This window comes from Xenopus tropicalis, chromosome 6 (assembly GCF_000004195.4).
Source record: "Xenopus tropicalis strain Nigerian chromosome 6, UCB_Xtro_10.0, whole genome shotgun sequence".
Taxonomy (NCBI): domain Eukaryota; kingdom Metazoa; phylum Chordata; class Amphibia; order Anura; family Pipidae; genus Xenopus; species Xenopus tropicalis.
This window is the reverse complement of record NC_030682.2, coordinates 59354115-59498293: the sequence shown is the minus strand read 5'-3', so window position 1 is coordinate 59498293 and position 144179 is coordinate 59354115. Positions and strand designations below refer to the sequence as shown.

General features: G+C 38.2%; 3 protein-coding genes and 1 long non-coding RNA gene across 6 annotated transcripts in view; 2 read left to right on the top strand and 2 right to left on the bottom strand.

Moving 5' to 3' along the window:
* The window catches only part of LOC101731772, a 7725-nt gene extending 2315 nt beyond the window's left edge, over positions 1 to 5410 (top strand). The window contains exons 2-3 of one of the 2 annotated variants that reach the window (XR_001924770.2): positions 1845 to 2092; positions 4064 to 5410. This is a non-coding gene — a long non-coding RNA (uncharacterized LOC101731772). Of the gene's footprint in view, positions 1 to 1844; positions 2113 to 4063 lie in introns of both variants that reach the window. The other variant, XR_208714.4, reaches the window with a different exon arrangement.
* Positions 5411 to 44266: 38856 nt separating this feature from the next.
* upp1 (uridine phosphorylase 1) lies at positions 44267 to 63628 on the bottom strand. 2 transcript variants are annotated; one of them, NM_001011119.1, is given in 9 exon segments: positions 45089 to 45219; positions 45247 to 45560; positions 46831 to 46977; positions 48918 to 49127; positions 51268 to 51382; positions 52822 to 52980; positions 53880 to 53991; positions 57382 to 57443; positions 63146 to 63301. In NM_001011119.1, coding segments are annotated over 7 exon segments (936 nt in total). In that variant the 5' UTR covers positions 57435 to 57443; positions 63146 to 63301; the 3' UTR covers positions 45089 to 45219; positions 45247 to 45420.
* A 5424-nt stretch (positions 63629 to 69052) lies between these two features.
* Positions 69053 to 85152, bottom strand: c7orf57 (chromosome 7 open reading frame 57; the record flags this gene model as incomplete). The annotated part of the gene is given in 8 exon segments (NM_001130201.1): positions 69053 to 69287; positions 71869 to 71996; positions 72978 to 73102; positions 75094 to 75259; positions 77777 to 77882; positions 79964 to 80158; positions 81525 to 81590; positions 85071 to 85152. Coding segments are annotated over 6 exon segments (774 nt in total). The 3' UTR covers positions 69053 to 69287; position 71869.
* A 323-nt stretch (positions 85153 to 85475) lies between these two features.
* Positions 85476 to 103571, top strand: hus1 (HUS1 checkpoint clamp component). Its single transcript, NM_001006826.1, is given in 8 exon segments — positions 85476 to 85633; positions 92236 to 92363; positions 93033 to 93209; positions 96727 to 96834; positions 97727 to 97801; positions 100291 to 100390; positions 100999 to 101124; positions 103381 to 103571. Coding segments are annotated over 8 exon segments (849 nt in total). The 5' UTR covers positions 85476 to 85581; the 3' UTR covers positions 103464 to 103571.
* Positions 103572 to 144179: the final 40608 nt, after the last annotated feature.

Sequence of the window (144179 nt, the reverse complement as noted above, 5' to 3'; positions counted from 1 at the left end):
GATTTTATAATTTGTGCACAGAGTAAAAGGCACAATTTTCCTTGTGAGTCAGTTTAAAGTGCATTATTTTTATAATAATTATAATTATCAAAGAAAGAACACTTACAAGAAAGAATTATGGCAAGTATTTTCCCTGCAAGGAGCCAATCATAGGTTTCTATGAACAAAAATCATATATATTCAATCATTTTTAGATATAACAATGTGAAAAATATAGGCATTACTTTTTTCCATTTTCTGGTGGGAAAATTGCAGTATAATCATCAACCATGTCCTATACTTCTGGGAGTGAAATATAAAAAAAAAGTGAGTACCAAAAAGGATATTAGGGTAGAAAGAATAGCGGTAAATGTGTGAAAAGAAAAAAATGTCTTGATTGAGTTTCATGAAGAGAAAGTTTTAATGAAAAGGTATCTAAGTCTTCCATACTTGTACCCCCTAGTTCCTTAGTAGATGACCAAATGTACACATTAAAGCAACACTTAACACTGTTGTGGCATGAAGAGGTATTTATATCAACGGCTTGTTTAAGCTACAGAAGTGAGACCAGCGTCAGAATTATTTTTTTAAGGTTCAGCGGTTTTTATTTGTATAAATAAACACAGAAAGATGACAGTAGCTGCTATTCCACTTATAATATCCTCAATAAGGAAAGTCAGCTTGATAGGAAGGAAAAAAAGGGAAAGAAGGAAAGGGGCAAAAAGGAATAGAAAAAAATGTGCAGGTATAAAGGATATATAAAGCTAGAGTGTAAGTGAAATCATTATAATTGGAGAGCACTGTCACTCTAATACTCTAATGGGTGTCCAGGGGTGTGCATGATCAAAATCATAAATGTAAAGAAAAAGTGATAAAAAAATGCACCTTTGCACAACCCTCTGGTATACTAATTCTTAGACCTCATGACAGGAATGTTAAAACTTAACCTTTAATAAGTACAGATTAAAAAGAATGTCAAGTGAGCTAAAATAAAGGGCACAGCTAAGTTGCACCTTGAGTGCTTGCAGAAATGCACTATGCCTTAGGAGTAGGGGTTAACTGGAGAAAGAGTCATTCTAGAGTCACAGTCTAAGGGTACAGGCCTGCACAACCGGCTCTCCAGCCCACCATGAGTGGCCCACACCCATCAACACCCCTTCCGTTCTCCCTCCCCAGGCAAACAACACCCTTGGTGCGCCTCTTTTAGTACCCTTAGAATGCAGCTCTAGAATGACTCTTTCCCCAGTTAACCCCTACCCCTAAGGCACAGTGCCTTTCTATGAGCAATCAGGGTGCAACTTAGCTGTGCCCTTTATTTTAGCTTACTTGACATTGATTTGACTTTTTAATCAGTACTTATTAAAGATTAAGTTTTAACATTCCTGTCATGAGGTCTAAGAATTAGTATACCACAGGGTGGTGCAAAGGTGCATTTTTTTTATCACTTTTTCTTTTTCTTTACATTAGAGTATAAGTGGATCATTGTTGCCATTCATGTTTCGGACCAATCCTAAAAGTACCAATCCTTATGAAACCTGAGGAATTCTGCATTATATTGATTGAACATCTATTCGTACAAAGCTTGGATGTTAATTTGGTTGATTAGAATATTAGTTGTTAGGGCATTAGTAAATTTTCATCTGGAGGCTAAGGAGCCGATTCACTGAAGGCCGAAAAAATTAGTGTTATTTTTAGCATGCAATAAAAATATTATTACTTCTTATATTTTGAGAATTAATGATCGATTCACAAAAAAGACACTTGTCTGATTTAGGAAGCAATTTTATTGTCGTTAATTATCTTGCGATTACAAATTTTTAAGCAATATTTTAAAGCACGAAAAATATTTATGTGTTATTTCGTAGCACGCAATATTAGCGCACAGTATTGCGCACGTAAACGTTACGTGTCACATACCACATGACTTCCACCATTTTCCCCATTGCCACTGTGAGTCGCAAGATGGAGGATGCCGATAGTACAGCTGCACAAACACCATCTGAACCGCTTAAAAGGAACCCTTTGGCAAGGCAAACAATGGAAAGGAGGGGCAACAACGATATTGAAGACAGCAGTGGCAGTAATAAATAGCTGAAAAAAAAGGAGGACCAAGGTATGCTGGGCATGATAGAGGTGAGAGTCAGAGATTTAGCCCAAACCAAGTTAGTGCAAGTGTTAGTAAATGTGAACAGAAAATTGAAATACCTATTCACCTTAATGACAGCAGTGAGAGTTCAGGTGTTAGTAAATATGACAGAACAGAAACTAAACACAAAAAAAACCAAACATGTGCAACTTCACATTTGTCCATCACTGACAATGAGGAAGAGAGGCCTGGCTACATTAGCAGCCCAGAATATATATATTGAAGTTACAGACAGAGATTATCATCCAGAGGAAGCAAGTGAAATAGAAAGTGAGGAACTTGACACACCCTACTCACCAAAGCAAGAAACAATTGCATGAGAGCAGACTGAGAAATCTGAAATTTACCGAATTTGAAAATGAAGCTCTTATTGAGATATTAGTTCCATTGTTTGACAGAATAATTGCCAAATATTCTGCTAAAACTGCTACTGCCATCAAAACTAAATACTGGAAGGACATAGCTGACCATGTCAACAGTGTTGGTGTCAGTCCAAGAAGCATGCAGCATTGCAAGGAAAGATACCAAGACATAAAAAGGGTCCTCAAGAAAAAACTTTCTGATGAATCCAAATATAGGTACACATCATACAGGGATATTTCTATTTAACACTTGCTCATCTGCTTTTCTCATCAATCTGCTTTTACTTTTTGATTACTTCTTTTCCTTCTTTATCTGCGCTACTTATGTACCCAAGGCTGTTGAGTACAACAACAAATTAATACAGTAAATAGGGATGTCATTACCATAACATAATATTCCCAAAAATTGTTAATGCCCTGTACTCTCCTTTATGAAGGAGGATCATTCTGGAAGCACTGTTTAATACAGAATATAAGGGATAGCAATGGGAGTTAGCAAGGCCAGTTAGTAGAAAGTTGAAGTAGTTTAGTAGGGTTAGTGTCACAGCATGCCTTAGTATTGTACTTGCTACACTTGAAAGAAAGGGTATCTAGTAGAATTAAGTCTAAAACAACTGGACTTTTCTGAGTTTTTCTTGAAAACGTTTCATCATTGGGCTGAAACTGTGGCATCCACTGCAGAGGCCAAGGAGAAGGAATATAAACATCTAAAAGGAGCTCTGAAAACTTGTGGGTACCCAGACTGGGCCTTTATTAAAACCTAATCAAAGACCAGCAGAAAGACCAGACCAACAAACAGAAGGGAGAAACACAGCAGGCAAAGCAACATAGTCATCCCATATGTTGCTTGAACATCAGAATACCTTAGGAGAATTTTCAACAAACATTGCATTCCTGTGTTCTTCAAACCCAGCAACACTCTGAGACAAAAGCTGGTACACCCTAAAAACCCTACACCCGAGCACATGAAAAATAATGTGGTCTATGTCGTCCAGTGTAGTGAACAGTGCTCTGCATTGGGGAGACATAATAACCTCTCTGTAAGAGAATGGCCCAACATAGGCGGGCGAACTCCTCAGGACAAGACTCAGCAGTCTATCTACACCTCAAAGAAAAAGGTCACTCTTTTGAGGACAGTAACGTGCATATTTTGGACCGAGAGGACAGATGGTTTGAAAGAGGTGTGAAAGATGCCATTTATGCCAGCCTGGAAAAACCATCCCTGAACAGAGGAGGGGGCCTGCGACACCGCTTGTCATCAACAATGCCGCTTTGACATCCTTACCCCGGCGGTTTCACAACAGTTCACACTTCCAGTCATGTACTTTGAAGGATTAACACCGTCATCAATGAGAATCATGGTACCATTGTGATTGGATCATACCTTCTTACACCTGTCAGTTTCAGCTAACACCTAACTGAACTGAAGAAGCCACTCGGATGAGTGGTGAAACGTTTTCAAGAAAAACTCAGAAAAGTCCAGTTGTTTTAAACTTAATTCTACTAGATACTGTATATGTATATATACCTGGATGAATGAGAATCTTCATAGACAAAAAAATATATTTTTTTTTAGATGAACGTCCAAGAGGTCACTGGGTTGGAAAGTCAGCAAGTCAACTCCGCAGAAAACCACACCAATCTCCTGAAATGGAAAAGAGAAGGTTTATTGTTGATGATAATGCAAGATAGTGTCCTGAAAATTTTAGTGATTATGCTGTATTTTCTTATGATGCCAATGATTCTGGTAATGATAATAATTATAACCCCTCAGAATGCCCACAACAAGCACTTGTTAAATGTAAGGTCAAATCCACAAATACTACTGTTACCCCAAAAATACTTGAACCAGAAAAAAAATTGTTTCCATAACTCTCTTATCAATTATCAAAAATCTCTCATGAAAAAAATGCATGTTGTTCATCTTGATCTGTGTATCACCACAACATGTTACAACAACAGTCAGGGACGACTAGCCTCACACGAGGCAGCTATGTTAAAGATGCATGAGCAACACTTAAAGGTCAAGGAACAACATATTTCTTTGCTGGAAAAACAAAATGCCATTTTAGATAACATGAGTAATTGTCAACAAGTTGCTAAGTGTTATAGATTGCAGTCGTATAGTGCCAACACGCTGTAGTAGGATAGATAGTGCAGATAGTTCAGCAAGCTCTCCAACTTCACAACAAAAAAAAAATAATTTGTCATGTTTTGTTGATATGCTGAGGGGCAGATTTGTTTAAAGTGTTTAATTAGAGTTCCTCACTGTAAATATGCAAGAAAAGAGTTATTTTAATGTTAGCAAACATTACTCCTGTGTGATCATAGTGGTATGTAAATAAACATTTCTCTTTTAAATATTTGTGGGGGGGACTCACCCGCTCCAAGGGACAATGAGCCTTAGTGGAGAAAATCCAGTTATGTTTTCATATACAACTATTTTCAAGTTAGCTGTTGCAGCTTAATTACTTCATTATTAGCACCAATAAGGAGTTAGTGAATAATAGTTACTGTGAATGCAGAAATATTGCATATTGCCACTCACTACTGCTGTGCTCAATAAAATAAATGAGCATTTTTTTTTTTAAAGCAACTATTTTCACTGGAAATAAGGAGTATTGTTTCAGATGTTGTTTTGTGTTTCTTTTTTATTTATTAAAGACTGTAGGTACTTACACGCAAAGTAATAGTTTACGATTTCTCCCCGTACTCAATTGCCTCTGTCATCTGCACTTTGTACACAATGTATGATTCTCTTCTTCACAATCCAACAAAAATCCGACTGCAAACTCTATGTTGTTATCACAAACGCTTATGAACCGCAATGTTTTTGGAGTAACGCCCACTCCTACTAGGGGTTAATATTAGCACAAATTATTGTGATATTTTATGCTTTTAACGCTTCAAATATATCTGTGAATTATGCGTTAGTATTATTTCTATTAGATAATTCTCGCAATGCGATGGACATAACGCCTTGCGATAACTGAGATTTTTGCGCATGTGATATGAGTAGTAACGCATGCAAAATTATAGGTTCTAAGGCTTGAACTGGACGGTGCTGTATATTGAGTTTAAATTTATTAGCTAGAACAATATCATCTCTCCATACTCTTAAAGGAGAATGCAAGTCAAAATTTATAAAGCATACTGCCCAATAGTCCTCCTATTGTTTAGTAAAAACGCCACACTTTTGGCTCACCTAATCAAATATTTACTCAGTCACACTTACTTCACATTTTCTAGAACAGGCAGCCATCTCTAAAAAAGTATTCTCCCTTCCTTTCCCTCCTTGCTTCATACTGCACATGTGTTTCATTCCCTCCCCCCCCCCCCGGCAGATCCGCTTCTGATTGGCTGGTGGGCATGTGTAGCTCAGAACAGGAGACAGGATCAAGTTACACACATGCTCAGAGAATAGGAAGGCTGCTGCTGGCACCTACAGGAAGGGGAGAGAGATTTCAGTGATGTCACTGTAGTCTTCACACTGCTGTAGGCTGCCAGCACCATATCTCACAGAAGCAAGCAGGGATCTGGGAATTTAGATATGCAGTAAGTACTTAAAAAGAATGCCTTTAGACTTACTTTTAATTTATATTAACCTTTCATTGTCCTTTAAGGTATAAGGTATCTGGGGAATGGCCATCCAACTTAGGGTTAAGAGCCAGTTTGTTTTAATATTATTTTATTCCTCAAACTAAATCAGATAACTAGCAACAAACATAGACTGTGTCTACTATTTGTTTGGCAACTAGATGATTAAATAGCTAAAAGAAGGAAGAGCATTCCGCCCACTCTGCAAGAGATTGAAAATGGTGGATAATTGAAATGGAAAAGTTCACTGCTTTGCTGTGCAATAGGATAAAGCCCTATGGAATCTATGATTATTCAGACATTTTTGTAACCTTGTCCAGATTAAAATTTCATCCCATTATATTTATTGATATAGTATTGTAGAATGTCATTCACTTGCTCACAGATGTAATACCAATTTACTGATCTGTGACTATGCTTGCAACAGTTGTACCCATGACCTTTCCCTTTCCCCTCCACCCTCCCTCTCTGTTATTCACTTATTTGATTAATACAATGTCTGAATATGAAGACACCTTTTGGTTAAAGAAATTGAGACAACATTCTATGCTTATAAATGTACAGGTAATTTCACAGTATATGGTTTTACATTTAGTAATGAACAACATTGTTGCCATATACAGATTTGCAGCAAAAGTCTGCAATTCACCACAGGCAAATAATTCATCACTTAATTTCACCACAAGAATTTTCTCACCAGAAAACGTAATTGCAAAAAATGGCTATAGACTCCTATGTAGTTTGTGTAGAAAAAGTCACTACAAAAGAATTGCAGCAATTAAACGCCCATTGACTCCAATGCAGTTTGAGAATTTTTGCCTGTGGCTTTGCAAAATTTTCGCTGAGACAGGACAGTTTCGCTATGAAGCTCTGAAAAGTAAGCATGGGCGTTGGCATTGGAAAAGAGGCCAAGGCACCAAATCACCCCTGGTTGCAGACACCCTCGACCCTCTTCAGTTGCAAGTGAAGCAAACATGGGGGTGAGGGGGGTCGGCACAAGTGCTAATGCCACAGGTGGCAGCAGCCACAGAAAGGACACTGTTTGGAAACTTCCTTTACTGAAATCAAATATGTTTCTTGGGAACTCCCTGAAAATCTGCCCTTACACTTCAAATAGATGTAATAATGCATAGCAGGTTCCTGCTTGAAATTTACATAAAAAAGGTTTTTCTGCTATAAGTGACTTTTCATTGACACGTTAGGGATCCTTAGTACCTTTTCCTTATATACAGCACTGCAAGTGTTACTGGTGCAAATGGTTAAAAAAACACTGCATTGTAGGTAAGAAACATCACTAATTGTGACAAGACAATTCATACACTTCGTAATTTGCTCACAAACATCACCTAATTTTTAAAGTTACTGTCAATTCAAACCAACTTATTTCAAAAGTGTTCTTTTTGCAGCATAATACTTTAACCCTACCCACACCACTTCTGGCTCTTTGGACAGTGTACACTCCACATGTGGCGCTTACCTGATGGCACAGGACAAACCTGAATCACTCCATAGTAGTATTGGGAGAGACTGGATACCTGGCACCTACAGGTGGCCCACTAGGAACAATAATAATGTATGCACATGCATGATAAACGAATAAACTTTTATCTGAAATAAAAGGGAAACTAATACAGATAACACTCCTAACAAAGTGGCAATAAGGGCCTTACTAACTAACTCACTAACTGTGTAAAGTCCTTTAGCTCAGTCCAAAGGAAACAGTCTATATACTGTAAATCTTCGAGCGCTCCTTTATTACTGTCACTTTAATTATACTCACTCCAGAAATCTCTTTGGATGCTTTACACAGAACCTTCAGGCGAGTCCAGCACATGCAGACCTGTAGTGCGACTACTAGCCCCTTTAGATACTCAGATGGGATCCCCCTGCAGGTGTTTGTTCATCCAGTCAGGACTCCTCACAGGATCTTTGTCTCTCCAGGTACAGGACCTGCCTTCCCTGTACCAGCCTGTTCCAAAGGACAGCTTCTTCTTGTGCTGCTCAGCTCTCTGAGCCCACATGCAGTTTCCTAAACTCTGGAGCTTTCTTTCTCCTGAGTCTTAGTGCCTGCTCCCCTTTAGGGAACAGCTGCAGGAGGGGGGTAAGTACAGGGACCCAGCACTACCTCCCTACAATACAAAAACTGTTTCAGTCTTCTTAGTCTAGACATGGGTTTTTCAAAGCTCCTATTTTAGCCAGGATATGAATCTGTTTTTCAAATGTACTATATACCATCTTAAGTATAAGTATTGGCATATTCTTTTTTTAAATAAAAAAAAACTGGTGAATGGTAGGCAAAGTTCATAACACAATGCTAAGGGTGTCTATTAGAAATAAGTAGGGCCGTGTCCTCCATTTTCAAAAATCGATTTGATTTGAAGTAGGGGAATGAATCATCCATTTCATCTTTCCCTAATGGTTCTGGCTCTCTGTGCTTTTAGATGGAGGCAGATAAAATGAATTAATGGTTCCTACTATTAGCTAGCTACATAGAAATGGAAACATTGTTGTTATCAGATGCTTTTAAAGTACACGCAAGATTCAGCTTAATATTTTCCAACTGAAAACGCAATAGTTTTGAATCATAAAGGTTCATGGATAGTAACCAAAAGCACAGCGCTTATTTAATAAGAAACAGTATATGTTTGGTATAGGTATATAGTAGCTATAGTATAAATTGAGCAGTAGATTAGAGTGATATTATAATACAAGCAACAAATTAAATGCGTTTGTAATCCTTTCTTGGCACACTCTTGTAGAAGTGAATTACACTCACTCTTTTCTGGGCTGTTACCTGTAGTTTGGAATCCAAAAGCCTGGACCCCTGGTACTGGAAACTGGGAATTACAGAGTAGTGCCTCTACCTAGTGGACACTGAGGAGCACACCTAAGGGGATTCCACTAGGAAATAAATCACACGCTTTTGCAGCAAAGGTTAACTTTATGTAAAAATAGAAAAATGCAACGGGCATCTAATACAGAACAATCTGCTGGTCTAATCATTAGCACAACCTGCCGGGCTTGTAATGGGTATATCACTGTGGTTGAACATGCAGGGATGATGATGAATTGTTGTTGACATGTTGGTTCAAGGGCAGGTCTAATTGTATTATTAGCATTGGGAAAGTTTTTTTTTCCATAGATGTGACAAAGTAAAAATAACCTTTTTTTACTGGGCTCTGGCTGAGCTAGAAGTATGGTAGGCATTATTTGAGCCTCTGATTGAACTCGTAGGCTTAAATAATGCCTATTATGCTTCTAGTTCATTTTGAGAACAACCTTCTACTACAGCATATCAATTTAGTATCTATGGACTAAAGGGAGATAAATGATTATTATATTTACAGGGGTTTATCAGTTGTCAGCACTTTAAACCTTTGTAAATTCAGTATGCATTTGGACTAATATTACTAGAATATATAGTTAGCACTTCTAGCCAGCCTTTACCTGGCTTTCCATGAATCATATCCCTACTGCAGGAACTAAGGGGAATTGCTTAGAGGGAAACACCTGACAGTACTACTAGTACTGCTGCTTTCCATTGCAAAGATGCTCTTGCGAGTCTTTCTTTGGCTGAAAGCGCTATTTACTAGCATGGAGAAATTTACCCATTAGCACACAGTAACCCTTGCCATGTAGTCCATTACTTTGAAAACCACTGTCAAGGAGACAAATGAAATAGAAACCATTGCTAAGGAATTGCTGTTGTAACATGGAGACTATTACAACAGAGACTCTTGCAAATAAACTGTTGCCATGAAATTGACCATAAGACTTTAACCATGGCAACAGCTTCCATGAAAATTGTTGCCATTGTAATATTTCTTACTGGATTCATTGCCACAGTGCCTCTTGCCATGAGCTCTGTTCCTACTGACACCATAACAACAGGCACATATGCAGCAAAAGCTGATTCCAAGGTGGCAGAATTCTAGGAGTCTGGTAACCTAGAGAAATTTGCCACAATACCCTGTTATCATGTTGAAAATTCCCACATTCATTGTTACTAAGACCATTAATTGCCACCGTTAATGGTAACTGTTAAATGAACTGGACTTTACAGAGATTACTTTTAACTACTGATTGAATTTACTTCAGTGTTTTCATTTTGCTTAAACCTCATTTTGAAATATTCCATCTATTACTTCAAATCTTTAGGGGGGTATTTATTAACTAACTAACTAGCACTAAAAGTCATGGGGAAAAAAAGTTGTGACCTTTTTTGAGATTTACTATACGTCCACATGGCTAAAAATCCAAACAATGTCAATTGTCAATGAGATGCTGGTTTTTGTGTAACAATTCAAAAAATTTGAGTAGTCAGGGCAACAATTCTTTGTTGGGACTTTTTCATGCATGGACTTTTAGTAAATCTGCCCCTTAGCGTCTCTTTTAAGTTTGGTATACACTGGTGGATTGCCATGAAAATGGTAGACATGAAAACTGTAGTTGTAATAAGATTTGTCATGGAATCACATTCCATAAAATATGTTGCCATTGAGTTATTATCATGAAGTGAGTTGCCACTAAAACTGCACAGGTATTGGTAGCAGTACCATGATACCATGCCAAATAAAGAGTTTCTATAGAGACTATTGCTATGGAACCTTTTGCCATGGAGAGATTGCTGGCAAGAAGACAGTAGAGGAAACAGAAATGGAATGGCACATTAAACTATCCACAGGCTCCACAGAGACTTTAAATATAAATATAAATGGGGTTATGTAATAAAAGGCACTAAGTTTGGCCAGGTGCAGAAAACCAGAGCAACCAAGCAGCAGGCAGCATTTACTGGTCAATCACTTAAAAGCAACATTTTGGTTACTGTACCTGGGCAAACTTAGTGGGAGTCATTTATAGAGTTTGCGCATCACATATTTTTTTCGCTAATGGTTGATTGCGCATGTTTTCCCCCTATTGCATAAATTTTGCCTTGCTGTGCCCATCTTTCTTTCCTTTTTTTGCGAATCGCATTAAAATCTGAATTACGCACAAAAACTCACAAATTAAATTGCAGTTTGCATGAGCATGCTCTTTGTGAGCATCTATTACGGATGAATGTAGTGCCAATTTTCTCTTTGCGAATTTAAATTCGCAATTTGCAAATATTTTCCACTAAAGTTGTGGCATAACACAAAGGGGCAGATTTATTAAAATGTGAGTTTAGAGCTCAGTACATAAAAACTCACCCACGTTCTATTTATTCCTATGGGATTTTTAGAAGTGTATTTATCTGTGGGTGAAAGTTAGAACTCATTATTTGATAAATACACTTCTAAAAATCCCATAGGAATGAATAGAACGTGGGTGAGTTTTTATGTACTGAGCTCTAAACTCACATTTTGATAAATCTGCCCCAAAGTGTGTGCATAAATATTCACAATTTGTGAATATGCCATATATTCACAAAAAAACTTTGCAATCATGTTTGCACATTAAATGCACCAGTCTTGTCCAGCTTTATAAATATAAACATGGGCATGGCAAATATGTTTACTGTTTGAATAAATTTGCACTGCATGAATTTTATAAATCACTCCCAGTGCCTTATACTACTTATGGGGGAAAGACTATTGCCACAGCAGATGATGACAATTTTGCTCTGTAACATGGAGACAAAAAACAGAGAAACTATTGACTTGCTAACAGTTGTTGTGGAACATTTTATAACGGGAGGAAAACATAGAGAAAACTGCTACTTTCCATTTAAACAATTGCCATGAACACTGCTGTCATGGTGAAAGCTACCTTAGATTTGTATTCCATGGTCACCCTGGCTGTGTTATCTTGGTTTGCAAAGAATCTGATGAAATGAAAAGAACTGCTATTAAAAATATAATACTTTTTATTAACTTATTTATAAAAAGACATCATATTTTACATCACTGTACAGCAGTGGCAGGTGAATAATCAAATATATAGAATGCAAGCTGCAATTTATGAATTTATTCGCACAACATGTTTGAAGTAAAAGCAGTGTTACAAACCACAGTGGCCACAAACCCTTGAAACACAATGTCATCCCCCCCCCCCCCCACACACACACACACCACCATTCAGTGATTGGATAATGCAAGTGCTAAAGGGAAGCTTGATAACCTATATATATATATATATATATATATATATATATAAAACATGTCCTTGGTTAATTGATAGAAGTCCATAAAATATATATCAACTTGACTGCAGAACTGCCAGCAGGCCAGCCATGAGCATTCAACAGTCAATGTAACAATGTAATAATTAAACAGCTGCATAATTGTATCATTAACAGTAATCTACCATATGGCAAATTTATTTACTGCAATATTCATAATCCTTTAAGAAGTCTGCCATGCTTGTCTACTGTGGTTTTCATAACCCTAGATGTGTTTCAGCTATCCCTACAGTTCTGTTTATAAGGGCACGGAGGATTGGCACTAATGAATAGTAATGGGGAGCAGGTTCCCTGATAAAGAGAATTAAGGTTATGGGATTTAATAAAGCAGTAATGTAATCTATAAAGGCTGGATTCAAAGGTTTTCTAATGTAATATAATAGCCAGAACTAGTGATGAGTGAATCTGTCCCATGGAAAATTTGTGAAACATTGAAAATTTGTTTAAAGTAGAAGGAAAGGCTAATAAAGATTTAATCTCAAGTTGCAGGCATACCTTCAGTTGTCTCAATAGTGCCCTTAAGTCTCCCCATATTTCACCTGTTCAGATGATCAGAAGCCAAACAGGAAGAAAAAATGCTGAGCTCTGTAAAGAAAGTTCCCATAATGCCTCACTCCTGCACAGACACCCAGACCAAGTGAACATGCTCAGTTAGTTAGACTATGGGGCACATTTACTAATCCACGAATGTCCGAAAAGCTTCCGAATGCGTTTTTTTCGTAATGATCGGTATTTTGCGATTTTTTTCATAAATTGTCGCGACTTTTTCATAGCCATTACGATTTGCTCGTAAATTTTCGCGACTTTTTCATAGCCATTACTACTTGCTCGTAAATTGTAGCGACTTTTTCGTAGCCGCCGTGCCAAGTACGAAAGTTTCGGATTCATTCAAGCTTCAGTATCGTGACTTTCCTTGGGCCAGGTTGGAGCTGCAGAGTGCCATTGAGTCCTATGGGAGGCTTCCAAAATCATGCAAAGTCGCAAAGGTTTGCCCGCCGTTTACGAGCGCTCAATATGAAAAAGTCGCGACAATATACGAGCAAGTCGTAATGGCTATGAAAAAGTCGTGACATTTTACGAGCAAGTCGTAATGGCTACGAAAAAGTCGCGACAATTTACGAGCAAATCGTAATGGCTGCGAAAAAGTCGTGATAATTTATGAAAAATCGCAAAATGTTCGTTTCCAATCCGATTTTTTCCAATTCGGGATTCGGATTCATGGATTAGTAAATCAGCCCCTATGAGTCAGCTTCCTGCTGATTGGCTCAGATCCACATTCCTAAGGGGGGGGAGTAAGTTCTTAGCATTCTTGAGGGGGGGGCAGGAGAGAGGTGACAGCAGAGAGCTGCGTGTCTCTGGCACATGAATTACAGACACAAGAAATCTTTTCACAGAGAAGTCAGTGCAGCGTTTCTGTGAGTGCTTATGGCTGTATTTACATAGACCTTTCTGATAAAGCTTACTTCGTTTTTACCTTTCTTTCTCCTTTAATGCATGAAAGTCAATCAGCATCTTCTGGTGACTTTTTTAATGCAAAATACATTGAGGTCTATGGGTGTTTTTTCACTGCAACTTTTTTAGCTTTTTCCACAGTAACTTTTGTGCAGAATACATTGGAGTCTATGGATTTTTTCCCCAGTTTTACAAAAATATTCTCTGACAGTGAAATGTAGAATTCCACTATGAATCCATACCTGGCAAAAAATGTTGCTCACTATGACATCACTTCCTCCTTTGTATATCTCTAACTTGTTGGTGACTATAAGAAGGGGCCACATGGGACATAACTGTTAAGTTAGTTTTCTGAGCATACAGTTCAGAATCAAAAGCAAACTAACTGTACATTCATGTTGCATGTGGCCCCCTCTTCTAGTCACCAACTAACAGGTTAGGGAGCTGTAAAGGAGGAAGTAGTGGTCTGGCTATAATGTTAGACATCCCTTCAATCCATTGTTGAATCCACCACCTAACCACCAAACAGAAAAATATTTTTTTAATTTAAAATTAAATGTCTGAATTGCAAGTTGCAAATGTTCAAAAATATAGCAGATTACACCCAGTTGTTGCACTTTATTAATGAACCATGATGTATATTAACATATTAGTGTGAAAAGATGATAAAGCAAATAAGCCAGTAAGATGCTTATTGTCACAAATGGTTCTAGAGTCCAGGCTATAAGCAATACTTATTTGGGGCCAATGGGTTTAAGATAAGCCCACACACATAGTTATATGCAAAAAAAAACTCTTAGGGAGTTATATAAAAAAAAGGAACTAAATTTGCCTAGGTGCATTAACCCTTAGCAACCAAACAGCAGGTAGCATTTACTGGCCACCTGTAAAAGCAAACATCTTGTTGGTTGCTATAGTTCAAACTTAGTGCCTTTTATTACATAGGGGATAAGAATATAATGAATTTTGACTTAGGAAAGCTTAAAATAGTTCAAAGTGATTTTCACATATGGAACCAATCACAATTATTTAACTAAAGCACTACTACAGTATTTTACCCAAGCTAATGAGACTTCAACATGTAATACTTGCCCTTTTAACAATGTGCACATACATAGCCACACCCTATCCTTGCTGAACAAAATCATGTGCCATGTGCACAGTGCACCACATTTGTTAAGTCTATGCTGTCTCTAAATGTTTCTCTAGAAATAGTATTTTGTTATGGTTAGAACCAACTCTCTGGGCACAAAAGAACAGTTTTGTTTATATAAATGTGCCGGTTATGTCATTTCCTGTGTGCTATATAATAGTTTTGTAATATATTTAACAGGTACAATTAATTGGTTATTAATGATAATCATTAGCTCAGACATTTTATGTTGATCACCAAGTTAAACAAGTAGACTTTCTAACCTATTGTGCTTTTTTACCTTTAGTTTCTTTGCTCTAATATAAAAACAAATAGTTATGAACAAGAACACTTTCATTAATGTGTGATAGAAAATTGCTGTTTTTGCTAAATTCAAATAACACATCTATATAAGAAGCAATATACAGTACACATTCAGCATTGAAAATCTAATTTAAACAGTTATGGCCTTATGGTTTTCCTTACAGCATCACGTAAAAAAACAAAATACAGGTAGATGCAGCACTTATATTAAACAGGGTTACTGGGCTCGTGTGCAGACAACATATCATGAAGATGTTTCTGTGTATACATCATGCACACCCATTTGACAAATGATGGAATAAATTTTGTCACAGATGATATCAAACATCAGTTCAGGTTATATACCATATGTATCTGTTATTTACATAAACAGTGTGCTTAGAGAAGCTGCATCACATGTAAATATTAGGGCCCTTTAAAAATAGAAAACTACAAATAATGTATGAGTTACTGGGACCAATTACAACTACAAGTACAGTAAGCAAAGTGCAATATTGAGGCAATAGCCATGTTTTTTCTCCGCAATGCAGTGTTTTTTGCAAAATTCCAATGTTTTTTGGTCACGGAAAGGGGCGGAGTTGCATTTGGTGCAGTTGTGGGATGTGGCCAATGGGTTAAGAAACTTTTCTAACTCTGGTTCGCATAATATGGCATTCTGCATGCAAGTTATATATGCTCCTTAATATTTCAGCACAATTGCGCTGCAGTGATTAATGTTGTTTCATGTCAAACCAAAAAAAAAAAAAAAAACTAAGAACCTAAGGGATACAGACAGGCTGTAAAGTAGTTTGTTGGACAGTTTGCTTATTTATCACTATGTTTCACAGTTTACACAAGGACTATGCAATGCTGTGAAATAGAAGGTTCTGGCACACAACATAGCCACACAACAGTCAAAGGGAAGCCCAGCAAATCTGTCTCTTGGGCTGTTCATAAAATGCTGGAATACAGTATAAGCTGTACATTAATATCGATGTTAAAGGTCTAGTGCATTTGTTTGCCTTTCTCTAGACCCAGCATGCAGAGGATTGTGCAAAGGTTGAACTTGATGAATGTACGTCTCCTTTCAGTCTTTATATTTTAATTAACCTGCAAAATGAGCTTGCACCATTTCTCTCATCTGTTAATAAAGAAAACTCACCTAAGTAAATAAAGGCATTTCTAGCACAAGAACCCTTAGAAATAGAATTTGGCTGGGTTATCGTTCCTTTATAAGAATGAAAGAAGGTCAAGAAAATTGTGACTTCCACAAAACGTTTTGATATTGCTGCTACATGCCAAGATAGAGATGATACTAGATAAGACCACATTGATCAAAATTCATAGCTATAACTGTATTATTATATTTTAAAATGTCTATACTATATATAACAATACATGACAGAACTGGAAATATTGTTCCGCTTTAAAAAAACAAAATATACCAGTTTTTTAACCAATGTCATTTTTAAAAATATATACCTCCTAATACACTGAACCTGATATCATTAGAATTTGTTTTGATGAAGCTGGAAGGGATTGAATGGTTTTGCTTGACAAGAGATAATTTAATAGATATATTTGACAGTCTAAATTAGGTTATTGACACTTTTCAAATCAATCTTTCTTAACAAGGAGCCCGATTGCTTTGAAAAATTATTCTTCTGACATCGTCTCAGAAAGTAAAGCACCATGAAGATTGAAAATAAATACCCAGTGAGGTAACCTGGAATACTGGAACTTAATTAAATTTTGACCTTTTCCAGAAATGAAGGATTCAAAGCCATTGTTTCTTACTTTCCTCAATTAAATTAGGTCTCAAGAGAGAAAGGATAAAGATGCATGAAAAAACATTGTTGGTAGCTCTGCTTTGATTTGAATTCAGTTTTGAAAATGTTACTTTATGATCTATGCTGTTTTGATTAAAAGCATTAATCGAATAGCAATTCATTCAATTAAATGTAATCGAGCATAGTTAAAATGTGTTTTTTTTAGAGTTATAAAGGCAAAAGATGATCAGTTTGGCTATCAGTAGCAATTGATCAGCAGCTCTATCTTTTAAGCTACTATAATGAGGGGCAGATATATGAAGGCTTGAGTGTCTGTATTGCAAATGAGGTCCTGATGGATTCAAAATCGGTTTCTGCAATTGTTTGCCCAAACCCAGTTAGGGTTGCCACCCAGCCAGAATTTTACCAACCTAGCTGGAAAAATAGCAGCCACGGCCAGGGCCAAATTTGTAATATCCTGTTGATCAAGCCCTAATCCACACAAATGCCTGGTCAAATCTTACCTTTAGCATTCCATTCTCTCTGAATCCTCCTGAAGACAGCCCCATAACTTCATTACCCCACTGACTAAATGCCAAATCTAAGCTGACATTCATTGTTTTACAAATTGTGGACAATTTTGGAATTCAGGGTCACAAAAACATCAACTGAGACTTGGTCATGATTATGTTACATTTGCCATTAAAAAAATGTGCTGTTGCAACTAATAATAAACATGAATCATCCACTATGTCACATAACCATAAAAAATTAAGTTTTTTCAATAAACATGTATGCTTTAATATCTTACTAAAACCTCATTTAACAGACACATTTTACTTTTAAGTCAGCTATTTGCCCCTCTAATTTAATTTTTAAGTTAAAAAAAGATTAGATCAAGATTAGACATTTTCTATTACAGTATAAAGCAAAAAAAAAGAAAAAGAAAATGTGTCCTCTAAAAAAACATGGATTAGAAGGTTTATGACTAAAATATTAAAAAGTACATTCCATTGCCTTAATACAAGCAGCTTATGACTACAAAATCATCCATCTCAGGCTGCTGGATACAAGGTTGCTAAAAGGCAAAAAGAACAAAGATATTTTGTGTTGATGATTGTCTGTGCGGATAAAAGATTGTACTACTTTTATTTCACAATAAGAATCCCTGTAGGCTCAGACTGGATACTACTCTCTAACATTGTCCATTGAAGACATTGTCAAATTACTGCAGTTTCATGGAGGTTTTTTAACATGAATCGATAAAGACATAATAAGAAAACTATATATATATATGTCAATATAGGAATTTAGCATTCATTGAGAGTAGAGTTAACAAAATGTATCCGTAATGAATGCTTTTAAATATTAGTAATGGATAAACACTATAGATTTAAAGGACTAATGCTTTTGGTTGTAAAATTGGATCAAATGTGCCCAATAGTAAATGTAATTAAGAGGGGAATATGCCACTTTCATAATAGTCAGTCTTATAAAATAAAGTCTAATAGGTTACATACATTAGACATTTAAATTGTGTGTGTTACTGGAACTGCAGATATAAGGTATGTGAGCAGAAAGTGTGGGCTTGGGCTTAATATGCTAAAGGAACTGGATGACTAACTTTGCCTTTGCAATTAAAGAGACCCAGACTCATTAAATCCTACCATATGTCCTCCTCTTTTCAATTTATCTTGATTCGAAAAAATGGCCTTACCAGTGGCTTTTCTTTTATTTACAAAAATTGTAAATTTAATTTGATTTTGTGAAAAAAAAATGCGGACGGGAAAAAAATAACCCGGACAAAACGTGTGCGACTTTTCTTCTAGAATGCTAGCTTATTTAAGAAAAAAACACGAAAGAATATTCCAGCATGCATTTTAGCGCAAAAAAATGTTCGCATGGGTAGTCTTAGAAAAAAAGTCACACACTGGCAAGAATCCAATTGTTCCATTCATTTTCAATGAGGCTAAACAACTCAAATGTTTTAATAACTGTGGAAATAAATAAATAAAGCTGATAGAGACAATTCTCATTGACTATTAATTCTCGCCAAATTTTAGTTGCCAAGTATTTCTGGTGACTTTTTTCTTTAATAAATAGAGTGAGAGTGATAAGTGGGTGAATGAGCAGTGCGAGCAAAATGCAGAAAAATATGTGAATGAAAGAAGAGAAATGTATGATTGTGGGATAGGAGTGAAGAAGAATAGAATGAGAAAGAAGAGGGGAGCAGAAGGGAGTGTGGGGCTATAAATGGGGTGAGTTCCCTGCCTGCATGTTATATAGCATGTGTGTAACTCCTTTAATATGTTGTGTCTCAGAATTGTATGAAGGTGCACTGATTGTTCTGCCCACATATTGGATCTGTACAGCGCCAGATTTGTCACCAGAACGCCCCGAGGCTGCCCCCATTTGGCCCCCTCACATGCGTGCATGCACATTCACATGTTCATTTAAACTTACATATGGAGCAGTGGGGAGAGATTCCCATTGCTCAGAATGTGAGCAAAATTACAGTGCGGCTTGGGCGGCATGCCACCCCTAAATTTGTGCCGCCCTAGGCCTGGGCCTTTGTGGCCTCTCCACAAATCCAGGCCTGGATCTGTACAAACAACCCAGCACTTTCTGTTGCATCCTGTTAAGGATCCAGTAGCAACCCAATTTTCATTGTGTCCTGAAGTAAATGAGTGCCATAAGCACTCACAGAAATGCTGCACTGACTTCTGTGAAAATATTTCTTGTGTCTGTAATTCATGTGCCAGAGACACGCAGCTCTCTGCTGTCTCCTCTCTCCTGCTCCCCCCCCCTCAAGAACTCACCCCCCCTTAGCAATGTGGATCTGAGCCAATCAGCATGATCACGTGGTCTGGGTGTCTGTGCAGGAGTGAGGCATTATGGGAACTTTCTTTACAGAGCTCAGTGTTTTTTCTTCCTGTTTGCCTTCTGATCATCTGAACAGGTGAAATATTGGGAGGCTTAAGGGCACTATTGAGACAACTGAAAGTATGCCTGCAGCTTGAGATTAACTCTTTATTACCCTTTCCTTCTCCTTTAACTACAGTATATTAGTATCTGCGAAATCGCTGAAAGGATCTGATACAAGTTGGAAAGCAGGAAAGCATCATCAGCCATTAGTACAGACCAAGGGAGTAGTGGCAAAAAGGACTATCAAATCTGTCAAAAGGACTATGTCATAAACTGGGAGGATTCAGCTTGCCGTTTGCTTCAAAGAGTTCCCCTTCCCTCACTCGCTCCTCGCATTGCATTGTGATCTAGATAGCAGGAAGGCTTGACCTTTCCATTGCCTGCCTGCTTCAAAGGGCTGTGCCCCCTCTCTGCTCTTCCCACGCAGAATTAAATAGCAGGCCAGTTTAAGTTCTCCAGTGCCTGCTTCTAAGGGCTCTCCCTCCCCCCTCACCATTACACATAGACAACGGAGCTGAGCTTGTCACACACCAGCTGAAAGCAGAAGGGGCGTTGCAGGTTTGTGATTGGGCATATTTATTCACGTGGGAGGCATTTAAATTAAAACCCGGAAGAGGGGAACAAACATGGCTGCTCCATGGGTCTGTAATTCGTTCTACCATAATTATGTAGTGAAAAAACTTAGTTTTAGTTTAGAAGGAATTTAAAGCTGATACAAATTAAAACACAACAGCAGATGTAAAAAAAATAATAATTGGCTGTCAGTATCACTTTAAAAAAATAAATATATAGATATATATACTAGGCCCCCTCCCCTTGCCCCACTGGCTGAAGGCAGAAGAAATAGTATAGAGAACATGTTCTATTTAGACAAGTACCCACATATTCATGGACAACCCAAACCTAGAAGTAACTGACGAAAAAGGCAATAGGGCTCATTTGTTTGTGGCAGATGCATTAATGGGTACAAATCTTTTATTCCAATATTTTAAACTGCAGTAGAACTCAGGGTTTCCTAGAGGGCAGTGTGAAATCAGCATAAATTCCAGGAACATGTCAAATCCGGTGCAAAAACATACAGCTTGCCTGCATGGGACTGCATCAGTTCTGGAAAAGTGTAAAATCCGGGTAAGTAAAATCAAATCAAGGTTTCTCTTTCTCTGAACAATGCAGAAATTCTGGCATACTAGGAGTAAGCACTTTGCATAGGCATTATAATTTTCACAAGATTTGTACACTGGGCAAAAAATTAAATTACGAATGAAGCAGTAAAATTAAATGGTTAAAAATGTTGCACATATAGACCCCCCACTCTGATTTAATAATACACTCTCTCTCAAATTCATACTCCATAACCGGCCACCAAAGGAATCATTCTCTGTAAAGCAACATTTGTATTGGTTGTCCTTATATTGAGGGTCTCTCCTATTGATCTTCTGTACTGACTTCCAAATCTTGTTGTTGGTAACGAAGACCAACTGCAAACTGTCTACCATCTGTGTGCTACTTAGAGTTAAGCAATTATAAATGAAACAGAAAATGGGACAAAACTTTGGCCCCCATATTATAAGTTACACAAGTTGGCCACCAATAGAGATGTATAAATTGACTCAGGGTTTGTTTCTATTAAAGCTTTACAGAAACAAAGAACATGCCAGGAGAAACAAACATTAAACAAAGTATGGAACCTGTTTTTTGTTTTTTACAATTAAACCTTTGACAATTGAGCAAGATTTTCTCCTTGCCTTCATCCCTTGCTCCCACCCTTACTTTGTCCCCTGTGTCTTGTTCCCATAAACCATTTTGCCTAGGCAGCCCTGTGTCCTGACACTCACTTGTGCAAACATGTCTATATTGGCACACAAGGGTATTGTAAACTAAGGGGCACATTTACAAAAGCGCGAACGCTCCGAGCATATTTTCGCCGATTTTTTCGGGCATCCGCACGACTTTTTCGTACGGCGCACGACTTTTTCGAACGTTTGCACGAAAAAATCGGAAAGGTTTTACCGCTGTTTACAATTGTTCGGTACGAAAATTTCGTGACTTTTGGATCGCCAATACGATATTATCGTGACTAATACGATTTTTTCGTAAGCATTTTCGTGATATTTGCGATCTTACGAAATTTTCGTTTCCAATACGATTTTTTCCCATTCGTGATTTGGATTCGTGGATTAGTAAATGTGCCCCTAAAAGTATGCAATAAATCTGTGTGAAATCATATGTTTCTGAAGAAGATGTAAGAAGTTAGCCATCCATACTGTGATGGTGTACCTATGCCCTGGGAGAAAGGTGGCTTCACATAGGCCCAGTGATAGTTATTATGATTGATTTCTATTTTAAAGAGGAAGCGCATGGTTCCTTTTGGGCTCCACTCCAGGAGGGGGTGGATGATGCTGCAGAGCTGGAGGTAGCAGGCATCAGTACAAATAATTGTCCTAAGATAACTCAAAACAGGGATAAGGGAACCTGTGAATGAGGTAAAGACAGTGACCACTTGTAGAACACTCTAGGGCCCATCTGAGTTTATTCACAATGTAATGGTGCTCTACTTTCAAAAGCAGCTAAAGAAGAGCATATCTGCCAAAAGAAAAAGCATTGCATTATTAAACTTTTAATGGTCCACTTAGTTTGGCATCTTTGTACTGCAGCTACTGAACTACCCACTCTTATTCAGCCCATCTACTGTTGAATCCTATCTATTCAACCTTCCATTAGTTTGTCTGTGCAGTCCTTTTGTGTAGTGTCTTAAATAGATAAAGACTCAATCAGTGAACTCCTCATTCAGAACAAACAATAGGGAAAAAACTGATATTCACAGGAAAATATCAGTACATTTAGTCCTCTAAATAACAAGTCGCACAATCAGCAGTTGTCATTTCTTATCTATTTCTCATCTCAAGAACTTATACAACCAATTGTGTACCACTGTATTCTGCTAATTTAATCCATCAGCCCTAATTAAGGGGTATTTCGACCTTTATTTTAAATTGTTTGCTAAGTACTCACCATGTCACAAGAGCATATTAAGTAATGAAACATCTCTCTCACAAGCAAACTAGGCCAGTAAGTTGTGTAACATTGCCATCTAGAGGCCAGTTAGCAGAATTTCCTATTATGAAGCACGCACAAGCATGAGTTATTTTATGTTTAAAGTTAATTACACTGTTGTATTCAGGCCTGGATATGTGGCGAGGCCACAAAGGCCCAAGCCTAGGGCGGCCGCAAATTTTGGAAATGTTGCTTCCATATGGAGCAATGGGGACCTCTCCCCACTGCTCTGTATGGGAGTTTAAATGTCTGTGCATGCGCCCTGGCGATGGTGGGGGGGGGGGGGATGGTGTTGGCTCGCACATGTTTTTTGAAAATTTTGTGCTCTCTCACTTTAGGGGCATTTCCTGGGGGAGGTTTTTAATTTACCTAGGAAAAATATGTGTATTTCCCCTTTTGGAACAAGATTTAGAGCTCTATAAAAAAAAACTGATATAGGGATTTATACCATTGATTCGGAAAGCCTTATGTCTCTTGAATGTGCCAATACCAGATATTTATAACTTTATGGAGACTTCTAAATTCCATAGATCAAAAACTCCCAGCAGTGAATTACTACATTTTCAAAGCACTACAGCAGTATACAGCATATGAAAGCCAAGGATCCACTGAACAGTTTGATGCCCATTGTACATAGAATTAACAAAGTATTTGGCATATAGACACCCCAAAAGGAAGTTTGTGCATACAAATTGCCCCGGAGATCACTTCAGCTAAAAGTAATTTTTATGTAATTTCTGAAAATTTTCTCAAAGCTTGCAATTTACCTTATTATTTTTCCCCACATTTCTTAACATTCCAGTGTAAAACATCCTAACTATGAATGCCAAGTAGTTATGAGCAAATTTTTTGGTCAGGCATGGATTTGCAGCAAATTTCCGCATTTTGGAATTGGCAAATTGTTTTGCAAAACTTCAGCGAAAATTAGACGCAATCATTTTTTATAGGCACAGTCACATTAAAATGGGTGCAGTTGTGACAAATGGCGTGGTCGCATCAAATTCGCGCAGTCAAGTCAAAATTGGCACGCCCGTGTCAAAAAAAAGTTTCCCCCATTTCCCAAATACAGTTTTGCAAATTTTACGGCGAAGCAAAACAGGACAGATTCACTAATGCCACAGGCATACTGAACAGTTTGATGTCCTATATGCATAGGTTTAGCAAACTATGTGGTGTACAGAGGCACCCAAATGAAAATAGTGCATATGAATTTTCACAACTGACACTCTAGCTGGTGTAATATAAGCACCTGGTATGTGTATTATGTTCCATAAGACCCCCTAACAGTATGAAGACCCTAGAAAACCAAATATTCTGATAAATCCAATATGCAGGGCTGCACCTAGGGGTAGGCAGAAGAGGCACCTGCCTAGGGAGCAATATGGCTAACTACATCTTTATACTGCAAACTACCAAACAGCAAAGCTATGCTAAACACAGTGGTTTTATTCAATTTCTAAAAAATTGTCAGAAAGCTTGCAGAAAGATTGCATTTTACACATATTGTACACATTCTGATGAAACTAAAATGGGCACCTTTCTACTATAAACTACTAAACTAGAAAGCTATGCTAAATGTAAAATCTTTATGAAATTCCTGTAAATCGTCACAAAACTTGCATTTTACCCCATTACATACCTCCCAAGTGTCCTGCATTGTTCGGGAATTTAAGCTGGCTGCCTGCAGTCCCAGATGACCTATTAAACGCCCCATATAATAATAATCAGCAAGTCTATAACAGGCTGATAATTCACATTCACAGACCTCAGACCTGTGGCAAACGCGAGGCTGTACATAAATGCCTGCAAACACAACGTAAAAAAGGGGTGTGTTTTTGAGTACAGACATGTAAACTAAGGGGGCATGGCTACAAAGTGGGCATGGTTTTCCGTGCAGAACAGCTGTCCCGCTTTTCAGTTCTAAAATGTTGGAAGGTATACCATTATATACCCCACATTGTAACATACCAACATCAAACACTCTAAATATGAACGCCAGGGGTCTGCTGAACAGTTTGATGCCCAATATGTAAGATCCTGTGAGCCTAACAGGGGTGGAGAACTGGTCTATATAGTTATATTTTTAAAGGTTTTATTTTATGTAATTTTCCACATACTGTATGAACTATAAGGAATACAGAAAAGATGATTAGTACACTGAACAATAATTGTGAAAGCATTTTTCAGACCCAGTATGGTGTTAGTTTTGCCATTGTGCATTGGTAACGACAGTATAAGCCTCAAATTTACTTGGCACAAGTCAGTAGCAGCTATTTATATAAGCCACTTGACTAGTGTAACTCGGGAGTGCTGCCAGGTCCATACTGCCATTAATTACAGGATTTGCTTACTTAAATGTATGCACTGCTGTGTAATTTATGACAGCAAGCAGCACTGGAACATTGACACTGGCTGCAGGTTTCTAAAAGAATTTATCAGCACACATGCTTTTCTAAATGATGTCAATGCACATTTTGCATCCATTTTAGCAGTTTTGCACTTAGTTTTTTGCTTACAGTGGTATATGTAGCTCGCAGGCTATTTGCTATGGCTTTCACTGAGCAAAAAGTAGTGGATGATCAGTAGTCATGATCAGTTGCTTACATAGACATGATATGTTTCCATGTCTTCTTCCTTAGTCTGCCTGTCCTGCTTAGCTCTGCCTGTGTGTGCCATACTCTACATGCCCTACCCTACCAGTGTGGGCCAGACTCAGTCTACCTGTGTGTGCCATACCCTGGCCTGCCCTACCCTACCTGTGTGTGCCGTACCAAGTGTACTACCAGTGTGTGCCATACTCTGCCTGCCCTAAGCCCCCGTGTGTGCCATGCTCTGCTGCCCTATGCTGCCTGTGTGTGCCATACTCTGCTGCCCTATGCTGCATGTGTGTGCCATACTCTGCTGCCCTATGCTGCCTGTGTGTGCCATACTCTGCTGCCCTATGCTGCCTGTGTGTGCCATACTCTGCTGCCCTATGCTGCCTTTGTGTGCCATACTCTGCTGCCCTATGCTGCCTGTGTGTGCCATACTTTGCTGCCCTATGCTGCCTGTGTGTGCCATACTCTGCTGCCCTATGCTGCCTGTGTGTGCCATACTCTGCTGCTCTATGCTGCCTGTGTGTGCCACACTCTGCTGCCCTATGATGCCTGTGTGTGTCATACTCTGCTGCCCTATGCTGCCTGTGTGTGCCATACTCTGCTGCTCTATGCTGCCTGTGTGTGCCATACTCTGCTGCTCTATGCTGCTTGTGTCTGCCATACTCTGCTGCCCTATGCTGCCTGTGTGTGTGCCATACTCTGCTGCTCTATGCTGCCTGTGTGTGCCATACTCTGCTGCCCTATGCTGCCTGTGTGTGCCATACTCTGCTGCCCTATGCTGCCTGTGTGTGCCATACTCTGCTGCTCTATGCTGCCTGTATCTGCCATACTCTGCTGCCCTATGCTGCTTGTGTCTGCCATACTCTGCTGCCCTATGCTGCCTTTGTGTGCCTGTTCTGGGAAGTAAACCTGGCAGGGGATTGTTCTGAGAATTTGGTAGTATTTGGAAATAGCTGTTAGGGGTTCTCTAAGGTGTTTAATTATGTGATGGGTGTTGCTGTGCTAATCCCAGTGGAGGAGGAGTCATGTGGAATTAAGGGTATGTCTGAATATAGCATAATAATCTTCATTCATATGAGTAACGGGTGAAATCCTTGTAGTGAGCACCAATTATTTGGGTTCTTTGGTGTTCTATCACCTTTAATGTGTATGGTATTAAAAGCTCTCGTGATAACATGGGTTGGTTTGAAGTGAGCATGTTTTAAAAAGGGATTGGTCAAAACTGGCTTCTATAATCGGCCCTCCACCATGTAGGCCAGAAAAATTTTGGCCCTCAGTACCACAGAAGTTGGACAGCACTAATATAGCATATGGATCCATGTTATTGTTTTCTATACTGAATTTAATAGTTCTGTAGAATAGAATCTATGCTGAATAGATGCAATAAATATTTTTCCAAGCCAAGTGCCAGGAGAGCATGTGACTACACACTGCTATGTGTAATGTATACACTTATAATGTATGACTTTTTGACTAAAGCTGGATAGATCTGATTCCATGGGGTACTCCCCACATTTGTATATGGGGTGTCCTCAGTCATCATCAAGGTAGCACTAACCCCAACCTCCCAAGCCACACAATCCAGTACACTGAAGACACCCCATGTAATGGGGATGTTTTTGTTTCCTGTCAACATCTGAAAATTGCTACTGGCTACTGCAATCTGTGATATCCCCAAATAAAAGGGATGTAATGGTCATAATCTGTGTCCTGGACACCAAGAATTGGAGATCCCTGGTTAGTTATTACATTTCTATTACGAAATCATGAGTGGCAAGAACCAAATCTGTTCTACATATTGTCATATCTGTGTTATATAGTGTCATACCCACTGAGAGATAAAGCTATTGTCATTTGTCCCTGCTGGCAATTTGACTAACTGATCATTCATAAAACTATAAAATATCTCCTAGGAGGCAAAATTGGCCTATAGATAAGTTCACCAATTTTCCCATTATGAGTTACACCCTGTGTGAAGGAGGAGAATGTAGACTTCACACAGACAGACATTAACATTGAGTTTACTGGGTTTACAATCAAGGATTACAAATCTGCCATGACGCTTGATTCCCTACATCTAACAGTGAGAAGGGATATATTTTCTAGATCAATACTGAGATAGTCCTGTAGTAAATTGAATAAGGGCCTTGATAAGCATTAGACAACTAAAATTGGGACAAAAGCTTGACCAAGTATGTCCTGGCAGAGAAGTACTGCAGGGAATAACTTTTTGAGGAAATAAAAAAAAGTGCTGCACTTTGATATTTACGGTTTAACCCTTTTACATTCCAGCACAAAATATTGTTCTTAATCTAAGGCAAAAACAACTTTTTGTATTATTAGAATGCCACCACATTTACATTGGTTTCATGCACAGTATGGTATATATGGTATAAATAATTAAGAACCATGACTCAATTAGTTGTAGCCAGGGTTTAGGGAGGCTTGAATTCGAGGATTCCAGAATAAATACTTAGCTAACAGATAGTAACAGATAGTTTATATCGTATTAAGTGGCCTATTAAAGAATCTCACCAAACTGGAATATATTGATAGATAGATAGATAGATAGATAGATAGATAGATAGATAGATAGATAGATCAGTTAACATTGACCTTTTACATCTTTTCCCTTAAACCTTCATTTTGTGAAGGTCTGTGTGCTCCCTCAGAGATCACCTGACAGAAAATAATGCAGTTCTGACTGTAACAGGAATAAATGTGAGACTAAAAGACAGACTTTGTCCATTTATTGGCTGATAGGTGTACACTGTGAATCGTATGATCCCAGGGATGGCCTTTAGTACGGTGCTTAAAATGTCAGTCTTCTATTTAGTATTACCCACTGGCACATAATACTAAAAAAGTAACTTTTTATGAAAATGTTCCTTTTTAGATAAATCAAGGTTTTAAATTTAAGCTGCTTTATGTGGTACATTCGGGGGGGGGGTCTAACATTTGGACCCCCCACCCCGGGTATTGCACCTTTACTTCTTTCAAGATTTATCCAACATACGGCTATCTGGATATATGTCCAGACATATGTCCAGACTAGCATGAGACAGTACTTGCTCACCCTACATCACTGACATTGACCCTCCTGCACACAAAAATGATACAGTAAGTGACTCTTATTTACACAATGGGGGGAATTCACAAAAGTGGAGATAGCCCTTTTTTGGAGTAAAAGTGGTGGAAAAACTGGTAGAAAACACTTTCTCCAGATTCACAAACAGAAATCCACCTAAATTCCAACTCAACCACCACTTTTCCATTTTAGGTGAAATAAAGGCAGTTTACAGACACTTTTGTGAATTTGTTGTTTAAACTGCAATTATACAACGTTTTAACGATGAATAAAACGTTGTATAATTGCCGTTTAAACAACACCTTCCCCCGACATTTTCAAAATAGGGTAAAGCTCAGTGTAACTCTGTCAGACCAATTCTAAGCTTTTCTGTTTTGTTTTGTTTTACCCAGTCTCCATTTCACACCTCTTGTAGAGTTCCCATTAGGGAATCATTAACATATTAATGGGGATTAGCAGACTATGTTAAGGGGACAAGTCTCTGTCTAATCGTAGAATAAAACGTGCAAAAAGCCTCATTAGCATTTTATATACAAGTAAAACAAGCAAAAAGCTTAATTTATATCTTATATATAAAACATTTTTACCTCACATTTGCATGATTATGTTAGTTTTAGCTTAATGAATGAGGCAATAATAACATTTTGAGTGAATATATTGTATACATTTTTATTTAAAGGAAAAGTAAAGCCTCCAAGGCTTAGCATGTCCAGAACTACAAAGCTGCTTGATAGCATTAGCCCCCCTCCTTTAGCTGTGTCCCTTCTGTTCCCAGCAGCCATCTTGGTGATCAGCAAACAGCACATGTACACTGGCACCCAAACTGGGATATTGGGGTACAAGGTTGGACTGGCCCAACGGGGCACTGCCAGACTAATTTAGATGCCTTTTATGAGGAGGTGAGCAGGAACCTCGATGCTGGAATTGCAATTGATGTCATCTACTTGGACTTTGCAAAAGCGTTTGATACAGTACCTCACAGAAGGTTAATGATCAAATTGGCCTAGAACATAATATTTGTAATTGGATAGTGAAGTGGCTGAAGGATAGATTACCAAGAGTTTTGATAAATGGAACATTTTCTAATTGGACAAGTGTTGTTAGTGGAGTATCACAAGGGTCAGTCCCTGGTCCTTTGCTTTTTAACTTGTTTATTAATGACTTGGAGGTGGGCATAGATCAGGGGTGGGCAAACTACGGCCCGCGGGCCACGTCCAGCCCCTTGGCCTTTTTAATCCGGCCCGCCGACGACGCCAAGTCTCATCACGCGAGACTTGGTGTCATCGGCTTAAACAGACTAAGGGGGCGTAACGCTGGCCTGGCCCTGCCCGCCCTGGCCCGGTCTGGCCCGGGGGTAAGTAAATGTGGCCCGTGAGCCAAAAAGTTTGCCCACCCCTGGCATAGATAGTACTGTTTCTATTGTTACTGACGACACAAAATTGTGCAAAACTATAAGTTCCATGCAGGATGCTGCCGCTTTACAGAGCGATTTGACAAAACTGGAAAACTGGGTTGCAAACTGGAAAATGAGGTTCAATGTTGACAAGTGCAAAGTTATGTATTTTGGTAGAAATAATATAAACGCAAGCTATCTACTAAATTATAGTTTGTTGGGGGTATCCTTAATGGAGAAGGATCAGGGGTTTTTTGTAGATAACAAGTTGTCTAATTCCTGCCAATGTAATTCGGTGGCTACTAAAGCAAATGAAGTGCTGTCTTGTATAAAAAAAGGGCATTGACTCAAGAATTTTGCCTCTTTATAGGTCCCTGGTAAGGCCTCACCTTAAGTATACAGTGCAGTTTTGGGCTCCAGTCCTTAAGAAGGATATTAATGAACTGGAGAGAGTGCAGAGACTAAACTAAACTGCAACTAAACTGGTAAAGGGGATGGAAGATTTAAGCTATGAGGTTAGACTGTCGAGGTTGGGGTTGTTTTCTCTGGAAAAGAGGCACTTGAGAGCATGGGCGTCCACAGAAGGGGGCAAGAGGGGGCACTTGCCCCCCCCTGGAAAAGTAGCAAAAAAAACAAAAACCTTACTCCGTTTCTGCACTTTCCCCTCAAGCCCGTTTTTGCTGTGCTCCGATTGGATCTTTCTTCTTGTGGATTCACCAATCAGAGCACAGCTTCCTTGACAGACAGTAAAATTGACCAATCAGAGCACAGATGCACACAGGGATCGGGAGATTTTGCAAACTGGAAACAGAAATAAAGACTGAAAAGAAGAATCTGCAGCTGTAACTTTACCTGAGAACCAACTCTCAACTTTTGCTGCAGTTTTCATCCCACAGGTACTATACAGTTCTAAAGAATCACTAGCTGACATTAAATTGTTTAATTTATAATCTATCCCCTACCCTAACACATGGAGGGTAAGTTAACTCTTTCCCTCTGAAAAAGCTCATTGTGTGTTTATATATGTGTTGTTGTTTTTTGCACTTACTATTTTTTTTTTTTTTTTGTCATTGTTTTGTTCATTTATAGTAAGTTACAGTGGGGCCAATGTTGTGTATCAGTGCCAGTGTTATAGTGCCAGGGCCTGAATATCTGCCATCTGTACCCACTGCTTCTCATGGCATATAATGTGCTGGGTTTGTAAATACGGACTGCGTCTCACTGTATATAATGGGGAGTCAGTACCCACTGCCTTTCTTGCTATAAAACTAACATAAACACATCTAAAGGGGTGGTTCACTTTTAAGTTAACCTTTAGTATGTTATAAAATGGCCTATTCCTAGCAACTTTGCAATTGGTCTTCCTAATTAATTTTTTTGAATAATTTGCCTTTCTCTTCTGCCTCTATACAGATTTCAAATGGGGGCCAAAAAATATTGCTCTGCGAGGCTACAATTTTATTATTATTATAATTTTGTATTACTTATTTTTCCAAGTAGGCCCCTTAACTATTCATATTCCCATCTCTTGTTTAAATCACTACCTGGTTGCTAGGGTAAATAAGACCCTAGCAACCAGATAGCTGCTGAAATACCAAATGGAGAGCTGCTGAACAAAAAGCTAAATAACTGAAAAACCATTAAAAATAAAAGTGAATTCGAATGCGAACTACCCCTTTAAGCTAACTGATCCCAAACACAAATGTTTGCAGATCCCCTAACAGAAGTGCGCGTATGAATACTTTTACTACTAATACTAAACATTTTAGGGTAAAAAAAAAAAGCACCCCCACCCGCACTTTTGTACAGTATCCCTGGGAGTCAGTGGGAACGGCAAGAGGTAGTTGGGAGGTTAACTTTTTACGTCAGCAGTGAATCCACTAAGTGTCACATTAGCTGTAGGTCAGTCTGTGTATGGGCCATATTTAGCCTCCCCTAGTATCATCCTGCAAAAAAAAAAAAATATATATATATATTTATCTGTTGCAGGATGATGCTAGCTTACTTGCCCCCCCTTGGAAAATTTTCTGCGGACGCCCATGCTTGAGAGGGGACATGATTACTCTGTACAAGTACCTTAGAGGGGATTATAGGCAGATGGGGGATGTTCTTTATTCCCATAAAAACAATAAAAAAAAACGCACCAGAGGTCACCCCTTTAGATTAGAGGAACAGAGCTTCCATTTGAAGCAGCGTAGGTGGTTTTTCACGGTGAGGGCAGTGAGGTTGGGGAATGCCCTTCCTAGAGATGTGGTAATGGCAGACTGTTAATGCCTTTAAGAGGGGCCTGGATGAGTTCCTGAACAAGCAGAATATCCAAGGCTATTGTGATACTAATATCTACAGTTAGTATTACTGGTTGTATATATAGTTTATGTATGTGTTGGTATAGATTGGTAAGTATAGGTTGTGTGTGCTGGGTTTACTTGGAAGAGTTGAACTTGATGGTCTTTTTCAACCCTATGTAACTAAATATTTGTTTCACTTTAAAAAAAACAACACAATGTGTTTTGTTATATAAGATGAAATAATGAATGCAAGGCAAGCTGTTTTTAAACACATTCATATTAGCATTAATTTATAAGGCATATATTTAAGATAAGCTAAGACAGAAGTTTTAATGTTAATGAGTTGCTATGGGGAAAACCAAGTCTCTGACGATTTTAGCTGTTACCAGCTGACCACAAAAAAATAGCGCCTCAGTGAGGAATAATCAATATAAAAATACACAAGACAGATAAACTAAACAGCATGGGGGGAAAAATGATTCCAATGTGCCTTATTAGAAAATAAACCTTTTGCTGTCTTCAAATACATTTCTGCTCTCAACCTACTGTTATAAGTGCAAAATGTCCTTTTGATTTCCCTAATGAGCACATAACAAGCACGGAATAGAAGAAATCATGCGCCTAGCAGCAGGTGTGAGCAAACCTTAAAGATTTCTGCGTGCTAAGAACAAGCTATAATTCCTGAGCAGAATTTACAATCACATAACCAGAAAGGCTGCCAAGATTCTCAGAAAGTAAGACCTGTTAGTTGGAAGGCAGATATTACACAGATACCATTGTTTATTGGAACTACTGAAAAGAAACACAGACAGTTATAAAAACCTTTTTTTATGCATGCAAACAATCTGTTAATAGTGATGAGCGAATCTTTGAAAATTTACAAAACGATGAAGCATTTTTTTTTGTCGCCCATGTCTTTTTTTACGTGACTGCGCCCAATTTTGATGCAACCGCACCCATTTTTTACGGGACCGCGCACAATTTTATGCATGCAACAAATTTTTTTTTACGTGCAACATTTCCACTATTATCGGTGAAGCGAAACAGGACAGATTCACTCATCACTACTTGCATGTATTTTATGAATTTATTTGCATACTTTTATATTTTATGAATTTATTTGTAAACTTTGTAATTATTTTTCTTTTGGTCACAGTCACATGAACTTTGCTCTCTTTATATTCTTATGAGAACCAAAATTTTAAAAGAAAGTATGAATTAATACCATTTTTATGTGCTGAACTCCAGCTGCAAACTGTTCTCTTTCTGCATCATTTGAAATCCTAGCAGGGGAGAAGGGACTAAAACATTGATGTTACAAATGGTAACAACTTCTCCACAGCTTACAGACAGCATGCAGGAACTACATAACCTACAACACATTGCACTGTGATGTTCCTTTCTTTATTGACATTTTACAGGGTACAAATAGTGGCATTTGGAGGATGCAGGGTTTTTAAAGTAGTTAGCCAGATCAGCAGGTGCACAGGGGGCTAGGCTTAGGTAGAGTAACTGTTCCAAACCATATTATTACATTAAAAATCATGAAAAGACTGCATGTCTTGTAAATTACAAAATGCTCTTTTCAAAAAGCTTAAGTTGTGTTTGGGTGGTGTTCCCCTTTAACTGTTCTAATGCTTTTTTCACATAATTTGGTCGAAAGCATTGTATTTTCGGAGAACAGCAGCTGAAATGACAAGCAGGTTTCTGGAATAGATTAAGTAGCCACATTGCTGCATACTCTTATATGAAATAATTAGCAATGGTATGACTTCTGGTACTCCATTGTGACTTGGATATTTTCAAAATGGAATAGCCCTGAAAATATAGCACTATGGACAAAACTAAGGGGACTGGTAGAAATACATTGCAAACTTTCAGAGCTCTAAGGCCGCTTCACCAGGCAAAATTAAAGGTATTTTTCCTGATGAAGTGGCCTTAGATCTCTGAAAGCTTGCAATGTATTTCTTTTGTTACCCAGTATACAGTGAGGAACATAAGTATTTGAACACCCTGCGATTTTGTAAGTTCTCCCACTTAGAAATCATGGAGGGGTCTGAAATTCACATTGTAGGTGCATTCCCACTGTGAGAGACAGCATTAAAAAAAAAAATCAGGAAATCACATTGTATGATTTTTAAAGAATGTATTTGTATTGCACTGCTGCACATAAGTATTTGAACACCTGACAATCAGCAAGAATTCTGGCTCTCAAAGACCCTTTCACTCTGCCTTTAAATAGTCCCCCTCTACTCCACTCATTAATCTAAATTAGTAGCACCTGTCTGAGCTCTTTAAAGACACCTGTCCACAGTAAGTCGGACTCCAACTACTACCATGGGCAAGACCAAAGAGCTGTCAAAAGACACCAGAGACAAAATTGTGGACCTCCAAAAGGCTGGAAAGGGCTACGGGGCAATTGCCAAGCAGCTTGGTGAAAATAGATCAACTGTTGGAGCAATTGTTAGAAAATGGAAGAGGCTAAAGACGACGTCAGTCTCCCTAGGACTGGGGCTCCATGCAAGATCTCATCTCGTGGGGTATCACTGATGATAAGAAAGGTGAGGAATCAGCCCAGAACTACAAGGGAGGAGCTGGTCAATGACATGAAGAGAACTGGGACCACAGTTTCAAAGGTCACTGTTTCAAAGGTCACTGAATATGCTGTCATGGTTTCAAATCATTCATTGCACGGAAAATTCCCCTGCTCAAGTCATCACATGTCCTGGCCCATCTGAAGTTTGCCAATGACCATCTGGATGATCCAGAGGAGGCATGGGAAAAAGTCATGTGGTGAGATGAGACCAAAGTAGAACTTTTTGGTCTAAACTTCACTTGCCATGTTTGGAGGAAAAATAAGGATGAGTTGCATCCAAAAAACACCATCCCTACTGTGAAGCATGGGGGTGGAAATATCATGCTTTGGGGGTGCTTTTCTGCGAAGGGGACAGGACATGTATTGTGAGATTTTGAGCAACAACCTCCTTCCCTGAGCATTGAAGATGGGTCGTGGCTGGGTCTTCCAACATGACAATGACCCGAAGCACACAGCCAGGATAACCAAGGAGTGGCTCCGTAAGAGGCATATCAAGGTTCTGGAGTGGCCTAGCCAGTCTCCAGAACTAAATCCAATAGAAAATCTTTAGAGGGAGCTGAAACTCTGTGTTGCTCAGCGACAGCCCCGAAACCTGACAGATCTAGAGGAGATCTATGTGGAGGAGTGGGCCAAAATCCATGTTGCAGTGTGTGCAAACCTGGTCAAGAACTACAGGAAACGTTTGACCTCTGTAATTGCAAACAAAGGCTTCTGTACCAAATATTAACACTGATTTTCTCAGGGGTTCAAATACTTATGTGCAGCAGTGCAATACAAATACATTCTTTAAAAATCATACAATGTGATTTCCTGAATTTTTTTCAAATGCTGTCTCTCACAGTGGGAATGCACCTACAATGTGAATTTCAAACCCCTCCACGATTTCTAAGTGTTAGAACTTGCAAAATCACGGGATGTTCAAATACTTATGTTCCTCACTGTAGGTATCATTGCTACAGTACTTTTGTATTTCTGTTTTAATTTATTATTTTTGCCACTGGCTAACACAGTACTACAGTTTTTGTTTGTTATTCCCTTTCCTTGGAGTTCCTTATTTTGTCTCAAAAGAGTTTTTCATATTTTTGATGCTTTGACGCTTAGTCACAGTTTTCATGAGACTTTAGTAAATGTAAGACATTTTGTGGAAATGAGTTTATTAAAATTTTTAAAAACTTAAAAAAATTAGACATGTTAGAGTTTTAGTATATGTGCCCCTGAATGTGGTCCCCTAGATATTGGGTCCATGGATCATTTCTGCTTTATATGAGAATTCAAAATGTGGGTGTCAGTGACATTTTAAGCTTGCCTTGAAAGATGCTTTGCTATTTCTTGAAAAATGAGCAAAATGTGTTTCTTTCACAAAACACCAAACCAGATGCTATGTACCACTTCGTTATTTTATACATTATCAGCTCCACCAAGTGGATAAATGTTTTTTTTCTCCCTCTTATTGCTCAGCTGCAATTTTCACTAGCGTTACAACATATACAACATAACCATGGATTTAGCTATATTTTTCTGAAGTGAAAACATTTTTGAATAAATACAGATTTAAACAGATATTTTCATTTGTTATTTCCTCCTTTATACCAGCTTACAAATGACTTTCACTACAGTACTTAAGAATGTTTTTAACCAGAATAACAGTTAGGATTAAAGGTGTTTACTGTCATAAGTCATTACAGTGCATTACAGAAGGCAATTAGGTTTTGGGAAGAAGTACTGAAAGGTAAGAGACTACTTGTGCCTTGTCAAAGATGGAAGTGATCATTCCAAGGACCAAAATTATAAGCAAGTATCACAAATAATGCTGGGCACAAAGTTTAAAATAGCAATTATTTTGAGATCTGTTCAGGATGCACATGCGCATGGGTCTGGGGGCATTGTGACTGCCATGCATACCCAGAAGGTTGGGCAGTGTAGTTAAAAGCATGCATAGTCAGCTTTAGCCAAGGTGCTCCATTAGATCACCTGCCTTCCAAGCTGCCAGATGCCCAGCCACCTGCTGAGTGCCAGCACAAGAATGCTGCCTGTGACCTTCAGAGAAAGTCACTACTGGGAGAACATTGTTAGAGTCTTAGTGGGATAGGTCTAATGAATAGGGGTCTAATGAATGATCCTGCTATGTGAATGCAGATGCTTTGGCCCAGGGAAGGTGGTGCTACTGTATTTACACAAATGTTAATAATTAGAAGCTCTTTGGGAAGGGTTTTTTCTGGTAAAGTCAGGACTTTGCCTTTATTTCAGTCATTTGGAAGTGAGTAAGCCTTTGCTATAGTGGTTAGCCCTGTGTGTCACTATTTGGCAGTTGTCACAATAGGCTAACATTACTTTTGTTTTCTTTTATGAATGTCTACATAATACTTGTATAATAGTAATTGCATTCCTGAGTGGTATAATCCCTTCCAATTCCACTTTACTCCCAATACCACTTAGGGGTCAAAGGTTGCTGGAAAGCACCCTGTGCAATCCTGAATTTGCAGACAGGCAGCAAATGGTTACAATTCCAAATGTAGTTTAAAAGAAAACGATATTTTAACTTCAAGAAGATTAATTGGTTCAAAAGCACAGAAAATGGTATAATTTGAACCAATTGTAGATAAAGAGAGTGGCAGGTACAGTATATTTCATCCATTTACAAAAATGCAAGAAGAGAAATCAATGTGACTGAATAAGAAGTTATTACATACAGAAAGAAATAAAAGAGTCAAAAAAAAATCAATAATATTTATCAGGATAGCTAAGCTTACAAATGGAAAAGCCTACTAAGGGCTTTTCATAAAAAAAGAGCATAACTGTCTCAGTGCAGTACTACATAGTAACCAATGAGCAATTAGCTTTGATTGGTCTATAGCAAGTAGAATAATGATAGCAAATATCTAAGCAATTCTGTCCAATGTTGCTGAAACCTATCCTGCCACAACCAACCTATCCTGCAGAAACAGTAAGAAGGCACAGGGAATGAACCTCAATGAGGATTTTGGTAATGTAAATTTATGTTCCAGATATTGTGGCTGCAGAAAGACAAATTGGGGAACCCTTTTAATGCTGTCAATTATTGAAGCCATATGCTATTTTACTTGACAAGGGGACTCCTCAATTTCCCTTCGCCTTCAGCCATCCCTCTGAACCCCATTGTTACATACATTAATAAAACACCAGGAGACGGAAATGGGTAAAAAGAGGCCACAGCATTTATTTACATTTTATCAAATAAATAGGACCTTGCCAGCCTCACCCCAAGGCAATATTCAAAGCCAGAATTCCATAAGAGATCGCTACTATGCTCTGCTGTTCCTTACTGAAGACTTGAGATCAGCACTATGTCATTATATCCACCACTGAGTATTAGGCTGCCTCTACCTACAGAGAGGATGGCCCCAAACTCTGCTACCAGCAGGAGCTGCATCTCCCACCATGAGAGAAGTTCAGCAGCCCTGCTGCCGGTCCTGAATCTGCAGTGCCTCGATGATAGGAAATCCAAGCAGGCTGTCACCTAGCACAAGCAGTAGTAGCGTCTGTATCAATCAACCCACCGTGCAGTCAAAGGAGAGAAGCTCCTTTCTCCCTCTTCTAAAATTTCCTGTGCAGTACTCTGGCAAGGTCCTACCGCCACAACGAGCCCAACTGAAAACCTTCAGTTGGGTTCGTCCCCACCATAAATTTTTAACTATGTTATAAAACATTTCTTTTTGTATCACACATACTGTACCACAGGATAGAATAAAATTGGCCATTAGCTCTATGGTATAAATACAAATCATTTTTTTTTTTTTTTTTAAATATCATATGTATGCAAAACATAAATAAATACTTTCCTTTATTGAAATACCTTTAAATCCATGACCATGTGCAATTACCAATATGGCCAGTTATGGATGTATATTTTTTGGACACGTTACAGCAAGGCAAAACTTCCCACTAGGATGCCTGGCATATCAGCCCAAATAGTTCTCAACTAGAGGATTTGATGAGCACAAAAACCAAAAACCACTGGAGCATTCTATTGGCCAAGAGACTAAAAATTTGTAGCATTATTTTGCTGCAAATTACCATGTATTCTGCCCATGTGGTAGACTAGGATGCAAACACGGCTTTTCAAAGGCAATCTGATTCCATCCTGGATACCAAACTTGCACTTCTGTTAATAACAATGGAGCACAAGTCAACCAACCACTTACCATGCCCTCCAGCTGTACACGCCTAGCTCAGAGGGTAAGATCAACCAACCACTTACCAAGCTGCTCCATAGCTGCCTGTCCTCTCTGTGGAGACCTCCCTCCGGCTGTACTTGCCTCGCTCAGAGGGTAAGGTCATCCAACCACTTTGCCATACTGGTCCGGTAGCTGCCCATCCATACTGTGAAAACCCAGCTCAGAGACCCCAGCTCTGAGGGTAAGGCCAACCACCACTCCACCATGCTGCTTCCATAGCAGCCCTTCCACACATGTGGAGACCCAGGTCAGAGACCCCAGCTCTGAGGTTAAGGCCAACCACCACTCCACCATGCTGCTTCCATAGCAGCCCTTCCACACATGTGGAGACCCAGGTCAGAGACCCCAGCTCTGAGGTTAAGGCCAACCACCACTCCACCATGCTGCTTCCATAGCAGCCCTTCCACACATGTGGAGACCCAGCTCAGAGACCCCAGCTCTGAGGGTAAGGCCAACCAACCACTCCACCATGCTGCTTCCGTAGCAGCCCTTCCACGTTGTGGATGCCCAGCTTCGAGGAAAAGGTCAAACTGCTCCTGTTGCTGCTCCCGTACACTTGCTGTTCCTGTACACACTACCGCAGCTCTGAGGGTAAGGCCAACCAACCACTCCACCATGCTGCTTCCGTAGCAGCCCTTCCACGTTGTGAATACCCAGCTTTGAGGGTAAGGCCAAACTGCTCCTGTCGCTGCTCCCGTACAGACTACTGTGCTTTTTTGCCACAGCCCATCCCTTTGTGCAGAGACCTCCATCCAACCTTGCAAGCCTAGCTCATAAGGGCCCCAGCTCAGGGAAAAAGGCCAACCAACCACTTTTTCTTAGGCTTTGATATTATAGTCACTGTAGTGACAACTAGCCATAGAAAGAAAGAAATAATAACCTTGTCGAGAATGGGGGCTATTAGTTTCTTGCCTGCTTGTATGCCCTCCCCCCCAGGTGATCAAATCATATACTGACAGTGGGGAACTGCTTTCTGCCCAGAAAATTTAAAAATAAGTTCTATGAATTAAAGGCTAGCATTGTGCCAGGGAGCTATGTGATCAGTTTAAATATACATATATATACATACATATATATATATATATACACATATAATCTACAGTAAGCAGGCCTCTATCATATAATCTTGGGGTTGCTAATTCTATATAATTGCACAGATATGGTGAAATTGTATCTACCCCCCAATTGCAAGCTGAGTGCCCTGAAACTGCAAGCGACATTGTGCTAAGCGTATGGTATTTTCACAGGCGCTGTGGCTTTCTTATACAAACCTTTTTTCAGAGGGAATGCTTGCCAGTAATAAACCACCATCCGCCTTCATGGACTACCTGGCATGCCAGCCACCCAACCGTTAGGGGTTGGGTGGGCAAGTGTAACCAGGCAGCCAATTGTCAACACTCCTGTGGGACCCAAGCCCATCAAGCACCTGCCTCGCTAACAGTCGGCTGCATCCCAGCTAAGCTACAATAGGCAGACTCTGTTTTTTATACTTACCCATCAGTATCTGGACTCCTACTAGTTGTACTAATAGAGGATTATACTATATTTAGGTTCTGTCTGCAGTAGCAGCGGATTGTCCTCTGAGCATGACCTGAAATCTGTGACTCAATAAATTAGAGGTAAGGATCCTACTAAAGGCTGCTAAATCGAGAACTATATCTATAGAAATACCATGCAATGTACAGACTTCTTAAACCAAAGCCTGGGAAAGTTACTATATTCAGGCTTTGCCCTATTCCTGACTAAGCTCCTCTCTGTAAACTCAAACTACTGCTCTCTGTGTACTTTGATGAGTTGCAGTAGCAGCAGCTCAGTGTCACAGCCTGGATTTCTATATTTAATAGAGAGGATGCCTTTTAGGACTAAGGCTGACTCCCCTGCTGCCCAAGTGACTACAGTGCAATTAACTGCTGTAGCAACAACAAGGAAACGACTATTGAGCAGCCTGCCCAAATAGTTCTACCCCCAATGCTAGTAGTATAATGAGGAGTAAATTTGTATATACTTCAACTAATAACATTATGTAAAAGAGAGAGGTCTGTACATGGTCCATGATACACTCACAGGGGCAATTGTACTGTAATCCCCTCCTCCCTCACTCTCTCTCTCTATATATATATATATGTGTGTGCCGAAACACAGTAGAACTACTTCTGCCCTAGGTACACAGCCTGAGTGTAGCCTCTACAGGAATGTTGTCCAAATAACTAGATGGCTATCTGGCAGGTTCTGCATGGGTTAATAATATATAGATAGATGACATCCGCAACTGGATAAGGCCCAGTAAATTTAGAGGTAAAACTCTGACAGCAGGCTGCTGAATCAAATGATTATATCTATAGAACTACTGTATAATACGTAGTGTTAGTAAAACAAAGCCCAGGAAAGTTACTGAATTCAGGCTTTGCCTTATTACCAACTGAGCCCCACCTCCAACTACAGCTCTCTCTGTATACTCCAACTGTAGCTCTCTGTATACTCCAACTACAGCTCTGTATACTCCAACTACAGCTCTCTGTATACTCCAACTATAGCTCTCTGTATACTCCAACTACAGCTCTCTGTATACTCCAACTATAGCTCTCTGTATACTCCGACTATAGCTCTCTGTATACTCCAACTACAGCTCTCTGTATACTCCAGCTATAGCTCTCTGTATACTCCAACTACAGCTCTCTGTATACTCCAACTACAGCTCTCTGTATACTCCAACTATAGCTCTCTCTGTATACTCCAACTATAGCTCTCTCTGTATAATCCAACTACAGCTCTCTGTATACTCCAACTATAGCTCTCTCTGTATACTCCAACTACAGCTCTCTGTATACTCCAACTATAGCTCTCTGTATACTGTAATGAGTTGCAGTAGCTGCAGCTCAATGTCACAGCCTGTATTCCTATTTAATAGAGAGGGTACATTTTTGGGCCCAGGCTGACTTCCATGCTGCCTGAGTGGCTACAGTGAGATTAACTGCTGTAAAGCTGCAAACAAACAGCAAGAGCCTAACAAACAGTCTGCCCAAATAGTCCTACCCCCAAAGCCAGCAGTGTAGTGAGGAGTTAGTGTGTATATACTGCAGCTAATAACATTATATTACAGAGAGAGCTCTGCCTCATGTTTCTACCTGTTCAGAAGATAGGAAGTGAACTCCTTCTTTTGTGACATCATATCCCTATCCTTCTCCACCCCCAGCCCAGCTTTTTCCCTCCTTAACATACTGCTTCTCACCCAATCACAGCTGCATCTGATTTTTCAATCTTTAAACATAAACCAGTGTAATCTGGCTGCTGGTCATTCGGATCCCTTGTCATGCAGCCCCTGCGTTTATAGCTTCAGGGCTTCCTTTATTTTACTTATTTCCAGAATTGTGACAGAACATTGCTTGTACAGGTCAGGCTGAACCAATAACTTTATGAAAAGCACTTTTGCAGTTCCTTCTCACGTGCCTCTGTTTCACAACTAAGCTTAGTCTGTTAACTATACATTCCACAATCTTATGCTTAAAAATGACAAACTTTTCATCAGACTTAAAACATACCACACTTCACAGGTCTTAGCATCAAAACTGTTTTTACTGAAAGTACTCTGTTTTGATGACCAACATCTGAGGTACCAAGGCCCAGAATTTTTCTGGCCTATATGGTAGAGGGAGGATAATAGAAGCCAGTTTTGACCACTCCCCTTTTTAAAACCACACCCACTTTAAACCACACCCATGTTATCACAAGAACTTTTAAGACCATACCCACACTAATGGTGGTAGCGCAGCAAAAACCCAAATGGTTGGTGCTCACTGTAGGGATCTCACCCTTCATTCATTTGTGAAAAAATTACATTATGTCATATTAAGACACACCCTTATATGCCTCCTCTTACTCTGTGATAGCACAGCAAACCCCAGCATATAATTACACACCTTACGGACCATATAATGACTATTTCCAAATGCTAACAAACTCCCAGAACAAACCCCTGCCAGGTTCACCTCCCACAGGGAGCATAGGGTAGGCAAAGTACAGCTAACACAGGCTGCATAGGCCAGGCAGAGTATGGCACACACAGGCAGCATAGGGCAGGCAGAGTATGGCACACACAGGCAGCATAGGGCAGGCAAAGTATGGCACACACAGGCAGCATAAGGCAGGCAAAGTATGACACACACAGGCAGCATAGGGCAGGCAGAGTATGGCACACACAGGCAGCATAGGACAGGCAGAGTATGACACACACAGGCACCATAGGGCAGGCAAAGTATGGCACACACAGGCAGCATAGGGCAGGCAGAGTATGTCACACACAGGCAGCATAGGGCAGGCAGAATATGAAACACACAGGCAGCATAGGGCAGGCAGAGTATGTCACACACAGGCAGCATAGGGCAGGCAGAAGTATGATGCATACAGGCAGCATAGTGCAGGAAGAGTATAGCACACATATGCAGCCTAGGGCAGGCAGAATATGAAACACACAGGCGGCATAGGCACACATAGGGGCACATTTACTAATTTACATTTACTAATCCATGAACGTCCGAAAAGCGTCCGAATGTGTTTTTTCTGTAATGATCTGTATTTTTGCGATTTTTCGTCGCCGTTGCAACTTTTTCGTCGCCGTCACGACTTTTTCGCGAATTGTTGCAAACTTTTCGTCGCCGTCGTGAAAAAATCGTACTGTCGCGCCGAGTACAAAACTTTTGGATTCATTCAAGCTTCAGTATCGTGACTTTCCTTGGGCCAGGTTGGAGCTGCAGAGTGCCATTGAGTCCTATGGTAGGCTTCCAAAATCATGCAAAGTCGGAAAGGTTTGCCCGCCGTTTACGAGCACTCAATACGAAAAAGTTGCGACAATTCACGAAAAAGTCGTACCGGTGACGAAAAAGTCGCGACAATGCGCGAAAAAGTCATACCGGCGAAGAAAAAGTCTCGACAATTCCGAAAAAGTCACAAAATGTTCGTTTCCAATCCGTTTTTTTCCCATTCGGGATTCGGATTCGTGGATTTGTAAATGTGCCCCTAAGAATGCCGATTCAGGGACCTCTTTTGACTGGAGAGAATACTGATATTGTAAATTTCAATTTATTTATCTTTGGATTTGCATCCTAAAAATTCGCACAGGTGTTCTTAACAATTTTTGATCTTTTTAAGCAATATAATAGTGATATACCACACAAATCTGGTATATTGTACTCAGTGAATACAATAAACATTAAATTAATGTAACACACACGTCTTTATTGTTATATTTGATAATATATATATAATATAAATTATGCAACACAATGTGTTTGTGTATTTTTGGCAACATTAAGAAAAATATTTATTCCCCACGTTTTTGGTATTTGCAGTCTCACATCCTGTTTTTTAAATATGTCCTGAGTAAGGTAAGTGTAGAAAACATACATTGCAAAATCCCCCACACATACTATATACAGTCACTCCCCTTACATGTACTCACAGATTCTTACCTAACTAAATAGTGTAATGAGTAATTAACCTGTTCTCTCTGTTCAAACTTCAAATCAGCACCACTCAAAAATTAAATAACAATTTAGAACTTTTATAAAAAATTAAAACAAAATATTTTTTAAAAATAACAAAAAAATATCACTCTAAAGAATAAATCAAAATGTATTTTAACTCCGGCCCATTTAGTTTATACTATCAACCCCTACGCAGGTTTGTCAAAGTTCAAACAAATGCCCTGGTGCCACATTCTCATTAGTGAAAAAAAAAAAACATAGAATAGAATTATTTTCAAAACTTTTTTGGTGTGGTAAAAGTGGGGAAGCATTAAACTGAGCCACTTTTTTTTTTTTTTACTTTTTGTGAAATGTTTTTTTAAAAGTAAAAAAATACTGACCTAGAGGAAAACTCTAAAGTCTACATAAAACAAATATGAAATTTGATAAGTATGCCACTAAAATGTTATTGTAGTTTAACAAAATATGTGCCTCACTTGTAATTGTAAAAACTTCAGAATGCTCACATTAATGACATAGAGTACATGTGTATTGGTCTTTTAAAACAAAAAAGTAAGGCAAAAATATTATTTTAATTTAAATGTATGTTATATTATATACATATTTTTACCATTTTGCCCCCAGCTAAGCTGGCTGCTATGTAAATTGCATATTGATAGGTACACAGGTTAATAAAGAAAGCAGAAACGTAAAATTTACGGTAATCTGCAGGTGCTTGATTTCAGGTGCTGTAGGTTTTACAGTCTTTAGCAGGGGGACCTATAAATTATATAAGATATCAATTCCTAAAATTTAAACAGACAGGACTTTCACAGAGCAGAATGAACAATAACACAAATTTACTAGTCTGCAAGTAACACAGAACTTTTGATCTTCATTCCAGGTTCAAGCTTTGTTCAGATGTTTCTTGATGAAAAAACCAACAAGTTTTTGAGGCCTTTGTTGATAATCCACAAGCACTTCATGTGAGCTACTGATCTGGTCGCCTTCCAGACGGTTCAAAAGTGTAACACATACTACGGCAGCTATATAAAAAAAAAACACAATATTAGAAGTTTATTTCCTAAATAATGACCATTGTTGCTAACACAGCACAGTTTGGGGCAAACAATGCTTATTTAATGTATAAATTATATATATAAAAAGTGCAGTACCACAAATTTTAGCCATGGTTCACAGCGGTATAACCTTCTACTATAACAGCTTTTATGAGGTTATCTTTATTTTAAAGTTTAGGCACAATCTTCCCCACTGACCCTAAACCTGCTTTGAAAAACCCAAACAGGCTCAGTTGTGGTCGTGCCAATTCCTCCGCAGCCAGTTGCACATAAACTCCATTAATTAAAGGAGAAGGAAAGGTAAAAACTAAGTAAACTTAATCAGAAAGGTCTATGTAAATACAGCCATAAGCATTCGCAGAAACACAGGATTTAAAAAGAAACACAGAATTACTGGTCTCTTTGTTTTCCTGTGCTAGAGACACACAGCTCTCTTCTCTCTCCCCTCTCCAGCTTCCCCCTCCCTCAAGAATGCTAAGAATTTCCTCCCCCCCATAGGAATGCGTGATCTGAGCCAATCAGCAGGAAGCTTCCTCATAGTCTTACAAACTGAGCATGTACACTGGTCTTGGTGCAGGAGTGTAGCATTATGGGAAATTTCTTTACAGAGCTCAGCGTTTTTTTTTCCTATGAGGCTTCTGATCATCTGAAGGTGAAAAATATGGGGAGACTTAAGGGCACTATTGAGAGAACTGAAGTTATGCCTGCAGCTTGAGATTAACTCTTTATTAGCCTTTCCTCTCTTTTAAAGGAACTTGCTTTAAAATGAGCTTCTTGCTCTTCTGTATCGTTATGCTTGGTGTTGCTCAGCCCTTCCTGCCTCCCATTTAAAATCGAGTGTAGTTGCACCTATTGACGCAGAGCAACACTGGAGCTACCGCCACCTCCGGACTAGGAGGTGCTTTTTAGGGTGCAAGCGTCACTGGCACACCGAACACTTAAACTGCATAAATCAGACTTCAGCACAATGTAATTTTGATATATTGGCTGCAATTGCATCAGGCCCAATTCACCTTGACACCACAATGATACCGACATTTTGAGAAAAAATCTGCATTATGGGAAAAAATATGGTGATTGTGTTCGAAATTGCTATTTTCAAAGTAAAATCATATGCAGGGCTCCAAACAACAACTTCTCCTTCTTGGGGGTGCTACAAGTTGTATTATTCTACTTGAAGCACTGATATGAATTAGCAGTAAAAAGAAATATAGATCCATAGCACCTGTACACCAACCTTTCAGTCCACTTATATTGCACATCGCTGCAAACACAGAAGACTCCATTTCAATATTTCTTACTCCTGCATCATATGCTGCTTTCAAGTACTGCATTTTTTCTTCCTCGGTATATGAACAAAATGCTCCATCAAGGCGAGCTTGACCTGTATTAAGAAAGGAATGGAATAGATGAGGCTTATATTACATAAAGAGCTTATTTATCATCCCTTTGGGATCGAGCAAAACTAATGAAGAAGAGGCTAATGCAGAAACAGATTTTAGCAAAGATTTGTGGTTAGATATATTGAAACAGGAGGACATATTTACAAATTTTAATACCAGTTTGTCATTTCCAAAATTATATTGTTTTTGGGATAAAAGTACTGTTAAGGGCTTTTGCAACATTAAATCTATACAAGTTTTCATTTGCAGGGGCCACAATATGTCCTTTGAAAATTTCAATGCATTTTTTAAATTTTAAAATTATGTTTACATTTTAAAATGTAAAATTAAAATTTTAAAATTATGATTTTTTTTTAATTATGGGGCCTCCTCAGTTAACACTACTATTAACTACAACTAATCTTGTGCATGTGGTATGAAAGTATTTAGAAGACCCTTTGAATTAATATTAACAATATTTTGTTTTTGTAAAACAAAACAACATTTTGTAGATAAAATGCCGGAAAATGCTAATTTTGTTTTGTTTTTACAAATTTTGAACAAAAAAGCTAATAATAACCAATACTTAAAGTATTGTAGTTTGGAGCATAAAGACACATATACTATGGAAGTAGAGAATCTAGAAAATGTAGTTCTGGGTTTGAAAGAATTTAATTATATAATTATAATTTCAGATAAATCCTTTATTATCTTAACCTGACTTTATAAATAAAATTATGTCACTACCACTAGCCCACTACATCATATAGTCATGCCTTCTCCAGTTGGGTATCTACATATGATCTGGTGGATCTTTGGCGTATCCACAGTCCAGGTATTCAACAATACACGTTACTTGTCAAGACATGGTAGTATATCCAGAGCCAACTTAGCCTTAGGGACCCCTGAAATTAACACCAATACCTCCAAAGTGGTAATCCTCACTAGGGGCATCTCAGACCACTCTCCTGTAGTGGTAACCCTAGCAACCTTCCTGAACCGGCAAATAAGATCTGGAGACTAAGGGGTATATTTATTATGCTGTATAAAAAGCAGTGTACAGTGTTACCAGTGATGTTGCCCAGGGCAAACTATCAGCAATTACATTTCAACAGTTGGAGAACAAAAGCAAAGCATATGATTGGCTGCTATGAGCAACCGGTAATGTTTTACTCCACTTTTTACACAGCATGATAAATATAACCCAAAATTCATACTGGATTAAGCATCCACAACAAGCCGACACAATGCTGAATAGTCTTAAGTCATAACTAGCTACAAATATAAACTCGACGGCCTCAGATGTAGTGTAGGATGCCCTGAAGGTATTTACCCGAGGGGAATATATAAGTAATATAAAAGAGCTTACAACTTCACTGGCAGCCGAATTCTCCCTTACTCAACAGGTACAGAAATCTGAAGCCAATTATCTAGCTCATCCCTCTGGCCACAGTCCTGGATGCTCAAACCCCCCACACACTTTTACACTTATAGTGTGGTCACAGCATAATATTCTTTTTAATGACTGCATTCATGAAGACAGGACACTCCAGGTTATATGTACCTTTTTCTCCTTTTTACCTTGTTTATTTGTTCAATTTTCTACATTTAATGTATTGCCTTCTAAACATATGAAACTCTATTATACAACTCTTCAATAAAAATAAATATATATAAAAAAAGGGTAATCACCTAGACCCTGCTAATTTACAATGGGTCAGGTGAATATTGCTGGACACACAGCAGGGAGCTTTTCTGAGCAATAATCACTTAGCTCCTAGTGCACCAAGTCAGCCAGCTTTCTGTAAAACTGTTTTTGAATAAAAATAAATATACATGTACTAACTAACTAAACATTTGACATATTCAGTGTTTACTTATATAAACATAAGGTTCAATGTTACAAACAGGGCAAACCATGCAACCATAATGTTACAAGTACCTTCATAAAAATCCAAGGTGCACATTGTATTTCCAATGACTGTGTTGAACTTGTTGATCTCTTTGCTACACTGAAAGAATTCTCGGGCAAGCTCAGAATCCAACTCTGTGTTCCGAACTACAGTTTTTCCAAGGATTATCTGTTCAAACTGAGGTCTAAATGAAGCATCCACAGACTGACTTGTTATTACCACAGAACCAGGTTCCAAACCTAAATGACAGATCAAAATACTGCATATAATACTGTTTGTTAGCAAATTTTGGAGGTGTGTTTTAATATTGACACAATGTTCAAAAAGGTGATTATTAAGCATGGTTTATTTCACATTAATTCCTGTAAATATATAATTAAGATAGGAATGATATAATGTGATCTAGAAACATATAACCATGGCTTGGTCCTGTGCTTATTAGAAATAGATATTAAAATTACACACAGAAAACAAAGGCAAAAAAAGAAAATTTTGTAACATAGGTAAGAGTTGCCTGGAAGTGAAATAGATGGGTAGCACCAACCGAATGACATTCTATTTGTGTTGTTCAATGAACAATGCCACTGTCTATGAAGATTCTCATTTATCCAGGTCATGATACACAGTATCTAGTAGAGTTAAGTCTAAAACAACTGGACTTTTCTGAGTTTTTCTTGAAAACGTTTCACCAGTTCAAATGACTTGTAGGGTATTCCCCGGTATTTAAACCCCTTAACGGTAGTACAGTCACAAACATCCAATCACAATGGTTCCATTGAACTTTTTCAGTTAGGTGTTAAATGAAACTGACAGGCGTAAGAAAGTATGATGCAGTCACAATGGTACCATGATTCTCATTGATGCAGGTGTTAATCCTTCAAAGTACATGACTGGAAGTGTGAACTGTTGTGGAACCGCCAGGGTAATACAGTTTTATCACTCTGCACAGTCCCCTGCTAAAGTCAATCTTTGTATTCTCTTACTAATAAATCTGGCTGTGTTCTGTCCTGGCCTCAGCCCTTTAAAGTAGTAAAATAGACATATAAAGCCTTTTCACATGGGGTCCCTTCTGTGTACAAACATGCTCAACACATAAGGGCAAATTTATTAATATTAGGCATCAGCATTATTATAATTTTTTTTTTTTTAATTAACAATTTTTATTTTCGTGATAAAATATTGACATACAACCTACAACACACATAATGGCCTTAATACAAGTTATTATCTTCATAACTTTTAGCTCAGGCCTTGAACTTTTAAGTAGCTATTCCTTATGTCGCATAAAGGACACTTAACAGAAAACATAAAAAGAATAAGAGAAAGAAGAGAAGAGAGAAAGGAAAGAGGAAGAAGTAGAAATAAGAGGGGGGGGGGAGAAAAAAAAAAAAGGGAAAAGGACAGGGAAATCAGACATTGTTAAATTATAGCTAGACTTTGCACCACACTGAACATGATAAAAAAAATTTTTATCTACCCTTCGTTAAAGTATTTCCAAGGGAACCACTTTTTGTGGTGATTGCTCAGAGAGTTTCTATTTCTAGCGTCAAAAAATTCAAACTTTTCAGTAAGGTCTAAAAAATTTACTAACTCTGGGATAGCTGGGGTTAAGTCCTATTTATTATTATAATTTATTTATAGAACACAAGCAAGTTGTGCTGCACTTACATTAATTTAACAAACAAGGGATACAGAATAAAAAAAGTGCTTACAATCTAACAGACATAAAACTGAATGTCATTCTACAGAAAGGCTGTGATCTGTGCCCTTTTGCTAGTTTTGCCTTTACTGGGGCATGTAAAGAGTGCAGCAAAAGAAGGCCCTATACTTAACACCTTTAACAGTTGTTTATGCCCTGTCAGCAGGTGCTGCCTGCCTGCACTGTGTACACAAAGTGCATATGTAGTAAGTTTATTCAGCGGCTCATGGAGGCTTTTCAATTCAGATGTTACAGCTGCCTAAGTTTCCCTGAGCAAGGTCCTCAATGTAGCACCTTCTAATTATGTCTCTATACACTTAATTTACATATAGGGCCCTATGTATAATTGTCCAAGCCTTTGGGCTTGCGCCATCACTACAGAAATGTTGTGTGAGTTTCCTATGTCTGCTTGGTTTTGATCCCAATTATCATGCCATCTTTGTTTTTTTGCCCCAATTGGGCCTTTGTAAAAATAAAAAGTTCAGCATCTAAAAGCTTTTTTTTACATTAGTCCCTATAGTATTCCCTATATACTACTATATACATATTTTATTCTTCAGAGCCTGGTGCTCTGATCCTTTTGTTTCTTTATTTCATACTTCATATCAAGAAACCCCACTACACTGTGTAAACATGTATAATTGAAATTGATATTGAAAATAAAATTATGAATTAATTACCTATACCACCAGAAGTGCCAATGCGAATAATCGTGACGTTGGTGCATTTGGAATGATACAGCAGCTTTATCAATTCATGGAGCATAATAGATATTGATGGAATTCCCATGCCATGCTGGAAAAAAATAGAGATTATTTTGCCAGCAATATAGATTGATACTCCTTAGTTACCACCAAACACAATGTTTATTACAGAGATACAGTAAATAATTTTAAAAAATTACAGTTATTTGCATATAATAGACTCTGTGGGAGAGGGCAATCATATCATTTGGAGCTTTCTGGATAATGGGTTTCCAGATAATAAATCCCATACCTGTATTCAAAAAGACAGTACATTTTCATATGAAGTTGTGATTTTATGTTTAGCTTATTAACTTTTTACTACTATGCACAATGCATTGATAAGGCTTACCCAATGAACTCCTAGTGCCCATAATTCCTCACACTGGTAGGAAACCATGATTCTATGACTCACAGTTTCCATTTTCCCCCACCTTCTTAAGGTGGCCATACTTGTTAAAATAACAATCATTCCTGTGATCACTGGTTGCAGAAAAAAACGTTCATCCACTCCACTAACGTTAAAAGCTGAATTGGCAGATATGTAGGTAGAAAAAAATAGAATTCTACCACTATCTGACAATTCAGAATTAACCTACTGCCGATGTTTGGGTGCAATCAAACTCAAGCAATCAAAATTTTCCACCCTGGCCGATTGACAAGATGACATATATCCAAGGCTTTTGCCAATATCGGCCACCTGGCAAACCCACTATACACAAACCAAATATCGCACAAAAGTTGTTTCATACAATGATATTGGTGCATGCATAGGCTTTGCCATGATGGGCAGTGCACAGGTTCCCTGTTCCAACATGGTATATATGGTTATTTTTGGCAGTTCAGTTAAATGAGCTTATATCAAAGTATACAGATCTTTGATGAAGACTCTGGGAATGGGGAAGCCCCTTTTTTGTTAATATATTTAATTATTCAAATAACATAATTATGAAATATAATTTATAACTCACCCCCAGAGCCCCCTCTTTCATTCTGTTGTGCTTTTTTTTTTATAACCTGAAACTTTCTAAATTGATTTTACTCATTAGAATACTTTACAGATCGTTCAAGTGCAAGAGCATGCCCCTTAGTGTACATTACTGAAGCACTTGCATGCCCATCACCTGCCTACTTTCCTCCACCCCCCCCGCCCATCTTGAAAGTAACGCTGCCTAACACACGCAGCGTTACATTTATAACACAGCCTCTGAAACAGACGGCAGAGGCCTGCAGCTATTTGTACAATGCTCAACACAGTGGGCAAAGTGCAAAAAATGGGGTCTTGTAAATGAGGACTTTTATGTGACACATATACATTAGAAAACCAAGATAGTTATATAAAGTCAGACTGACAAGAAATATCCATATTTAGTTCCAGATTTACCAATCACCATAGACTATAATGGATATTTTATGAAGCGTTTTTTGCTAAGTTGTTCAAATCCACTGAATTAACTATTTTTGTTTTTAAATTTATATTGTTAAACTTACACTGATAGATAAGACAGGTCCAACTTTATACATTGCATAGCGATCAGTTCCTGCACAGATATTGGCAACATCAGAGTTGGGGTCACCCAATGCCAACTCTCCATTTATGTACTGTGCAAATGCTTTCATCCTGGATGGGCTTCCTCCAACACAGACAAACTGAAATACATAAAATTAATAAAAAATTAAGATGACGACAGAAGATAGAATTCTTTTGCAGATAAATGTGTAGCAGAGAAATAGACAATAGCCCTCATCAGATGCTACAGTAGAAAGCAGCTCTCGTCTTTGAGAAAAACACATAGCAATCACACCTAAGAGCTGCCAGAGAGAAACAGCAATCTATCTTCTCATCAGCCAGCAGTCACCTACAATTACCTTTCAAAAGAAACAAAAAAAACTCCTACATGGCATCGGCTGAACTTGAATAATTGTTCAAGTTCTTCAAATTCAGAAGACAGGAAAGTATGATTCGGAACCTTCAATTCGATGAGCATTTTTGTGAAAACACATTTTTTTAAATGAACAAATATATTGATTCTTCTTTAAAAATGAAATACAGTCAGCCTTATTTATGAAAGATAGGGCAACATGAAAAAAACAAATGGAAAGAGCAGACCTATCAGCATGTGACAGGACTGCATTGGGGGTTAGGTGGGGCAAGTGGGTGTTCTCTGGAATGTCTCTTAACTTGTGCATCATTGGCACACTGCACTCAACAGTGTTGACCCTCCAACCCCATGGACACATTTGCTCTGTGGATAAACCCTAAGAAGAGCAATTTTGCAACAGATTTTGAATTTTTAAAAAAATTCAACATAGCGGGCTAAACAAGGCTGCACTGGTACTCCCTGAAAAAATGCTTAGAAATATTAGAGTACATAGAAGCCACATATTTTGGTATCCCACAAATACATAATATTTACTCAAAAGTTTCCTATTTCACCTCCTCTAAGCATTATTTTATACTTTATCTCCAACATCTGTGAACAATAAACTTAAAATGGTCTTACCCTCTTTCTTCTTGTATTTTTTATTTAAGGAATTTTTTAAATTACCTTCACATCGCCAAACATAGCAGGAAAATCATGAGTCCCAGTTCCAATGTCAAAATGGTACAAAATGTCTTCTTTCATTTTTTCTAGGTGTGGATTATCAACGTGGACAAGACTAAAAGAAAAAATGTTAGCTATTATTTATTAGCATTTAATACTGGGAATTATGTATCCTCTGTTGCAAAATTCAAGGAGTTTCATTGCTACACCTAGTCATTAGTCTATTTTAAAATAGAGGTTATATAAATGATTGCAATGAATACATGATTACAGTAATTCTGCATGCGCTCTCTAAAAAAAGTGCGTGAAAATTAAAAAAGAAAAGTGAAATCAGTGATTGTGCACCCTGCACCACCTGACTCTGTCTCCCTAAAATCTCTACCCTCCCCATAACCTATTCTGTGAGTGGGTGAGGAAGGGCAGCATCACTTATGCAGAGAGCACAACTACACCTTTTTCCTTCTTACTACCCTTTTCACCTAGGCCTTAACCCTAATATAATAAAATATGATGATATAAAATTAGAGTTAAGTGTGGTTGGTAAATGATGTATGATTTTCAGGTATAACATTTGTAAAATCCTCTACATATATATACATACTGTTAAACTGGGCGAGCCAGACTTGGATTTTTAACATTGAGTGCTGCTTTCATATCTACCACTAGGTGGGGTATGGGAGCATTTTTAGCAATACAGGTGTGAGGCAGCTGCTATCTTACTACCCTTTTCACCTAGGCCTTAACCCTAATATAATAAAATATGATGATATAAAATTAGAGTTAAGTGTGGTTGGTAAATGATGTATGATTTTCAGGTATAACATTTGTAAAATCCTCTACATATATATACATACTGTTAAACTGGGCGAGCCAGACTTGGATTTTAACATTGAGTGCTGCTTTCATATCTACCACTAGGTGGGGTATGGGAGCATTTTTAGCAATACAGGTGTGAGGCAGCTGCTATCTTGCTACCTTTCTTATTGTTTTGTTGATCTGCTGCTGGGGGGGAGGATTTAGGGGTGATATCACTCCAGCTTACAGTGCAGCAGTAAAGTGTGACTGAAGTTTGACAGAGCACAAGTTATATGGCTGAGAGCACCTGAGAAACCAGGACCATGTCTGACCCCATGCCAAATTTGAAAATTAAATATAAAAAATCTGTTTGCTCTTTTAAAAAAACTAATGCATTTTGAAAAAAACATGTTTTCCCATGACAGCAACCCTTTAAGTTATAACTAAATTGGCACCAGTTATTGTTATAGAATTATCTGCATAATACCTGGTGGGAATTGTATTTCCCCAACAGCAACTGAATCAGCTTTAGGTCCATATATCCTCAACTGTGTGTTCACTATAACTTTGCTGCCATTTAAGCCTACACAATTATTCCTGTGTTTAAATACATATATAAATAACTTCACTCTTCACATTTCTTATACTGCTTTGATTTCCTTGGTACAATTAGTTGCCAATTTACATTTGAATAGTTATAAAGCTAAATACATTAAAATACACTGTAAAAGAAAGGAAATGTTCTTTTTTTTCCTGTCAACAAAATATTTTCCTGTCACTGTATGAAAATATTCTCATGACAAAAATAGCCTGACCCTCTCAACTTTCCCATTGGTGAACTGAAATGCCACAGAACAGACAAAGGGCCGAGTTTACCATAAATGGATTCCATGCAAGACTTATATCTTACACACAATATGAACATGAACATTGATTTAGTTTAAAGTTTAAAGAGAGATTGAAATCCTTAAAAGACTTTTAAACCAAATATAACATTTAGCATTGTGGGAGCAAATATAATTCTAAGAATCATTTTAGTAACATTATTTGTAAATGTAATTACCGTACTACTGCAAACATTGTTAGTAAGTATCTTGCTATTCTCTCAAATGTTGGTCCTGCCTACATGCAATGTTGAAACTTGCTAAGGGACCATCCAACAGGCTGCCAGTAGTCATTGGAAGGATCATCCACTATATCAGAGCTGTGGTTACCCAAATTCTAGGACTGTGGACAGCCTTGCTGTCATAAGGGACATGAGGGTTGATTCACTAAAGTGCGATAACGCATATCGCAAGTTTTTTTGCGTTAAAAGTATTATCGTGTGCGTTAAGTCGCATATCACATGTGTTAAATTTTGGGCTACCGCATGCGTTAATTTTACCGCTTTGCGTTAATATGTGCGCAGAAATAATACTAACGCATGATTCACAAACTCTAAGATGCACTAAATATCGCATTTGTCTGTGCAAAAAATAACACCTACTTGAGGCAGACAGTTAATGAGCTTTTGGCAATAAAATATGGACTTTGCCATTATATTTATTCAAGTCTGTGTTGGCCCTAGAGTGATGCAGCCTCCAGTTTGCAGGGAAATGGTCATTTTCATAAAAGTAGTTTTACGAAAGTAATGTCGAGTATGGCTAATATGGCGTGAGTTTTTTCGCACACGGCGACTATTTGTGCGTGATGCATTGATTAGCGCACGTTCCGTCAAATACCGCACGAAAATAGTCTTCGCGACTTAAATAACGCAAGCAACATAGCATCTAAATTAACGCAAGTATGCTTTTAATGAATCGTGCGTTAAGACGCGAAAAATTAGACGCAATGACATTTTTAACGCATGCTATAAATAGCGCACGTTTTAACGCACTTAAGTGAATCGGCCCTATGGTTTGATATATCAAGGATAGCCTTGTATACTTGGCCTTGGTCAGACTTGATCAGGAAACAGCAGATGATTATGTTTTCCATGAATCTATGTGCAGGTTTGGGCTCAGGAAAATGTTCAGCTTGCATGTTAACCTGATATACTTTGATATTTTCACTAAGGTACTGGTGAACAGGTGAAAATATTACCCCTTTTTTTAGTAATACAAATTTTTGGACACAACTGTTGGGTCACTAACCCAGGGTAAATATTACATAAAGAATGTTTTTTAATAAACAGTATTTGCAATAGCCGATAAATATAGGCTTGTGGCTAGTGCACAGAAACTCCCACAAGGAAAGAAATTCATTTCAACTGTGTAATTATGGAGTAACAGCTTACTAGCATTTTGTGCAATATTACTACTTACTACTACTTACTACGATATATTACACAAGTATGGAACCTGTTATCCAGAAGGGTTGGGACCTGGGGTTTCTGGATAAGGGGTCTTTCATTATTTGGAGCACCATACTTTTGTAAGTCTACAAAAAAAATATTTAAATATTTATCTAAACCCAACAGGATTGTTTTGCCACTAATGTGGATTCATGCAGCTTTGTTACCATCAAGCACAAGCAACTGTTTTATTATTACAGAGAAAAAGGAAATTATTTTTAAAATGTAAACTATTAAAATAGGAGATGGACTTCCTGTAATTTGGAACTTGCTGGATAATGGTATTCCAGATAATGGATTCCATACCAGTAATATAAAAGCTGAGAAAAACATCTTCATACTGTGTGTACATAAGTATTAATGGCACATAGCACTTACTTTGATGTGGCTTGATCATTTTCTGTTTTCTTAGCAGTATGCACAGGTGCCATTTTGGATCACTGAAAGAAAAAACACACAAGCTTAAACAGTGTTTGCTGAAATACTTAAGCAATGTGCAGAGGAGATTGAGGGAGCAGCACTTATGTGGTTTAAGTGGGGGTAAGGTGCCCTATCCATTAGAACTGAAATTAAAATTAGGGTTGACATCTCCTTTAAAGATAGATATTGACATTAAAGGAGGAGAAAAAGAGTACCTTATTAATATCTTTGGGCATATGTATAGCATGAATTCAACCCAGACTTCATGTCACAAGTTAGTCTTGTGATTTAGAAGATGGCAAAGACATTCAAATAAGTTATAACTGGCAGCAGATGTTAAACATTGCTAAGATTTTAGACATGCATAGGTACAGAGGCATGTGGGAAAAACTCTAGAACAGATGTTCCTATCATAAAGGAATAAGAAGCTGTAAAGGGCATGTAGTTGACATGTACAAAAACACAAGGTCAGAATATAACGGGCCCGATTCACTAAAGTCCGAAATAAGGAGTGCTATTTATAGCATGCGTTAAAAATCTTATCACTTCTTATTTTTCACTCGATTCACTAAAAGGACACTTGTCATAATTAAGAAGCGATGTTCTTGGCGTTATTTATCTTACGATGACATATTTTCAAGCAATATATTACGCAGCGCACAAGATATTACGCAGTGCGCGATATTTTACGCAGAGCGCAATATATTACGCACGTAACCATTACTTTCTGAAAACCACCATTTCCCTGAAAACTGGAGGATGCATCACTCTAGGGCCAACATATACTTGAAAAAATACGACTGCAAACTCCATGTTGTGTTGCCAATAGCTCACGAACCACAATTTTTTTAAGTACCGCCTGCCCCAAGTAGGGTTAATATTCACACAGATTAACACGATATTTTGCACGTTTAACGCTTCATATGTGTTTGTGAATCATGCGTTAGTACTATTTCTATTCGCTAATTAACGCAATGCGTTTTTTTGTGCATGCGATATGCGGATTAACACATGCGAAATGACTTTGATGAATCGGTACTTAATTATCGCATGCTTTTTAATGAAAAAAACTATGCGATAAGCGTTATTGACCTTTAGTGAATCGGCCCCTATAACGCTTATCGCATAGTTTTTTTCATTAAAATATGTCATCGTAAGATAAATAACGCCAAGAACATCGCTTCTTAATTATGACAAGTGTCGTTTTAGTGAATCGAGCGAAAAATAAGAAGTGATAAGATTTTTAACGCATGCTATAAATAGCACTCCTTATTTCGGACTTTAGTGAATCAGGCCCAACGTGTCTTAATTAGGAGAGTAGAGGAAACAAGTGAACATCCACAGACATGAGAATTATGATTTTTTTTCCCCTGCAGCACTGATTTGCCAGTTGGCCTGTAGATGTGTGATTTTTTTTTTAATTCTTGCCTAACATGCTTAATGCTTATTCTTGAGGTTCTAGCATTCCTCCTTTCCTGATTATTGCCTTCACTATTGCCTCTTCATATCCCTGACACTATAAAGCCCCAAGTATGTATTGAAGGAAAGTGGCATTGCATTATTAGATAGATACTTGCGTATGTTGAGTTCAAATAGAAAATTTTGCATAGTTTGGAGAAATGAACATGCAGTTAGAACCAGCAATGCACAGAACAGCAAAGCACAGGCAAACATTGCTTTCAATAGCAATACGACTTGCAATTAAATATAAAATCCTAATTTAAATCATTTTGCTATACAGTATATGTATTGAAAATGTACTTAAAATAATATTGGGTTGTAAAACATAACATTTGGGCATACAATGCTTTTGCACTTGTGTGACATTGTCAGGTACAGACCTTCTGCAAATCCCCATAAACTTCTTGAATATAAAATCAGAACTGAGGGAACACAGCAGCACTCAGAAATCACACATTAACCTGTAATTGGATTCTGATAATTGTGCGTGTTTCTGCCATACTGCAACTCTGACCCATCACTGTCAGAAATCACATCTGAAAGTCAATACAAGTCAGTGCAGTGGCATAACTACCAGGGGTGCAGAAGGTGGCTGCTAGAGCTGCAATGGTACTCAATCATGAGCAGAACTCTAAAAATATTTCAAATCTTGCAGTCAGTAAGCGTTTACATATGCAATTTTTTATATCAAACTTTGTCCATATAGGTGCCATTTAAGTGTAAATGAAACTTAAACACTGTCTAGGTAAAGGGAGTACAAAAAAAAGAGGGGTTGTGGGAGAACTCCAAGGCTAAGTAAAAATATATAAATACAAAGGAAGTGCTGATCTCGCCAAATTAACTACAAGCATAAAAAAGAGAAAAGCTGCAAGACCGTGGAACAAGTGCTGTGGTTTTGGCAATCTCTTTTCTATAAACACTAATTGTGGGGGAGAATTAAGCCTGTGAAACCAATGCTAAAGTCTTGACAATCTCTCTTCTTATAAATGCTAATGGCGGGGGAGTATCAAGCCTGTGACTGAGATCAACGCCCAGATCAGAACCAGTTTTTCCTAAGAAATGCTACCAGTTTGGTGCCAATCCTTGAAAAAAAGTTAGGACCATTATATGAGGTTTACCTTGATGTGGTATCGTGGCTTGCCAATTTTATAATGATAACATTGTATCTAAAAAAAAACCCTGTTTTTGACAGTATATGCACTTCAATAGATGCTAAATTGCTAAAAAAAAAAAAAAAACAGGTGGACCAGGGAATGTGCATTGATCAATTTTATCTCTTTTATATGCTTTTTGGCAAAGGAAGAACAAAGCAAATATTTTACCTAGCTGTCACTCAAACCTTATCCCTAATCCTATTCAGATTGCTGAATATGTATAGTCAAGAGAAATTTGATTATTTCAGAAATGGTGCAATTTTGAAGTAACTATATATATACAAAATGGTATTTCCATGAGATAAACCTCACAATACATTTTTATTTTCACAACAGCTCACCTTTCAGAAGAATCTGAAAGCTTCAAATGCAAGGTTTAAAATTAACAGCAAAGGAGACAGGTGGGATGCTGGACAGCTGGGGTAGGGTAAATTAAAAAAAAAACAGGAAAAACAGCTACAACTAAAAAAAACTAAGCCTGTTAAAAATGGCAAAAAAAGCCTCACATGCCAAATAAGGGCTATACAGCTAGGGGCACATTTACTAATCCACGAATGTCCGAAAAGCGTCCGAATGCGTTTTTTTCGTAATGATCGGTACTTTGCGACTTTTTCGCAAATTGTCGCGACTTTTTCGAGCTCTCAATACGAAAGTTTCGACAATTCGCGAAAGTCGTAATGGCAATGAAAAAGTCGCGACAATTCTCCAACGGCATAATGGCAATGAAAAAGTCGCGACAATTCTCCAAAGGCATAATGGCAATGAAAAAGTCGCGACAATTCTCCAAAGGCATAATGGCAATGAAAAAGTCGCGATAATTCTCCAAAGGCATAATGGCAATGAAAAAGTCGCGAAAATTCTCCAAAGGCATAATGGCAATGAAAAAGTCGCGAAAATTCTCCAAAGGCATAATGGCAATGAAAAAGTTGCGACAATTCACAAAATTTGTTATGGCTATGAAAAAGTCGCGACAATTCGCGCAAGTCGTACCGGTTATGAAAAAGTTGCGACAATTTACGGGAAAGTCGTAACGGCGACGAAAAAATCGCAAAAAATACGAAAAAGTCGCAAAATGTTCGTTTTCCAATCCGAATTTTTCTCATTCGGATTCAGATTCGTGGATTAGTAAATCAGCCCCCTAGTGTTTACCATCCACCTTTCCAACTCCATTTATTTGCTGGATGAGGAATACAAAAGCTTATATTCAACACAAGCTGACTGCCCTAGTTTTGCTATCCCTAGTCTAAAATAACATTTGGTACTGTACCCTATATCCTATACATCTATACATTTATGTGTGTAAAGGGTGTACAATTTTCTGTGCAAAGAGTTGTTAAATTAACTTTACATGCATTTTGGGGCTTAGTTATCATACTATGTAAAGAAACAGTGACCAAATACACCACACATTGGCATCTAATTACCAAGCATTGGCATATAATCATGCTTTGTGTAAAATTTTGCCGTAAAAACAAAAAAATCTCAATTTACCGGAGGAATTTACGTACCACCTACATTTTTCTCACTAATGTTGTAAAATAACTATGTAGTATAGGGTAGTTGGATAGCATTGGTGAAAATGCACAGTTTTATAAATGTGACCTTTATTTTACACTACTTTTCCAGTGTAAATAATTTTAGACAGCATTATAAATTGGCCCCTTTGTGTTTTGATATCTGTAGCTTATAACGCAAGACAGAATAGAGATAAAAGAGAAAGTAATTCATAATACAGAAATTCATAAGGCTATTAGAAGTTACCAAAGGAGTTATGTGACCATAAAAAAGCATAAAGTATGTATCAGTGCTTTTTTAAAGGTCACAGCGCTCCTCTAAACTTCAAAAAATTGTCAAGTTGACAAATGGCAAGATAAAAAATCAGTGCAGGCTTCCATGGAAACCTATATAAAAGGATAAAGTATTGCAGTCTTGTGACATTCTATTCCTCTCAGTGACTTCTTAGGACTCAATTAACAATGGAGGAGTAGGGTGCAAAATACAGTTGAACTTTGCACCCTTCCCTGCTGTAAGTGGCTGTGGGTGAAGGTCCTAGCACTCACTATTTCATTCTCCATTTCCAGATGAATACAACACTGTTTGTCTTTAGCAGTGCTGTATTCATGAGGGGTGGGCTGAGAGAGGCGCATAGATGCTTCCAATCCCACCACCTATCTGGCTGGCATCCACCTGTGTGGAGCTACATGGTGGCAAAATGCAAACTTCCTGTAGCAATATCCGCTCCGTGTAGCTCCACACAGGCTGAAACCGGGCCCGTAAATGGAGCTACAGGAGTGAGTACATGAAAAGCAGCTCCGCTTTGCTCCTCCTAGAAAAGGCAGGCAGAGGAAAGCAAACAATTCCCTACTTGTGCCCCTGCCCTTAGATGTGTAAGTTAGGGAGTACCAGTGGGCATAGAATGAAAGAAGACCGGTCCTCTCATCCAGAACAAGGTGGGGCAGCAATGCCCCAAATGCAAGTGTTGAATACAACAACAAATTCATGAACCATGTAGCAATAGTTCCTAAACTTGCCTTCCTAGTTAATAGATTTTTAGGTATTTTGCCTTCTAAAAAACAATGTATTGCTGTTACCCTTTTCATATTCTTACCATTTTTCTATTTTTTGCCTCTTAGCATATATCGAGCATAGATAGATAGATAGATAGATAAACAGGTAGATCATATTATCATAATATTCATTGAACTGTAACGGAAAGTCAGAAGTATAAATGAGCATGCCCCAAGTCACAAGCTCAGACTGCCCCCCATCTACAGCCTTGAGGAGTCCTTGAACAGCCTCCCAGTTTTAAAACCAATGCTGTAAATGAGCTCCCCAGGAAAATACATTCAGCACCTTTCTTCTACATAACTATCACCTGTTGTTTATTAGTAAAATATTATAGCCCTATACCATTAAAAACTATCTCTTTCTATTCTCTTACATTTATTGTTGGACAAATATCAATCATGACTGTTTTTAACACTGAATATTATCACAGCATGTAACTTTTAAACATTAGTCCCAAACTGCAGGATATTGAATGACTTATCTTCACCGCAGTTGTAATAAGTTGTGCAGTAAAATAATACTAAAGGCAGAACTCTTACCTTTCTTCCAGAGCAGCTCACCCTTGTTACCTGTCCGACTTCCCTCCCACTTGCTCCTTGCTGGCTCTTCTGTCCTGTTTGTGTTCCCAGTTACGTTCCAGGCTGTCACTGCCCAACACACCAGTACAGGGCCAGACGTTCGGCTGCCACTAGAATGAGGTGCACCCGGTGCGCACAGAATTCTCTGGTAGGAACAGGGCAGAACCTCTGCAGCATTTGTACGCCTATCCCTGACACTTCTGGGGAATCCACGCCCACAGAAATACCCATTATTTTACAAGGTTTCATTCATGTACAGTACGTGCTGTATTTTCCTTGTTGTACGTGCTCTGGTTTCCTTGTTGTGACGTTCCGCTCATTTATTGCCTAGCCAACTGCATCCCGGATAAGAACCGGTTAATCCACGCACTGCTTATATTCATAATAATAATGTTTTAGTCAGGTGCTTCACGTCCACATATTGTAGTTCCTCCTTGTCAGCTGACAACTGCCGTGACCTTATTAACAGGTCACCGTATTGAACGTCCCTTTGCAGTCTCTCGGGTGGCCTCTGTTGCTATGGGGCTTCATGTCACCATGCCAGATGGTTGCATGTATACGCGGTCGGAGAAACAGCTGGGTCTAGAAGTGAGATTACCAGGTGATGATGGGGGCACATTTACTAACCCACGAATCCGAATCCGAATTGGAAAAATTCCGATTGGAAAACGAACATTTTGCGACTTTTTCGTATTTTTTGCGATTTTTTTCGGCGCCTTTACGACTTTTCGGAAATTGTCGCGGCTTTTTCGTTACCAATACGATTTGCGCGAAAAAACGCGAGTTTTTCGTAGCCATTACGATTCACTCGTATCTTGTCGCGACTTTTTCGTATTGAGCGCTCGTAAGCGGCAGGCAAAACTTTCAGACTTAGCATGATTTTGGAAGCCTCCCATAGGACTCAATGGCACCCTGCAGCTCCAACCTGGCCCAAGAAAAGTCACCATACTGAAGCTTGAATGAATCCGAATCTTTCGTACTCGGCGCGAAGGCTACGAAAAAGTCGCGACTTTTTGCGCAAGTAGTAACGCTACGAAAAAATCGCCAGATTTTGCGAAACATTCGGAATGGCAACGAAAAAGTCGAGACAATTTTCCGAAAAATCACCAAATACCGATCATTACGAAAAAAACGCAATCGGACGCATTCGGCCCGTTCATAAGTAAATGTGCCCCTTAGTGTACCTCTATTGTAATTCTAAACATTCTATAGTGAGGATGTTTGACTCTCAAGATACCAATAATACAAATAATATAAAGGCATGCGTGAAAGTATATTTGTCTGTCTACAGCTTTTAAGAATTCCTTTAGGGCTAAAGTCTCTCATAAAGTGTGATTTAATGAGATTTTTATTCACATTCTTACATTAAGGAAGCTGTAATTCCAATTCACTTTAGAAATGCATCATTTCCAGTATGTTCCATTGAAGCCTCTGGCTGCTAATAATACAATGGACCATAAAAACACAAGGAAAGCCAGATTAGGAAATCTACATTGTCATACATTTCCTTCTTTATTTAGAGTAATGACTCTAAATAAAGAAGAAGCTGTCCAATAAACTTTTTAAATGATGGCTGGTGAAAATATGGCCTAAATATTTTCATCTTTTCACTTGAGAAGTCTTTTCTGACCCCATCTCTCTAAGTAGGTTATGATAAGCACATAATTTTTGTCTTAGATCAGACAGTATCTTCTGGAAAACCAACACTACATAACCAAAGTAAACATGTTCCTGCTGCCTGACCAATGCCTCCTTCCTAAATAAAGGGTATTAATATGAATGTATGCCTCGTGGAGCTAGCACAGCCTCTAATATTCTGCAAAGGCTTTCCACTATTTGTTGGAACACTATTGGTGGTGGTTCAGCCACAAGAGCATTAAAGGACAAGGAAAGCCTATTTCACTAGGGGGTGAAGAAATGTTGGGCATCCCCAGTGAAATACCTGTAGTTTTTTTTCCAGGGCCAGTGCTTCTTTTAGGAGAAAACTGCACCAGCCTATGGAAAAACTGTCTGCTGCGCCAGCATTTACTTACCATGCAATCATACGTGCTTGCTCAATCATGCCTGCACAATACAATCATATTTTTAGGTCTTATTCTACTGTGAATTTGCAAATATGAATCTGTGCTAGGGATGCCTTGGATGCGGGGAAAAAAGTTAGTGAAATGCTGGTCCAGCTATTATATGGGTCTTTCACAGGCTGCAATCAAGACTTTTTTTTCACTTTCCCTACTTAATTGGGCATTACGTGTATAGCCACAGGTCGCTCTGTAAAGGAGTGCAGAGACCTCCAATCTGCTGTTTGATTCTAGTGTGGCTCTTCCCCCCCTGCCCCTAACTTGCACATCATTTGCTGTGCCCACATTGAGGGTCTGTACTTACCAACTGCCCAAAGGATTTCCTGGTGAAAATGTTGTTAAATAAACACTATGGGGCAGATTCATCAAAGTACGAGTTCGAATTCGAAAATTGGCAAAATTCGGATTATATACGATAATTTCTGATGATCGGAAATGTCACGAAAATGCTTACGAAAAAATCGTAATAGTCATGATCATATCGTATAGTCGATCCAAAAGTCACAAAATTTTTGTATCCGAACGATCGTAAACGGTGGGAAAACCTTTCTGACTTTGATCCTTCTGTGCATGTTTTTGGAAGCCTCCCATAGGACTCAATGGCACTGTGCAGCCCCAACCTGGCTAAAAGTCACGATAACAAAGCTTTAATGAATCCGAAACTTTCGTACTCGATGTGACAAATATGATTTTGTAAAATTTTCACAAAGTACGCAAATTAACAAAAACCCGCAGAAAATACGCACAGTTCTATAAATTAGAAAAAATATAATTTTGTATTCGGAATCATTCATACTTTGATAAATGTGCCCCTAAGACTATAAATAATTTTGCTTTATTTGTTTATGTTGAAATTCAAAAAGTAAGACATTTACATTGTACCAGGTAAGACTGCGGAGACTTATTCCCTTCCTTTCCAACATTACCCCAATGTACTCAGCAGACCAAGAAGACACGGACACAGTTATGTAGGTGGAGTTCAGGCCACAGCTTTATTATAGAATACATCATCTATAGTCCTCGCCATGCATTTTAACTTTACCAAATATCTTAACGAACTTTATAGCTGTTTTATAACTGAATGCCAGCAGTGGGCATTCAAAGCCATCAAATAACACCAGAGATTAAATAACCAAGGACTATCACCCACCATTTTCTGTAACAATATATATATATATTAATACGTGGTAATACAGGCACTCACATATAATTCTGGAGCCAATGTGCCTGGGTGCAGTATAGCAGATATTGCATAGACCATAACGATAGATTCCGCACTCACAGGATTTAAATAAAAGTGGTAGTTTATTGTGACATGGAACTAACGTTTCGGTTGTGTCCACAGCCTTTGTCAAAGTTCAACATCACAATAAACTACCACTTCTATTTAAGTCCTGTGAGTGCGGAATCTATCTTTAAGGTCTATATATATAATTTTTTTTTTTACATAAAGAGTTCTTGAAATGAAACTTATTTATGTAGCTGACAGAACTTAAATGTCATAAGGCAACTGGGCCTGAACAGGGAAGGAGGGAGATGCAGCTCCGAACGCAAGGCACAAGGTGGAGGGGGTGCTGCACGGGGGATGCCAGGAAGAAGAGGAGTGAGTGAGGAGGCTGCTTTTTCCCATGGGAACCAGATTTGGTTAGTTAACCCTATATTTGCACTGAGGGAATTGAGCAGGCAGCTGGCTCCATAGTCCCTCATTAGATATTTCAGCGCTCTCTAATGTTAATATTAGTCTGATATTACAATAGAAGTTTCTCAGCAAAAATAAAATACAAAAGTTGAAGTTGCCCAGAAGATAGGTTCCCATGGATGTAAAATGGCCATACACATACTACTTTGTTTCAAGAGATTATTGGTACAGTACATGTATGGCAGCACACCAGTCGCAACTAATATCCCTTATTGGCCCATGTATGGCTGCCTTAAGGCACACACTCCTTTACAAGTTACTCATTTATTAAATAGTATTAGTGCATGTGCCAAGTTAAGGTGGAGCAGGGGATGCCTGGGTTGATAGAGGAAGACAGAGCCAGATAATAAGGGAAAAATATAGAATGGAAATGCTAAGATAACTTATATCCACAGTCTGCAACTACACAGGGCCGTTGTTTCAAGTTACATCATTGGTTACCATAGGGGTGCAACACAATAAGCATCACATCACTACAGAAATGAGGACATGTAAGTTCTATGCATATAAACTGATGACTCTGACTAGTGTACACTGGAAAAGATCATTTCTATGCATAGATCTTGCGTGCAGAACCTTAGATCTACAGATGTTGCTGGTATCCTCACTTCTGTAGTGATGTGACGCTAATTGTGTTGCACTCCTATGGTAACCGATGATGTAATTTCTGGTTGCTATTTACACAAACAAATGTAATGGTACATTTAAAGAGTTTTGTTTGGTCACTGATACAGAGAAAAGTTTAAAAAAGGGCGTGGAAAGCCCCAAAATATACAACATTTTCTGTGTGATTCTGGGTATTGGCATAACTTTCTGATCACTTACTTGTGCCTGCCTTTGCACTGATTCTGCTTGGAATGACCCAGTGCACAAAAGAAAGCACCATTTGCTATCATGTAGGCAATTGCAGTTAAGTGAGAGCAGAGTAACAGCTGCACCATGTGTACAGGATTTCACTGACCTTTTTATAAACCTGGTGCCTTGAGAGCCTAAGTTACAAATACCCCCTGATTACAGTTGCAACCAGCAGCAGTGAGCATGTGCTCACAGGCTATAAATGGGTAGCTTGAGTGGTCCAAAAATCTTCAATATCTGACAATAACCCTACAAGAATACTACACACAAACAAAATATAATCAATAGCTATAAGTCTTCATCGCTTAAAGAAGTAACGTGTTATCTTATTATATATATTGTATAAATATATTGACTTTTTTGCATAATGTTATATGTCCTTAAAGGGGACCTGTCACCCAGCCATAAAAAACTGTATAATAAAAGTCCTTGTCAAGTTAAACATTAAACCCAAATTCTTTCTTTTTACAACACATCTATACCCATTAAAAAGGCATTTAAAAATCCAAAAAATGACTTAGGCATAAAGGCGGGGGAGACAATAACTTTAGCTTTCCATTTAGCACTACCTAGATGTCACTGGACTCCTCACTTTTCCTGTCTCTCCTCATCATCTAATTGTGTAGCCATCTGGTCCTCCATTCTATCACATAAACAAGATTTTGGCATGATACAAATCTTGCTTTACTAAGGGGCACATTTACTAACCCACGTACGGGCCGAATGCGTCCGATTGCGTTTTTTTCGTAATGATCGGTAATTTTGCGATTTTTTTCGGCATCTTTACGATTTTTGCGTAAAAACGCGAGTTTTTCGGCGTCTTTACGATTTTTGCGTAAAAACGCGAGTTTTTCGTAGCCATTACGAAAGTTGCGCAAAGTCGCGATTTTTTCGTAGCGTTAAAACTTGCGCGAAACGTTGCGCCTTTTAAGTTTTAACGCTACGAAAAAGGCGCGACTTTGCGCGCAAGTGTTAACGCTACGAAAAACTCGCGTTTTTACGCAAAAATCGTAGACGCCGAAAAACTCGCGTTTTACGCAAAAATCGTAAAGACGCCGAAAAAATCGCAAAAAATACAAAAAAATCGCAAAATGTTCGTTTCCAATCGGAATTTTTCCAATTCGGATTCGAAATCGTGTCTTAGTAAATCAGCCCCTAAGAGTGTCTACAAAATGGCTGCTGTCTGCTTGCTGTGATTGAGTAATTCCAAGACTAAAGGAAACAAGATTTTACTTATATAGTGAAAGTGAAGTTTATTTTGCTCAACTAACATGAAGTTATTTCTTAGGGTGACAAGTCTCCTGAAATATAGAACTATATAAAACAATTATTCCTTCCTTTATACCCTAACACCATAAGTTATTATTTAGTGTATTTTTACAATTCTAGAGGAGACTTTTATTTAATCTACTCAGTTAACATTTATAATGGCCTCCTGAGACTGTTCATTGTTGAGGAAACATCGTCCAACCTGAAAAAAAAAGTATTTATTTAGAGAGAAAGTGCTGGTCAACTGTTTTATAAACCTAAAATACAATGATCAGATTTTCTTGATTGATTCCTGGTTTTAAGGCGGTACATGACCACTGTATATACATGAGTGTGAGGCCTTCACATAGCTCATTCTGTCCTTACATTCACCTGAACTCAGTTATAAAGAAATATGCATTCTTCTTTAGCTGGGTTCCAGAAGCACATACAGTGGATATAAAAAGTCTACACACCCCTGGTAAAAGGTCAGGTGCAGTTTATAGGTCACATTAAAGGTGGAAAAAGTTCTGAAATGATTTATCTTTGTGTCACAAGAACCTGACAAGAACCTGACATTTTATCAGGGGTGTGTAGACTTTTTATATCCACTGTATGCAGAAGCACTTGTATCAGGAAGAACATTTTTCATTGGGAACAATGGAGTAAATTATTTTTCACTTGATGTGACTTGTTGTTCATCATGGGAAAATTTCGAAGCACAAGGGCAAAGTGCAAAATCTGGATGCAAATCACCATGGTTTTAGCCACAATGCAGGCTTCCAACCCAAAGAGTCATGGGGACTTGTACCAAATAGGTAGAGCAATGGGTGGATACAGGGCATGTCAAGACCAGAGGAGGTATGCCATAATTTTATATTTATTATCTTACTGCATAATGTACTCTTACTGTAAGCAAACAGCCTCACTTTCAGTGTGATTTATGGCATTAGCATCAAACTAACTCCAAGTCCGCTGTGGCTATAGACTTAATGGGAGCATGGTCCAGGCTTCTGTTAATGCCACAGTTCCCTTGCCCCCATTCATGCAGTTGCACTCAATTCATCAAAGCAAGTTGGGTGGGTGAACTGCTGTTTGTCATAAGTCATCAATGCACAAATATTGGGAATTATTGGGCATCAGACTTTTATACCTTTTTTCTTTGTATTTAAGGACACGTGGTAGTTAAGTTAGTTATGTTTACTTTTCAAAAATATGTGGTTTTCACATGCTGCCTTACTTTTAGGGACTTTTACTATACATAAAACAAAAGCAGTGAAGTATCACCCATGAAAATCTTTATGTACTGTTTTCATTTTGGGGTCTACATGCCATGTAATTAAGCCATACTAAATTAAGTCCTATGCATATTGGACATCAAACTGACTGAAACTTATGTGCCATAAGGCCAAGGATGTCCATTCAAATGGAAAAAGTATTGGAGAGCAACACAAGCATTAGGTGCCAATGAGAGCTATAATTGGCTATTTGATAGCCCCTATGTTGACTGGAAGCCTACAGAAGGCTCTCTTTGGCAATTACACTGGGTTTTTATGCAATCAAAGCTTGCCTCCTAACCAGAAATTCAAAAATAAGCACCTTCTTTGAGGCCACTGGAAACAACATCCAAAGGGTTGGCAAGATCACGAGCCAATGGTTGGGGATCACTGCATAAGGTGGACATTTTTAGCTGATCAGAATGTTACAGAAACCACTAACTTTAGCGACAATATATATTTTTCCATTTGGATATTTTCCAAATCTGAACTTGTTAACAATACAGGCACTGGATTGCCTAAGTAAATTTACTAAAGAAAATGCAGAGATATTGAGCACAAATTGGTGACTTGGTGTAGCGAATGGTTAAACATTTAACACAAATAAAGTGGGAATATTAGGTACCACTACAAGGGTTAATAATAAGTTCTTGGTTGTGTTCCTATATTATATACTTAACAGTTAGCACATACTGTAGCATTTAATTTTGCAACAGGAACCAAGGTTGTTTTCATCCCTTGAGTTAATGCATGACAGTACTTTGCTTTAGTAGCCACTGAATGACACTGCCTAGAGTTACCCAGCTTGTTATCCACCAAAATTCCCATATCCATCTCAATTAAGGATTCCCCTGACACAATATTATTTAGAGGCACATTTACTAATCCACGAATCCGAATGGGAAAAATTGTCGCAACTTTTTCGTAGCCATTACGATTTGCTCGTATATTGTCGCAACTTTTTCATATTGAGCGCTCGTAAACGGCGGGCAAACCTTTCAGACTTTGCATGATTTTGGAAGCTTCCCATAGGACTCAATGGCACTCTGCAGCTCCAACCTGGCCCAAGGAAAGTCACAATACTGAAGCTTGAATGAATCCGAAACTTTCGTATTCAGCGCAACGGCTACGAAAAAGTCGCGACAATTCCCGCAAGTCGTAACGCTACGAAAAAGTTGCGACAATTTGCGAAAAAGTCATAACGGCTACAAAAAAGTCGCGAAAAAATCACAAAATACCGATCATTACGAAAAGAACGCATTCGAATGCTTTTCGGATGTTCGTGGATTAGTAAATGTGCCCCTTAGTGTATAATTTGCATTTATTTCTACCACAGTGCATAACCTTGCACTTATCAACACTGAACCTCATTAGCCAGTTTGCTGCCAAGTTATCCAATTTAGTCAAATTGCTCTGCAAAGTGGCAGCATCCTGCATAGATATTTGAGGCAGGCATCAAATGCCCTTCTGCCCATCTGATTTTAAATAATAATACAACATACATACAACATAGTGATAATATCTTACCTCAGATTAATTTGGGCTTGTGTGGTAGTTTGTCCTCTAGATCACCATGTTGCTGAAACCAATCATTTCCATACCCATTGCTCATCAACTTACTGATGTTAACAGTCTCTTTATTTTGGGACACTGGCCTAGCAAAAAAGACACACAACAGAATTTAATATTTACTTTTTCCCCAATAGATAAAACAGATACAATCCTAAGCTTCAGCAAAATAATTATTGTAAACGTAAACTAATTCATTTCTCCCCATCTGATCTATTGTGTTTGTGACTATAAGTATGTTTTTCCTTGAACACCTATTACAGATATTACTGTACTGCCACTGTAGTACATGGGTATTAAGGTTAACACATCCCTCCATATGCACTGGTGTAAAATGAAGAAAACATTACACAACTTTACACTAACATTAGCTTGTTAAAGTATTGCTCTGTCAGGCTGCAGTTTTGTTCCTATCATTTATTTTTAATACTTATTTTTCTACTCAGGCTCACTCCTGTTAATTTTGCATTCTCTCATTCAAACTATTGCCTGGTCACTAGGTACCCTATCAACCAGATAGTTGCTGAAATTCCAAAGCTGTAGAACAAAAAGGTAAATAGTTAAAAAAAACCAAGAAAATCAGGATACAGACTGTATATAGTCTCTGATTGATTCCGTCAATATCAATAAGTCCTGTTCTGAAAATCCATAATCTTGTTCTGGCATTCTAGCACTATGGACCACAAGGGGCTCCTACCCCCCCCCCCCCCGCCCTACCTTCCCCATTAAGGGTTTAGTGAGGTACAAATAGGAAGCTGAACTGGGAAATTAGACAGGCAGGTTCTACAGAACATAAAGTAGGGTGGCCACCTGTCTGGGTCATAATCTTCTGCCCTGGCAAAAATGCCTTCTGGCGGAAATCATCTTTTTATGATGTCAGCAGTTTGTGTGATGACGTCAGCAAACTAAATTGAGTATCTTTAACATGTTTGCTAAAACTTTACCAGGGGTTCCTGAATGAAGGCTGAATGTGCTTATTGGTGGGAATTATATTTCATAGAATTATATTTCTATGATATCCTATGCAATATACTTTTTATGAATTTGCATCTATAAATAATACTTACATAGGTGGGAAGAAGCACTTTTTCCCAAGTTTTGCCCCTTTAGCTTTTATTGTGGGAGGCACTTTGCCAAGCAATGTTCTGGATTCACCCTTAAACCTTGTTTTTATGTCTGGTAGCTTCACCTGCTATTAAAGAACAATTGAAATAAACATATTTAATTTGAACAATAAAACTGCATTTAATCAGTTTGGCTTACAAACAATCTAAACTATTTGTTCTTACAGTTGAGATATATAGAGTGCTCCCTTTGTTAGAGTGCTCCCTCAATCTAAGGGCAAGCACCCACAGAGCAACTTACTCGCCCGCAATAGATTGCTGCCTCCTGCAGGCAACTTTGCAAGACTTTGGAAACCAAAGCGATGCAAAGGGCTTTCACCGGCGACTTCTATTGTTGCTGGTGGAAACCCTTTTCGGAGCAGGTACTAGACCACAATAGCAGTGATCTATCGTGGGCGAGTAAGTCGCTCCGTGGGTGCTTGTTCTAACATTGTTTTCCTGCAGCAAACAACTCAGTCATACTGAGAAAGTAAAATTTTCGGCTTCAATGTTAAAGTTCTCTTATAGCCACATCTAAAGTCACAAGACACTTTGGGGACGATTCACAAAAGGTCGTTATCACCTAACGCATAGTTTAATGCGTTAAAAAATGATCTTTAATTAAGTAACAATTCATGAAAGTCATTTTGCATGCGTTAATATTGATATTGCATAGGCAAAAATCTCGATTATCGCAAAGCGTTATGTCCATCGCGTTGCCATAATTATCAAATAGAAACAGTCCTAACAATTATTAACAGACATATTTTAAAGGAGAAAGAAAGGTAAAAACTAAGTAAGCTTTATCAGAAAGGTCTATGTAAATACAGCCATAAGCACTCACAGAAACGCTGCACTGAGTTCTCTGTCAAAAGATTTGTTATGTCTGTTTCCCCCTGCCAGAGACACGCAGCTCTCTCCCCACTCCCCCTCCCTCAAGAATGCTAAGAACTCACTCCCCCCCCCCTTAGGAATGTGGATCTGAGCCAATCAGCAGGAAGCTGACTCATAGGGGGAGATTTACTAATCCACGAACGGTCTGAAGGCTTCTGAATGCGTTTTTTCGCAATGATCGGTATTTTTGCAACTTTTTCGTCGCCGTAGCGACTTTTTCGTATATTTTCCATAACTTTTTCGTTGCCGTCGCGAAAAAAACGGATTGGTTTTTCCGCCGTTTACTATCGTTTAATACGAAAAAATCCCAACGGCGACGAAATAGTCGTACAAAATACGATAAAGTCGTGACGGTGGAGAAAAATTTGCAACAAATACGAAAAATCGCGTCAGCAAAGAAAAAGTCGCAATACGATTTTTTCCCTTTCGGCATTTGGATTCGTGGATTAGTAAATATGCCCCATAGTCTTACACACTGAGCATGTATACTGGTCTCGGTGCAGGAATGAGGCATTATGGGAACTTTCTTTACACAGCTCAGCGTTTTTTCTTCCTGTTTGGCTTCTGATCATCTGAACAGGTGAAATATGGGGAGACTTAAGAGCACTATTGAGACAACTGAAGGTATGCCTGCAGATTGAGATTAACTCTTTATTAGCCTTTCCTTCTCCTTTAAGCGTTAAAAGCATAAAATGTGGCGATAATTACTGTGAAACTTAACACCTCCTAGGAGTGGGCGTTACTAAACAACATTACAGTTTGTGATCGTCTGTGGTGACAAAATGGAATTTGCAGTCAGATTTTTTTTTTTTTAATCTGAAGAAGAGAATCAAGTATGTGATCACCCTAAAATGATGCGTACTCGAGTTTTCAGGGAAATGGTAATTTTCAGAGCGGTAGTTTTCACAAAGTAACGGTTACCTGGGTAACAGTGCGTGATAAAATTGCATGCTATAAAATAACGCATAAACATATTGCATATCGATTAAAATATGGCTAAAAAATATCGTACATGGTTTACTGAAAAATAACGAAAATAAAAACTCTTCTAAATTCAGACAAGTGTCCTTTTTGTGAATCGTTAATTCTAAAAATATAAGAAGTGATAATATTTTTTACAGATGCTAAAAATAACACCCGCTTTTTCTGCCTTTTGTGAATCAGCCACTTTGTATCTAATCTGTACCTTTTTATCTTCCTGATTTTCTTTAATGACTCCCTCAGAATCCCTCTGCCAAACAGATTTCTGATCAAAATCAAAAGGGCCCCTTTTTCCTTCGTATTTTTGTTCATGTTGACTTGTATTCAATTCTTCATGAACCATATAATCTGGAATATTTCTTAAAGGAGGTCTAAAAAAAAAAAAGCGAGAAAAATCATGTGAAAAGGTATTATTCATATTCTTTCATGCAGTTGCTTTTATTTCAGAGATTTAAAATACAAAGTTTACACAGAATCAAAAAAGTTAATTCAGTAGTGATGCACTCAATCGTCCAAAAAACTTATATAGAACCAAATCCCAACACTAGTTTGCATTTAAAAATTTTAGAAAAAAAACATTTTCCATTGTCTGTCATTTTCAGCTGTCCGGAACCTTAAATTCACTTCAGTTCAGATTTGAGGGCATGTGCAGTGCAGGTGCACTCGGCCACAGTCAGTTGCGGAAAAAATCTCATTTATTAAAGGTACTTGCATCAACATGCTTTACTTGCACTTGTTCGCCCCCTGGCATCAGCAATTATGTTGGAATCATGGAAAGAAAACACTGCACTGTTGGTAAAAAACATGGCGATTGGGTTTAAAAGTGAACTTAGCTCACTGCACTTGCGGACATAAATTACTTTGGTCTGGCTAAAAAATAAGGATATAGCCACAGCTGAATACTGCAAAATGTGCTAGAATTATGCCAAACCAAATTCAGGATTTAGGGCGTACATAAAGAATAAAAATATAGTACTGTAATCCCTAAGAACTCATCACAATGCAGCTTATTAAGTGCACTGGTGGTTGCAAATTTAGGGGACCTGCATTGAAAGATACAGAATTGGTATTTATTCTCAGATATGTGCCTAATTTTAGTAAAAAAAAAAATAGCTTCTCTCTTTCTCACTCTCTCAGTAACCCAATATTTGTATAAATGCCAACACCTTTTCTTTGTCCTTCTATGTGCCAATGCTCTTCACACCTAAGGTGTTTCCCTTTCTATATTCCTTAATATTTCTCACTGTCAAAGAGCCATTATACCAAAATACGAATACGTGAATATATAGGTGTTTATAGATTTCTTTATTTAACTTCCAAACAAGAGAAAAAAGATTAAAGGAAAATCTTGGAAATCTTTCAATACCTGCCACTCTGGTTGTGCAGAGGTTAATAGTAAGGCTGCGACATCCCCTTAATCACTTACATTTCCTTCTCCTCCTGTAACCCACTCGGCCCCCTCCCTCAGGAATTTGCTTTGGCTGTTGGCTTGTGGGCATGCTCAGTTGTTCTAAGCTCAGATTACTAAACACGCCCCCAGTCTAGCAGCAAGTGATGAGATGGCATTGCTGGTTCTCATAGAAACTCAGCTCTAGCTCTTTGCTTCAGTTTTTTTCTCCTGGGCTCAGCTTTACCATTACAGTGCTCAAACAAAGCAGAACATTTATCAGAGACAGTTGTGCCTGTGTGAGCCTGTATTCTTGATGAAATGTATGCTGAATAAGGGTCTGTGTGTGTATGCTGTTTGCAGATTTAAATGTAACTGATTCTGTATCAGAGGAAAAATGGCCACTGGGTGAAAGCTGCTATTTGCTTTAGGAACATGTGATGGTGCTGGAAAGCGGAGGGGATATATGCAGTAGAAATGATGCCATTTGGGTGGGGGAGATGTGCCCAACTGATATACATTGTAGGCAAATGTTGGCTTTGCATGTCCTTTAAATAAATAGAGAAAAAAACATAAATCAAAGGAAAAACAAAGCACTGTTGTAATGTCCTAGACATTATCTTTAGTACAGGTATGGGATCCCTTATCCGGAAACCCGTTATCCAGAAAGTTCCAAATTACAGAAAGGCCATTTCCCATAGACTCCATTATAAGCAAATAATTCTAATTTTTAAAAATGATTTCCTTTTTCTCTGTATTAATAAAAGAGCACCTTGTACTTGATCCCAAACTAAGATATAATTAATCCTTATTGGAGGCAAAACAAGCGTATTGGGTTTATTCAGTATTTAAATCATTTTTAGCAGACTTAAATTGTGGAGGTCCAAATTACGGAAAGATCCCTTATCCAGAAAACCCCAGGTCCCGAGCATTCTGGATAATAGGTCCCATACCTGTATATATTAGTAAATAATAAGAGTGACTACCTGCAGATAAGCCTTTCTCGTGGAGAATGTACTTACCACACTCACACAACACAATATAGATAAATTAAACAAATCAATATCTGAGGAAGAAGTCAAAGCTGTTATCAGGTCCCGCCCAACCTCAAAAGCTCTTGGCCCAGTTGGATACACATACGCATACTATAAAAAGTTTTCTCTTCTTTTGATCTCACACTTTAACTCCTTAATGACTGATATTATAATCCCACACAAAGCTACAGACCAATCTCCCTCCTAAATTCAGGTCTTAAAATATTCACTAAACTACTAACCAATAGACTAGGACCACTTATGCCCCACTTTATTAATCTCAACCAAGTAGGCTGCCAATATCGGTCTAAGGGACCGATATTGGCAGCTAGAATTGGCCCGTGTATGGGCACCTTTAGGGAGAATCCAAATAGGTGGTAAACCACAAAAGAGACAACAATCGTAGATAACTGAGAAAAAAAAAACAAGAGTGAGCACTACAAGTTGATATAACATGCAAAACTTACTCTTTGTATTCAGCTGGGGAATTTTCACTCACATGTGTATACCATTCTGGAAGGGCATTGTATACTGAAGATGACTTCTTTGTACTTTCCACTTGTTTCAACAAGTCTGAAAAACAAATTTGAATCATCCTACTGTATTTCTGTACAAAGTGTAAAACGTTAATGAAATATAAATTACATATCTGGATATTATAAGAAAACATATACATAATATTATAATAAAAGACTATTAAAGCAGATCTAGTAACCACTAGCATGCAGTAAGGTGTTACTTTGGAGCAGAGTGATTGCTATGAGGTTCTAGACTTCAACTATTGCTACACTCCTCGAAAAGAGTTGTTTTAAAGGAGAAGGAAAGGTAAAAACTAAGTAAGCTTTATCAGAAAGGTCTATGTAAATACAGCCATAAGCACTCACAGAAACGCTGCACTGAGTTCTCAATTAAAACAAACACATGATTTTCTTTTGTGTAAACGTGTTTTTCGGTATCAGACTTCTTTTGCCGAAATTGCTTGCGCAGCGTGTGCCATCCCACCGGCGACTTACATTTTCACCGGTGGGATGGAAGTTCGGGGAGATTAGTCGCCCGTGACAAGGGAGATTTGTCGCGGGCGACTAATCTCCCCGTGTGCCAGAGCCCTTAGGGTGACAGGTCCCCTTTAATAGACTAGAGGGGCACCTCTCCCCCTCCTTTCCACCCTTCTTCTTCCCTCTCTGCTTTCCCCAACATATAATTGATCATATGCCTATTACATGATATTGATGTCTGCATTGTTTTATTCCTTCTCATTTCTGATTTGCATTTGAAAATCAATAAAAAATATAATAAAAAAAATACTTACACTATACTAAACATTATAAATGCTTCCTTTAAAATTTTGAAATCTTGTATACAATGTTCACAAGCTGGGCAGGTTCAGTCAGCAATAAAACATTTTTTAAACAGGGATTTCAAGAACACCTTTCTGATAAAGAAATATTGTTATATGAAGTCTGGCTCAATATACAATTGCCTGCATAAAGTCTAATCTCAATAAATCTCTGGTGACTTACAATTGAGTTTAAATACTCTCAGTGAAAAAGTGATATATATTACAAGACAAGTCTGATTTATAACCACAGATTTATGTTAATTTCTTTTTTACTTTGACTTTACTTGCAGAACAAAGAGTGACAAACAACTTTCTGTTTTGGCTTCTTACTTTTTGAATATGTATTATGCTTATAATGCTTATACAGGTATCTGTTATCCAGAATTCTAATATCCAGAGAGCTCTGAAATAGGTCACGGCCATTTCCAATAGTGTTGTCTTTAAACAAAATCATTAATGTTCCAGTAATTTGCTTTTTGTCAGTGATATGATAGTACCTTCTATATAATGTTAACTAAAGAAGTATACATTTATGTTGCATAGCAGGAAGACCCTTTGTCTGTAAAAGCCCTGGTCCAAACATTTTTAGATAACTAATCTCATACCAGTTCTGGATCTATTATGCCAAATGCTTTGGACATGGGGTTTTCTGGATTAGAGTATTTTGGTAATTTGGATCTCAATATCTTCTAAAAAAACATTTAAACAACAAAGAAAACCCAATAGGATTGTTTTGCAACCAATACAGATTCATGCGGCATAGTTAAGATCAAGTACAAGGTACTGTTTTACTATTACAGGGAAAAGGATTTAAATAAAAAATAGAATTATTTGCTTAAAATTAACTCTATGGGACACGTCCTTCCGTAATTTAGAGATTTCTGGATAAGGGATCCCATACCTGTATTTAAATTAGCAGTGTAGCAAGTATTATTTGAACAATAACGCATAAATTTTTGACTTCATAGTTATACATACAATGAAACCCTTCACAAAATTCACAAATTTCCCATGCATATTAGATATAAAAAATAATTTTAAAACATGTAGGGAACCACATAAAAATAAAACTTTAGACATAGCCCAGAACATGCACGTTGCCTGGTATAATAATATATAATAAAATATAATAAATAATAACCAATACCTTGTCCATCTTGTAAAGATGTCAGTGTACTGTATTTCTTGTGTCAGTTGTGTACACTGTATAAGAACTGCTACAGTACTATAGGATAACTATCTCATGTTTACTGCCATCTTAGAAATGTGCTCATCTTATTTTAAAGCAAACCATGTTTCTTGTTCTATTTTTTACCTGGTCGACCTCCTTGCTTGGCCAGTTTGACATAATCTGAGTCTGTATCCTTAATCCACTTTTTGCGACTTTGATTAAAAGACTCATTATGAGGTTCTGCAAGATCACTCAAACCTGGAATTTGAGATGTGGGAGGAAGGACAGCAGCACTGACTGACATATCTTCTTGCTTCAGTGGTGCATGGTAAAACCATTCTACAAGTTGAAAGCATAGAAATGGAAAGTTTATATCAATTACAGACTTCGTAAAATGAAACTGATAGTGCAAATATTTTTCCTTTATTTATTCTTTATGTTTAATATTGAAATTCTTTAAAAAAAAAAAATACCAGAGTCTAAAAGGAGCAGAGATCACTCTGCAGTGATTGGCATAAGTGGCAATGGTACATTATACATGCACTTCAGGTTGCCTACCATTCAACGACAACTTCGCAATTCTGAGCTGGAAAATTTAACATAAAAAGATTTATGTGGGCTAAACTCTGTTAAGCTGTAATGGTTTTACACTAATTGGTTTCCATCTCATTATAAATGGTACAGACAACTAAACAAAGTGTCTCTCAGGAATTCTCTGTTTTGTTTGTCAGAAAGAACAGCATGACAATAGGACTTGCTTGCTGTATGGAAAAAAAATATTTGTACTGTGCACAAAACGTGTTTTTAGAAATGACTGCCAGAATATAACATCCATTTCCGAGTTCTGAGAAAAAATTATAGAAATGCTTTTGCAAGGAAAAGCAGTGACCATTTTGTTTGAAGACAGGAATTATTTTTCTCTGAAAAATGAAGCTATTAGCTTTTACCAGCCTTTTTAAAACATAAATCTGTGAATGGATGCTGTGGATTACTTTACAAGGGTAACTATGTCCAGTGTTACTAAAACAGAGCACATAGTTGGATATCAGGGCAGTCTGTGACTTGGTTGCAAAGAAGCCTTGTACAGTGTAATGCAGTAAGAACAGAGCTGCCCTGCATTTTGGACCGATGAAGTTCCATCAGCTGGGTATCACTCTAGTAAGTTTTAGGTGGTTCAACAATTATGAAGTGTAATATGTAGTCTGTGAGGCGGCATGCTGGAATTTCAGTACTAGCCAGATAATCACACACTATTTATATTGTATCAGATTTTTTTTCTTTTTTTAAGAATTTGAATAACAATCATTTCTATTATATTAGCCTATTTTATTAGGATAATCTTAGATTTGGTGAATTCCTTATGTAGTAATTCCCTGCCAGAATGCTTGGGACCTGGGGTTTTCCGGATAAGGGATCTTTCCATAAAACCTTAAGTCTTCTAATAAATGATTTAAACATTCATTAAACCCAATAAGATTATTTTGCCTCCATTAAGGATTAATTATATCTTAGTTAGGATTAAGTACTGTTTTATTATTACAGAGAAAGGAAATCATTTTAAAAAAATAAAATTATTTTCTTATAATGGAGTCTATGGGAGATGGCCTTCCTGTAATTCAAAACTTTCTGGATAATGGGTTTCCGGATAATGGAAACCTGAACCATCACTTTCCATAAAAAAAATAATGTAAAATATGCAACGTACCACAAGTAGCATATCGGGTTGGAGCACCTGAGGTGTCTTTTATCAATTGTTTCATGCTGGGTATTGCTTGGAAAGGTAAAAAAAAGTGATAAATGTAAATTTAATGATGCAGAAAAACATATTAAAAACATAATAAAAGCGCAGCTGTGTTTTTATGTATTTAAAATAACCTGTAACTGAGTTAACACAGTTATAAAGTCTATGCTTGCTCTGTTTTTTTACACCAAAAATTGTTGCCTTAGCAAGGTTTCAAGCATGCTAGTATCAGCCAGGGGCAAAACACGTTAGCCTACCAACAATAGCCAAATCAAATATATAGACATATAGAGGCAGAACACATTAGCTCACCAGGAACACACAAATTAATTGAATATGCAATTAGTCTTCATATTTCTTAATTTTCAAACAATATTTAAATGTTTTTGCTCAGCAGCTCTCCAGTTTGGAATTTCAGCAGCTATTTATACATCTACGGTTGTGTAAAAAAGTAAGTACACCCCATGATAGGGTTGCCACCTGTCCGGTTTTGACCCAGACAGCACGGTTTTCAGCAGGTCTGTCTGGGTCAAAACCACCTGCCCGTTTTTCCAAATTAGGAAAACAGGGCAGGACTGACTGAGATTGACATGGTGATCGGCCAATGGGCGAGTCATAGCAATGCCCCCATGGCATCACATCCCATCCCGTTCCCGGCGACAAATGCCAGCAGAGGTGGCAACACTTCCCCGTGATAATGTTTTACTTTTCTAAAATACAGAAATATTATCTTCATTTCAGCAAAAAATAGATGAAACTGATATAATACTGCAGTTGCTAGGGTCCAAATGGATGCAACCTGAGTGTGCATTGACACTATGTAGAAAAGAGCTTACAGATTTGTGGCTGAATTTTGCACTCTACACATAAATAATCCCTGCAGTGTTTTCCCCATAATACTATTGTCATTGCCTTGTTAAATGACAAGCATGTTGCAAGCACACAATTATTTAGGGCATTTGTGTGCACAGATATCACTTTTGGCACCTAACTTTCTTAATGGCATTATCAATAAATGTACTTGATACATGTCAAGCTGCATGTGTAAATGCAACCTGCTAAGGAAACTGGATTTACCTGCAGCTCAAGATCAATTTAAAAAGGGGAATTAAACCCTTAAAACAAATATGGCTAAAAATATTTTATATACTGAGCTTCATGTACCAGCCTAAAAGTTCAGCATCTCCATAAACAGTAATGATCCAGACTCCCCATCTTGGATAGGAATGTCAGTGACATGCACATTCTTAGGGGCCCATTTATCAAAGACCAAATTTCGCACATTTAAAAGTACGATTGAGAAAATTCAGATTAAATCCGATAATTTTTGAGGTACGTTAAAAGCATTAAAATTTTGCATCGTGGTCGAACAAAAATATCATGGTATGATCCGAAAGTTCTGAAATTTTCGTATCCGAACGATCATAAACGGTGCGAAAAACTTTCTGACTTTGATCCTTCAGTGCATGATTTTGGAAGCCTCCCATAGGACTCTGTAGCTCCAACCCGGTCAAAGGAAAGTCACCATACTGAAGCTTGAATGAATTCCGAAACATTCATACACATTGCGACAATTGCGATTTTGTCGCACAAATTGTTGCAAAGTACTAAAAAGTTACGGAAATTAACGAAAAAAATCGCAGAAAATACGCACAGTTCTAAAACTTAGAAAAAATACAAATTTTTCCCATTCTAACCCAATCATACTTTGATAAATGTGCCCCTTAGTGTTCTCTGGGAGCTAGGAGGCAAGGAAATTAGCAGGGAGATACAACCGACCAAAACAGCCTGGGATCAACACTGTTACTAACCAGCCTTGCACTGTGACATTTATATTCTATATGTACGAAATATTGTGAGTTGGCCCCTAAGCTCAGGTAACTAACAGCAGTAAGGAGAATGTGTTGTGACTGAGCAGAAAAAAATATATTTAATAATCTACTAGAAGTCTTGTTCATGGTTGGTGTTTTAATTTCCTTTGCTACTATGTGCTTCAATTGCTACCCAGGCAACTGTCATTTTTCAGTGCTGCTTTCACCAATTACTTTTATTCTATCTGTCATCCTTGAGGTATGGTTATATAATGTTATCAAGTAGTTTTTGTTTTGATTTTTCATTCTAACTTTTACATTATAGTTATGTACAATACTTCTATCTGTATAGTGTCAATAGTCTGCCCCCATTTGTTGTATTCATTTATTGTTCTGCTGTATAGTGCTGTGTACATAAGTAGCACCATTTAAATAAAAAAAATATACATACATACTTAAAATGGCAACCTTAATTTATTAAAAATGTTAAAATCAAAGAAGTGAGGACAGAACACTCAAGTACTCTATCAATAACATTAATGCAACCATAAAATGTTCCCTGTATCACCACGTTTGTGATCCATCTTTCAGTCAGTTCCAAGTACAAATAATATATATGAGGTTTTAATTAAATAAGTATGCTTCTGTGTGGTACTGTATTACATTCTTTAGAAAAAAACGTATTGCATTTTATCCATTGCAACCTCAAGGTCTAGGTTTCTCCTCCGCTTCTTTTTGAAGGCAATAAATTTACACGACAGGATCGATACAATTCTGACACATACTCACAGCGGTAGATTTATCAAAGGTGGAATCAGGGTTGCTAATTTCCTGAATTTAAGGCATCTTTGCAGTTTAAATTTTATAATTTCCTGACATTTTCCTTGTAGTTTAAAATGTTTCACATTTGTTAATGTTTTTCTAACATCCTGGAATTTTTTAACACATTAGTATAATTTATCAAAGCACTTACAACTTCCCACACTCATTTTGCAGCTGAATAAAATTGTGTTTGCACAGATGGTTATTTTTTTGTTGCCACTCAAACAAAAAATGATAATTCATCTTCCCCACAAAATTGTTATTTGAAATGTATTCCAATATCTCTTCACTTATATGCCCTACAAATGTTTTTGTCCCACAGATAGTTGCCACTCTAACATACAGCTACTTGGCTAAAAACAGGATCTCTTTTTAAATAATGACAGCACATTAGCATAATTCACTTGTCTTTTGGTACCATGTAAGGCATCTAAGAAGCATGAAAGATAAAGTAAATTGGTCTAGCAATCACATAGCTAAGCTTCTCCAGTACTCAGGGTTTAGCTAGTAAGCACAGGGTTAAAGGATCTGACTTCTTGATCCCTAGCACTGATGCCCCTACTGATGTACTGCTTTGATGGCTGCCCTAATCTCAGGATTTTATTGTTAATCCACTAACATCGATAACATGATGTGGTGCAACACATCCTGCTGCTAAGCCTGTCTGGAAGTCACAATGCACATAATATACAGTGTACCAGATTCCATTCGCTATAGTATTATTTACACATCATACTAGACCGAAATATTTACACTACAACCAAAGTATTGTGTTCTCTATCTTACCAAGTACTATCCTGCAGGACTGTTCCTGTACTGGAACATTATTATCCAAAAATAAAAACTTCTATTACAGCATTAAATTACAGCTACATACCTTGTGTTTTTTCAACCGGCAGCAGTAGGCAACTCCCTTTACCTCCAAGAAAGCATTAAAAACTGAAACAAGTCACAGAAACAACTACCACATCACCATAACAACCAAGCGCTACAATGTTGCGCATGCTCCATAAAACAATATCACTGCTCACCCTATGGTAAGTTAGCTTTAGGCAATAGATACAAACTTTAGCAATGGTGCACTAAAGGATACATTTTTATTTCTTTACAAATATGTAACAGACACTTGCAAAATCTATTGCAGTTAGCCATTAGAACGTTCCATCTTACAACTCGCGATAAAATCACATCAGCGGGTAGAGTTAGAGCAAAGGGGTGGGGCTAAATGACGTGTTTGGGCGGGCAGTGAGCGGAAACTTCCTGTTGTGGGAAACTGGAAATGTGGCGATGGGGTGCTGCGTGTAGTTCCTCTTGCGACTATGAGATTGAAGATAGGACAATGTATGCCTAGATTTCTTTAGAAAACCCGCCGCCAGTTACTGTCCGCCATGAGGTTCCGTTCTAAAATAGTGGACGTCAGCTGTCTGAACCACTTTACTCGTGTGTATACCTTTTTCGTAGTAGTGTAATTTGCCTTACAGCTCTAGGTTTCTGTAACATGCTGTGAAATACGTTTGATTTTAAACAGATGCTTAAAGTGATGAATAGCTTTCCTGTAAAGTGTGTTTTCGGACATTTTTGTGGGTGCAGGTCATTTTTAGAGGACCAGAATCTTGTTAGAGTGCTTTTTATTCGTTTAGGGCAGAGATCCCCAGCCTTTTATACCCTTGAGTTGCTTTCCAATGGTAAAAGTTTTGGAGAGCAACACAAGCATGAAAAAAGTTCCTGGAGGTGCCAATCAGAGCTATAATTGGCTATTTGATATCCACTATGTTGACTGGCGGCCTACAGAAGGCTCTGTTTGGCAATTACACTGGGTTTTAATGCAACAAAAGCTTGTCTCCTAACTATAAGTTCATAAATAATCACCTGCTTTGATGCCACTGGGAGCAACATCCTAAAGGGTTGGCAAGCAACATGTTGCTCATGGGCCACTGCTTGGGGATCACTGCTTAAGGGTGAAGACACACAGAGCTTCTAGTAGCAGCTACTTGTCGTGGCTACTAAGGGCTCTGGCACACGGGGAGATTAGTCGCCCGCGACAAAACTCCCTGTTCGCGGGCGACTAATCTCCCCGAGTTGCCATCACCTGCCATCCCACCGGCGAAAATGTAAGTCGCCGGTGGGATGGCACATTCGGCGGCACGATTTCGGCAAATTGCCAAAGTTGCCTCGCGAGGCTTTATCGCCGATTTCCTGAAATCGCGCCGTTGCGTGTGCCATCCCACCGGCGACTTACATTTTTGCTGTGATGTCCCGAAGTTTCCTCTCAAGACAACTTCAGGCATCTTTGGGACATCGCAGCGATGCGTATGCCATCCCACCAGCGTTTTACATTCTAGCTGGTGGGACAACTAATCTCCCCGTCTGCCACTGCCCTTAGGGTGAAGACGCATGTAGCTACTTTTAGCAGCTACTTATCACAGGTACAAAAATGTAGACAATGCTGATAATTTACTGATAATTATCTTTACGTGTGTTAGCAGAGGCAATTCTCAGTATTGTCTATGGCAGGGTATTTCCTGGCATTTAGTAGCCGTGACAAATAGCTGCTGCAAAGAGCTTAGTGTGTCTTTGCCCTTAACTCTACAGTTACAATATACCCGTTGTTCAGCATGAGTTCTATAAATAGAGTTTGTACTAAACATTTTACTTATTGCTTTATTCATAAGATTTTATTCTAAGATTTTTATTTAGCTTTTCCATGTTTGGTTCTTGAAAGGTCACCAGTATACAGTCCTTTCCCTTTAGCTTTTGTTGTGACTGCATTATTATCAGGAGTCTTATGATCTAGTTATTTGCGCAATGGTATTATTATTTTTCTGTACTTCATGTGGCAGTGGGCACTATAAGGTTAACCTGCCTGAAATGTGGAGGATAGGAAATTAGGTAACTAATAAATTGAGAGGTTCACCTCCATTCTATTTCCTGTCCTCAATGAAGACATTTTGTGGTTACCCAGTAGTTCACCAGGAGATGCCAAGTTCTCCTGAAGCTCCTGAACGTGTCTTTTACGAGAATCTCGGTGGAAATAATGGCCATCCATTGCCCATAACTGCTGTAAGACACAAAGCTGCTAGGTACATGTACAATAAGACATTTGCAGTGCTTAGGAGACAGACGTGTTGATAAGATATGCGTTGAGGACACAATCTCCAAAATAAATGGATTCTGAGGAATGCTTTCAGACCTTTTCCACTGCTTCCGTCCAGTGAAGCCTTGTATACCAGTAAAAGATAGTTTGGAAATAAACAGTATTGCTAAAGTGAAAGTGTTTTATTATAACACTACTGTACATGTTTCGAGCTGTGCGTTTTTTAAGTGTATAACACTTTTTTTTTTGTTTAGTGTCTTATGTTTCCTTGCTGCCAGTTTTTACTCAGACACCGTGTGGCTATTGAGCCCTGAGCCTGCTGTTTATAAACCTTCCAACCATAATCTTTGGTTTCTACCCTATGAAGGAGATTTATTTGTCTCTAAGCTTGAAAATATAATTTCTAAAGCGCCTGCGGGAGAGTCTGTCTTTTTACCACAAGACGAGAGAAAGGAGACCATCAAAAGTAGAACCTCTTTTAAGAAGGCCAGATCTTATTGGCCAGGCAAACCTTTTCAGGAACAATCTTCCTGAAAGATGGAGTCTCATTCCTTTAAGGTTAGAAAGGAGGCCACGCCTGACAGAAACAAATCTTTCTAAAGGTTTACGAGCCCTTCAGTTGCCAGTGGGGGCAAGGCTTAAAAAATTCAAGACTATCTGGGCTCAGACTATGTGGTTAACCTATTGAAGATTTCAGTTCTTTCTCACTTCAGGGACAAGGCTTGTTTGGCCTTAAAAAATATTTTAATGCAGCTTCTGGACAAGAAAAATTTCCAAAACCACTGTTGTAGTGTAAATCAAGAGAAATGTTGCCTGATACCAATTCAGTCACTCAATTTTCTGGAAGACACTCAAGACAAAAACAGGTTTGCAGTTTTTGTTCCTCCGGAAAGGATTCTGCATGTCCTGGTTCATGTTCAGAGGTTATACAGATTTTCAGTCACTTTGGCTTATTTTTGCAAGGTAGTTCTGGACAAGTTAACAGCTACTCTAAATGCAGTCATGTAAGAAATGGCTTAACTCAGGCTCTTCAGTCAGGGCCCCCAAAGGATATACTGAGTTAAGTGTAAAAAGGTGTTGGGCACCATGTCGGATGCTAAAGGACTTCAGGAACAGGCAGGAAACTGGAAGCCACATCCAGGGTGGTATGCAGCGCTAAGGAGAACAAGAAAGAATTGAAGGCTGCAGATTTTTAGCTTACTGCTTGCAAACTTTCCGTGTTTAGTGACTAGATTCATGAAGGTGCAGGCACATAGACACACAAGGTGCTACTACTCTATTTTTCTCTCTGCATTCTAAGAATGTGTACCAACAGGAACAGGAGCAATAAGGATCTGATAAGCAACATGTTCTTCTTTGCTCTGTGAGTAGATTTTAAAGATGCAGAATTTTTAGTTGCTAAAATGGTACTTCACCATCGAAGCCTATCATTTCTTATAATTTTCCACAGAAGGGAAGACTGAAGGAACACTCAGTGTGAGTGCACCATTGCTGTGACTGTGCATTTCAAATCCTGGGACAAGTTTCTGGATTTGGACAGGATTTGAGTCCAGCGAGATTAAAGAAAAAAAATTCTGCTCTGTCTGCAATAATGGGCTGAATATTAAATCCAGAGTCCCTCCTTGCCATCAAAATTTAGTGTTCCTCGAACCCTTCGATCAATATCTTTCTACGTTTCTTGGAAAGTTGCCTTTTTCTTGGCTATCACTTCGGGACACAGTTGGAGAAATTCGGGTCAAGATCAAGAAGTAATATATGATTGTCTCAAAATAAGTTGGTGTTTACATTACCTTTAAGATTTCCGTCCTAATGTGGTCTCAGAGTCTCATGTTTATCAAATCATTTTGCCTCCTTTCTTTCCATCTGGCAGGGAGAGAAGATGGCATACTCTCAATGTAGTATGCAGTATTTAAAGATTTACTTGGAATGAACCAAGGCATTAAAGCGGACCTGTCACCTTAAGAAATTATTTCAAATTGTTTTCTATTGTGTTTGGCAAGCAAAATAAACTTTACTTACACTATATAAATTATTTTAATCTTAGTTTCTTCAGCCTTGGAATCCACAATTGCAGCAAGCAGGCAGGGGCCAATTTGTGGACACTGTTATCAAAGCAGGCATTGCATCCTGCCGAAATCTTGTTTCTGTGCCAGTATGGGGGGACCTGATGCCCAGGCCTATGCACTGGTTACACAATTAGATGGTGAGGAGGGAGGGGCAATGTGGGAGAGCAGCAAAATCTAAGAAGTTCTGAATTGAAAGTGAAAGTAACTGTCTGCCCCACCTCTATGCTTAAGGCATAGAGGCGGGGCAGGCATTATATGATTGACAGCTGGGATTTTAAAATGCTTTTATAATAGGTATGGATGTGGTAATAAAAAAAATATTTTGGGTTTCATGTTTAATTTGAAAAGGACTTTTATTATACAGCTTTTTATGTCTGGGTGACAGGTCCACTTTAAGACTGATAATCTGTTCATTGTTTTTTCGGGAAGTATGCAGTCTTGGCTTGGATTAAGCTGTGTATTTCTGAAGCGCCCGGGTTTTCCTCCACAGGGATTTGTTCATCTTGAACAGATTCTAGGATGGAGGTGAGGTGGAAGCTCTAAATATATTAGCTCATTCCTGTCCTTCACATGTCAGGCAGGTTAACCCTATAGTGCCATGCTTCAGTCCAGGAAAAGATAATCTGGGTAAGCAAACTGAATATGTGGTATTTGGTCCTTTGCTATTTCTTTGTGAAAAAAGAACCATTGCTGTTGGTCTATAATGCCCTCAAATGAATTTGTGTTATTAAAAATCCACACATAAGCATCTTTTATTCAGACATATGGATACCTTTAGGGGTCATTTATGAAGAGCAGAAAAGTGCAAGAACACTAAGGAGCAATAGAGCTTTATCATTTAGTGCTCATTTAGACAGCATTCCTTCTCACTTTTCACCAGATAAAAAATCTGGCATGAGGGAAGGACAGGCCCCCATTACAGCTTTTTCCTTTGCTGGCCCCTAACTTGTGCCTATGAATGACATGTTTACATGTCTTCCCCAATCCTGCCCCTCAGGTCTTTGTACTCCAAAGCATTTTTGTTTGGTTGCATACCTCTTCACTTTTTTCTAGCTTATCAAGAGCTAAAAAACGTAGTATAACTGGGGGTACCCAGTGGAGGAAATTTCTATCATGTTGCTTTTTTATGGAGTCCGAAAACATTTTGTTTTTGTTCACTAATAATGAAGATGAATTCATATAAACTTGAGTGTTGAAATAGCTGTAAATAACTTCTTTTCCCATGACGGCCTGTCCTGTCAGTGCAGACATCAGGGCCTCCACCTTCCCCTAGTATCCACAGTGCTCTTCTCCCACCGGCAGTATATTTTGTCCTGCCACAGGAGGTGGGGCTCTGGGAATTATCCCTACGTGTCCAGGCAATGCGCAAGTCCATTCCCTAGGTACCTGGGCTGGGCTCCCCCTCCTTACCAATCTCGCCTGCCAAATAACTTATTGTGTTTTTTTTGTTTAGGTCCTGTGAATGTGGATATAATTTATATCGGGAGTGATGTGGCCCCTTCTGAAGTTTTATAAGGATATTAGAATTTTCAGAGTTTCAAAAATCAATCCATATTAAAAATGGCACCTATCTAATGTTAACCACCTTGGTCCCTCCTAGTTGGCTTTTAGCTGTGTCAGACATTGGACACCCCATCAACTGTGGCTTAAAGCGGACCTGTCACCCTAAGAAATAATTCCAGGTTGTTTTCAATTGTGTTTGTCAAGCAAAATAAACTTCACTTATACCATATAAATTAGTTTAATCTTCAGCCTTGGAATTCACAGTTGCAGTAAGCAGGCAGGTATCATTTTGTGGACACTGTTATTAAGGCAAGCTTTGCATCCTGCCAAAATCTTATTTCTGTGTCAGTATGGGGGGACCTGATGCCATGTCTATGCACTGGTTACAAAATTAGATTGTGAGGAGGGGGGGGAATGTGAGGAGTGCAGCAACATGTAAGAAGTTCTGAATTCAAAGTGAAAGTAACTGCCAGCCCCACCTCTATGCCTAAAGGTGGCCATACACGTGGCGATCTGACGATGTTTCGTACGACCATCGGTCGCACGAAATATCGTAAGATCCGCCACACACTATTCAGGGCTGAATCGGCAGGTAAGGAGGTAGAAACAATAGGATTTCTACCTCCTTCTGCCGATTCAGATCTGAAGGGAGAATTTTGGTCAGGCGCCTTCTATGGCGCCCGATCAAAATTTTCCAACTGGTCCGATCGGCGAGTCGTCCGATATCAGCAGGTTCCTGCGATATCGGTCGACTCGCCGACATACTATACACGCACCGATTATCGTACAAACGAGGTTTCGTACGACAATATCGGTGCGTGTATGGCCACCTTTAGGCATAGAGGCTGGGCAGGCAATATATGATTGACAATTGGAATTTTTAAGTGCTTTTATAATGGGTTTGGATGTGTTAATAAAAAAATGAGTTTGGGGCACATATTATATAATATAATAATTTGCAATGGGCTTTTTTTTTTTTATACAGCTTTTTATGCCTGGGTGACAGGTCCTCTTTAAGGCACGGCTTACATCAGTGTTCCAACCTATTGGGTAATTGTTAGTTCAACATCATTGGTACAGCAGTCTTTTTTTCTGGTTTTGGACTCTCGCCATGCCTTCTTTCCATGACTGCTGTAATAGTCCTGGTGGGGGTGGAGCAATGACAGTAGTATGGCGTTACTGTTTACTAACAATAGTAATAACTAGTGGTTGAGGAGAGGCAAAATCGTAGTTTTATTATGTTACATCAGTGCAAGGAAGATTTTTAAAGTATTACAATAAAACATGAAGAATGCATCAGTATCACTGCATTGTAATTGTGTTTCAGTAACGTGTGTGTTGTATTTTAATTTTCTCTTTCTTTGATTTCTCTTCTGAAGGAGTCATAAATACAATAAGCAAGCTGACAAAGACATGTACCCTCAGGCTCACCGTTAACAATCTGTACTTTATTCTAACTGACAAGGTAGCCAATGGAGGAGTCAGTATGTGGTGTGAGCTTAGCCAGGTAATCCACTTTGGTAATACATGTAATTATCAAACTCCTAGGATGGTTGCTCAATATTCGTTCAAATATGCCTTTATTAAAAAGAAAAAAAGTTTTTAAAGAGTTTGGTAACTACTATTCTTATTGGACTAATCACAGTCCTGTATTTCAGCTTTTTGAGCTTCTTACATCTGTCTTAATCCAACCAGGGCTCTATGTAAGAACGCTATTACGACCAATGCTAAAGTTTGCTGCCAAGCATATATGACCCTCTGTTTCTGTTTTCTAAAGCACTGTACTTGCACCAGATATGAATTTCCTTTACCTGGTGTAAGTACCATGTTTTTTTCTCTTTTGGTGAAGGCTCTTTCCTGTTTCAGCATGCTAATAACAAATGCATCAAGCAACATTTGTTAACCAGTTAACGCCTGTGATTGAAATACTGTCTGCAAGCCAGGCCTGATCAAGCTTTGTCACTGGTCAGCCTCACACATGCTTCTGTGGGTGGCTGGAAGCAAATCTTAAAAATATTCTCACATTTAGAGAAAAGCCTTTCCAGAAAACTAAAGGCTATTGTAACAGGAAACGAAGGCTTGACTACTTTCAATACATTGATTGAAATGATCCAAAACCTAAACAAGGTCAATGGGTTTAGGATATTTTTTTTTGAGAATTTTGTTTATATTTCAGGGCAATTTCTTTGATGAATATCAAATGGAAGGTGTTTGCATGGAGCAGAATGAAATCTTCTTGGAGCTGATACCTGAAAATCTTTCCCGAGCATTAAAAACTGCTCAGAATGCTAAATCTGTGAAAGTAAAACTGACAAACAAGCATTGCCCATGTCTGACAGTGGCTCTAGAGTTGGTAAGGAAATTTGAATTTTATATCGGCATAATTGTATTTTGTCTACGAAGGCATGTTTGTATGTAAAATCTTCTTACAAATGTTGTTTGTAAGTATTATTATACATTTTTTTTATAGCGCCAGCAAATTATACAGCTCTTACAATGATTTAACCATCAAGGGTTTTGAGTAACAATAGAATCATAGGGCCCTACTTGCAAATGCTTACAATCTAAAGGGGTTAAGGGTACAAAAGGAATATGGAAACAGATTGATGATATATGATACATAAATAAATGTTGGATCAGTCGGGATATATTGAATATGCTTTCCTAAATTGATGGGTTTTTAGGGAGTGTTTGGAAGGAAGGGGAGAGACTGATGGCTCGAGGCAGAGAGTTTCAGAGACAGGCAGAAGCCCAGAAGAGAGTCAAAGGTTATAAGCAAAGCATAAATTGCATAATCTGTGTGCACCTTTTCCTGCTGTTAGGAAAAGATCTCTCTAGATTAATGTCAAAGTTCAAAAAACACGTGGAAAAGCCACCTAGTTTTTTACACTACCCCACTGTCAACTCTTCTAGACACAGTGATTTTTTACACCCCTTTGTGTTCTAGCACTTGTTCTGGATAATTGTAAATAACTTCTTAGGACCTTGACACTCAAAACTGTCTCACACCGATCCAATCGGGCAAGTATAAATGAGGATACGATAAGACCCCGATACTGTAGGCATGGTAAGAACAAAATTACTTCCCCACCCCTTTCTATCACATAATATGATAATAAATAGGGTTGTGGGAGAGCTGATTCAGGAACATACATGAGGAGAGTGGTTATGAAAATGTGAAAAAGATAAAGGGTGAAATAGTAAGAGGCAGGAAGCAATTCATAAAAGTTTTATATATATATATATATATATATATATATATATATATATAAAGTCATGCAAAGCAGGCACTCGCGTGAAAATGGAGCCAAAAATGCCTGGGTGCAGTATATACAAGTGTAGTACAAAAATAGCAAGGATGCCGCACTCACAGGTCTTAGTGCAATAAACAGAAAATTTATTAATACAGACTAACGTTTCGGCTGTCACTGCAGCCTTTTTCAGCCTTTGAAAAAGGCTGCAGTGACAGCCTATCGTCTTGATTTAGGCTGATGCCACACTTTGCATATGGCGTATATTTTCGGCAACCTGAATATCGTTTGCCGAAAATAATGCCATACGCTCCTACCTGTGAAATGGAATATGCTCGGGTTCAGGCACATGTAGGTCATATCCTCAGAAGATATGAAGTCTTGCGTTTTTTGGTGGATATCAGCTACATATGCCTGCATCCGAGCGTATTCCATTCGTTCAGGTCCAGGCACAAGGTAGGACACTTTTACAGTAGCGGGCGTATTATCGGCAAGGGTTTTTTGGCTTGCCGAGAATACACCCTTGCGGCATCAGCCTTAAATCCAACAAGTAGCTAGGTCAGGAGGCAGGGTTGGCCTTCTCCAATTCGCTATAGGTGAAGCTAGTTCAGCCATTATTTCATCCCTCCCATATAATTAGCTCCTTGTTAATATTATTTTTTTCCCTAACATTGCTTTCATCCTGACATGATTGCTCTCATAGTGATATGAGCCAAAGTAGAGGGTAGATTGCCACTGAGATTATTTGAAGGAGTTAAACTTAGAAGGGGAGGAATTGTAGTAGAATAGATAATAAAAGTGATGTAATGGTATAAAAACAAGCCACCCTTGTTATGCATTCATTGTCTCAAGTGATTTATTTCTGGGTAACTATATAGTTCAGAATCTTGCTCCCACTCAGCCAGCTAAAAATAACACAAGTGTTTCAAGAAGCTCATTTCAAGTAGTTCATTAAGGCAGAGAAACTTTTATAATTATAAGTTACATAAAAAAATGCTGTCATATAAAGGAATATTGTACTTTAACTATAGTTATTTTGTTAAGCAGCAAGATCTGGTGTAGGCCATTATATGTAATCTTCTTTAGGAGTACTCTGCAGTAAGCCTTGACTTGGTTTCTTATGAATGTGGAGGTCAGTTGGCCTAAAACTGGGTATACACAAACTTTTGTTTAGTTGAATGCCTGTGTGTCGCTTCATTCCAAAGTAAAATGAATCCTGTGAAGGAAGTTACATTTTGCAAGTTGTACATTTTTAGGAAATTACGATATCACTTATCATTATTATTAATATTATTATTTATTTATAAAGCGCCAACATATTCCGCAGCGCTGTACAATAAGTGGGTTTCATAAATTGGACATACAGAGTAACATATAAAGCAATCAATAACCGATACAGGAGGTGAAGAGAGCCCTGCCCAAAAGAGCTTACAATCTACAAGGAGAAAGGGTTGAGGCACAAGGTGTGGGAATGGGCATGACCAGAGTTGTGAGAGGTGTGGCTCAGGGTATTGCTTTTAGCAGCACACTGAGGTTATGTTAAACTAGATTAGGGTAAGCTTCTCTAAATAAATGCGTTTTTAAGGATCTCTTGAAGGCAGAGTGACTGGGAGAAAGTCTGACAGTTTGTGGGAGCGAATTCCAGAGGGAGGGCAGCCCTTGCAAAGTCTTGAATGCGAGTGTGTGGGAAGGGAATGAGAGAGGAGTTGAGGAGCAGGTCAGTAGAGGAGCGTAACAAGCGGGTTGGGTGGTACCTAGAGATGAGTTCAGAGATGTAGGGTGGGGCAGAGTTATTAACTTGTTCACATGCTTTTAACTTACCACTATTAGACTGATGTTTTGCTTCAAAACTTTGTTTTGTAGCATACCATATAACAGACATTTTCTGTGGGCCTGCGCTTTGTTTTCTGAAGTCCTGTGCAGGGATCTTCAGGCAACTTCGAAAAATGAAGCCCTGGGTATAACTGGGTTACTGGCAATTCACTTTATTGCCTGTAGGAAGGCATTTTGGGGAGATTAGTCGCTCACAGAAGCAGTGATGTGCCATCGCTCTAAGGCTTATGCCCTATGGGGCGATTAGTTGACTGAGATAAATCTCTGCTTACCGTGGGTGACTAATCTCCCCGAAATGCCTTCCCACTGGCAATAATGTTAACTGCCGATGGGAAGGCATATGCATCGCTAAATCGACTGAAGGAATTTATTATGGGTGACTAATCTCCCCATGGGGTATTAACCTAAAGCAAGTAAACTTTTTAAATAAAAGGTTGTTGTAAACTAGTAGTGTGCTCTTTGTCCAAATCCTAGCATTCTTATTTTCCTTTTCGTTTAAATACATTTAAAATGCAATACAGTTTTAGAATATTGCAACCTAAGACGGTTTTCAGTTTGTTGGTTAATTTACATGAGAATACATAGGGAAACAATATTACATTTCCACAAAAAGATTGTGCAAGCATTTTTTTTGTTTTTAATAATTTACAGATTCTTCCATGTTATGAAAATGCAGTACTTGCTTTTTGAATGCCTACATTCAGAATTTTGTAAACTACTGATTTGGTATTTTATTGATTTCTGCATGCTGTCAAGATTTGTGCAATTTTTTTTTCTTTCACTCAGCCTTCTTTATCAAGTTCAAGTCGAATTGTTACACATGACATTCCTGTAAGTGTTATTCCACGAAGACTCTGGAATGATTTTAAAGAACCAAGCGTTCCTGAGTTTGATGTAAGTATTTAATGGTTTTGCTTTGCTAAGTCTTTTCTTGCTTACAAGTACATTATACTGACAGGTATATTTGTTTGGTAGCATTTTAAAGGCATTCCATTTTGGAAACGTCTTCCCCAGCTACTATGTTTCAAAAATGCCCTTATACTGCTTAAGTTTGCAATTCTCAGACTTAGGTTCTTAGTTTTTTGTGTAACATAATCTTAAAGGACCGTGTTATGATCACTGTTCCCTGAATGCTCATCCACACTATTACTGGAGATAAATTTGTTAATATTAGTTAGTACCAGACCTTAAACTGCATCTACCCTAGTAGGCTCCTAAAGCAGGGGTCCCCAACCACCGGTCCGCGGACCAGTGCCGGGCCGCCGGCTGCTTTGTAGTGGGCCGCCTCTGTTCCTGGTCGCACTGAATATGCGCCCATAAAAGCATGCGCGCAACCCCGCCCACCCACCCTCCAGTCCGTGGAAAATTTTACCCGCTTGCCAGCGGTCCTTGGCACAAAAAAGGTTGGGGACCACTGTCCTAAAGTACCTGGAATAAAAAGTTTCTGTCTTGGCAATCCCATTACACCAGTCACTGTCTGGTTAATTGTATTGGAGTAGTGCAGTAGGGTTGGCAGACGCCATTACATATAACTAAAAATTCTCTAATAAGCAATTGCTGACTTTTTTATTTATTATTTATGCCTGTAAAAATTTCACATCCTGTTACAGTTTGCGTACTAAATTCTTTACATGATCAATGCCATTAATATTTATGATGTTTTACAGTTGTCGCTAAGGACATGTAGAATCTTTGAGACGATTTAAAGTAGCTAAACCGCTCTTTTCAAAAGGAGCTTCAGGTATGCATTACTTTACATCACTGTATATATATTTTTCCCTTTTAGGTAAGCATTTATTTGCCTGCTTTAAAAACTATGAAGAGTGTCGTTGAAAGGATGAAAAACTTAAGCAATTATATAGTAAGTATATATATATATATATATATATTTGTTTTTTTAATTTAGAAGATTGCAAAGCCTTGTGTTTTTTTTTTTTTATTTTTGAATAATTTTTTATGAAAGCCAATTTTTCCCATTAAAAAGTTTCTATAGTATTATCTATAAATGCTAGGTTATATAATGAATGCAGTGTATTTTATGTCAAATTGAGACCGTCAGATTGCAAATTTCCTGTGGTGTCAGTGAGAATTTTTTTTACTGAACATAGTAGAATTTTATCTCTAGCAAAAATATTTCAGTAAGTGAAATGACTTACTAACTGATCTCAGCACTGCTTAATCTTGAGAGCATGGAAGCTCACTATGTTCTGTGCAAACAGCTCACATAAAGCAAAGTGAATCTGCCCCATAAGACAGCAGCCCGAAATAAATGAATGAGTTGAAGTAGGACCTGAGAATGCCTGGAGAAATAAGGGGAAGAGCATAAATAAATGAGGAAGAGAAGGGAATGTGGGGCAGAGGAGATGAAGCATATAAAAAGTATAGGAGATTTAAACCTTGGACATTTGGTTTGAAATATACTGGCTTCTATTTCATGGTAAAGTAATGATGCTCTTGTGTCTGATATACACATTGTTAAAACAATTTTGCTCCATTTCTGTCATTGACAGAAGGGGAAAACAATCACATTTCAAAATGTTATACTCTCAATGACCCTTTTTTTGGTATGCAAATTGCTGTTCAAGGATATTTAAGTGTGTTCTATTTATAGAGCACCATACAGTACACAAAACTACTTGGAGCTAGAGGTAATCCTGAGAAGGATAGGTAAATTATTAAGGCCTTCGGCACACTGATCATTGGCTCTGCTGCTCTTAGCCTGTATTTTTTCTGCAGGAGAAAAGCAAATCGGCTCCTTTTCACATCTCCATGTATCTGCAAAGTACAGCTTCTGCTTGAGTGGAGGTCATCCCCAAAATTTCCTGCTTTTTGTGTTTTTTCGGCCGACCTCCGCTCCCTCCGCAGTAGTTTTTCAGCGCAGATACATGGAGATGCAAAAGTAGCAGATCTGTTTTTCTTAGCCTGCAGAAGAAACGGAGGCTGAAAGCAGCGAAGCCACCACTCAGTGTGCCCTTTGCCTAAAGGGATTTTATGATGGTGCCAATGTTGCTGCTGTTCACAATGTTAAAGAGCCACTTAAGGTTACATATTTACTGTAAGAGACCATTCAACAAACTGTCTTGGTTCCTTAATCGCCAGTAGATCTTTCCAGAAGACACTAGAACATAATTTGCAAACCAAAAAAGGAGGCTACAAGTTTATTTTTCAGTTAAGGTGGCCATAGTCTAGCTGATGGTAAAAGTTCAGACCAAACATGCAGGTATTGTGCTGTGTCCATGTTCTAATGCTTTAGTGGTCTCAACAACTGATCTCACAGGAGGTAAAATGGGACCTCCCTTATCCTCTACTGATGTACCCACCAACAAATGCCTGTGCAGATTTCTCCTAAGACAAATGAGAAAACACTCTTAAGTAGGCATGTACTAATGTTCGTATTTTCTTTTTTTTTCACGATTTGTGTTTTTTGCACAAAACCACATTTTTGGTAATTTTATTATGCATGAAAACCACTAATACAGGACTCCATCTAAAAGCTGTTAAGGTCATGAAAAAGTCAGCGGGAGTTGTCTTAAGTAGATTGTAATAATTTTTATTTGATCCATGCTTTTAGAGGTGTTTTTTTTGTTTGTTTGTTTGTTTGTTTGAAAGTCCACTAAAGGTGGCCACACACGTGGCGATCTGCGTCGCGCGAAAGATCGTCAGACCCGCCACTTACCTTCAGGGCTGAAACGGCAGATAAGGAGGTAGAAACAATAGGATTTTTACCTCCTTCTGCCGATTCAGCCCTGACGGCAGATTTTGCTCAGGCGCCTTCTATGGCGCCCGATCAAAATCTTTTGACCTGCCCTATCGGCGAATCGACCGATATCAGCAGCCTCCTGCGATACCGGTCGACTCACCGACTTGCCATACACGCACCGAATATCGTACGAAACGAGCCAGATTCGTGGAAAAACCAAGAAAGCTTTGTGGTTTTCATTCTGTATTTTAATTGGTTTGTGCTTTTTTTTTTTTTTTTTTTCCAATTTGAATCTTTTAATAAATTCATGGTTTTAGTGGACATGAGATGTGATTTAAAAAAAAACTCTGAAACCAGGAAAATGAGAAGGTTGATAAATGAGATTCCCCGTGTCTATTGGTTATTTTTGCAGAGTATATGAAGAATATTGTTGCAGTAACCAATATGGCGGTCTCCCACCACTCCCATGTTTTAAAGCAGAGAAAACATGTTTTGTGCACACAGTGAATTGTAATTTCCTGTACTATGCATTTTTTAGAATTACATTGAGTTTCATTATGCAAAAAAAAAGTGATTTGGAGTTAGGACCCTTTCAACTGAACTATTAACATTTTTTGTCTGTTTTGTCTGTCTGTTCTTCTCATCTAAAGGTAATTGAAGCCAATAGAAATGGAGAAATTAACCTGAAGATAGAAACTGACTTAGTTTCTGTTTCAACTCATTTCAAAGATCTGGGAAATCCTCCTTGGGGTATACTTCTGATAATTATTAGAATTATGTTGTATAGCGATTCTCACTTTCCACAGGGAACTATCCATCATCTTCACCCATCTGTGTATCCTCCAGCATCTCTGAAGCACAGCAAGCCAAAAATCTGGGGTTTTCTTGATAAGTGATCATTCCATCCACATCATAATGTAGAGCATATGATGCCTTAAAACTGCAAAAAATGTAAAAACCAACCTGTGGGATTATTTTGCCACCAAGATGCACTTTTGCTGCCTTAAGGTGGCCATACGTGTGGAGATCTCAGCTTCAGAGTCGAATTAGCTAAATATTGGCCACCTTTAGTTGAGTATATCGGGAGATGATCTGCTTGTTTGGTGACCTTGCCAAACAAGCAAATCTTATCATGTATGGCCACCTTATATTTTCATGAAGCGGTTGGCACTGACTTATTGCAAAGTAAAAACAAATCCGTAAAAAACAAAAACTTTGTTTTAATAGGACTCTTGCAATTTCATATTTTGAGGTTTTCTAGATAACAGGTTTCCTGATACTGGATCTCATAGCAGTATATTTATTTTCTAGAATATTGAAGTTGATTTTCTAAGTTCCTTTTTTTTCCTGAATTTCAGTTTCAGATGATGCCTCTCAAAATAGCACTCAAGAAATAGATAATATGGCAGAGGCAAGAATAGACATTCGAAAACTTTTGCAGTTCCTTGCAGGACAGCAGGTCAATCCTACCAAAGCTATATGTAGTAAGTTTGTTTTTTGTCCTTGTTTTGTGTTTTTTTCTGTTTTTATGCCTGTGTGATAATAATATAAGCTGTTGCATTAATACAATTAATTTTTTTTCTAAACACCAGCAGCAGTAGTATAGACAAAGTCAAACTGTTTGGGATGGAGTGAAAATGATTCTGATGTAGGGGTCTACTTTTAGTGAAGTTATTGCATTGTGGTCTACCACCTTCGGTTTTGTACAGCAATGAGAAATGTCACCTTGAAAAGCAATGCTGCCTCTGAAAACAATCTACAATTCAGTTACATTTCAATTAGATGTGCCTTGAATATTGATCCATTTGACCTGTTTGGAATCACCAGTTTAATATATATATGTAGGGATATAAAATCTCCACTACTGACTGACCATGTTGAATAATGGGGACTAATACTAATTTGCGCGATAAATCAGTTTATGAACTTAGCTGTTTCTATTGAAATTTAGGAATATTCTAATAAAATTGCCCCAAATCTTATCTTTATTGAAAATTCAACACATTTACTGCATTATTGTGGGATAAAAACACATTGACCACCCAAAACCATATATTTTTGTAAATTACACATTCAGGTATATTTAATATGGGTACCCATGTCTTTCTACTCCTAAGTACCAATTTCAGATTCAGCAGAATGTGTACTTTCAAAATCAGCTGTATTTTCACACACACAAAAAATCTTACTCTGCCAGGGTGCATAAAGTATATGAAGGTTCATACAATCATACAACCATATGCTACTTATACCAGGCTTACTCGCCCTACAGCATTTGAAACTCTAGCTCGCAACGGCCTACCACAAAAGAGACTCATCTCTATCATATACAATCTACTCACTACTCCTCCAGATGACCCTCCCTATAAGCACAAATATATGGACAAATGGGACGCAGTGCTACCACAACCACTTACACCCGAGGAATGGGCAAGCATCTGGGACAACGCCAGAAAAATGTCAATGTGTGTCAGGCAAAAAGAACACATATACAAAATCATGATGTTCTGGTACCACACCCCAGACAAATTACATAAATTTTTCCCAACCTGCCCATCAACTTGCTGGAGAAACTGTGGAGCACAAGGAACCCTTCTGCATATATTCTGGGAGTGCCCAGCGATCCAACAAATGTGGTCACATGTAGCCGACCTCATTAGCAGGATCTTCTCCCAGCAGATACCGACAGACCTGCCTACCTTCCTTCTAGGAAAACCTTTCACAAAACTATGCAAAAGCGGCCAGACCTTGGTCAACCATATCCTCACAGCTGCCCGGCTAACAATAGCCTCCAACTGGAAAACCACAAACCAACCGACTTTGGCTGAAATAATAAAAAGAACTAATACAAACAGGATCTTCGAACACGGGATAGCAGTACTTCAAAACAAAGTTGCACAATATATGAAAGTCTGGACAATATGGGGACTCCGAGGCCTAGCCTCTTGACCGAACCTTTTCTACCCCTATCACTTCCACACCCAGACCGCCATGAGGATTATTACTAAGCTAATCGCTCTCCTCCTCTCTATCCCCTATCCTCCCTCTACTCTCATTTATGGCTTACTCATATAGTTATATGTTTTCATCATGCATCCAATTGTTAAATGGTTTGATCTCTTAATCTGTATACCTCCACCTCTTTTCCCTCTCCCTCATACATAATATTAATCACTTAGCCTTCAGTATAACTTCCATAGATGACAATAAGGCACTTGCATTATGTACTGTTTCTTTTTAATATGCTACTCAAAGAATGTATAATATAAAAGCCAATGGTACAATGTAATAACCATGCACTGAAAAAATAATAAAAAATTTTAAGTTACAAAAAAAAAAAGTATATGAAGGTTAAATATATAGAAAACATTTCAGCCACATTTTTATTATGCAGGATAGCAAATAACGTTTCCTTAGGACTGAGCCTCACCTGCCACTGCTTAAGGCAGAGGGGCCAGCCCCATAGTTTGGGAACTACTAGTCTAGCACTTATCCAGTTACAATAATAAAGGTAAATATCCAATGGTAAATTCCATGTTTAAGATGTTAGTGCTAATTTGCACTTTTCTGGGGCATTTACCTATAGGTTTTAATTTTAATTAATTTGACGTTTTTCCCATTGTTTGCTATTGTTTATAACCAGTGGTCCACTTTTCCCTGCTTGAAGAGATCTCTGCAGTACTTCCTGTATGATAGGTTAAATTTGAATCAGCTGAACTAATTTATTCACTTTCTTTCAGATATTGTTCATAAACGGATGGTTCACTTTATTTTGCTACATGAAGATGTCTCCCTGCAGTACTTCATCCCAGCCCTTGCTTGAGAATCCAGTGTGCAGGCTGAAAAAAAAAAAAATTTTCTTGGGAATTTACATCATCGTGATTGCAGTCCCAATAAAAAAAAGTTACATAAACAACAATTTGCAAATATACTGCAATATTTGTTTTTCTTTCAAGAGACAGTCCTCTCAGATGTGAGGATTTTATAAACCCAGAAGTACTTTGGCATTTGTAAGATCATACATGGTGGCTTCACTTAACATTTAAGCACATTCAAAATTATTACTTAAGAAACCTTTGTATAGTGTTAGTAATTTATTTGCTATTGAATTACAGGAACATATGTTAACTACTTAAGTAGCTGCTTTGGTCGCTAAACATGATGCCATAAAGAGGTTGAAACACATGCAGTTCAAGTAACAGAAATGAAATGAAGCGGCAAAAATGCTCAGAAGAGCAAATGTACTTTTTTTTTTTTTTTTTTTTTACTGCTTACATACATTTATTGAGTCACAAAAAGAATGAAATGAAAGGTATAATCACTGGGGGAGTGTTAGGCACCCTTCAGTGACTGTAATCACTTAACTCAGTGCTGTCCAACTGGCGACCCCCCTCTGTTTGGTCCCCCACCAAAAGTTTTTTAATATATAGTTATTGTGCAGACTGTAGGAGCAGTGCCAGCATTGTGTCACTGTATGCTGCCTGTGTGTGCCATACAGCATAGGGCAGGCAGAGTATGGCACACACAGGCAGGATGGGGCAGGCACAGTATGGCACACACACAGGCAGGGAAGGGAAGGCAGAGTATGGCACACACAGGCAGGGTAGGGCAGGCAGAGTATGGCACACACAGGCAGGGTAGGGAAGGCAGAGTATGGCACACACACACAGGCAGGGTAGGGAAGGCAGAGTATGGCACACACACAGGCAGGGTAGGGAAGGCAGAGTATGGCACACACAGGCAGGGTAGGGAAGGCAGAGTGTGGCACACACAGGCAGGGTAGGGAAGGCAGAGTGTGGCGCACACACAGGCAGGGTAGGGAAGGCAGAGTGTGGCACACACAGGCAGGGTAGGGAAGGCAGAGTGTGGCACACACAGGCAGGGTAGGGAAGGCAGAGTGTGGCACACAGGCATCGTAGGGCAGGCAGAGTATAGCACACACAGGCAGGGTAGGGAAGGCAGAGTATGGCAGGTTTTTGCTGTACTACAACCATTAATATGGGTATGGTCATGTGATAACACGGGTGTGGTTTCAAAAAGGGGAGTGGTCAAAACTGGCTTCCATTATCGGCCCTCCACCACGTAGGTTGGAAAAATTACGGCCCTTGGTACCACAGAAGTTGGACAGCACTGACTTAACTGATACCCCAGCCTTGCGCTCCTGTTACTGCAATGCTCTTCCTTCTTCTGTCTTCATGCCACTGTGAAAAGCTGAAATGTAACAAAAAAAAGCTGATTTTTTCACTCTACTGCACATGCCTCAGCCCTGGGATCTAAAAGAGAGGAAGAGAATCACTCACTAGCAGGTACCCCAGGCCGATGCAGTTCTCCGTTAACAAGCCCCGGCTGGGATAGTAGGTAAGTGGTTAAAATCAGTGGGGGTGCCCCCCACCAGTGATTGTACCTTTCCTTCTCCTTTCAGTATGTCTACTACTGACTGATTTAAATGGATTTTGCAGTAAATTACTGCTATTTGGTATGTCCACATTTGTTATTTATATGATTATTATTCAGCGAACCAGAGACCAGCTTCTCTGTTTCAGTATTACACTAGAATGTTTTGGGAGAAGAATGGCTGGGCTGTTAGGAATCCGTTTCTCTCGGTTCCTATGTGCATAAAAATCATGGGGAACAAGATGTATTGCCAAGAACAATTCTCACAAATAGTCCCCAGAGGACTGGACTAGATAGGACTGAACCATTGTGGAAATATATGAATTGCCAATGAAGGGGTCTGCCATTATCCAGTTATTATGACTGTTGAAGACTGATTAGTTTCTGGATTTTTCCAATAAATTTTCAAAAACAAAGTTTTGCTAAGAATATTTTTCCCCTCAAAATTAACTCAAGGGTTAGAATGTAACAATCAGTTTGGATTGAAAATGGGGCAGCAGAACAGTATAAATTAAAAAAAAAAGTGGAGAAACAAGGAGAAACCTACTTTTTTTTCCAGTTTCTGCAGTAGGCACGAGTCACTGGCTTTTTTTTTTTCAACTATTGGCAAACAGCTAAAAAGGTTACTGATGAACCCCAATATCCTGTGCCTAAAATCTATACATGTTCCAGGGGAAGGCTTTCACAGCAGTGTTTTGTTTGATCTGAAAGAAAGGAAGTCAAGAACACCAACAAGGTCAGGAAATGCTTATTACTTTTTCCATAAAAAAAATCAATAGTAGGGATACAGATTCTATCAGATTCTATGGGGGGAATTTCACAAAATTGGAAAGAGCCCTTTTTTGGAGTAAAAGTGGTTGAAAAACTGATGAAAAACACTTTCTCCAGATTCACAAACAGAAATCCACCTAAATTCTGACTCAACCGCCACTTTTCCGTTTTTGGTGAAATAAAGACTGTTTAAAGACACTTGTGAATTTGTTGTTTAAACGACATTTATATGACGTTTTAACAACATTTTTTCCCCCGATATTTTCAAAATGGAGTAAAGCTCAGTGTTCTGTTTTGTTTCACCCAGTCTCCACACACCTCTGGTATGGGTCCCATTGGGGGATTCTTATCATATTAATGGAGATTAGCATCCTATTGTTAGGGAACAAGTTTCTGTCTAACCCTAGAACAATGGGTACAAAAAGCCTCATTAATATTTTATAAACAAGTAAAACACTTAAAAAATAAAGTTCAATTTATATCATATATAAAAGTTTTTACCTCACATTTGCATAAATATGCTAGTTTTAGCTTAATCAATGAGGCAATAATAGCATTTTGTATGAATATATTGTAAACATTTTTATTTAAAGGAAAAGTAAAGCCTCCAAGGCTATTGTTTAAGTTTAGCAGCAGTTCCCCCTCTTTAATCGCTTCACTGATATTTGTCCCAACTTTTCTGTGCCCCCATAGCATGTCCAGAACTACAGAGTTGCTTGACAGCATTGGTCCCCCACTGTTCACAGCAGCCATCTTGGTGAACAGCACACTAGCACCCAAACTGGGATATTGGGGTACAGGGTTGGACTGGCCCCAACGGGGCACTGGATAAAATCCCAGTGGGCCCTAGTCCTGTTGGACCTCTTTTCACTGGGCATGTTGGTGTGTGGGCCGGGTTGCTTCTGACCAGTAATGAGTAGGGGCTAGAGAAGAAGCTATTTAGACCATTAAATCTTGTTACAGAAGTGGAATTACACAGAAATATAGGAAACATTAGAAAGCCGAGCTTGTTCTGAAAAAATTATGTATAGTTTCCCTGGGCAAACTAAAATTACTCTTCAGGAAATCCCCCCAAAATGAAATGACAAATGGCATATGAAATGCAAAATCCTGCTGGTTAAATCTGTATCCCAAGGCTCATGTAGCTGTGGGACTGGGTTTGATGGCGCACTGACAGAATTAGTTAAAGGCAAATTCATAAAAAAATTTGGGAATATGACAAAATCTAAAAGACAAATTCAAAAAAGTGGAGATAGATGTTTGTGAATTAGGTGGAAAATCAGACAAATCTATCTCCACTTTTATTTTGTCTCAATATCACCACTTTTGTGAATTCCTCCCTATATGTCTTTACTTAATCCCATAATTCCCTGTTTGTTGAGGAGGAGCAGACAGAGCAAAAAGGATGGCTATACATCCATGATGGCTGAGGGGAGAAATTGGTCTCTTTCAATTGGTAGTCTGTAGTTCAAACACAAAGGACTCCCTGGTTATAATGCAGGGTGTATTGTTTAGCCCCAAATGTACAGCATAGGGAGGCAAGTCCTATATGGCAAAGATGTCCACTTTCAGGGACAATCCAGTGAGAAACCAAAGAAAAAAAATACTTTTTGGCTGTGATCAAAGATTTCTAAAACACCTCCCAGACTATGAGACTGTTAAAATAATTTAGAAGAGGGAAAGCCCTAGCCCAGTGCTCATCCAAAGAAAAATGTTTTCATACACTCTATCCTTGTGACCAAGCCCATAAGGATAAGTGGGATAGTGCTTCTAAGATGCCCCAGTGGAATGGTTGGCTAAGAAAACCACCATTCCCCTAGAGCAGTGATTCCCGGCCAGTGGCTTGTGAGCAACATGTTTCAGACTGTCTCATGGACAGCAGTACTCTGACTTGAAACTATGGCAGCCTGTACAGATGAATCCTCACAGAAAAATTAAACTGCAGCACATCCTTGTTGCAAAAGTGAAAAGTTGATTTTATTTTCAGGTCAAATAGCAGGATGTGCTGCAGTTTAATTTCTCTGTGATGTTTGTCTAAACCCTTGGCAAGGGGTTATCTGACTGCTTAGCCCCCAACTGAAAAAAGCATATTACAAGGTGGTAGAAGCACACACCAATCGAGTGCCTACAGATAAATCCTTTTGGCATGCACAATCATCTTTCCAGGATATTGAGCATGGTCCACTTTCTATGTATGGATATTCTCCAGGTGATGAGTTTGATGCAGACTAGTAAATGCAGCAGAGTGGGTGGAGGAGAAAGGCTGTTTTAGCCTACACAAACCAGAGGGAAGGGCTCATGAATTATGTCAGGAGGGCTGAGAAAGTACACCCGAGTCAATAGGTTTAGATGAAAAGTTATTCAGGGTGGGAGGAGGAGGCGGACTGATCCATTGCAAAGGGGGTAATCTTGAGGGAGGAGAGTGGACAATGAATACTGAGAGAGGGGTGGACTGCTTCATTTCAGAGGGAGGAGTAGAGATGAGGCAACCGGGAGCTTGGACCTGTCAGCATAAAGTAAAGTGGGTTGCAAAATTTTGAGCCACAGTGGGGGAGACACAAGAGATGAATGTGCAAGGGGGACAGGGCAGGACTGCTGTAAGCCCTGCTACAAAGGAAAAAAAAAACTACTAAAAGTCTTTTTTATTTTCCTTGGGAGAAATAAGCTGTTTTAAGAACAGTGCTTGAAACCATACTTGGAAACTGTACTGTATATTATTATACAGCATTATTAACACATCAACACCAATTCATATAGGGTTTTTTAAACAATAAGTGACAAGAGACACTTCCAAGATAAAAACAGTGCAAACACCATTAGCAGCACTGAGCGGCTTGATTTACATATAAATTACAATTTATGTAGCTTATATGATATGTTGTCCATCTGTAGGTTCATTTTTGCAAATATGTGACATAAAGCTGATTGCTAAAGCTCATCTGTGTAGATATAATTGTATGGAAAACAATGTGCTACTCTGACACTACAGGTGATATTGTAACTCTAAATGAAGAAAAGCTCATATTTGACTTGTCCCAGCTGATTTTCCTTTTCAGTGCAGTATGAAATATCTCAGAAATATGTGCAAAAGCTACCAGGTCAAATTTAATAATGCACCATTAATTCATACTTAGGAAGAAACACACAATCAGTTCGTAATATCTCTTCCTGCTGAAAATTTATGGAAAACTATAGCTAAAGCTGCACTCATGTAAAGGAATATTCTGCAGCCTTCATAAATATTCATGGGAAAGAGAAGACCAGACAGTATAAAGTATAGAAGCAGGCAGAAGTTGGAAAAAAATCATACATGTAATACATTGTTATAATAATACATTCATTAAACTGGGCAACCATTGCTTTCTTCTTTTATTTGGGTATTTCAGTTAGAAAACCCATTAGGACATTTTTCTTAAATGTCCTTTTTTAAAATTGCTCCTAGATGTGGCCGCCTGAAAACTCAGTTTGTCATTGCCTTGGGCTACGCAATGGCCATCCAACTGAAAACATGTCATGTTGATACTTTTTAGCTTTTGCATTTCATATGGCTGATTTAGTAAACACAATGATAGTCTCAGTACTTTTCCATTACCAACCTAGTCATTTCAAAAATGATACAATGAAGGTTGGTTTATTCTACCTTTGCTTCAAGTTAAAGCATTGGCTTGGGTTACCACACTAACTGAACATTAAAGGGCACTGCTATATTATTTGAATTGGCTCTTGGCTGGAATGTCTACCTTATATTATGATTGTGCTACTACTGAAACCACATTTTTTATACAGCCCAGGGCCAATTATCTGTAGCATAACATGCAACAATATTTATAATACAATCTTGTAGATTGTAAGCTCTTTTGGGCAGGGCTCTCTTCACCTCTTGTATCAGTTATTGATTGCTTTATATGTTACTCTGTATGTCCAATGTATGTAACCCACTTATTGTACAGCGCTGCGGAGTATGTTGGCGCTTTATAAATAAATGTTAATAATAATAAGGGGGGACGTATACCACTTGTAATGAGGCAGCCCAAAGATCAATTTTTAGGGAATATCAAGAATGAACAACCTGAATTTGTATTTAGCTTTGTGTAACTGTAAGCTGTTTTATGAATAATTAATAGAAGAACAATTTGCTTCCCTACTTACTGCTGGGAGGAATGTTTCTCATGCCAGTCAGCCTTCCCCTAAAGAAGAACCAGTGCAACTTTTTTTTTATTAGAGGCGCTATCTCAGCTGGAAATCAGAATCACATACAAAATGGACTTTGTTGATATTGTTGTAAAGGGAGCTATATGCAGCAACCTGTGTTAATATTACATTTATATCAATCTATATATTGAATCTATACCATAATCTATACATTGTCTATACCAGGGGTGGCCAAAAGAGCGATCGCGGTCCACCAGTCGATCCCCCGTGGATTACTGGTGGACCATGTCGAAGCCGGGAAATGCAGAAGTGCGGTATGTGTACGTACGTACTGGAATCTATACCGCCTTTAAAAAGAGGGGGTGATAGAGAGCTTAGGCTGAAACAAAGGGAGGTGTGGTGGATCAATAAATTACAATCGCTATCCCCAGCAGGATTAAACAGGGATTATGTTCTGTATCTGTTTCTCTTTTTGTAATCCATAAATACTTTGTTGTTATTTGCTGATTAATGCCTTGTGAGGGTACTGCATTATTCATGACTCAAGAATGATTGCTATGGTAACGTTTATTTCATGATGTCATTTCCTGTGTATCCCTTTAAATGTGACTCACTGAGTGGGTCACATTATTACAGGCTTGATAAAGGGCATGTACTTTGTCTGAAACGTTGCATATGTGATTCTTTTAATACACTTTTTTTGCAAATAATCCGTGTGCCGCATCTTTTTCAAGGTTATCTATGGTGAAGGGATGTGACGGCGTCCTGAAGTTGCAGAGCACCGGGATTCACACTATGGATGAGTGCGGTAACAGTGCTTTTTGTGTATATATATATATATATATATATATATATATGGTACAAATATCAAATATATATACACATCTATACCACTGTACATAAATTGTATACATTCAGTCTATAAAATATCTTAAATACATCAATACCATGAGTTTAATCGATTTAGAAAAACAAATTGGAGTTCACAAATTCAAAAACTGATAAATAAGCCCCTCAATCTGTATAATTAATCTATATATATCATAATGTATACAGTGATTTATACATTAAATTTATCATTTAATTCAACTCCATAATATGTAAAGTTTATACCATAAATCTATACTACATATCTATAATTCTATATCATAATATTTGCATTGTATCTATACCATAATCTATACATTATGGGGCATATTTACTAAAATCCAAAGTTTTTCTGGGCTTAAATAATGATATGGTAAAAAATTGTGTAACCACAATAATTTCTGAAATTCTAAAATGCCATAAAAATGCTTTTATCGTTTGCACCAATTGCATTCCGAAAGTCATGTAATTTTTGTTCGTTAAGCCATGGAAACCTTTCTGGCTTTGATGCCTTCCATGTTTGGCTTTGGAAGCCTTCCTCGACAGATCAAACCTGGCAAAAAGATAGTCCCAAGGAAAGTTTAACCAAAGCTTTATAGAATTCTAAAATTAGAAAAACTACGAAATTATCTCAAAATTGTTTAGTAAATGGGCCCCTAAATCTGTACAATAATATATACGTTAATCTATATTAATATTAAACCTTTATTATAAATCTATACCAATAAATGAGAAATCTATACCATAATCTAAACATTACACCTTTATCATAATTGTATACATTACATTTATACCAAATTATATAGATTATATATGTTCCATAATTCTATATATTAAAGCTATACCATAATCTATGATGATTATTAGATCTATACCATAAACCTCTACCACAACATATCCATTAAATATTTAATAAATCTAAATCCTAACTCATGTTCATGAAATCTAATTTATTAGTTGAATTTGAGTTTTTAATGATACATTTTCCAGAACCTCAAATGTTTGAGATTGATTAAGCGCACAAAACTTAAATGTAAAAATTTTACATAGTAGATTTTTTTCCCATTTTCTTGGTAGACTCATTTAAAGGGATACCGTCATGATTTTTATGGTGTACTTTTTATTTCTAAATTACACTGTTTACAAAGCAAATAATTCACTCTACTATTTAAAATTTTATTCTTGAACCAACCATCCATTCTGAGTCAGAGCTTTCAGAAGGAGCCAGCGTTACACATTAGAACTGCTTTCAGGTAACCTATTGTTTCTTCTACTACCATGTATCTATCGCAAGCCAGACTTGGATCTCTTACTACTGAGTGCTATTCTGATATCTACTGGGAAAGGAAGGGGAGTGATATCACTAAAGTGTGATTGAAGTTAATCAGAGCACAGGTCACATGGTTGTGGCACCCTGGGAAATGAACAAAATGTGAAATTTCAAAATTAAACATAAAAAAACTGTGTTTTTGAAAAATGGATTTCAATGCAGGATTCTACTAGAGAAGCTCTATTTACTGATACATTTTGAAAAAAACATGTTTTCCCATGACAATATTCCTTTAAAATGATGAGTAGAATGTGATTTCACTGCATTCTAGGGTTTTTCATGTTCTCAATTGATTGTGTCCACATTCAAATTTTGTGAGTTTACAAGTTTTTTAAAATGATACACATATGACATATGATCTACATTGAGTTCACATACAGTGGAATAGATTTAATACATAGATTTAATATATAGATTATTTATATTATGTATTATTTATGATATATATTCTAGGTATAGATTTATAGTATAAATGTAATTTATAGATTATGGTATAGGCTTAAAATATAGATTTAATAGACTGAATGTATAGAATTCACTTACAATAGTATAGATGAAATATGTATATGTAATGTATATACAATGGTTAGTGATGAGTGAATATTGATGAAACTACAAAATTTTACTGAAATGTATTATCAATGAAAAGGCATTGCTTTTGGTCCTGACTTGGTTCTCAGAATAAAAAGTAAACTAACTGAACAGTTATTTCCCATATGGTTTTCTATCCTGTTTGCCAATTTACAGGTTAGAGAGATGCAAAGGAGGAAGTTGTGTTTTGGCTATACATTAGACATCTATTCACTCCATCTATTATAGGTTACATTTTTGGCAAACTACAAACATTTTGGTTTTGCACATTTTTAATATGCAAGGAAGTGCTAGTCTTTGAAAAATATGACCAAAGGTAAATGAGACCACTATATGGGGTTTATCTTGGCGTGGTATGGTGGCTTACCAATTTTATGACCATAATTGTGTTGCTAAAAACCTGTTCTTTTTAACACATGCACTAGCATAGATACTAAATTACTTATGAAACAGGGGACCAGGGAATGTGCATTGATCAATCCACCTCTTTATTTTGCACAGCCTATCTATTTGCCCAGTTATATTTGTATACTGAACAGTTCCTTTACTTATGTACTTTAATTATTGACTGTCAAATCAATTGTCGCTGCAACAATTCGGAAAAGTAGAGTTTTAGGACAAAACCCAGCAAAATCTCTAAAGTTTCGAGACAAAAGAAAGACCTTCAAGGAAAGGGACCTTTGCCATTGGCTTCTACATGAACTCAGCAAGTTTAATCTGGTGAATTGTCGAATTTGGATTTTTAGCTGTTTAGATGCATAGTAAATCTTGGAAAAGTCACAGCGTATTTCTCTGCAACTTTTTAGAAAAAAATCAAAATTGAGTTAAAAATAAAAAAATCGATGGTTAGTAAATGAGCCCCAAAATGTATCTAAAGTATTTGTATATACATTGTTGTTACTAGTCCTTTAGTGGGTTCTTTCATCAGTCAAAAAATTAATAGACACCCTTTAGATTCTAAAATGGACATGCTACCTTCTGGCTTGGCATCTGTTGACCTAGCTAGCAGATAATTGGTCTGTCTATGGGGCCTCTCTTGCCTCTCAATGATATCTGGTTAAAGTGCAGCAAAATATCAATATGATACACCTATGGGTATATTTATCATGCTGTGTAAAAAGTGGAGTAAAACATTACTGGTAATGCTGTTCATAGCAGCCAATCAGATGCTTTGCTTTGGTTTTCTAAATTTTGAAATTTAATTGCTGATTGGTTGCCCTTGGCAATAACATCAGTAATGCTTCACTCCATGTTTTACAGCATGATTTTGGCCCTTTTCATTTTGCATTCTTGCCTATGACAGACATGCTACACCCATTCTCCTGAATCCTATCATTCAGAAATGATTCTTATTAACCTATTTAAGTAAATACAAGTATACCTGGACTGGGATATAAGTCAATTCGCCTTTGATTTGGCCTGTTGTATGTTCTACCATAGCTAATATTAGCATTTTATTGTGCAAATATTTCTGCTATTGGTTTACTGGTTTATATATATACAGTGGTGTGAAAAACTATTTGCCCCCTTCCTGATTTCTTATTCTTTTGCATGTTTGTCACACTTAAATGTTTCTGCTCATCAAAAACCGTTAACTATTAGTCAAAGATAACATAATTGAACACAAAATGCAGTTTTTAAATGAAGGTTTACGTTATTAAGGGAGAAAAAAAACTCCAAATCTACATGGCCCTGTGTGAAAAAGTGATTAATATTAAAAAATAACTTAACTGTGGTTTATCAATTTCAATTTTCAATTTCAATATCAATTTCTGTAGTCACCCCCAGGCCTGATTACTGCCACACCTGTTTCAATCAAGAAATCACTTAAATAGGAGCTACCTGACACAGAGAAGTAGACCAAAAGCACCTCAAAAGCTAGACATCATGCCAAGATCCAAAGAAATTCAGGAACAAATGAGAACAAAAGTAATTGAGATCTATCAGTCTGGTAAAGGTTATAAAGCCATTTCTAAAGCTTTGGGACTCCAGCGAACCACAGTTAGAGCCATTATCCACAAATGGCAAAAACATGGAACAGTGGTGAACCTTCCCAGGAGTGGCCGGCCGACCAAAATTACCCCAAGAGCGCAGAGACAACAAAAGACCCCAGGACAACATCTAAAGAACTGCAGGCCTCACTTGCCTCAATTAAGGTCAGTGTTCACGACTCCACCATAAGAAAGAGACTGGGCAAAAACAGCCTGCATGGCAGATTTCCAAGGTGCAAACCACTTTTAAGCAAAAAGAACATTATGGCTCGTCTCAATTTTGCTAAAAAACATCTCAATGATTGCCAAGACTTTTGAGAAAATACCTTGTGGACCGACGAGACAAAAGTTTAACTTTTTGGAAGGTGCGTGTCCTGTTACATCTGGCGTAAAAGTAACACAGCATTTCAGAAAAAGAACATCATACCAACAGTAAAATATGGTGGTGGTAGTGTGATGGCCTGGGGTTGTTTTGCTGCTTCAAGACCTGGAAGGCTTGCTGTGATAGATGGAACCATGAATTCTACTGTCTACCAAAAAATCCTGAAGGAGAATGTCCGGCCACCTGTTTGTCAACTCAAGCTGAAGCGATCTTGGGTGCTGCAGCAGGACAATGACCCAAAACACACCAGCAAATCCACCTCTGAATGGCTGAAGAAAAACAAAATGAAGATTTTGGAGTGGCCTAGTCAAAGTCCTGACCTGAATCCTATTGAGATGTTGTGGCATGACCTTAAAAAGGCGGTTCATGCTAGAAAACCCTCAAATAAAGCTGAATTACAACAATTCTGCAAAGATGAGTGGGCCAAAATTCCTCCAGAGCGCTGTAAAAGACTGGTTGCAAGTTATCGCAAACGCTTGATTGCAGTTATTGCTGCTAAGGGTGGCCCAACCAGTTATTAGGTTCAGGGGGCAATTACTTTTTCACACAGGGCCATGTAGGTTTGGATTTTTTTTCTCCCTAAATAATAAAAACCCTCATTTAAAAACTGCATTTTGTGTTTACTTGTGTTATCTTTGACTAATAGTTAAATGTGTTTGATGATCAGAAACATTTTGTGTGACAAACATGCAAAAGAATAAGAAATCAGGAAGGGGGCAAATAGTTTTTCACACCACTGTATATATATATATATATATATATATATATATATATATATATATATATACAGTATATATATATATAACATACGTAGATTCAGCACTCCTAAGCATGGTCAAAAGACCCAGGTGCTACCAATTAAGCATTAAAAATAAAAAATCTAGTGAATATTGGTGCACACCGGGAATCGTTTAAAAAAATTGCTTTTATTATAGTAAATACATTTACTATACATTTACCTGTCCTGTAATGTATTTACTATAATAAAAGCTATTTTTTTAAATGATTCCCAGTGTGCACCAATATTCACTAGATTTTTATTTTTATATATATATATATATATATATATATACACACACTGTATATTTTTGGTATCCTGTTGTTTTGTGGTACTGTTTTCACTGCTTGAGAGCTATTTAAACATAAAAGAAATTCACCCACGTTCTGGATGTATAGTTTGCATCAAAATATTGAGATTAAAAAGCAGATTTAAAATACATAATATTCATGCCCTAGGCTGGTTTATGTCATATGATATTAAAATTATAATTAGAAATTTATATACAAAGACTTTAGAGGGCATTAATATTTCATTAGAATATATAAAAGATAATTAAAAAATATAACTTGAGGGGAAATGACATTTACAAGTGATATCACGCCTTTTAAATGCATTAAATTAAAAATCAATTTTAAAATATACTGTATTATGTATAAACACCATTAGTATGCAGTGCTTAGCTGCATTTATTTATGCATTTTATAACTGCACTATATGTTAAAATATGAAATTGTATCCATTATATTCTTTGTAAAGTTTTTTGTATAGAGGATAATAAAGCAAGCCCACGTAGTAGTAAACCCTATATAGATATAAATGATTACTTCTACTATTAATATTCACATGAATCATGGTCCCTCTCTTTACCACAGAGAAATTCAATTACCAGTAAGTGACTTAAGCAATCCCATGAAGTGCATACAGCTTTCTATAATTTACCTACCTCACAGTCTTCCATTTGATTCAGTATTGTCACAATGATATCAAGACAAGAAAATGGGAAAGAAGCAAGTAGAAAACAACAAAGAAGTTCTGAATTAAACAGTTAGGCTGACCTAACTAAGATCAATCAGTAGACAGCCAACCAGGAAAAACAACCCTGGTGCGATGCAGACATTTAGCAAAAATTCAAGCAAGGGAGGGATCAAAGGGCATCACAAACTGGGTAGGCACCCTTTATATCATGAACGCCATAAAATAAATACATATGTTTATTGTTAATGTATTGCTACATTCTAAACATTGTATGTATAAATGATATGTAATTGTAATAATAGTGCTTACGGATTTCCAGGATCAAAGCTATTTTTGTTTTGCTTGATTTGGACTGTACACCAGCAACTACCAGAACTTGGGAAAAAATTTGGACTGTACATCAGCAACATACAATGCCACTTTAATATCCTTACTTGAGTGGGTTTACAACAATTCACACTTCATGTAAATTGAACACTTAGGGGCACATTTACTAATGCACGAACTGGCCGAATGTGGCCGAATGCGTTTTTTTTGTAATGATCTGTATTTTGCGATTTTTCGAAAAATTGTCGCGACTTTTTCGTAGCCGTTACGACTGTTTCGCAAAATGTTGCGACTTTTTCGTAGCGTTACGACTTGCGCGAAAAGTCGCAACTTTTTCGCAGCTTTCGCGCCGAGTACGAAAGATTCGGATTCATTCAAGCTTCAGTAGGTGACTTTTCTTGGGCCAGGTTGGAGCTGCAGAGTGCCATTGAGTCCTATGGGAGGCTTCCAAAATCATGCTAAGTCTGAAAGTTTTGCCCGCAGTTTACGAGCACTCAATACAAAAAAGTCGCGACAAGATACGAGCATATCGTAACGGCTACGAAAAAGTCGTGACTTTTCGCACAAGTTGTAATGGTTACGAAAAAGTCGCAACAATTTACGAAAAGTCGTAACGGCGACGAAAAAATCGCAAAAAATACAAAAAAGTCGCAAAATGTTCGTTTTCCAATCAGAATTTTTCCAATTCGGAATCGAATTCGTGTCTTAGTAAATCAGCCCCATAATATCTGCCTTAATGAGATTCATGATGCCATTTTAGCTAGATCACACTTTCACCCCTCTATAAGTTTCAACTAAAACCAACATGTATAAGTTCAATCAAATCATTGTGATTGGATGTTGGTCCTATTTCACCCCTAAGGGTAATGCAAGCCGGGAATTACCTACCACACAGTTGAACTGAAGAAACTGGGAAATAGCTTCACCTTTAGCAGAACTAAAATGATTGGTATTGTTTCTATTTACAGTATATATATATTACATCAAATCTTATGACTATCTTGCTTTAGATAATCCACAAACTTTTGCAGCAGCTATATTATATAGAGACCCTGCAGTATATAATTCATGCAGGGTCAAATTAAATCACCACCTTAGGAATATCTGAAACCCCTTCAGGTTGTCTCAGAGGAGTGGGAAAATGATTGCCTGACTCCAAGAGGACAATCAGACCACTCCCTGGATTGACTTTGTACTAACAGTTAATTTCAGTAAACCTGTACTTTCTAAATACACAGCTATTAATGTAAAAAAAGAAGAAGAATGTTTTGCATCTTTAGGTGGAAATTATTTTCTTTTTATCTGAATGGATGTCCTTGGGTCTGCTGGAAGTATCTATTGTTGAAAAAAGCATCAGTTTATTGTATGGTCTCATTATATATTTATACATATTTATCCTATCTCCCCTTAAGTAACTCTTCTCTAATATAATGCCAGCTTGGTCAGCCTTCCATCATAATTAAGAAATTCCATATGCTTTATCAACTAAGTTGCTCTTCTTTTAACCCTATTTTATAAATATCCACTGGTGACCAAACTGTACTTTATATTCTAGATGGGGCCTTACTAGTGTTTTGAAAAGCAGAAAATGACCTTTTCCTACCATGAATCGATACCCCTTTAATACAGAACAATATCTTGATGGCCCTTTCTGCTACTGACAGGTATTGCTTGTTATAGTTTTTGTAGTATTAATGCTTTGCCTAACTTTAAAATAAAGGAACAGTTCAGTGTAAAAATGAAACTGGGTAAAATAGACAGACTGCGCAAAATAAAAAATGTTTTCAAGATAGTTAGTTAGGTAAAAATGGCAGTGGGCAGATGTCTAACATAATGCCCAGAACTCAGCTTTCTCCTTTAGAACTCTCTAAGCTGTTAGTGTAGTCAGTAACCAATCAGTCACTTTAGGGAGGGGGGCATATGGGACATAGCTGTTCAGTTAGTTTGCTTTTGAATCTCCCCTATGTGCTCACAAACTAACTGAACAGTTATGTCCCATATGGCCCCCCCTAAAGTCACTGACTAACCAAGAAGTTAGAGAGCCGAAGGAATTCTGGCTATTATGTTAGACATCTGCCTACTCTGGCTTTTATAGATTACATTTTTGCCTAACTATATTAGAAATATTTTTTATTTTGCGCAGTCTGTTTTACCCAGTTTCATTTTTACACTGAACTGTTGCTTTAAATGGCTTGCATAGTTTAAAAGCCCAAATGCACACAACCTTACATTTATCAACATTAAAGCTCATCTGCCACTTAGCATATAATGAAGAGGGTTCTTCATATTGATTAACCGTGGCACATGAAATCCAATGTTATCAATTATAGGACAAATATATGGGGCATAATAGTTACATAGGGTTGAAAAAAGACCAGAGTCCATCAAGTTCAACCCTTCCAAGTAAACCCAGCACACACAACCGATCTGAGCCAATCAGCAGGAAGCTTCCTCATAGTCTTACAAACTGATCATGTACACTGATCTTGCTCTTAGTGCAGGAGTGAGGCAATATGGGAACTTTCTTTACAGAGCTCAGCGTTTTTTCTTCCTGTTTGGCTTCTGATCATCTGACCAGGAGAAATATGGGGAGACTTAAAGGACAATGAAAGGTTAATATAAATTAAAAGGAAGTCTAAAGGCATTCTTTTTAAGTACTTACTGCATATCTAAATTCCCAGATCCCTGCTTGCTTCTCTGAGATATGGTGCTGGCAGCCTACAGCAGTGTGAAGCCTACAGTGACATCACTGAAATCTCTCTCCCCTTCCTGTAGGTGCCAGCGGCAGCCTTCCTATTCTCTGAGCATGTGTGTAACTTGATCCTGTCTCCTGTTCTGACCTACACATGCCCACCAGCCAATCAGAAGCGGATCTGCCAGAGGGGAGGGGGGGAGGGAATGAAACACATGTGCAGTATGAAGCAAGGAGGGAAAGGAGGGGAGAATACCTTTTTAGAGATGGCTACCTGTTCTAGAAAATGTGAAGTAAGTGTGACTGAGTAAATATATGATTAGGTGAGCCAAAAGTGTGGCGTTTTTACTAAACAATAGGAGGACTATTGGGCAGTATGCTTTTTACATTTTGACTTGCATTCTCCTTTAAGGGTACTATTGAGAGAACTGAAGGTATGCTTGCAGCTTGAGATGAACTCTTTATTAGCCTTTCCTTCTCCTTTAAGGACTGGAGCCCAAAACTGCACTGCATACTCAAGGTGAGGCCTTACCGGGGACCTATAAAGGGGCAAAATTATGTTCTCATCCCTTGAGTCAATTTCTACCAAAATGCATAACTTTGCACTTATCAACATTGAACCTCATTTTCCAGTTTGCTGCCCAGTTTTCCAATTTTGTCAAATCGCTCTGCAAAGCGGCAGCATCCTGCATGGAACTTATAGTTTTGCACAATTTAGTGTCATCAGCAAAAATAGAAACAGTACTTTCTATGCCCTCCTCCAGGTCATTAATAAACAAGTTAAAAAGTAAAGGACCAAGGACTGACTCCTGCGGTACTCCACTAACCACACTGGCCCAATTAGAAAATGTTCCATTTACAACCACTCTTTGTACTCTATCCTTCAGCCAGTTCTCTATCCAATTACAAATATTATGTTCTAGGCCAATATTCCTTAATTTGATCATTAACCTTCTGTGAGGTACTGTATCAAACGCTTTAGCAAAGTCCAAGTAGATGACATCAACTGCCATTCCAGCATCAAGGTTCCTGCTCACCTCCTCATAAAAGGTGACTAAATTAGTCTGGCAAGATCTGTTACGCATAAAACCATGCTGGCACAAACTTATAGTATTGTGAACTGTGCTCGTTGACACAGCAGTTAAATATTTTTTTGTTTAAGAACATGGATCTCCTTCGATAATTATTCCATTATATAAATGAGCTGGTATGAGGTGCAGGATACAGAGTACTTTGTACTGTTGTACAAAAATTGTTGTTGTACCCTCTAACAGACATGCCTACCACCAGGATTAGATTGGAATATGTACTCTATTAGCAGATGCCTGTATATATTTATTACTGCTTTTCAACTAGACTGGTTTAGCAGTGACTGTAAGTGGACTACTGATGGGAGCCTGTACTCCAGAAAGCAAGTTTATATACTTGAATATACAAACAAGAGGTTTACTTAAAGGAGACATATCCTAAAATAAAATGAGAATTTACTAGTGAATTATACTCCTCTAAATATAGAAGAATAGTGCTTAAAAAAAGTTGTGTTATGGACTAATCTATTGATAAATTCGACCAAAACCCCAGTAGTCCTGCCCATTTGTTCCACTTCCTGCTGGCTTAATTATCTGGAAGTGCAGGGGAGCCAGCTGCTCTCAGTACACTGCACTGTAGGATAGGAACCAATCAGCAGCTAGGCTGACCTGATAGGGAATTGAAGCCTGTCTGTGCTTGTGTGACTGCAGGGCTGTGATTGGCTCTCCCCCTCCTACTGTGTTTCTTGCTGGGACTGGTAGGACACGCCCACCTCATTTGAAACAGGTACAAAAAACTGATCTATAGGTAAAAGGGATCTATAGCTAGCTCCAATAAAGGGGCCATTTTTGCAGATAGTATTCAGTTTTAGCCCAAAGTGAAACCAGTGCCATATATTATTCATAATTGCCTGCAAAATTAGGGTTTTTCCCATTTATCCAATATGTCTCCTTTAAAGGGTTCCTCCACTCAAAAACTATTTTTTGCATAGTGAAAGAAAATGTTATTTTCTTTTTATATACAGTCAAACCAAATGTGTGATGGTTTTAATGTTATTTGTTAATGTAATTGCTATTAAAAGCAGTATCAGTCTGTTTACATTTTCTGCTCTGGCTTTGACCCCTGAAGCAATGTTTCAAGCCATCTAATAAAAGCTGAACTGGAAGAGACCTGACTCCGTTTATATTGTTGAAGATGTAAAAGAAATAAACAAACTCTGCTTTTGACTGCAATTACATTTAACCCTTTAAGTGCCAGCCGAATTCGTCATTTCAGTTCCCCCCAGTGCCAGACGTTTTGTGAACATTCTGTGCTCTCTCAATGTAGGGGCTTTTACTGGGGGCAGGGTTAAGTTTAGGTAGGCAAACTATATATTGTTTTTTTCAGGAGAACCTGAGCTTTCCAAATGAGTTTTTGTGTATTTCCACTTCTGGAACAAGATTTAGAGCTTGAAATACAAAAGAAAAAGAAAAAATGCTATTTTTCATGATATAAGGATTTCTACCAGAAACACATTTTATTTTATGGACAAAAATTCAACTGATTTGGAAAGCCTCATGTCTCCCGAACGTGCCAATACCTGATATGTATAGTTTTATTGAGATTTCTGACTTCTATAGATCAAAAACTCCCAGCAGTAAATTACTAAATTTTCAAAGCATTACAGCAGAATACGGCACACTTTACATTCCAAAGCCAAAAATCCTGGAACATTAGGTTTACCCCAGGAAACCATACATTTTTGAAAACTACACATTCTGACGAATCCGAAATGGGTAACTATGTCTTCCAACTCCTAAGTACCAAACGGCAATGCTTTACTGAATTTAGCATTTTCTATAAAAAAATTATGAAAATTCTAAAAAATCACCTCAAATCTTCCATTTTCAAGCACCTTATCTCCCACATAACATTAGGTACGAAGAAAACACACCCTAAATATGAAAGCCAGGGGTCCACTGAACAGTTTGATGCCCATTGTGCATAGGATCACCAATGTATCTGGAATTTAGAGACCCCAAAAGGAAGTTAGTACATACAAATTGCCCAGGAGATCTCTTTAGCTACTGAAAATTCAACACGTTAACTGCATTTTCTGTGGGGTAAAAACACAAAAAAATACATTGACCCCCCAAAACCATATATTTTTGGAAAGTACACATTCGGGCGAATTCAAAATTGGTACCCATGTCTTTCTACTCCAAACTACAGAGTCGCAGTGCTTTCCCTAAATTGCTAGTTTTGGTGAAATACCTGAAAATCACATCAAATCTTCCACTTTCAAGCACCATATCTCCCACATAACATTAGGTACCAAGAAAACACACCCTAAATATGAAAACCAAGGGTCCGCTGAACAGTTTGATGCCCATTGTGCATAGGATCACCGATGTACAGTGGTGTGAAAAACTATTTGCCCCCTTCCTGATTTCTTATTCTTTTGCATGTTTGACACACTTAAATGTTTCTGCTCATCAAAAACCATTAACTATTAGTCAAAGATAACATAATTGAACACAAAATGCAGTTTTTAAATGAAGGTTTACGTTATTAAGGGAGAAAAAAAACTCCAAATCTACATGGCCCTGTGTGAAAAAGTGATTGCCCCCCTTGTTAAAAAATAACTTAACTGTGGTTTATCAATTTCAATTTTCAATTTCAACATCAATTTCTGTAGTCACCCCCAGGCCTGATTACTGCCACACCTGTTTCAATCAAGAAATCACTTAAATAGGAGCTACCTGACACAGAGAAGTAGACCAAAAGCACCTCAAAAGCTAGACATCATGCCAAGATCCAAAGAAATTGAGGAACAAATGAGAACAAAAGTAATTGAGATCTATCAGTCTGGTAAAGGTTATAAAGCCATTTCTAAAGCTTTGGGACTCCAGCGAACCACAGTGAGAGCCATTATCCACAAATGGCAAAAACATGGAACAGTGGTGAACCTTCCCAGGAGTGGCCGGCCGACCAAAATTACCCCAAGAGCGCAGAGACAACTCATCCAAGAGGCCACAAAAGACCCCAGGACAACATCTAAAGAACTGCAGGCCTCACTTGCCTCAATTAAGGTCAGTGTTCACGACTCCACCATAAGAAAGAGACTGGGCAAAAACGGCCTGCATGGCAGATTTCCAAGGCGCAAACCACTTTTAAGCAAAAAGAACATTAAGGCTCGTCTCAATTTTGCTAAAAAACATCTCAATGATTGCCAAGACTTTTGGGAAAATATCTTGTGGACCGACGAGACAAAAGTTTAACTTTTTGGAAGGTGCGTGTCCTGTTACATCTGGCGTAAAAGTAACACAGCATTTCAGAAAAAGAACATCATACCAACAGTAAAATATGGTGGTGGTAGTGTGATGGTCTGGGGTTGTTTTGCTGCTTCAGGACCTGGAAGGCTTGCTGTGATAGATGGAACCATGAATTCTACTGTCTACCAAAAAATCCTGAAGGAGAATGTCCGGCCATCTGTTCGTCAACTCAAGCTGAAGTGATCTTGGGTGCTGCAGCAGGACAATGACCCAAAACACACCAGCAAATCCACCTCTGAATGGCTGAAGAAAAACAAAATGAAGACTTTGGAGTGGCCTAGTCAAAGTCCTGACCTGAATCCTATTGAGATGTTGTGGCATGACCTTAAAAAGGCGGTTCATGCTAGAAAACCCTCAAATAAAGCTGAATTCCAACAATTCTGCAAAGATGAGTGGGCCAAAATTCCTCCAGAGCGCTGTAAAAGACTGGTTGCAAGTTATCGCAAACGCTTGATTGCAGTTATTGCTGCTAAGGGTGGCCCAACCAGTTATTAGGTTCAGGGGGCAATTACTTTTTCACACAGGGCCATGTAGGTTTGGATTTTTTTTCTCCCTAAATAATAAAAACCCTCATTTAAAAACTGCATTTTGTGTTTACTTGTGTTATCTTTGACTAATAGTTAAATGTGTTTGATGATCAGAAACATTTTGTGTGACAAACATGCAAAAGAATAAGAAATCAGGAAGGGGGCAAATAGTTTTTCACACCACTGTATCTGGCATTTAGAGACCCCAAAAGGAAGTTAGTGCATACAAAGTGTATACACTGCAATATAAGCTACCGGCATGTGCATTATGCGGCATAAGACCCCCTAACAGTAAGGAGACCCTAGAAAACTATACATTTTCCGAAAGTACACAATCTGACAAAACAAAAATGGGTAAATACATCTTTCTACTGCAAACTACCAAACTACAAAGCTATGCTAAACAGAACGATTTTTTTGACATTACTGAAAATTGTCACAAAGCTTGCATTTTACCCCATTATGTACCCCCACATTTTGTACCGTATCAACATGAAACATTCTAAATATGAACACCAGGGGTCTACTGAACAGTTTGATGCCCTATATGCATAGATTTACCAAACTATGTGGGGTACAGGGGCACCCAAGTAAAAATAGTGCATATGAATTTTCACATAAGATGCTTCGGCTCATGCAGTTTTTGCACCCGGTATGTGTATTATGTGCCATACGACCACCTAACAGTAAGGAGACCCTAGAAAACCATATATTTTCCGAAAGTACACATTCTGACAAAACAAAAATGGGTAAATACATCTTTCTACTACAAACTACCAAACTACAAAGCTATGCTAAACAGAACGGTTTTTATGACATTTCTGAAAATTGTCACAAAGCTTGCATTTTACCCCATTATGTACCCCCACATTTTGTACCGTATCAACATAAAACATTCTAAATATGAACGCCAGGGGTCTACTGAATAGTTTGATGCCCTATATGCATAGATTTACCAAACTATGTGGGGTACAGGGGCACCCAAGTAAAAATAGTGCATATGAATTTTCACATAAGATGCTTCGGCTCATGCAGTTTTTGCACCCGGTATGTGTATTACGTGCCATACGACCACCTAACAGTAAGGAGACCCTAGAAAACCATATATTTTCCGAAAGTACACATTCTGACAAAACAAAAATGGGTAAAAACATCTTTCTACTACAAACTACCAAACTACAAAGCTATGCTAAACAGAACGGTTTTTATGACATTTCTGAAAATTGTCACAAAGCTTGCATTTTACCCCATTATTTACCCCCACATTTTGTACCGTATCAACATAAAACATTCTAAATATGAACGCCAGGGGTCTACTGAACAGTTTGATGCCCGATATGCATAGATTTACCAAACTATGTGGGGTACAGGGGCACCCAAGTAAAAATAGTGCATATGAATTTTCACATAAGATGCTTCGGCTCATGCAGTTTTTGCACCCGGTATGTGTATTATGTGCCATACGACCACCTAACAGTAAGGAGACCCTAGAAAACCATATATTTTCCGAAAGTACACATTCTGACAAAACAAAAATGGGTAAAAACATCTTTCTACTACAAACTACCAAACTACAAAGCTATGCTAAACAGAACGGTTTTTATGACATTTCTGAAAATTGTCACAAAGCTTGCATTTTACCCCATTATTTACCCCCACATTTTGTACCGTATCAACATAAAACATTCTAAATATGAACGCCAGGGGTCTACTGAACAGTTTGATGCCCTATATGCATAGATTTACCAAACTATGTGGGGTACAGGGGCACCCAAGTAAAAATAGTGCATATGAATTTTCACATAAGATGCTTCGGCTCATGCAGTTTTTGCACCCGGTATGTGTATTATGTGCCATACGACCACCTAACAGTAAGGAGACCCTAGAAAACCATATATTTTCCGAAAGTACACATTCTGACAAAACAAAAATGGGTAAATACATCTTTCTACTACAAACTACCAAACTACAAAGCTATGCTAAACAGAACGGTTTTTATGACATTTCTGAAAATTGTCACAAAGCTTGCATTTTACCCCATTATGTACCCCCACATTTTGTACCGTATCAACATAAAACATTCTAAATATGAACGCCAGGGGTCTACTGAATAGTTTGATGCCCTATATGCATAGATTTACCAAACTATGTGGGGTACAGGGGCACCCAAGTAAAAATAGTGCATATGAATTTTCACATAAGATGCTTCGGCTCATGCAGTTTTTGCACCCGGTATGTGTATTATGTGCCATACGACCACCTAACAGTAAGGAGAACCTAGAAAACAATATCTTTTCCGAAAGTACACATTCTGACAAAACAAAAATGGGTAAATACATCTTTCTACTACAAACTACCAAACTACAAAGCTATGCTAAACAGAACGGTTTTTATGACATTTCTGAAAATTGTCACAAAGCTTGCATTTTACCCCATTATGTACCCCCACATTTAGTAACGTACCAACATAAAACACTCTAAGTATGAACGCCAGGGGTCTACTGAACAGTTTGATGCCCTATATGCATAGATTTACCAAACTATGTGGGGTACAGGGGCACCCAAGTAAAAATAGTGCATATGAATTTTCACATAAGATGCTTCGGCTCATGCAGTTTTTGCACCCGGTATGTGTATTATGTGCCATACGACCACCTAACAGTAAGGAGACCCTAGAAAACCATATATTTTCCGAAAGTACACATTCTGACAAAACAAAAATGGGTAAATACATCTTTCTACTACAAACTACCAAATTACAAAGCTATGCTAAACAGAACTGTTTTTGTGACATTTCTGAAAATCGTCACAAAGCTTGCATGTTGCCCCATTATGTACCCCACATTTAGTAACGTACCAACATAAAACACTCTAAGTATGAACGCCACTAGTCTACTGAACAGTTTGATGCCCGATATGAATAGATTTACCAAACTATGTGGGGTACAGAGGATGCCAAATTGAAATACAGCAGACAAAATGTCCATGTGCAAAGACAAGTAACAAAGAACAATGTAAAAAGCAATACAATTGATAAAGATAAAAAAAAATCACTAAAATCATTTTTTTTTATTTGCCTAATAATATCTGCGGGCAGAATAACAGTTTGAGTATTTTGGCTAGAGCAAATAAGTTTTACAGACAAAGTCAAGCAAACAACAACTATGCATAACTGAAAATGCTATAAAATGGCTAAACATGCAGTAAAATACCCAAAAATCCACCAAAATCACAGAAAATGTAGTAGAAACACCAAAATAATACACAAAAGGTATTGCGCAGTGTGGTTAGCGAATACACTATCCGCAATGGCAATAAAACATTTTTTTCAGGCAAGAATAAAAACGATGCGATTAGAAAAAAAAAAATAATTATAAAATTACATAAGTGTGTAAGTGTGTGTGTACATGTGTGTAAAATGTGTTTTGTGTGCATGTGTGCGAGTGTGCAACCAAGTGTGAGTTTTCTCTAAGTGCTGTAAGTGATAAATGTTTGAAAACCTCCCAAAAATGCATGTGTGTAAGTGTGAGTATAAGTGTGTATTAGTGTAATAAATGTGTGATTGTGTGTTTGTGTGTGTATTTGCCACTTACTTGAGGTCTAGGTGAGGATCTGGAGGAGAAAAACGATCTGGCACACCAGCAGCATCAGCTCATGTGAGGGGGCGGGGCAGGAAGCAGGGGGGCCAGAGGGGGAAGCTGCGGAAGGGAGAGGAGCTGCACACAAAGCCACGAGGATGGCAGGTGAGTCCCATGGGGCCCCTGGGCGATCGCTACCCAGGGGCCACTCGTTCCCCACCTCTGACTATTGTCTGGAGGCTGGGGAACGAGTGGGGAGCGAAGGAATGGCTTGAAAAGCCATTCCTCCGCTCCCAAAACCGGAAGTGCAGCAGGACGTAGAATCTACGTTCTGTGGCACTTTGGTCCTTTGATACACAGGACGTAGATTCTACGTCCTGTGGCACTAAAAAGGTTAACAATAGCTTTAAACAACTGGATTTTTTTTTTCATTTTTTTTTTTAAATTAAGGTATATGAGAAAGTTGACTAAAATGAATTTTTTTTCATTGTGCAAAAATTAGTTTAATGGCAGAGTACCCCCTTAAACACAATGAAACAATTTTAGCACATGATGACGTTATGGTATTAAGAAGTGTCATTCATTATGCATTCTTAATGGTAAGGGCATCAAAGATTATTGCATAGCACATATTATTGTATCAGCATTCACAGAAGAATCTTGTGCATTTAGAAATTCAAAGCTAGCATAAATAATATATACACCTATAAAGAACACAGAGGAACCTGAAAGTGTTCACTCAGGAACTGGAAAGTTTAATAATACAGAGGGTGTGCAGGATGAAAGGATATTATTAAGTCAGGGTATTATTTTTTATTTTTCCAGACTCCTTTTTGTCTGGTGTGGATCCAGTGAACTGGAGCAGAGTTAATATAATTCCACTGTTCAAAAGCCATATCTTTGTCATTTTAGACCTTTTAGTTTGTACTTTATGATATTGTAGTAATTAAATAGTAATTAGTATGGTTTTATTAGGGACAGATTTTGTTTAATGTGTAGGTAATTAGATAGTGGTTTTGCAGTAAAACATTTAAGGTGGAGGTTTACTTGAAATGTTGCATTCTTCAAATAAAATTGCAAAAGCATGACCTGCTTGTCCGTGCTGTGTGAGCCTATTTTCACTGCTGTGATAGTGAGACCTCTCTCCCTGGGCCTGTATGGAGCTGGGCACAACCACTGTGGGCAATCATTCCAGATAGCAGAACTCACCAGACACTTCGAATCCAAAAAGGTTCTTTATATGGGGTAGATGGACAAATGCAAGAGTGGATGGGCAAAAGGCAAATGCCCGGAGGTCAAAAGGAATATTGCCTTCCAAAAAAATGCTAAGCTATGCCAAGGTAACTATTAAACTCTGATCATATTTCATATTTTACTTAGGCTGGTACCTCCTAGCACTGGTTACATTTTCTTGGTCTTACAGGTTAATCTTTCTGAGCTGCTGTAGCTTTTTAAATAAAGCTGGTTAAGGTGTGCTTCTTTCAGAATATCATCTAATTTCAGGGTTTGGGGAGAAAAGGGTTAAATTAGGTAAAGCGATCTCAGTCTGAACATAAAAGCAGTGTAATCAGAAATAAATTTACTAAAGCATATTTCTACACCTGTGTTATTTATTTTGCGAAACAGAATATTTCAATCATAATGTTAGGATCACATAAATGATCCACCATAACCATGTCAAGATAAGCCTAATAAGATGGTCTGTTAACCATTTAGCCTCTCCAACAGTGAAAAGTAACAAGGAGTGTGTGGGGAGTAGATACAACTCCCACAGCCAAAGATTTGGATCAAGTACAAAACATAGTCAGTAGATGGGCCAAGGAATTATAGCCAAAGAAAACAGGTCAAGGATCAGACAGGCCTAAGAGAAAGAATAGACTGTGCATGCAGCAAGAATGGATTGATGAGCACCAAAGCAACAACATGTGAAACTAGAAAGGGAAGTTTGAGAACAAACTTCATGTTGGGTTGAAAAACGTGAAGTCACTGAATGAAATCTGATGTGTTGTTAGCTCCGCCTACTTTTTCTAACCTTGGACCACAGGTATATAGAGTAAAAACCACTGTGCAAAGTTTGGGGACCTTGGTTTTACTAGTGTCTGAATGGCAGTACTTTAAATTTCCCCACTGAAAGTCAACGAGTGACATCTGATTGGCGGTTGGTGGCTCCGCCCCTTTTTCTAACCTGGAACTGCAGTTACCCAGTGACTAACTCTGCAAAGTTTAGGGACCCTAGGATTAATAGTTAAAGAATGGCAGCAGTTAAAATTTAAACCAATAAAAGTCAATAGGTAAATTGTGATTGGTGGTTGATGGGTGTGCCCACTTTTTCTAACCCTGATGTCACCCAGTGACAAACAGTGGGCACCCTGGCATAAATAGTGTGAGAATGACAGCATTTTATACTTAAATCAATAAAATTAAATAGATGAAATCTGATTGGCTGTTAGTGGCCCAACCCACTTTTCCAATTTTTGAACTGCAGTCCCCCAGTGACCAACTTTGCAAAGTTTGAAAAACCCAACATACTGTTCTTCGACTTTAGCTTATTCTTCCGCTTCTTCTTCTTCTTTTATTCTTAGCGCCCCCCATTTTCTAAACGCTACTCCTCCTACAGTTTTAGGGGTACAACACCCAAACTCGCCACACATCTTTGCCCTATAGCGGAGCAGGTTGCTTGTGCTTTTCTAAGCGATTTGGCCCCCCGTCTTTTTGTGGCGCTGCTCCGAACACCCCAATTTTCCCATTGACTTTGACAGGGAAGATTTTCAAACTGCTGCCATAACATAATAATGGGGTCACCCCGAATGAAGCAGCAACATTTGTTGGATGACCCCAAAGTGGGAGGGGCCAGCAACAGCCAATCAAATTTCACCCATTGACTTTAATGGGGAAATTGAAACTGCTGCCAATCTTACAGCTTTGAGGCTACACTCCCCAAACTTGAATCACATAGTCATGGGCTCAGCCTGAATGAAAATAGGATGATTGCTAGATGCCCAAAAGTGGGCGGAGCTGTGAACAGCCAATCAAATGTTACCTATTGATTTGGCGGAAATCCAACCTGCTGCCATTCTCACAGTAATAACACCGGGGTCCCCAAACTTTGCAGGGTTAGGCACCAGGTAACTGTGGTTCAAGGTAAGAAAAAGTGGGTGGAGCCACCAACAGTCAGAGTTTACCTATTGACTTTCAATTGGGAAATTCAATCTGCTGCCATTCTCACAGAATTAACACCGGGGTCCCCAAACTTTTCACAGTTGGTCACTAGGGGACTGCAGTTGTAATTTTGAAAAGTGGGCGGAGCCACCAACAACAGATTTCACTTATTGATTTTTTTTGGGTTTATTGCCAGGGTTCCCAAACGTTGCATAGTCAGACACTGGATGACTACGTTACGCATTTAAGGGTTTTTGTATTTTTGTAAGTGGGTGGAGCCACCAACAGCCAATCAGATTTTACCTATTGACTTTCAATGGGAAAATTCAACCTGCTGCCATTCTCACAGTATTAACACCAGGGTCCCCAAACTTTTCACAGTTGGTCACTAGAGGACTGCAGTTTTAGTTTTGAAAAAGTGGGCAGGGCCATCAACAGCCAATCAGATTTCACCTATTGAATTTTATTGGTTTGATGCCAGGGTTTGCAAACTTTGCACAGTCAGTCACTGGGTGACTTCGTACTCAAGGTTAGAAAAAGTGGGCGGGCCGCCAAAAGCCAATCACATTTCTTTCATTGTTTTCAGTGGGGAAATTTTAACTGCTGCCATTCTCACATGTTTAATGTCAGGGTCCCTGGGTCACTGGGTGACTATGTTCCAAGTTTAGAAAAGTGGGTGGGGCCAACAACAACCAAGCAGATTTCACCTATTGATTTTTTTTGTGTTTAAATTTAAAATGCTGCCTTTCTCACACTATTTATGTCAAAGTTCCCAAACTTTGCAAAGTCAGTCACTGGCTGACTACATATTCAGGGCTAGAACAAGTGGGAGGAGCCACCAACAGCAAATCCATTTCCACCCATTAGATTTCATTGGTTTATATTTAAACTGATTCCATTATTTAAATATTAATTCCAGGGTTGTTAATGTTTCCAGAGTTAGTCACTGCCGTTCAAAATTTGAAAAAAGGGGACGGAGCCACCAACAGCCAATAACATTTCATCTATTTACTTTCAATGGTGAAGTGTAAAATGCTGCCCCAAAATTTGCAAAGTTGGTCACTGGGAGACTGCAGTTCAAAAATAGGAAAAGTGGGTTGGGCCACTAACAGCCAATCAGATTTCATCCATTGAATTTTATTGGTTTAAATTTAAAATGCTGCCGTTCTTTAGCTATTAATCCTAGGGTCCCTAAACTTTGCAGAGTTAGTCACTGGGTAACTGCAGTTCCAGGTTAGAAAAATGGGGTGGAGCCACCAACCGCCAATCAGATGTCACTTGTTGACTTTCAGTGGGGAAATTTAAGTTGCTGCCATTCAGACACTATTATAACCAGGGTCCCCAAAACAAGACCATAAAAAAGTTAAAACTCAAAAAAAAAAAAAAAACAGGGTCCCCAAACTTTGCACAGTTGTTTTTACTATATAACTGTGCTCCAAGGTTAGAGAAAGTGGGCGGAGCCAACAACAGATCAGATTTTATTCAGTGACTTAACGTTTTTCAACCCAACATGAAGTTTGTTCTCAAACTTCCCTTTCTAGTTCTTATTCTTAGCGCCCCCCATTTTCTAAATGCTACTCCTCCTACAGTTTTAGGGGTACAACACCCAAACTCTCCACACTTTTTCGCCCTATAGCGGAGCAGGTTGCTTGTGCTTTTCAAAGGGATCCTCTCCCCCGTCTTCTTGTGGTGCTGCTCCGAACACCCCAATTTTCCCATTGACTTTGACAGGGAAGATTTTCTGCTGCCACTCTTACTGCTTTGAAGCTACAACCCCCAAACTTGAATAACGGGGTCACCCCGAATGAAACCCCAAAGTGAGAGGGGCCAACAACAGCCAATAAAATTTCACCCATTGACTTTAATGGGGAAATTGACACTGCTACCAATCTTACAGCTTTGAGGCTACACTCCCCGAACTTGAATCACACAGTCATTGGGTCAGCCTGAATGAAAATATGATGATTGTTGGATGCCCAAAAGTGGGCGGAGCCACCAACAGCCAATCAGATTTTACCTATTACTTATATCCAACCTGCTGCCATTCTCACAGTAATAACACCGTGGTCCCCAAACTATGCAGGGTTAGGCACCAGGTAACTGTGGTGCAAGGTTAGAAAAAGTGGGCGGAGCCACCAACAGCCAATCAGATTTTACCTATTAACTTTTAATAGGAAAATTCAACCTGCTGCCATTCTCACAGAATTAACACCAGGGTCCCGAAACTTTTCACAGTTGGTCACTAGGGGACTACAGTTTTAGTTTTAAAAAAAAATGGGCGGAGCCACCAACAGCCAATCAGATTTCACCTATTTAATATTTTTGGTTTAAATTTAAAATGCTGCCTTTCTCACACTATTTATGTCAGGGTGCCCACTTTTTGTCACTGAGTGATTTTGACGCAAGGTTAGAAAAAGTGGGCACACCCACCAACCACTAATCACAATTTACCTATTGACTTTTATCGGTTTAAATTTAAACTGCTGCCATTCTTTAACTATCAAAGAACTATTGAAAAACTAAACTGCAGAGTTAGTCACTGGGTAACTGCAGTTCCAGGTTAGAAAAAGGGGGCGGAGCCACCAACCGCCGATGTCATGGACTTGCTGCCATTCAGACACTATTAAAACCAGCGTCCCCAAACTTTGCACAGTGGTTTTTACTCTATAACTGTGGTTCAAGGTTAGAAAAAGAGGGTGGAGCCAACAAAAGATCAGATTTCATTCAGTGACCACGTTTTTCAACCCAACATGACGTTTGTTCTTAAACTTCCCTTTCTAGTTTGTTAATGTCATCACTGAATGCAGAGACCAAGGTATGCTATTCTGGGGTTTTTTTAGAGTAATTTTAAAGATAGAAAAAAAAAGGTTTACTTTATAACTTACTGCTCTTTTCTCTTACTTTTAAGCAGAATGTGTTGTCTGGAAGGACATTGAAAAACAAGCAATTTTGTTCTTACTAATGTAAAAGCATATAAATCTCACAGACAAAACAGGGTCGGTATGAACATTTTTCTTCCTTCACATATAAAGATTTGTACACCACATTGTATTTCTTCTATAATCTGTCAATGCAGTCATTTTGATGCAGTAAGGTTTTTTTAACATGATGCCACTTATTGGGACATTTGATGCACAAAGACTTCCCAATCATCCATTCAGCAAAATTGCCATCTCTAAATACCTGGATGAGTCACCTACCTTCATCCTTTTTGCCTGCTGATCTGCACTTTCTTTAATTGAAGCTCTCTGCTGTATCATTGTATTTAGGGTTGTGACACACACAAACTCATTCACAGAGTTATACTGTACCACATATGATTAAATGCATCAAAACACACACCACAATCACTTCTTACAGCATACAGTCTTTATAAGTGCTGCATGTACTAAAAGCTCCCCTTTATGGTAAGCATATAGTACGTAATATAGTGGTAATATGGCAGCTGTTTTGTGGACAGTCTGAGATATTTTCCTGGGTGATTAGAATGCTCTGATTTTCTCTTGAGATCAATAAAGAAAAAAATGAAGAATTTTTGCATTGTCACATTATTATCACACTAAGCAATGCATCACACTGTGACTCTCTAATACACCCTTTATCAGAATGACACTCCCTTATACACACTGCATCATTAGGACAACCCATTATATATCATAATGTACACATTCAAGAAAACAGTGTATAAAAGCTTCACTCATTTATACATAACAAAGGAGAGCCCTACCTGGAATGGATGTCAATTCTGTCCATGGTTTTCTTACCTTAGAACTGTGCATGTGAAATGTGATCTTCAGAAGCCTGAGCAACACTCGTGTTATCGCATAAAGACCCAGAGCTAGCTATCATGTGCAGAAGGAACACAAGGGTAAAATGATGATGGTGTATTTAAGATGTGTTTGGAGATGTGCGGAGGAACATTGTAAATTTGTTAAGTCTAAAGGAAAGGGTTTTTGGTGGAACAAATGTAGAGCTATAAAAGAAGCAAGGTTGAAACCATGAAATAAAATAATGGAAGACACATTAGGATTGATTCACTAAGGTGCGATAATGCTTATCACATGCTTTTTTGTGTTAAAATCGACGTGAAAAAAATGCGTGATTCGCATTTGCAAGTATTATCACATGCGTTAAGTCGCATATCGCATGCATTAAATAGCACTCAACTGCATGCGTTACTTTTACCGCATTGTGTTAATTCTCGCGCAGAAATAATAGTAACGCATGATTCACAAACACTTAGGGGCTGATTTACTAACCCACGAACGGGTCGAAATGAGTCTGATTGCGTTTTTTTCGTAAAGATCGGTATTTTGCGATTTTTTCGTATGTTTTGCGATTTTTTCGGCGTCTTTACGAATTTTTCGTTACCAATACGATTTTTGCGTAAAAACGCGAGTTTTTCGTAGCCATTACGAAAGTTGTGTAAAATCTTGCGATTTTTCGTAGCGTTAAAACTTACGCGAAAAGTTGCGCCTTTTTCGTAGCGTTAAAACTTAAAAGGTGCAAAGTTTCGCGTAAGTTTTAACGCTACGAAAAAAGCACAACTTTTTGTGCAAGTTTGAACGCTACGGAAAAATCGCAAGATTTTACACAACTTTCGTAATGGCTACGAAAAACTCGCGTTTTTACGCAAACATCGTATTGGTAACGAAAAATTCGTAAAGACGCCGAAAAAATCGCAAAATGTTCGTTTTCAAGTCGGAACTTTTCCAATTCGGGTCGGATTCGTGGGTTAGTAAATCAGCCCCTTAGACACGCAAACTATCCCATTAGTCTGTGCGAAAATTAACACCTATTTGGGGCAGGCGGTAATTATAGAAAAGTACAGTTCATGAGCTTTTGGCAACACAATATGGACTTTGCAGTGTTATTTATTTTTTTTTTTTATTTTATTTTTTTCCACGGACCGGCAGGGGGTGGGGGGTGCGCGCGTGTACGGCGTTCAATCGCACAATCATGCACGCCTTTTATCTGTGCCTCTATGAGCGCCTCTATTTGAACGCACTGCGCATCATTATGTGCCTTTATATGTGTGCCGCCTCTATTTTTACTGCGGGCAGGAACAGAGGCGGCCCACTTGAAAGCCGCCAACGGCCCGGTACTGGTCCGCGGCCCGGCGGTTGGGGACCCCTGCCCTAGAGTGATGCAGCCTCTAGTTTGCAGGGAAATGGTCATTTTAAAAAAAAGTAGTTTTATGAACGTAATGGTGTGTATGGCTAATATGGTGTGCACGCGAAAAGTAGCGCACGTGCGTTAATTAGCAAGCGCGACAAGTAGCGAGCTGCGTTAATTAGCGCGCGTTGCGTCAAATACTACACGAAAATAGTCTTCGTGACTTAAATAACGCAAACAGCATCGTGTCTAAATTAACGCAAATATCCTTTTAGTGAATTGTGCGTTAAGACGCGAAAAATAAGATGCGATAAAATTTTTACCGCATGCTATAAATAGCGTTCATTTTATCGCACTTTAGTGAATCAACCCTATTGTAACTAGGAAACAGTGCCCACAGGAATATGTTGAAACAAATGAGACCACGTGGGGAAATGTAAAATGTGTATACTATAATTCAGCACTGCAGGCTAAAATACTTGAGAGCACTTTTTTGTACTTAATACTGTACTGTAAGTGTAGGCAGTATTAATTCTTGTGGCTACAGTGAAATATATTCTCTGTAGTGCTGAATGATTTTACAATACTTAACTATATATTCAAACTTGTGGCCTAACAAATGTATGTTGTTTGATGTGCTTTCAGTTCTTTACTGCTGGAACCTCTGAATTAACTCAGTGAAGTACCCATGTTTCAAAGAAAAACAGTTTCTGTGTTTATTTTCTCTTGAATGCATTCAAGTGTCCTTAACACATTTCCCTGATTTTACACTTGTCTGGATTTTACACCTACACAAGGTTAGTGCATGATCATTTAGGTGGAAATGCGCTGTATCTATTGACACAGGCCTTTGTGGGGAGCTTCTGCCACCTTTAAGGCCAGGTTTTGATCAGGGTTCCCCTATATCAATAGGTGCACTGTGTGCAATTCATACAGACAAATTCGCATTATATCCTGTCCCAGGATAAATAATTTCATTTGGGCAAAATAAGAGAAGAAATCAATAAGACATTGAAATGTTAACACCATTTAAATAATAGGATTACAAAAACAAGTTTTTTAAATTTTAAATATTTTATTTGTAATAAAGAATACAAAAAAATAATATGTTATTGTCCGTGCAACATTCTATGGGGGTCATGAGCAATATTAAATTGTTGCATCACAATTTGCATTACATCACAATATTCATACCTTCTGCTGAATTTTAAATATAAAAAATGTTTCAAATTTTTAAAACAATAAAGAAAGAGAAAAGATAAACCTTTAGTGGAGGGCTGATGGTTTAGAACTTTAACTTGAACTTAGACCTGAGCCTCTCGTTCCGCACCCCCCATTATTCTACAAATAGATGAATAGGTGGATCCTGCAATATCATTTTGCTTGCATACCAGGAAGTGGTGTGAAATCAGTTGTGTATTTGTGTTGGTTGGTAGTGTGTCAATATAACTTTCCCAAGTGGAGAAGAGTATTTTGGTGTTGATATCCTTTTGTAGGGATGCCTCTATCCATTCCATTAGGAATGCATGGTATAACTTTTGCTGAAAGAGTGTGAATGGAGGTGGGGTGGTATGTATCCACCATTGTAGTATTGTCTTTAGGCGGTTACTGATATGGTCGTCAGCAGTTTTTTACTCCCCATTTGTAAACTTTGATTGGTATTGGGCATATGAGTTAAATATTGGCCACTCGGGGGGGCAGTAGAACATAGTTCAATAGGGCAGTTGTGGCCCAATCTCTTTAAAATAAAGAGGAGGGTGGATTGCGCTTTTCCTATGAAGAATAATAGGTCGCCATCGAAGGCCACCAATTTTGTCTCTATCTGCCTAACTTTGATTCTCTGGAAATGAGTGGAAGTATCTAAAATTTGGAGTAGTGGATCCAATGCTAAGTTGAATAGGAGTGGCAGCCTTGACAGATCCCCCTCTGTAAGTGAATTGGGGGTTGATCTATAAGATGTTGTGTGGGGTGCTATAGATGTATTTAATTAAATTAATAAAGTGATGGCAAAATTGGTGAGGTATAGTCAAATGATACTATCTAAGCTCAAAATAATAGCAGATTTGGATTGTATTATATAGGGAAGTTCTAGCTATAGTCAACCAGATGCCCTTGGTTGAGTGTCTATTATGGGTGAAGCCCAGCTGATGTAATGTTAGGAATGTGGGAAGGATCATTTGTAGTCGTGTTGCTACTATTGATGTTAGAATTTTGAAGTCTATGTTTAGGAGTGAGATTGGTTGTTGTGCTTCCAGGATTGTAGGGTATTAACCAGGTTTTGGGAGGAGGATTGTACAGGTGTTGTTAAAATGCGGGCAGGGGATTTGTTTGGTCCAGATTTAAGTGTATAAGGTTAGCATGATTGGTGTTAAATGCTCTTTGAGTCATTTATAGTAGACTCCTGTGGGGTGGGGAGCTTGGTGGGGGGAGCTTGGCCTAATGATCTTGAAATGGAATCCTGGGTCTTTTCAAAGTATTGGGAGAATTGTTTGGCTATTCTGTCTACCAAGATTAGTAGTTGACCTGTCTCTGGGTGCTTTATTTGTGTTATGATAGATTTTTATTTGGGTGGTTTTGGCAAGTTAGCTAGGAGCCTGCAATGTTTATTACCCTACCTGTGATATATGTTTTGCATAGCTAACTTGTATTTTTGCTTTTATTTGTAGGAAGGAGTTGAATAGTTGTTTAGTAGTTTGGTATACTGCTGGAGAGATTGTGGGGGTCTTTTGTTGTAGCTGGTGGAGGTACACTGTTTGTACTGTTGTTAAGAGTGTTTTGTATTTAGTTAGGTATTCTCTTTTCCTGTTTGCTGTGTAAGCTAGTATATCTCCCCTCATCATTATCTTCGAAGTTTTCCAAAGGAGTGTCATCCCAGTGTGGTTGGTTATTGTCTATGAAGTTCATCCATGTCTATGTCTACTCTAGGAATGATTTAAAGTCATTTGAGTCTTTTCGGTATTAAGGGAAGCGCCACTGGTAGGAAGTATTGTATGGATGGGTTAGCCTTAGCATGATTAGGATTGGGTGAATTTTGGTAAACTGTATTCATGGAAACAGGCTCTCTTGGAGCAGAAATGAACATGAGTTGTTTACTCATGGAATGTGAAGTATTGTTTTTCTCAGTTTTGTGTTCTCCACGGGTCTATCATCTCAAAAGTTTCTTTGAGTTGTTTGATGCTATTTGTCCCTTGTGAGTCTCCCAATGAAGAGAGGGGAAGTCTGTCTATCCAGGGTTGTTCCAGTGCATTAAAGTCACCTCCTATTATTAGAGTATGATTTTGCCTTTTCAAGAGCAACTCCCTAAGGAAATAAAAAAAGCAATCATTGTATGTATAAGGAACATAGAGTTACCTTGATTTCTGCGTCCCAGTGTATGTAGTCAGCATAGGTCCTGGAAAAAAAACAAGCAACATATGTGATGAGAAGAAGGTATAACATTATGATTTCCGTAGTAACTTTGCTTAACACTGAAAACTTAAGAACTTGTATTCAACTTTTTTCCAACTTTCCTAGAACTGTTAGGCTAAGGCTAGGGTAGAGCCAGGGCCCTACAACTCCAAGTATTTTAAAGGATTTTGGAAGGGGGGGAATAGGGTCAGGTCTTTTTCTTGGAAGTTGAGAAAAATTGCAATTATGGGTCAAGGTCGTTGTAGGTCACGTCTTTCTGGGCCTATCCTATTAAAACATTAAATTATAAAATTTGTTTTACTTGGTTCTGGTTGTAGTGTGTTGGTGATCTTATTAGATAGCAGCTGGAGTAAGTCAGGTCCTTTGATGGATTCTAGGATGCCAATGAAGCGGAGATTGCTACATTGTCCCCTATTTTCTAGGTTGTCAAATTTTCTCCAGTAAGGTGGAGATGGTTCTGTCTTGTTGTTGTGTTTTGGAGTTGATTAATTCTGCCTTCAGTATCACTGACCTATTGCTTCACCTCTGTTAGGCGTTTTGAAGTCAACAATATATTGTCTATTGATAATAGCAGTCCTTCAGATCTTTTGTCGATTAGAGGCATATGATGGGAAAGCATTCCCTGTACCAAAATGTGAGTATGATATTCATCGCCTTGTTGGGGTGGTAAATTTGGGGAAGATGGTGGAGTTAATTGAGCAAATTTGTTGGTCGAAGAGTGTGAGGTTGGTCTGTCATAAGGTTGGATTTTCTTTGCTCCTGGCTTGTGTCTGCTTATTTTTGTATGTGGGGTCTGTTCCGGGAATTAATTCATAGGACAGAGGAAGGTTGTTTCTTTGTTGTTTATGGGTTGAGGTGAGTTAGTTTGTGGCCCAGGAGTAATCCAGCTGTGGTTTTGGTTCAATCATGTTTAATTAGGGATTTTTTTCTTTTTCCCTACTTTTCTCGCTCTTTCCCCCCTTTTTCCTTTTTTTTTGCAGAGCAGAAACAAAACAAAGGCACAAAATACAAATAAAAAAAGTGGGGAGAAGTTGGTGTAGGTGACTAGAGCGTCACAATTTTCTATGGTTAAGGTTGTTGTTTGTGGCTTTTCAGGTTGTACTTTGTCAGAAGTACTGTGCTGTTTCCTAGAGGTGATTTACGAGTATACCAGGGTAGGCGCAGGCCAGTAATATGTGTACCACATTCAAATGATCTTTTTGTTAATCTGTGTTGGGATGCTGCTTTTTAAGTGTCTTAAGAACCAAAATATCATTATAAGCTTGTGGGAGTTTATGCAATGAAAGTAGTTTCTACTTCAGAGGAAAATTAAAGGATAAGGAACATAATTTTGGCATTTTACAGGCAATAGATTAGCCACATTAGTGTCACCTAAAACGCTATATTAATTCTGCAGAAAGCTTTACCATACCTGAGTAAAGAGCCCTAGAAGCTCCCTCCGTTTGTTTAAGGTAGCAGCTGCAATTTTAGCTTGGTCTCCATAGCTTCCTGCTGCAGCTCTAGCTGTTGGTAGCTTAGATCACACATTCTGATGGGAGGGGGGAGTGACTTCTTATACATGTGCAGACTCCACCCCCAATGAAGGATTTTTCTGAGAGAGGAAGTCTGATACTGAAGAACATGTTTACAAAAAAGAAGACAAGAAATGCTGTTTCTTTTGCTAGAGGACTCAGTGCAGCTTTTCTGTGAGTGCTTACGGCTGTATTTACATAGACCTTTCTGATAAAGCTTACTTAGTTGTTACCTTTTCTTCTACTTTAATTGAATTTGTCTGCTAAGTACTGTATCTTGGAACCTAGCTTCCTAGCATTTTGGTTTCCACGTCAAGCTTGTAGTCTTGTGTACTGGGTTTCTATTTACATAGCACTCTACTGTTCATTATTCTTCTTTTTGTAACTGCAGCAGTGATATTCTATAGCTGGCAAAATGCTATGCCAACTCATTGTCCTCATTAAAAAGGCGATCCAATTGGCTTTGTTTTTTCATCTAAGGGCAGTCAATATAGTGCCTATCCACCTACCCATGGCAACCAATCTGTGGTTAGCTTTATTCTAGATGTAGCAGAAGGAACTGTCAATGCAACATTTTGATTGGTTGCCATAGATTACTAACATGGAGTGCTAGTAAATAAGGTCAATCCTTTGATCTCTATTACCTGAGGAAATCAAAATGCTGCTCTCTGAAAAGGATCACTTCTTGTCCAAATTAAAGAGAATTGCCCCACTTTCTATTCAGGTAAATGAGAGGTATTTAGATGTGGGTATTGAAATTCTGGTCTCTGCCTCACACCGGTGTGATGAAAATGCTGTATTGGCTATATAGGGGTTAACACAGTGTATGTAAGAAAATTCATACAATACTGTATTTTGAGTTGGACAAACTACCAATTACTATCCGGTACTGCAATGTGACTCCACAATTGTATTAAAGCCCCTGGAGTATAATTATATAGTACTTTCAACCTTCCTTATATTTTACTGTTTCCAAACAACATGCCATATGCTGGTTAACAGTGTGTCTTTATATTTTTCTCTAGGTCTGCTACAGGTAACGTGCATAACTCAACTTTAATTCATGAGTCACCTTATATTTACAATACATTACTTCTCTTACACAACTGCTAAACAGACGTTTGTAATTAAAAAAAGTGCTTGAACCTGTATATTCTTTTGGAGCACAAAAGTGAACCAGACTACTAAATGTCTCATTTACCTTAAAGCGATTGACCATGAAATGCACCAAAGGAATTAAGCATTTTAGTTGGATTGGAACTATAGTTGTACTACAAGTTAATTTTGTATTGCGTGTCAGATAGTTTTTTGTACTTGTAGTGGGCATGCACTAGCTGACCCCAGGTTGTTCAGGTTAGATAAATGAAACTTGTGCACTTCAGTTTTCAAATAATTTCACAGACTAAGGTGAAATAAGGGCTTTAACTGGGCCATTGTAGAAAATGCAACTTTTTGTTATTGACTCACTCCAAAGGTACTTTGTTCTTGTGCTTAGGGTCACTGTCCTGCTGAAAGATACATTTTCCCCTAACATTCACTTTTTTTTTTTTTTTTTTTTTTTAGTAGAAACAGGTTGTCTTGCATCATTTTCAAGTATTTTACACAAGTCTAAATCAACACTAGAATGACTTAATTAAAAAAGCAATTAGCCTATGATAGGCTCCTCAAAGTCCTGATCCCAGAATCACTTCAAAATCCTCAGCAAATAGTCTAGCTATTATAATTACAAAACAAACTAGAAAGGGAAGTTTGAGAACAAACTTCATGTTGGGTTGAAAAACATGAAGTCACTGAATGGGCTCTGCCCACTTTCTCTAACCTTGGAGCACAGTTATATAGTAAAAACTACTGTGCAAAGTTTGGGGACCCTAGTTTTATGGCAGCAACTTAAATTTCCCCACTGAAAGTCAACAAGTGACATCTGATTGGCGGTTGGTGGCTCCACCCCCTTTTTCTAACCTGGAACTGCAGTTACCCAGTGACTAACTCTGCAAAGTTTAGGGACCCTAGGATTAATAGTTATAGAACGGCAGCAGTTAAAATTTAAACCAATAAAAGTAAATAGGTGAATTGTGATTAGTGGTTGATGGGTGTGCCAACTCTTTCTTTTTTTTTGTAACTTACAATTTTTATTGAGAAATTTGGGGGGTACAGAAAGGAAGAGGGGAGGGGGTTAGCAATTTCACTTCCACAGATGGACAGAGCATAGTAAAACATGTTGTATCCTTGATTATACAGTTGCCGTCTGTTACAGTCATGTATTGGAGTGAAAGGAAAAGGAGAAAAAGAGGACACTGAATGGGAAATATATGGGTGAAAAAGGGGGGAGGTATTCAAGTTTAAGTTTGTGTTGGCTGTGTGGGTGTGCCCACTCTTTCTAACCTTGAGTCGAAGTCACCCAGTGACAAACAGTGGGCACCCTGGCATAAATAGTGTGAGAATGACAGCATTTTAAACTTAAACCAATAAAATTCAATGGATGAAATCTGATTGGCTGTTAGTGGCCCCCCAGTCACCAACTTTTCAAATTTTGGGGACTCAGGCATAAAAATTGTGAGACTGACAGCATTTTACACTTCACCATTGAAAGCAAATAGGTGAAATGTTATTGGCTGTTGGTGGCCCCGCCCACTTTTTTTTCTAAC

Coding starts and splice junctions, on each gene's coding strand:
- upp1 (XM_031903336.1), bottom strand. CDS start 57,434: ATGGCACCTGTGCATACTGCTAAGAAAACAGAAAATGATCAAGCCACA. Junction 53,992..57,381: donor AATGATCAAGCCACATCAAA/GTAAGTGCTATG, acceptor TTTTTCTTTTAG/TCTTGTCCACGTTGATAATC. Junction 52,981..53,879: donor CTATGTTTGGCGATGTGAAG/GTAATTTAAAAA, acceptor TATGTATTTCAG/TTTGTCTGTGTTGGAGGAAG.